We start from the raw sequence: 128,125 nt of genomic DNA on the forward strand, positions 1-128,125 counted from the left end.
CTCACAATATGATAGTTTTTTTGTTATACGCTAAATACAGTTTATCTCTGAGAACTAGGCAGACAATCAAAAGTATCATGCTGTTCCACGCATATGGCGATGAACAAAATAAATAGATATCTACTCCTGCTACACCCTGAGTGAGTTAATATGTAACCAAGATGTGTATTTATTCTGTATACTAAGTTTCTTGTGATTAGGTCTCACACTGGCCTGGACTGCCACAAGAACTGGCTAGTTTAATCACATGCATTAACCATCAGCTAATATGGCAACCTATATTTTCTAATAATGTGCGGGGAGGCTTATTTGAAGAACCAACTAACCCGAAACTGACATTTTAAAATCAAAATTGTGCTAAATGGGCTAGATTTGTTTCTCTTAACTGTCATTAAGATCTCTGACTTGTTTGTTGTAAAATAAGTAACATTCTAAACTGAAGGAATATAATCTAACACAAAAATTAAATGTAACTCTTGCATGCTTTCAAGACATAGAGTTCTAACAAATTATCGCACTAGAATCTTCTGATGATGAGCGATGATGATATCAACAACTTCCCAAGACTGATACTTTGTAACTTTGATTCATACTGGTAAAAGGGCATCGTGGCGAGAAAATAGGGACTACGTATGTACACGTCATATGTCCAATTAAGTCTACCATTAATTGATTCGGAAACATACTGCTTGCGCAAAATATCACAGAAGATATTAAACGATAATAGTTAGCGGCATATTGACAAGTTAGTAAAATAGATACGGTCCAAATCATTCTTTGGATCTGTAACACCCATGCTATTCATCCGCGACAACCAACGATTTGCTATGAAGTTCAACCTAACTACGACTGCGCGGAGTGATTTATTTAAGGACTACACCCAGGCGCTACCCGAATGCAGTGGGTCCTCTTCTCTGCCCAAACCCAGAAGAAAGCGGGTTCGTGACGGAACTGGGGAATTGTCGGAGGTCCCAGAATCACCGAAAATATAGATTACAGAAACCTCAGTGTTGTGCGAGAGTACCCGTCAAATATATATTTTTACGATTTTTCCATATTTGAACTAATACGCAAGTATGTCCTGGCAAAGCTACGTGGATAACCTGATGGCCGATGGCAGCTGCCAGGACTCCGCCATTGTTGGGTACACGGACGCTAAGTATGTCTGGGCATCGTTTCCCGGTGGTACATTTGTTAACATAACGGTAAGGACATAGGTCTGTAATTATTTGATTATCTACAAACAAAGGGAAATGCCGCCATTTTATGCTGTCAGTTCATTTAATATGGAAAAAAGGCCTTGCCTAATGGGGAAGCCCTAGATGGAATGGTAAGGTAATGTTAGGCTCGAGCCAGGCATTGCATGTTGGCTAAGCTAGCACACATGGTATCCGGTGTTTTCTTGTACAGAGACTGTTGCACGTTTTATTTGAAATATAAGTGCTTAGGCTCAGAACCACAACTACATTCAAAATGTCATGGTGTTATCAATATAGCTAAGGTCTAAAGCTTTCCTTTTGAGTTAAACATTGACTGTTCGACATGAAAGTGTAGGAGGCAATCCGCTAGCTAACATGTTTAGTTAGCCTGGCTAGTGTGTTAACTATGAACTAGAACTTGCAACTGAAACACAACCGTGCTTTCAGCAATTTGATACCCCATATGGGAAAGTTAAATGGAGACCGGTTTCCCGTCTTGTAGCGTTTACTGTTATGTCTAGCCGGCAATGCGGGCTTTGGGAGAAGGAGTGCCGGGAGCGAAACATGTCATAAATCAGGCCTGCCACCCAGATTCGAAAGTTATTAAGCAAAATTGTTGGCTCATTTCGCTGCATGCATATGTTACATGCACAATTTGCTTTGTACACTCAACGGTATTCAGATGCATTTGTGAATCAGGCCCTCGCTCTCGCCCCTTTTGATTTCCCAAGATGGCGCCTCTACTCTGCATTTATTATTTCCCTCCTGTCTACGCAATTTGATCGGATTGTAACCTAAATTGGATGCACCAGCTCGAGGCAAATTGGTTGTACAATAGTATACCATCCAATTGGCCTGCAGGTTTATTTTACATATTGCATCAGTCCGGTCATTCGTGGGCCCTCCATTTTGTTAGCTAGCAAGCATGCATGGAAATCAACTATTTGAAGTTGCTTGTGTTGTCAAAACCAGTTTAATATATCAATTCATATATCAATTCACAATTATTCGATAGTTTGCTACATGTTAGCGAGTTAATAAACATGCACATTTTAACTAGCTATCTTTCTAGTGTGGAACTGCGACAGGATATTACCCATAATCTAATGAAATTGCGATTCTTGTATCATAGATTGCCATGCGGATATTGGAGGGCATTTTTCAGTCTGATTCCTTTGGCTTTGCTAAGCTATGGTTAAATCATTCGATGTTTTGTACCCAGGTACCCAACATTCTCATAGCTGTGACATAAATAAGTTAGCAGTTACTCTGCTAGGTTTATGTTCAAATGTTACAGGTTGTAGACAAGCTGTCAAATCAGTTGTCCTGCTGTGTTGCCAGCTTCTAGCTTTGCCAAGGCGTTATGGCATAGCTGGCTAGCTACTTTGCTTGCTAGATGGCCGCATTGAATAAGCTGAATTCACATTTTTTTCTGAAAAGGCTGTTGTAGAATTGTGCAATTCTATATGAGGGTGAAGCCTTTATGTGCTGTCATTTTTATTTGGAACCTGAGAATAAACCAGTCTGCGTTCATTGAATAATTGTATGGGCAAACCATACTACAGTGCCTTGCGAAAGTATTCGGCCCCCTTGAACTTTGCGACCTTTTGCCACATTTCAGGCTTCAAACGTGAAGAATCAACAACACAATCATGAAGTGGAATGACATTTATTGGATATTTCAAACTTTTTTTTAAGAAATCAAAAACTGAAAAATTGGGCGTGCAAAATTATTCAGCCCCCTTAAGTTAATACTTTGTAGCGCCACCTTTTGCTGCGATTACAGCTGTAAGTCGCTTGGGGTATGTCTCAATCAGTTTTGCACATCGAGAGACTGACATTTTTTCCCATTCCTCCTTGCAAAACAGCTTGAGCTCAGTGAGGTTGGATGGAGAGCATTTGTGAACAGCAGTTTTCAGTTCTTTCCACAGATTCTCGATTGGATTCAGGTCTGGACTTTGACTTGGCCATTCTAACACCTGGATATGTTTATTTTTGAACCATTCCATTGTAGATTTTGCTTTATATTTTGGATCATTGTCTTGTTGGAAGACAAATCTCCGTCCCAGTCTCAGGTCTTTTGCAGAGTCCATCAGGTTTTCTTCCAGAATGGTCCTGTATTTGGCTCCATCCATCTTCCCATCAATTTTAACCATCTTCCCTGTCCCTGCTGAAGAAAAGCAGGCCCAAACCATGATGCTGCCACCACCATGTTTGACAGTGGGGATGGTGTGTTCAGCTGTGTTGCTTTTACGCCAAACATAACGTTTTGCATTGTTGCCAAAAAGTTCAATTTTGGTTTCATCTGACCAGAGCACCTTCTTCCACATGTTTGGTGTCTCCCAGGTGGCTTTGGCAAACTTTAAACGACACTTTTTATGGATATCTTTAAGAAATGGCTTTCTTCTTGCCACTCTTCCATAAAGGCCAGATTTGTGCAATATACGACTGATTGTTGTCCTATGGACAGAGTCTCCCACCTCAGCTGTAGATCTCTGCAGTTCATCCAGAGTGATCATGGGCCTCTTGGCTGCATCTCTGATCAGTCTTCTCCTTGTATGAGCTGAAAATTTAGAGGGACGGCCAGGTCTTGGTAGATTTGCAGTGGTCTGATACTCCTTCCATTTCAATATTATCGCCTGCACAGTGCTCCTTGGGATGTTTAAAGCTTGGGAAATCTTTTTGTATCCAAATCCGGCTTTAAACTTCTTCACAGCAGTTTCTCGGACCTGCCTGGTGTGTTCCTTGTTCTTCATGATGCTCACTGCGCTTTTAACGGACGTCTGAGACTATCACAGTGCAGGTGCATTTATACGGAGACTTGATTACACACAGGTGGATTGTATTTATCATCAGTCATTTAGGTCAAAATTGGATCATTCAGAGATCCTCACTGAACTTCTGGAGTGAGTTTGCTGCACTGAAAGTAAAGGGGCTGAATAATTTTGCACGCCCAATTTTTCAGTTTTTGATTTCTTAAAAAAAGTTTGAAATATCCAATAAATGTCGTTCCACTTCATGATTGTGTTGTTGATTCTTCACAAAAAATACAGTTTTATATCTTTATGTTTGAAGCCTGAAATGTGGCAAAAGGTCGCAAAGTTCAAGGGGGCCGACTACTTTCGCAAGGCACTGTAAATCTGACTAGCTAGGCATCAGTTGCTGACCATGATAGCCAAGCAATGCCTGATATGTATTGCAGAAAAATAAAACTTAACTGTATTGGATTGTTTAAATTGTTCACTGGACACATGATTTAAAGGGTACATTCAATGGTCTAGAGTCAAATATGGACACTGGCCTATGAGAGCTGAGATGGTTACAGTATTAATCTCTATCACACAGTACTCTAAACTATTTTTCAGCATGTTCCTTTCTGCCTGTTAGGACAAATGTGAACTGCAATACTTCTTAAATTGCCAAGTTCTCCCAACAGTGATTCCAAAAGTCACTTTTCCAAAATTCTGCCTGCTTTTGACTGCCCTTTTGAAATGTTTTAATTTAACAAAATAATGCTCCCTCTGAAGCTTTGCTAATTTTCACCCAACTTTGATTCTTGCATTTTTAGACATTGTAGAGTATTGGAGAGAATAAACAAGTTGTCACATGCTCTTGTCTTATTGTAGTGTAAAGACCAATGTTTTTATGCATATGAAATTGCATAACTTTCTAACTTTACATGGTTGACATGTGTCCATCAATGCTCATCCATAGGTTGACGAAATCGACGTCATAGTAGGAAAGGACCGAGAAGCTTTCTTCTGCGGCGGGCTGATCCTAGGCCAAAAGAAGTTCTCTGTCATCAGAGACAGCCTCCACTCCGATGGGGACTGGACAATGGACATCAGGACAAAGAGTCAAGGAGGAGAGCCCACATACAACGTTTCCATAGGCAAAGCCGGCAAAGGTAATGCCTGTCCCATTTCTTCACTGCTCAAACATTTAAGGCTCTATGTAGTTCATAGGTTTGGTTGTAATTATAGTTTGCTGTGCATGTACAATATTCTGGTATTCACCTCCTCAATATAATGTAGTTAAGGGACAGATGCAATTCAGTCTGTCACATTAAGTCAACAAATGCATTGCACTACCATGCTTTAGCTTACACTAAATTGTAGCATCAGGCCCTAGATGGGTTTTAAAATAGTAGAAAGGGATATAATACAATTGGAAAGTTTCCTTGTAACCTAATTGATATGTTTATGTTAAAGAAAATTACACTCAAACGCCTTTTGGTATTTGTTTCATTAGTCCACTGTTCATACGGTCCTGAATGTTTCGAATGTCAGCAATCAAGTATAAGATGTAGAACTTTGAAACTGCGTAATGATGCTTTCTATATTTTAAAAGTTTTGTAACTTAAACTTGATTGCTGACATCTCAAACGGTGGACTAATGAAACATGAACCAAAATATGGTTTGAGTGGAATTTCCCTTTTAAGCACAGAGCTATTATGTATGGGAAAAGGGAGTTTATGCAGTATAATGGACTTAAGTTCAATTTCAGGTATTTTTCAGATTAAGAAAGCCAATCAAATACCATTTGATTTAAAGAATAGGTTAGTTTTGCATCAGATCGGATTCGGGGACAATATTTGATCAACTGCTAGCTAGTCAAATGAGCCACAAGTCTTGATGGGCCACCCAATTGAAGGGGAGATGCCCTGCCATTCGAAAAACAAGATGCCTGTGAGTTTTGCCAATGTTCATTTTGCCTTTATGCTCCCTATTCTCCTATATCCCTAGCAGCTTTAAGTCCATGACACTCCTAGTTGCAATACACAACCTCCCTTCTGTGTATGTTTCTGTCACAGGGCAAGCTGGGCAACCTTTTCTGAGTTCATTCTTCTGGTCTTCTTCCTGATGGAATCAACCTTGAATTACATGCGTATTCCCTATCCCTCTGTAATTGATGCCCTTTTCCTCTCACATCAATGCTTAAGTGTCAAGTTCAGGTTACTGCCCATCACATGTTAACCCTAGTCCCTGTCAATTTAGGCATTTCCACTCTGATAGTGGCACTCAAGGATTTTGCTGCTGTCATATGTATTGAGGAGAGGTACTACAAGCATGCTGACTGCATGTGTACTGCATTAGTGTTGGTGGTAGTGAGTAGAAGCATTCACTTTCCTATTCCTCCCTGCTGCTGGCATGCCATGTAGATTCATAGCTAAGTAGTGGATAAGGTAAAGGATAGGGTTAGGCCAGAGTTTTGTTTCTGATTTACAGAACTTGTTATTGCCACCTTTTACACAAGTTTAGAATGGAGCAATTTGTGCTGTTATTGTCATAGCTTCTGACTGGGTATAAAAAAAGCCATTTATGGACTTTGTTAACATAAGCGGATGATTCAGACATTCCTTAAGTTCAGAAGAGTAGGCTAGATGTGTTTTATTATACTCTAGGCTAATGGGCTTGAATGGTCACCACTATTGCATAATTTTAGTGAGCGCTTTGCATGTTTTCTTCCAGTCCAAGGGCAGCAGCCATAATAAGAAAATGAATGCTTGTGTATTGGCCATGGATGGGGCCTCTGGTGAGCTTCCTATGTCTTCCTTCATACTAACCAGCCCTGTCCACCACCTTGTTTCGATTTGACAATTTATTTTATATTAAATGATCTAACTTCACATTTTCTCAATTTCCCTTCTCTCTTTTCTTTCAGTCTTGGTTCTTGTATTGGGCAAAGAAGGGGTCCATGGAGGCGGATTGAATAAGAAGGCATACTCAATGGCAAAATACTTAAGGGATTCAGGGTTCTAGTTTTGTCTTGACTTAGCCCAAGTGTAGTAGTTGAGGAAGAGGAGAGAAGTAAAGAAAAAACACAAAATATAAATGTTAAAGCAAAGATTGCTATTAACATTTTCCTTTCAAGCAGTCCTATTTAAAATGAGCCCTGGCAGTGTTAGTGGCAGTGCAGGGCCACATGTTTAAGACCCTGCAGTCAACAATGTAGCCCCACCTTTAGTGGGGAAAAGTGGTTTCTTATCCCCCCCACCACCATGTCTGTTCATTTCTGTTCTTTTTTTTTTCTTGTGTACTCCAGCATTGGTTTTAGTCATGGGAAAGGAAGGTGTCCATGGAGGGCAGCTCAACAAGAAAGCGTATACAATGGCTGACTACCTGAGGAAGTCTGGATACTAAAGCAGCCTCTGCCCAGCCTCCTAGCAGCTCACCCTTACCACCCTCTTGCGTTTCAGTACTTCCAGTTCTAGTTTGTAGTTGCTTATTTTTTTCTCTCCTCTGCCCCCTCCCATTTTTTTGCTCCCTTTTTTTATTTATCCCCTTTTTCTCTTGTCCTTTTCCAGTCATCTTTATGCATTCACACTGTGTACTCTATCCCATTCTAGAACTACTGTTGCACCATAGTTAAAGATGAGCATGTTGTTAACAGGACATTGTGACAAATCTGTACTTATAAAGACCTGCACCATTCTAGCCAATGCTCAGTGAAAACCCTAAAGTAAAGGAAACTTAAATTAAACTGAGATTTCATATGATGGTGCCCGGTAGGTCAGACCCTTGAGCAGCCGATGCCTTTGGAGCACTTGAGCAGTAATCAAGCTCATATTGTCTTCCTTTTCTAGAGCATGTCTGGGAGGGGAAACTGCATGCATATCTTTGAGCCTACTGAAATACTGTTCCGTCTGCCCCGCGTGCCCTGTAACTCCTGCCAATGTCTGTTCCTCCTTCCCTCCCTCTTTCCCATCCTGTTTGTTCATAGTAGGTGACACTCCATCAGTACTCAGGAGGCATATTCCTCCAACCACTACACCTTAAAGTCCTCCGTAGCCCCCTCTCCCATATGGGTTTTTAAAGGGGGGGGGGGGGGGGGCAAATCCATTTTGGTATTGATTGAATCAAATGGCAAAAGTGTTGACGCAGGTAGAATCTCCTCCCATGCCCTCTTCATGACCTTTCTGACTACATGAACCCCATGGACATTCCATCGTTGCAATGGCTCAGGCACTTAAAATATTGTTTGCCAGCTCCTGTAATATTTATTTTATTTTTAAGGCTGCCATTTTGGACAGTAGATATCCCAGCATAACGATCTGGAGTGTGTCCAGTTTGAATTTTTCATAGGACCAACTTTTGTTGCAGCTTGGGTATTTATACAGTTGCTCTAGCTCTATCATTGTGAAGGACGACTGCTAGCCTCTTTCTGCTGAAGGCAAAACAACACTAACATAAAACCACACTATCACATGACACCAGATAAAGCTGCGGGGAGGGGTAGTAATTGGAGGAAATCTATTTCCTCATTTGTCAACCTTTTTGCTTTTTTTTTTTTTTTTAAGAAATGAATTACTGCATTTGAAAACCCATGCTGTGTGAAGAAACAACTGTGGAATAAATTGCCTTGTTCTCTAGTCATCAACTAAGATGTGGTATCAAACTGTTGAGGCTCGGTACTTAATGTAATCTCCAATTGAAAATAACTTACACTAGACATGACACTCAATTTAATGGGAGATGGGATTGGTTGGAATAAGAACACTTTGGTTGTCTTGTGGAAACTTAAAGTCCAAAACATGGGTCTCCTGTGCCATAATGTAGAGATTTGTTGCTATTGTGTGGATTTTAACTGCTGCCCAGTAAGGGGTAATTTCATTGGCACCTTTTAGGGGTGTTTTAGCATCTGCTCCAATGTTCAGGCCTTGTGGCATGTGTACTAATTAAAATCTTATTTGCTGATTTTTGTTAATTTCTTCCCCCTACACCTGGGATAGTCTAACACATTGGATTTAATATGCATAAACCAATAAATGCCATAAATTGATTTATCACCTTGTTTACAGACCGATCAAATAAATTTATTCCAACCAGATTGATTGTATGTACTTTCTTGCTTCTCAAGTTGAAATGTTTTCTCTTTTGGAGGAAAGTGTTTGAGCCAGAGCAGCAGTTAAATTTTATTTTTATTAAACTGGAATTGGTCTGGAGGTTCCTATTACCCTGGCCTGGAGATGAATAGTTAAACTGAGATGCTCTTGGTTAGTCTTTAAAGGTATGTAGCAGGTAAACATGGTGGAGATGTTCCTTTTGTAGAAAGGTATGTGGATGTTGGCCGAGTCAGTGTGGCAGAATTAGGTCTGGGAACCCCCACAGGGCCTGATGGTAACATACCAAAATGTGCATTTCCTTGACCGTGGGTGTTTATTGGCTAGATCAGTGGTTTTCAAACCTCCTGTGGGACACCCAGATGTTTCAAAATGTTGCTGTAGCCTTTACCTAGCTCACCTGATGGCTAAATACAGGGCTTTGTAATTAGTTGAATACAGTGTGCTAGCTCTGAAATAGTTCAAATACATGGAATGGCTGGTGGTTCCCAAGGAGAGGTTTGAAAACCACTGGGCTAGATGTTCTGAAACATTGGCTTAGGCCTGACCTTTCGTATCAGAATTGGGGAAGCAACAATTATTAAACTGGTCTGGATTCAATTGTCGACAACGCAGCTTCTGAAGGCAATTTCCGATTCAGCCAACAGGCAGCGTTTACCGTGAATGAGATTTCCGTGAAGTGGGAACATTTTCTTAAAGCCATTTTCACAACCTGTTTTTGCATCCCGGACTAATTCGGGGTGTGCGTCTTCATCCCGTCGCCATATATAGAGGGTCCCAAAAAATGACTTTCTTTGTAGTAGACTATTGAAGACTTGTCATTTTGAAATATCAACCTGATGGTAAATCATTTAGCCATCATTTAGCCATCTTGTTAACGTCTTGGTTTCTGTAGCAGTAACCAAACTGGGGGAATTCACTGCAACAACTTGACAAGTGATTTTTATTGGCTTCACAGCGTTCCATTAACAGTTTACACTTTGGTGAATTGGCCTATATGCATAGGTTTAAATTTAAAATGTTTATTAGAGCCCGGCTGATTGAAAGCCCATATCAACTGGCTGACAATTCCACCCTGTACTCAGTAAATGGGATGGGGGGTGGAAGGGAATCTCATGTTTTATCTGAATGCTTGTTGACATCTTGTCACAATGTATGAAATCAACATTAAGCATGGTTTATTGGACAATTGCAATTTTGGATGGCAATTTATGAGAATTCATTGCGGAAAACTATTTCCTGACTAAAACAGTATATTGGCAGCTATCTAATTTTTTTTGGGGGGGGGTGGGGGCAAAAATGTAATCTGACAAACCCATCGATAGGGCTCTAGTTTTACAGAAATATGAAGAGCATATGCATAACCATGGTAGCAACTGAAAGGAAACAGTTTGGAGATAAATTATTAGACCGAAGGTGAGCGTACACAATTCGCCTGACACGAGACTGAATCCAAACATTACTGTTACATTTACTATACTTTTCACTGCATTTGTATATAATATTAGAAAATACTCTGGATATGTTCATTTACATAAGACTTCCTGGAAAATGTGGGGTAGGTGCAACATGAGATTAACAAAAGTACAAGGGTTTCAATGAAAACACTGACTGGTGTCTCCAAGTAGCCACAGGCCTCCCTAAGTGTGGACAGTTCCTACGCTATTTCAATGCACAGTTATGAAGTCTTAACTATAGCCATGTTTACATCCTATTGGTGACAGATTTTGTGAATATTCAAATCTATATAAAGAATTAATGCACATTTTCCCACCAGTAGAGTTAACCCCAAACTGACAAAAAAAATAGTGTGATGTAGTGGTGACAATGTACTTTTTCGCATATGTTTTCATGTACCGAATAAAAATCTGAAGTTCAGTGTTTCCATCGCATTTTTAACTGCCATTAGTTTTGTTACAAACTGTTGGGTTGAATAGCAAATATGCGTACTCTGGTCTTGGCATGTACACTAGCCAACAGCTCACAAATACTGTGCAGGTGGGCTGGTCTACATGAGATTATTGGATAAACGAGAATATTTGTCAAACGGCAGTCAAATCAGACCATCGATATTTATTGGAAAGGAGTGTTAAGATCATTGTGCACTTTCACCATCCTGTGATGTTCATAATTTATTTAATCTGTAGACTAATAAACTGCATGGTTTCCTGAGGCATAGTGGGAGTAGAGTAGCACACACCATATAATCGTGTGACTCCCAAGTTTACTTCGATATGGTGGTTTTTATATCAATATTTGCACATAGGTGTTTCCACTGCCATCTCTTGCATATTACGTTTTACAGGTGCATAAAAATCCCACGTCGAACAAAGAAATTAAGGTATTTGTAATTGTCATTATTACAAATATATGTATATAAAAATCGTCCGATTTAATCGGTATCGTTTTTTTTGGTCCTCCAATAATCCGTATCAGCGTTGAAAATTACATTTCGGGTGGCCTTCCACAAGCTTCCCACAATAAGTTGGGTGAATTTTGGCCCATTCCACCTGACGTTCCTCCTGGCCCATTCCAACTGACGTTCCTCCTGGCCCATTCCTCCGTCATTGAAAATAAGAATTTGTTCTTAACTGAATTGTTAAATAAAGGTGTAAAAAAAAAAAAAAAAAGAGCTGGTGTAGGCCTCCTTGCTCACACACACTTTTTTTTTGTTCTGCCCACAAATGTTCTATAGGATTGAGGTCAGGGCTTTATGATGGCCACTCCAATACCTTGACTTTGTTGGCCTTAAGCCATTTTGCGACTTTGGTAGTATGCTTGGGATCATTGTCCATTTGGAAGACCCATTTGTGACCAAGCTTTAACTTTAACTTGATGTCTTGATGTTGCTTCAATATATCCACATAATTTTACTTCCTCATAATGCCATCTATTTTGTGAAGTGCACCAGTACCTCCTGCAGCAAAGTAGCCCCACAACATGATGCTGCCACCCCTGTGCTTCACGGTTGGGATGGTGTTCTTCGGGCTTACAAGCTCCCCCCTTTTTCCTCCAAACTTAACGATGGTCATTATGGCCAAACAGTTCTATTTTTGTTTCTCCAAAAAGTACGATCTTTGTGCCCATGTGCAGTTGCAAACCGTAGTCTGGCTTTTTTAAATGGAGGTTTTGGAGCAGTGGCTTCTTCCTTGCTGAGCAGCCTTTCAGGTTATGTTGATACAGGACTCGTTTTACTGTGGATATAGATACTTTTTACCTGTTTCCTCCAGCATCTTCACAAGGTCCTTTGCTGTTGTTCTGGGATTGATTTGCACTTTTCTCCCCAAAGTACGTTCATCTCTAGGAGACAGAACGCGCCTCCTTCCTTAGCTGTATGACGGCTGCGTGGTCCCATGGTGTTTATACTTGCGTACTATTGTTTGTACAGATGAACGTGGTACCTTCAGGTGTTAGGATATTGCACCCAAGGCTGAACCGGACTTGTGGAGGTCTACCATTTTTTTTCCTGACGTCTTGGCTGATTTCTTTTGATTTTCCCATGATGTCAAGCAGAGGCACTGAGTTTGAAGGTAGGCCTTGAAATACTTCCACAGGTACACCTCTAATTGACTCAAATGTCAATTAGCCTATCAGAAGCTTCTAAAGCCATGACATCATTTTCTGGAATTTTCAAGCTGTTTCAAGGCACAGTCAACTTAGTGTATGTAAACTTCTGACCCACTGGAATTGTGATACAGTGAATTATAAGTGAAATAATCTGTAAACAATTGTTGGAAAAATTACTTGTCATGCACAAAGTAGATGTCCTAACCGACTTGCCAAAACTGTAGTTTGTTAACAAGAAATTTGTGGAGTGGTTGAAAACCAAGTTTTAATGAGTCCAACCTAAGTATGTAAACTTTCGACTTCAACTGTATATGCTTAATTTAATTTATGCAACTTAAATTGTAATATAAATGTTAGGCTATAAATTTAGATTTTTAATACATTCTAAGGCTGCATGATGTGCCTCGAATGACGATTTGAAAAAAGTCTCATGATAGGCATGAGCTCAGCTCTATTTCTTGCCAAGTCTGCACACACTTCCATCAGTCTCTCATTCCCAATTTGACAAGCACTTGATAATATTCTCCCCTATTAGACTATTCTTAATTGAATTTGTTATGTTACATATAGCCTACTAATATGTGTGGAACTATTTTCGAATAGCCCACAAACAAAAACTTGTAATCCGTAGCCTGCACTTGAATAGCAAATGGATGTTATGTGGGGCTATGTTTTTAATATGTAAGCATAGGTGGTGCGTCCATAAATCTAGGGGAAGCTAAACTTTCCCTAAAATCAATTTGAATTATACTGAGCAGAAATATGAACGCAACATGTGAAGTGTTGGTCCCATGTTTAATGCGCTGAAATAGAAGAACCAAGAAATGTTCCTTATGCACAAAAAACATATTTTTCTCAAATTGTTGGTACAAGTTTGCATTTTTCCATTGCCAAGATAATCCAGCCACCTGACAGGTGTGGCATATCAAGAAACTGATTAAACAGCATGATCATTACCAGTGGCTTAACTTTGGTTTTAGAAGTGGGGTGTCAACTGGCGACTGGTCTGGTGGTTCTCCCTCAGAAGTTTTTGGAGCATCTTAAGTTCATTTCCTGCATTTCTACTTGAGCTGACCCTGACAAAAAATTATCTTGGTCAACCAAGAGCAGTCTTCTTTTGACCAACCAAATTTTAAAACTTGTATTTATCCATATATAGAAACACCCTATGTGTTTTAATAAAATCAACTAGGCTATACAGTGCATTCGGAAAGTATTCAGACTCAACTTTTTCCACATTTTGTTACGTTACAGCCTTATTCTAAAATTGATCCATCTGATCCATCATAAAACTTATTGACGATGAAGAACACACTTCATTAAATCACTGTAGCTTTGTGCCTTGATCACAAACCTCTTGAAATGGATGGAAGGCCTCAGCATTCTGTTGACAAACAGTGTCTTTATTGAAGTGGAATTAAATTTAATACAGGCATGTGTGAGCATAAGATGTTTACAAGACATCAAATAAAAAGGCAACAGGACTCAACATAGAACAGTTCAAGTCTTATTAAAAAAACTATTTTTACTTGTAGAACGTCCTACGACGTGAAACCAAATACATGTTGCAAGACCTATCCACCAATGGCATCATGCATTTCAGAGAAGTGGTATGTGATGGCTCTAGATTAGCCAAATGAAGTATACAGCAGGCTGCTTGTAGCAGTGTAGATGCGGGTACTACCTGAACAAAACTGTTTCTCCCCACCCCCTCTGCTTGTATTACACGACTGCTAAGAGGTTACCCATAACATTGGTCAAACACACAGCAAACCTATCTTTGGCTGAATGCATAACCGGTTTGGCTTAATTTTGTCTGTGCAGGTCAACGTAACATATCAGTCGCATCAAAATCATACTCTGAGATGAGCGACTGGCTCCCGGATCTCAGGGTAGAGACCGATTGTCAAAACCCAGTTCCCATGGCCAATCGTTTTATATATTCACATGGAAAAGGTCAGTTCAATCGATTTTATAAAAGGCTGCTGTATAGTACTTTGATTTAGATATTTCTATACAGCAGAAATATATACAATATAACATTTTTTTGCTTCCCCAGACTACAGATATACAGGCTACAAAATAATCAATGTTTTAAGATGTTAATTATGGTGATCTATACATTATTTATATACTCAATGCATTCCTTCACAGTTGGTGTCAAGCATGCTCGTGCACACGAGAGCATCGAGCCCTTTCTCACAGTGAATAGAGTATAACCCTAGTCGGAGGATGTCTGCAGAAAACCACCCCATACTGACAAACCAGAGTAAAATACGGTCTACTGTACGGCAACATTCCTGTGAAATCGACGCCGTTTAGCCCAAAACACATGACGACACCATCTGCACATTGTCCCACCCTTCAGTAATCAGGTTAAAAATACAACAAATGGAGAATTAAGGTGATTTGCATTCTAAACTTGGAGGGAGATGTAAAAATGAAACAAATCCTCTTGACCACGCCACCAGCGTGAGTCTCTGCAACCCCATAGGGTGAGTGGGAGAGAGGGGCGGGGGACCGGCCACCTGTCTGTCAACTCAGGCCAACCAATCAGGCACGGACCGGGTCGTGGTCGTCAGGACGAGGCTCCTGCAGCTGCACCACTGTCTCCACGGTGACCTTGCTGTCGTCGCTGGTGTCCAGGTGGTCGTCTTCATACTCGGAGGACTCCTGATCGGGCTCGGAACGTGAGGCGCCCAACATGGTGCCAAAAGAGTGGCCGCTGGTGGAGGCCAGGGAGCGCAGCAGCGGGGTGCTCTCTGACACCTCGTTCTCATCGGGCCCGCTGTCGCCCTCCTCCGAATCGGAGTCTGAGTCGCCCGCAGAGGGGACCACCTTCTGCTTGCACACAGGACACGTCTTCCTGGTCTTGGTCAGCCAGGGGTCCACACACTTGTTGTGGTAAGCTGGAGGGAGGGAGAGGACAGGTCATGACACTCACAATCATAGGCAGCATGTAGGTTTTTTCTAGGGTTGTAAATCAAAGGTACAACACACAAGGTAATCCTAAGGGTGTGCTTGTTATCTACTGACTATATAAGGGTGGACAATTTTGATTAGGTTTGGCTACAACACCTGGACAGGGTAATGGGGAATTTCAAAGGCAAACCTAGCTTAATGTATTAGAATACTAGGATTTAAGCTTCAGGAAATAATGCTTTAAAACCAGCCATTTTCAACAAGAAAATGGCATTTAGTCTATTTAACTTCTACATTACCAGTACTGTATACAGTATTAGTATAGCTTGACAGAAGCTACAGTGGTTTTCTAAGAACACTAGCGGTCAGGCCAGCTGCATATTAGATGCAGCAAAGTGAGCTGGAGCCAAATAGATGATTTTCTGGGATGATACAGACAGGCATGGTTCAAGGAACAGCACAGGGTGCAGTAGAGCCCTTCAGACTGTCTCCCACTGAGACATCAACACATGACCTGGTGTTTTATACTACATTGCCAAAAGTATTTGGACACCTGCTCATTCCAAAATCATGGGCATTAATATGGAGTTAGTCCCCCCTTTGCTGCCTCCACTATTTCCACTAGATGTTGGAAAACATTGCTGCGGGGACTTGCTTCCATTTAGCCATGCACATTAGTGAGGTTGGACACTGATGTTGGGCGATTATGCCTGGCTCGAAGTTGGCGTTCCAATTAATCCCAAAGGTGTACGATGGGGTAGAGGTCAGGGCTCTGTGCAGGCCAGTCAAGTTCTTCCACACCTATCTCGACAAACCATTTCTGTATGGACCTTGCTTTGTGCACATGGGGATTGTCATGCTGAAACAGGATAGGGCCTTACCCAAACTGTTGCTACCAAGTTGTAAGCACAGTATGCTGTAGCGTTAAGATTTCTCTTCACTGGAACTAATGGGCCTAGCCCAAACCATGAAAAACAGCCCAATACCATTATTCCTCCTCCACAAAACTTTATAGTTGGCACTATGCATTAGGGCAGGTAGCGTTCTCCTGGCAGCCGCTAAACCCAGATTTGTCCGTTGGACTGCCAGATGGTGAAGCATGATTCCTCACTCCAGAAAACACTGCTCCTCACTCTAGAGAACGCGTTTCCACAGCTCCAGAGTCCAATTGCGGTGAACTTTACACCACTCCAGCCGACGCTTGGCATTGCGCATGGTGATCTTAGGCTTGTGTGTGGCTGCTCGGCCATGGAAACCCATTTAATGAAGCTCCCGATGAACAGTTCTTGTGTAGACGTTGCTTCTAGAGGCAGTTTGGAACTTGGTAGTGAGTGTTGCAACTTTAGGACAGACACATTTTATGCGCTTCAGCACTCAGCGGTCCTGTTCTGTGAGCTTGTGTGGCCTACCATTTGCGGCTGAGCCGTTGTTGCTCCTAGACATTTCCACTTCACAATAACAGCACTTACAGTTGACCGGGGCAGATCTAGCAAGGCAGAAATTTGAAGAACATACTTGTTAGAAAGGTGGCATTCTATGACGATGCCACATTGAAAGTCACTGAGCTCTTCAGTAAGGCCATTCTACTGCCAATGTTTGTCTATGGAGATTGCATGGCTGTGTGCTTGATTTTATACACCTGTTAGCAATGGGTGTGGATGAAATAGCTGAATCCACTCATTTGAATGGGTGTTCACATACTTTTGTGTATCTAGAGCAGTGTTTCCCAACTCTAGTCTTCCAACAGCACACATTTTTGTTGTAGCCCTGGACAAAAACACCCGATTCAACTCATTGAGGACTTAGTGATTAGTTGACGCATTTAAATTAGGTGTGCTTGTCTGGGGCTACAACAAAAATGTGTACTTTTGGGGGTACTTGAGGACTAGAGTTGGAAAACACTGATCTAGAGGACTGCAGTGGAGGAGCACAGGTGGCAAGTCGATGGGTTTAGGGTAGTAGGTTGTTGGTGTGTGTGTCAGGAGGGGGTAGAGGGCATGGCAGGCCAAGCCTCACCGTGAGAGCAGGGCAGGACCCGGAGCTTGTCTCCCTCCTCATACTCATCCAGGCATATGGCACACACATCGTAGGCGTCCCCTAGGTACAAAAGAAACACGGTTCAATGGTAGAACAAAATACAGAAAAGTCCTCTTAATAAAGACATTTTAATTTACTCAATTGTGTAGCCCGTATTTATTTAAATGACGAGCTGAGTCAAACTACTGTCAACTGACTCAGAGTGCCTTGCAAAAGTATTCACCCCCTTGGCATTTTTCATATTTTGTTGCATTACAACCTGTCATTTAATGTAATGGACATACACAAAATAGTCCAAATTGGTGAAGTGAAAAAAATGACTTGTTTCAAAAAATTCAAAACAAATTAAAAGTGGTGTATTCACCCCTTTTGCTATGAAGCCCCTAAATAAGATCTGGTGCAACCAATTACCTTCACAAGTCACATAATTATTTAAATAAAGTCCACCTGTGTTCCATCTAAGTGTCACATGAAAGGCCCCAGAATCTGCAACACCATTAAGCGAGGGGCACCACCAAGCAAGTGGCACCATGAAGACCAAGGAGCTCTCTAAACAGGTCAGGGACAAAGTTGTGGAGAAGTACAGATCAGGGTTGGGTTATAAAAAAATATCAGAACTTTGAACATCCCACGGAGCACCAATATATCGATCCTATTAAAAAATGGAAAGAATATGGCACCACAACAAACCTGCCAAGAGAGGGCCACCCTTAAAAAATAAAAGAGAGTCGCACACTCTAGGAGCTCAGATGCAAAAATATTTATGTCCAATGTTTCGACAGACAAGCTGTCTTCATCAGGGTATAATGATAAACACTGCTGGATGACTCATTTATATAGTGTCAAAAGACACACACAGGTGTCTGTAATCATGGCTGGGTGTGGCCTGATACCATTGGTTAATTCTCATACAAAAAACATAAATGGATAGCGTACGATCATAGATCAAATTTGGCTACATAAGCCTACAAACATTTACAATAGCAAAATCACAAGAATGGCTTCAGATCAAAGTCTACGTTTAGACCGAAGGGAGCAAGGGTCCTTAAATTAAAGATCCAGGCAGCCTCTCGTTTTAACAATAAATTGTCGAGGTCACCTAAGGGAGGCATGACATGTTCGATGCCAATATAACGTAGAGACTAAATCAAGTGGTTTTCTTCCAAAAAGTGGGCCGCAACTGGGTAAGTCGAGTTTTTGCACCTAATGGTATTACGATGCTCCGAGATACGTACTTTTAATTCTCTCTTTGTTTTACCCACATCATTTTTACCAGAAGGACAAGTTATAAGATAAATAACTGCCTTAGTGGAGCACGTGATAACACCTTTGATTGGGGTCTGTTTCCCTGTTTGGGGGTGTTTGAAGGATCTACATTTATAAGTGCCATTGCATTGACCACAGCCATTACATTTGTAGTTTCCATCCAGTAGGGGTGCAAATAGATGTTGTGCAGCGATATCTTGGGGTGGTAAATCAGAGTTTACCAATTGATCACTGAGGTTTCTGCCCCGCGAGAATACGACCAAGGGAAGGTCCGAAAACACATTACCGATACTATCATCGGATCTTAGAATGTGCCAATGTTTGTGAACGATTCCCTTAATTTGTTCCGAGCACTTTGAATAGTGGGTAGTTAGAACGCAAGAATGCTAGGTTGCCAGGTGCACGGTGTAGCCTCCGACACATTGGTGCGGCTGGCTTCCGGGTTGGATGCGCGCTGTGTTAAGAAGCAGTACGGCTGGTTGGGTTGTGTATCGGAGGACGCATGACATTCAGCCTTCGTCTCTCCCGAGCCCGTACGGGAGTTGTAGCAATGAGACAAGATAGTAGCTACTACAACAATTGGATACCACGAAATTGGGGAGAAAAAGGGGTAAAATTCAAAAAAAAAAAAGGAAAAGAACGCAAGAATGCTTATTTTTGCGAGACTGACCTTGAAAAAGGTCATGTTTTTGTTTTGAATTTTCTCAATGCCAGTATTAATCTGACCATTTTTATACCCCCTCTCCTTGAATTTTCTTTGCGTCTCAGCCATTTTTCTTTCGAAATCTTTTTTTTTTTTTTTACAAATTCTTTTGATTTGATATAATTGGCTGTAGGGCAAACTGTTTTTCAAGGGAAGTGGATGACAACTATCAGCCCTCAACTAAATGTTACGATTAGTAGGTTTCCTGTAAAGATCAGTGTATGGAACATTGTCTTCACACAAGATAAAAAGATCAAGAAAACTGATTTGACGTGTATCAGATTGAGAGAGGGCAGCCCACCAAAACTCACAGACCAGGCAAGGAGGGCATTAATCAGAGAGGCAACAAAGAGACCAAAGATAACCCTGAAGGAGCTGCAAAGCTCCACAGCGGAGATTGGAGTATCTGTCGATAGGACCACTTTAAGCCGTACACTCCACAGAGCTGGGCTTTAAGGAAGAGTGGCCAGAAAAAACCTATGGAAGGAGGTAATCTGGTTAGATGAGACTAAAATGTAGCTTTTTGGCAATCAAGGAAAACGCTATGTCTGGCGTAAACCCAACACCTCTCATCACTCTGAGAACACCATCCCCACAGTGAAGAGTAGTGGTGGCAGCATCATGCTGTGGGGATGTTTTTCATCAGCAGGGACTGGGAAACTGGTCAGAATTGAAGGAATGATGAATGCCGCTAAATACAGTGCCTTGCGAAAGTATTCGGCCCCCTTGAACTTTGCGACCTTTTGCCACATTTCAGGCTTCAAACATAAAGATATAAAACTGTATTTTTTTGTGAAGAATCAACAACAAGTGGGACACAATCATGAAGTGGAACGACATTTATTGGATATTTCAAACTTTTTTAACAAATCAAAAACTGAAAAATTGGGCGTGCAAAATTATTCAGCCCCTTTACTTTCAGTGCAGCAAACTCTCTCCAGAAGTTCAGTGAGGATCTCTGAATGATCCAATGTTGACCTAAATGACTAATGATGATAAATACAATCCACCTGTGTGTAATCAAGTCTCCGTATAAATGCACCTGCACTGTGATAGTCTCAGAGGTCCGTTAAAAGCGCAGAGAGCATCATGAAGAACAAGGAACACACCAGGCAGGTCCGAGATACTGTTGTGAAGAAGTTTAAAGCCGGATTTGGATACAAAAAGATTTCCCAAGCTTTAAACATCCCAAGGAGCACTGTGCAAGCGATAATATTGAAATGGAAGGAGTATCAGACCACTGCAAATCTACCAAGACCTGGCCGTCCCTCTAAACTTTCAGCTCATACAAAGAGAAGACTGATCAGAGATGCAGCCAAGAGGCCCATGATCACTCTGGATGAACTGCAGAGATACAACAATCTTGTTGTATACAATCTTTGTATATTGCACAAATCTGGCCTTTATGGAAGAGTGGCAAGAAGACAGACATTTCTTAAAGATATCCATAAAAAGTGTAGTTTAAAGTTTGCCACAAGCCACCTGGGAGACACACCAAACATGTGGAAGAAGGTGCTCTGGTCAGATGAAACCAAAATTGAACTTTTTGGCAACAATGCAAAACGTTATGTTTGGCGTAAAAGCAACACAGCTGAACACACCATCCCCACTGTCAAACATGGTGGTGGCAGCATCATGGTTTGGGCCTGTTTTTCTTCAGCAGGGACAGGGAAGATGGTTAAAATTGATGGGAAGATGGATGGAGCCAAATACAGGACCATTCTGGAAGAAAACCTGATGGAGTCTGCAAAAGACCTGAGACTGGGACGGAGATTTGTCTTCCAACAAGACAATGATCCAAAACATAAAGCAAAATCTACAATGGAATGGTTCAAAAATAAACATATCCAGGTGTTAGAATGGCCAAGTCAAAGTCCAGACCTGAATCCAATCTAGAATCTGTGGAAAGAACTGAAAACTGCTGTTCACAAATGCTCTCCATCCAACCTCACTGAGCTCGAGCTGTTTTGCAAGGAGGAATGGGAAAAAATGTCAGTCTCTCGATGTGCAAAACTGATAGAGACATACCCCAAGCGACTTACAGCTGTAATCGCAGCAAAAGGTGGCGCTACAAAGTATTAACTTAAGGGGGCTGAATAATTTTGCACGCCCAATTTTTCAGTTTTTGATTTGTTAAAAAAGTTTGAAATATCCAATAAATGTCGTTCCACTTCATGATTGTGTCCCACTTGTTGTTGATTCTTCACAAAAAAATACAGTTTTATATCTTTATGTTTGAAGCCTGAAATGTGTCAAAAGGTCGCAAAGTTCAAGGGGGCCGAATACTTTCGCAAGGCACTGTACAGGGAAATTCTTGAGGGAAACCTGTTTCAGTCTTCAAGAGATTTGAGACTGGGACGGAGGTTCACCTTCCAGCAGGCCAATGACCCTAAGCATACTGCTAAAGCAACACTTGAGTGGTTGAAGGGGAAACATTTAAATGGCCTAGTCAAAGCCCAGACCTCAATCCAATTGAGAATCTGTGGTATGACTTAAAGATTGCTGTACACCAGCGGAACCCATCCAACTTGAAGGAGCTGGAGCAGTTTTGCCTCGAAGAATGAGCAAAAATCAGTGGCTAGATGTGCCAAGCTTACCCTAAGAGACTTGCAGCTGTAATTGCTGCAAAAGGTGGCTCTACAAAGTATTGACTTTTTTTTTGGGGGGGGGGGTGAATAGTTATGCACGCTCAAGTTCTGTTTTTTTGTCTTGTTTGTTTCACATTAAAAAATATTTTGCATCTTCAAAGTGGTAGGCATGTTGTGTAAATCAAATGAGACAAGCCCCCCAAAAATCTAATTTAATTCCAGGTTGTCAGGCAACAAAATAGGAAAAGTGCCAAGGGGGTGAATACTTTTGCAAGCCACTGTACCTCCGCTTTCAAGTCATTTCCCTACATTTGTTTCGGACTAAGTTCTCACTCTTTCTAAAATTCCACTCCAAGCACATTCCCGCCATGTATGTGGCTACCAAACTGGGCCAAACCTTAACTGACTTGCCTAGTTAAATAAAGGTAAAAAAAACAAACAAATGCACTCCCTTTCAAATTCCACAGCATTCTTTCTTGCCCCTTCCCTTGTGGGGAGGACGAGGTGCTGTGCTGTGGAGGGTGCCGGATATGTAGGCCAGTGTTTATTTAAGCTTTAAATGAGCATGTTTTGCTGCTCCTCAGTACCCGTGCCAGGATTGCATGTAACCGTATAAGGATGGGGAGTCATGTCCACCCCCCCCTTCACTAAAGTCACAGACTCAATCTCTCCCTGTTTTTTACTTTTCTCTGCCCCTCTCTCTTTCCTCTGTCTCGTGCTCTCTTTTTCTCAGACTGTCTTTGTTGCCTGTCTCCAACTTTCTTTTTTCTCTCTGTCTGTCATTGTCACTTCTTGTCTTTATCCACTTCTCCCTCTCTCTCCTCCTCTCTCTGTCCGAACTTGAACCCAGTGCTGGACAGGAGGGGGGGGGGGGGGGGGGGAGCATTTATAAAGGCATGGCTCCAGCACAAACTCAGAAAATGCTGAACTGTGGCACTGGGCTGTTCTGAGTGAGGTTGAGCACTAAGCAGAAAAATACTTTGACACCACAAACTCGAAGGGTGTGTACACTGCTAAGTAAGACATACGGAATAGCACAAAGGCACAGTCACTAACAGTGACATCTAAGACCTGTTCCTCAGAAGTTCTCCAGTATAACTCAATTTAACAACCTGATATAGCCAAGTAAGCAAAAACACAAGTATCATACACTACATGACCAAAGGTATGTGGACACCTGCTCGTCGAACATCTCATTCCAAAATCATGGCATTAATATGGAGTTGGTCCATCCTTTGCTGCTATAACAGCCTCCGCTCTTCTGGGAAGGCTTTTCACTAGATGTCGGAAACATTGCTGCGGGGACTTGCTTCCATTCAGCCACAAGAGCATTAGTGAGGTCGGACACTGATTTTGAGCGATTAAGCCTGGCTCGCAGTCGGCTTTCCAATTCATCCCAAAGGTGTTTGATGGAGTTGAGGTCATGACTCTGCACAGGCCAGTCAAGTTCTTCTACAGCAATCTTGACAAACCATTTCTGTATGGAGCTTGCTTTGTGCACTGGGGCATTGTCATTCTGAAACAGGGAAGGGCCTTCCCCAAACTGTTGCCACAAAGTTAGAAGACCAGAATTGTCTAGAATGTCATTGTATGTTGTCGCATTAAGATTTCCCTTCACTGGAACTAGGGGGGCTGAGCCCGACCATGAAAAATAGCCCCAGACCATTATTCCTTCTCCACCAAACTTTACAGTTGGCACTATGCATTGGGGCAGGTATCTGATTTGTCGTTTCCACTGCTCCAGAGTCCAATGGCGGCGAGCTTTACACCACTCCAGCCGACGCTTGGCATCACGCATGGTGATCTTAGGCTTGTGTGCGGCTGCTCGGCCATGGAAACCCACTTTTTGAAGATCCTGACTAACAGTTCTTGTGCTGATGTTGCTTCCAGAGGCAGTTTAAAACTCGGTAGTGTGTGCTGCAACCGAGAACAGACGATTTTTATGTTCTACGTGCTTCAGCACTCGGGGGTCCCGCTGTGAGCTTGTGTGGCCTACCACATCACAGCTGAACCGTTGTTGCTCCTAGATGTTTCCACTTCACAATAACAGCACTTACAGTTGTCCAGGGCAGCACTAGTAGAGCAGAAATTTTACAAACTGACTTGTTGGAAAAGTGTCATCCTATGACGGTGCCATTTTGAAAGTCACAGAGCACTTGTTTGTCTATGGAGATTGCATGGCGGAGTGCTCAATTTTATACACCTGTCAGTAACGGGTGTGGCTGAAATAGCAGAATCCACTAATTTGAAGGGGGTGTCCACATGCATATATCATTTTTTAAACTTGTGTTCTTTACTATTCCATTGAGATTATTAATGAACCTTTTCTGTTCTTAATTTTCTGATTTCTAAATTACATTACTACGAGAGCCTTATTAGATTTTGTAATCTTCCAGTCAAATGCCCATATCAAGCAGTTCAAGTTTTTTTGTGTTTGTTGGTCAGAGAGAAGAAGCATGGCAGCAGAATTCTCTGGTTGAGCAGAATTCACGGTCTGGTCATCTCTTTTCATGAAAGCATGGAATTAAACTACTCAGGCTGATCAAAGGAGCTGGTGTGGGCACATTAATCACTAACTCCATTTCCTGGAACTTTCTACTGGGCAAAGTTAGTAATGACATTACTAATTACCTCACATACATCACGTCAACAAATGTCGGAACAGACCATGCATGACCATGTCATCCGAGAATAAAAAAACTGTTCTTACACAGCAGCATACAACTAATTATTGAAGAATTTTCATCCAACCTTCAACCATGTTTGTAAGATTCTATCTTTAGACAATAATGTTAATCAAACTCTATACGGTTTGATTGGCTGGTTATTATCCCATTATCGCTGATTGCGAGAGACTCTTTTCAACACTACCCTTATCTGACATCGTTGTTGAAGTGGCCCCTAAGGGCCTTTGGGGACCAGTAGTTTAAAAAGAGCCAGAATGTCAATGAATTGCTCCGGTCAGCCAGCCAGCATTCCTGGATCTCAGGAGGAATCACGCTCCCTTACTAAACTAATCAGAGCAAGGAGACAAGAGTGTTTGTGATGCGCACAGATCTGCACAGCTACCTACAGCTAGAGCCAACATGACTGTGGTAAGGCTACTTGCTGTGATCTGTGACGAGAAGGGACTGTATCACAATACTCCTGCCTCACTGTTCACACAGTGTCAGAGCCTCCGCAGCTGCTTTCGCTCTGTGTGAGTGTGTGTGTACTCAGCCCAGGGCTGGAACAGAGCAGAGGGAGGGGAGGAGCACACACAGTGACTCATCAGTCTGAGAGCCCTGGGGAGAGACGGGAGGGCAGGGGTCAGAGGGAGAGCCCGGTCCATCTCATAAACGGGGCGATGGGGTACCATCTTAGGTTCAGTGGTTTTAGAGGGTGAACTGGAGCAAGGGAAAATTAATCTCCCTGGCTTCCTCTGTTTCTCTCTTTCTCTGGAACTGCTGGTTTTGAGGTTTCTGTGTCTGCTCTCCGTCTGGTGGCGAAACCACACACACAGCTGGGCCCCTCAGTCTTAACCAGAGCCAGAAAGCCAGACAAAAAAGCGCACAGTCACATGGTAAGCTTACAGTTCATTCGGGAAGTATTCAGACCCCTTCCACTTTTCCACTTCTTTGTTACGTTACAGCCGTATTCTAAAATGGATTCAAGCGTTTTTCTTCCCTCATCAATCTACACACAATACCCCATATTGACTAAGCAAAAATAGTAACAAAATGTGGAAAAAGTCAAGGTGTCTGAATACTTTCCGAATGCACTGTATATGAGGCTAACTTCATATGGATTATGCAAGGGCTAGCAACAAGGCTGCAACAAAGTCAAAAACATAATTCCACTTTGACATTATGGGGTATTGTTTGTAACACAACAAAATGTGGAAAAAGTCAAAGGTTGTGAATACTTTCTGAAGGCACGGTAATAGTCCTCAGACTGGTATTGTGTGCTAATTACGCTGCTATTGTACATTGCATTGAGATAGGTACTCTAAGCCTATTCAGGCCCCCCCCCCCTTCCTGCCAAATTCCTCATTAGCGCTGCAGGCTAGAAGCACCACACCTCAACGCACAGACAATACGGTAGGCCGGCTCATCAGCTAGCATCTCCCCCATGTCATCCCCCTGCCCAGAGAAGCCTGCATCGCTCAATTAAGGGAATGAATACACGCTTTATTCACACCACCAGAGATATAATTGCATCAGCACACACTGCACTCCTCTGGGATTAGCCTAGAGTTGTGACGAGTCCATAAAACCAAGCCTAGAATGACAGGGAAAACAACTAAAAGGCCTAGTGCGCTAACACTACAATGTGATACCATTAGATTAGCATTAGCATCGCTAACACTGCTGATAATAACACAACTAACCTACAGCCAGAGGACATAGAGGCCAGTGTAGAGAGAAGTTGCTTCTAATTGTCTGTGACTTGTAGGCACTTCTGGGAGATGATGCGATTAAACCATTGTGGCGCATGGTTCCCATCTTCGTGTAACATTTTTCAGTGGGCACAGACTGGTTCCAATCCAAAGCCCTTAGTGACAAGCCTTCTCTTTCAATTGTCCACGCACATATGTAGACAAGCACACACAGTGCCAGTGAAGACCAGGCATCCACTTACTGTAGGTTTAGTTAAAAACCAGACTCAGCATCAGGTTTAGCTGAGGATGGTGACTAAGGGCACCATTCCCACACACACACACTGACCCCTGGTTACGGGCACCCTGCCCAAACACAGCCCGCCGGGAGAATAGACAAGTGGAAGAGAGTGAGGTCATGGAGAAAGGGAAGCAGCAGACAGAAGCACTCAGCTTTGCCTTGCTGCGGTCACACAGTGGTGTTAGAGACAGTTAAAAATACCCTGGGCTGGAGAATGTGAGCTCTGAGTTCTGCATAAAAGGTATAAAAAGAGGTCCGTTCGTGTTGGCACACTGTAAACAATTAGCGCAGAACAAGTCCAACGAGTGATCTAAAAGGTGGCTCCGTGATTCACGCTTGTCATCGCCCACCCCATGTAGAGAGATGTATGGGACGGCTGCAAGACTCGGCCTCGGACGAGTGTGTATCTGGGATGCCATTCCATCCCGGAACACAGCACTGTCAGCCTAGCTATCCAGCTACCTCACCTTCCATGTTGAAATGGCGCCAAGCTGGCAAACTCACTCCAGCCTATTAGGATCAACTAACAAGGTTTGGTATACTCCCCCTCAGGCCTAACAGGCCAATCAAAAAGCAAGGAAACGCTCAGATCATTGCTTTAAATGATAAATTGTCCAATCTCGGTCATTGACTACACTTCCTCCCCTTACCTACCAGTACTTATTCACTCTCCATAAGACGGCGAGGTACAGGCCTTCCGGACTCCCCACAGGCCTATTCCACGCAATGCAAGCAGAGATCCGGTGTGCAGGGCTTAAAGGGTGATTAGGTAGAGCTTTGGTGTCCCCGCTTGGTATCGCCAAACAGTCTGACAGAGCCATCATCCTGACCAACCTGCCCTCTAAATACACCTCTGCTGTCTTCAACCAGGATCTCAGCAATCACTGCCTCATTGCCTTGGGTCCGCTGCCAAACGACCACCCCTCATCACTGTCAAACGCTCCCTAAAACACGTCAGCGAGCAGGCCTTTCTAATCGACCTGGCCCGGGTATCCTGGATAGCTGATGTTCTGAAAGAGCTGCAAAATCTGGACCCCGACAAATTAGCTGGGCTAAACAATCTGGACCCTTTCTTTCTAAAAAATGATCCGCCATAATTGTTGCAACCCCTATTACTAGCCTGTTCAACCTCCCTTTCGTATCGTCTGAGATCCCTAAAGATTGGAAAGCTGCCGCAGTCATCCCCCTCTTCAAAGGGGGAGACACTCTAGACCTATATCTATCCTACCCTGCTTTTCTAAAACCTTCGAAAGCCAAGTTAAGAAACAGATCACTGACCATTTCGCATCCCACCGTACCTTCTCCGATATGCAATCTGGTTTCAGAGCTGGTCATGGGTGCACATCAGCCACGCTCAAGGTCCTAAATGATATCATAACCACCATCGATAAAATACAACACTGTGCAGCTGTCTTCATCAACCTGGCCAAGGCTTTTGACTCTGTTAATCACCACATTCTTATTGGCAGACTCAACAGCCTTGGTTTCTCAAATGACTGCCTCGCCTGGTTCACCAACTACTTCTCAGATAGAGTTCCGCGTGTCAAATCGGAGGGCCTGTTGTCCGGACCTCTGGCAGTCTCTATGGGGGTGCCACAGGGTTCAATTCTCGGGCCGACTATTTTCTCTGTATCCATCAATGATGTCTCTCTTGCTACTGGTGATTCTCTGATCCACCATTCTGTATACTTCTGGCCCCAGACGAGCTTAAATGCCATACAATACTACTTCTGTGGCCTCCAACTGTTCTTAAAAGCAAGTAAAACTAAATGCATGCTCTTCAACCGATCGCTGCCCGCACACGCCCGTCTAGCATCACTACTCTGGACGGTTCTGACTTGTGAATATGTGGACAACTACAAACACCTAGGTGTCTGGTTAGACTGTAAACTCTCCTTCCAGACTCACATTAAGCATCTCCAATCCAAAATTAAATCTAAAATCAGCTCCCTATTTCACCACAAAGCATCCTTCACCCATGCTGCCAAACATATCCTCGTAAAGCTGACTATCTTACCGATCCTTAACTTCGGCGATGTCATTTACAAAATAGCCTCCAACACTCTACTCAGCAAATTGGATGTAGTCTATCACAGTGCCATCCGCTTTGTCACCAAAGCCCCATATACTACCCACCACTGCGACCTGTATGCTCTCGTTGGCTGGCCCTCACTACATATTCATCGCCAAACCCACTGGCTCCAGGTCATCTATAAGTCTTTGCTTAGTAAAGCGCTGCCTTATCTCAGCTCACTGGTCACCATAGCAGCACCCACCCTAGCACGCGCTCCAGCAGGTATATTTCACTGGTCAATGCCACTGTCAGCCAGAGAAATATACTGAGAAGGATTATCACCACAGCAAGCAATGTACTTGGAGTCAAACAGAAAGGCCTGGATGAGATCTTTAAGGTCAGGGCCCTCAGCAAGGATCACAAAATCATTTTAGACCCAAGCCACCCCCTGTACCCGGACTTTGAACTACTCCCCCCTGGACGCAGCAGGAAAAACAGAACTAGACAATAATTTGTGCCAGGTGTGAAATCCCTTCTAAATAGCTCGGGCTCATGTTCAGCAGGCTAGTCTTTAAAAAAAAATATATATATTGGTATGTAACTGTTATGAAAGTAGTAGTGTCAATTTTTGTTTTGTATTTAAACGGCACTTTAAACGTGTACATGACACTGCAACAACATTTCCCCATGGGGACAATAAAGTAAGTAAGTAAGTAAGTAAGTAAGTAAGTAAGTAAGTAAGTAAGTAAGTAAGTATCTCCTCATTGGCCGCCTTTCCTTCCAGTTATCTGCTGCCAATGACTGGAACGAATTGCCAAAAAAATCACTGAAGCTGGAGTCTTAGATCTCCCTCACTAACTTCAAGCATCAGCTGTCAGAGCAGCTTACTGATCATTGCATCTGTAAATAGCACACCCAACTACCTTATCCCCATATTGTTATTTATTTTTATGCTCCTTTGCTTCCCAGTATCTCTACTTGCACATTCATCTTCTGCACATCTATCCCTCCACTGTTTAATTGCTAAATTGTAATTATTTTGCCAATATGGCCTATTTATTGCCTTACCTCCTTAATCTTACGACATCTGCACACACCGTATATAGATTTTTCTATTGTGTTATTGGCTGTACGTTTGTTTATCCCATGTGTAACTCTGTGCTGGTTAAATAAAGGTGAAATAAAAATAAATAAAAAGAGCAAGCAGGAACACAGAGGGATGGAGTTAAGTTGCAGCCGTATTCTACAATGGATTAAATATTTTTTCCCCTCATCAATCTACACACAATCCCCCTTACTGACAAAGCAAAAACAGGTTTATAGAATTTCTATGCAAATGTATAACAAATAAAAAACTTTATCACATTTACATAAGTAAATATAGTATACCTTTACTCAGTACTTTGTTTGGCAGCGATTACAGCCTTGAGTCTTCTTGGGTATGACGCTACAAGCTTGGCACACCTGTAGTTGGTGAGTTTCTCCCATTCTTCTCTGGAGATCCTCTCAAGCTCTGTCAGGTTGAATGGGGAGCGTCGCTGCACAGCAATTTTCAGGTCTCTCCAGAGATGTTCGATCGGGTTCAAGTCCGGGCTCTGGCTGGGCCACTCAAGGACATTCAGAGACTTGTCCCGAAGCCACTCGTGCATTGTCTTGGCTGTGTGCTTAGAGTTGTTGTCCTGATGGAAGGTAAAACCTTCGCCCCAGTCTGAGGTCCTGAGCGCTCTGGTAAGGGTTTTTATCAAGGATCTCTCTGTACTTTGTTACGTTCATCTTTCCCTCAATTCTGACTAGTCTCGCAGTCCCTGCCGCTGAAAAACATCCCCACAGCATGATGCTGCCACCACCATGCTTAACCGTAGGGATGGTGCCAGGTTTCCTCCAGATGTGACGCTTGGCTTGAAGAGTCTTGGAGGTTCCAAATGAATTCCATTTAAGAATGATGGAGGTCACTATGTTCTTTGGGATCTTCAATGCGGCAGACATTTTTTGGTACCCTTCCCTAGATCTGTGCCTCGACATAATCCTGTCTCGGAGCACTACGTACAATTCCTTCGACCTCATGGCTTGGTTTTTGCTCTGACATGCACTGTCAACTGTGAGACCTTATATAGACAGGCCTTTCCAAATCATGTCCAGTCAATTAAATTTACCACAGCTGGACTCTAATCAAGTTGTAGAAACATCTCAAGGATGATCAATGGAAACAGGATGCACTTGAGCTCAATTTCGAGTCTAATAGCAAAGGGTCTGAATACTTATGTAAATAAGGTATCTGTTTTAAGTTAATACATTTGAAAAATTGTCTAAAACCCTGTTTTCACTTCGTCATTATGGGGTATTGTGTGTAGATTGATGAGGGAAGAAAACGATGTAAAGAATTTTAGAATAAGGCTGTGGCAAAAGGGAAGGGGACTGAATTCTTTCCGAATGCACTGTATATCAAACATTTTTCAAATGTACTTAAAGATCCATTATTAGCATGTTTTAACCACTCCTATAAAATGGTACTATCAGTATCAGCAAGGTCTGATTTCACTATTACTGAAACCGGACCCATGTGCTAAGTATGAAGATCCAGTCCATTGTGATGCAAAATCCTAGCAAAATGCATAGCACATAGAATTAAAAAGGTGTTGTTGGAGATAATTCATCCTGATCAGACAGGTTTTTTACATGGATGATACATTGGAGATAATATAAGACAAATACTGGAAACAATAGAACACCATGAAAAATTGATAAACCAGAGCTGTGTTCGAATACCCATACTGACATTCCGACAGTTTCGCTCTCGGAGAGCACACTGGACGCTCGAGCCGAGGAGTAGGGTTGATTTACAGTAGGGCTGCCTTACAACGGCAGTCAAGCACCGAAGCTAATGTTGGCTAGCATGCTAGCTACTTCCAGACACAAATGAGACCACTCTGACCATTTTACTCGCCCTAGCAGAGCTGGTTAGGCAGTTTTCATGTCATCCAGAGCGTTGGTGACTGTAACTATGCTGTTGAATTGTGGGTTTTTTCTAACGTTTACTGGCACCAGCCATATTCAACAGGTTAAATTAAATGAATTATTCTGCGCTCTGGTACACTCAGAGAGAGTGCTTTGAAATCGGAGTATATAGCCAGAGCGAATTTACAAAAGCACCAGCATGTACATTGAGAACGCACAACGACTATACAATTTAGCTAAGCTCGGAATGACGGGAATAATCAAGTCAATCAACATTTGGTAGTTAGTTAGATGGCCTATAGTTAATATACTGGCAAATTGGATGTATAAGTAGCCAACTAACGTTAGGGAGCTAGCTAACATACCGATATCCTATGCGGTTCATAAGGACAGCGTAGCTAACAAATTGTCAGCCAACATAACATGTAAGGTAACGTATTTGAAAAGTCATTACTTTATTACATTGCTCAACATTTTCTAAACATTTGTCATAATTAGTTAAAGCAATGAATTTCTATCCGCTCTTGTTGGACTTCGGCTGCATATTTTCCGCCATTTTCTTCAAATCTGAAAAAGATGAAGCCATGCCCATTTCCTGAAGAATTGCATTATGGGCCCTAAGTACGGAAAGAGTGTCCTCTGCGTGTATACTTCATATTTTGTTAAATTTAGTATGACATCCGGAACTTTTGGCATACTAACTATATCATACTATGACCAAAAAACATGCTATATACTCAATTTACGCCACAAATAGTACGGTATGAGGATTCGAACACTACTCAGGTCTGGTATTCATAGTAGATTTTGAAAAGGCAAGAATTGATATATTCAGGGATGCAAACTAGTCACCTTTCGGCGAAAGTCATCGTTTTGAATCCAAAATAGGTGACCTACGTGATTCGTGTAGATCCGACGAGAAAAGTTTGAGCGGGGAGACTACTGGCTGTATGCGAACTAGTGATGTGCATTTGGAGCAATACTGGCTGTATCCAAGGCACAGCCAAATCGTTCACATAACAGGATGCAGCATGAGACTGAAGAGAGAAGAGAATGGCTAGTTACAGCATCAGCGCGTGCTCTGGAAAGACAGCGGGAGAGTTGAAAGGCAGTTTACCAGTTAACTTACAGCAGCGCGTCCCCTGAACGATATCGAAGAGTTAGGTGATAAGCCTGACCACGGAATCTGGGGTGAGCTAGCTAACGTTACAACATCAGATGAGCTAACGTTAGTAACCTAACCAATTCGTTATAATATTAACTGGTAACGTTATACGACTCCTTGCCATTCCTCAAGTTTTCACTTTACAGTGTATGGTTAACTTTCAGAATGAGAGAATTAGGTGAAAATGAGACGTTGCTTGTTAAACAAGTGTAGCTGGAGCAGGGCCTGGCTTAAGCTGGATGCCACTAGGTGAAAGGAACACCACACACTTTCCCTCTTTCTCACTTTTTCAATACAGTGGATACAAAAGGGTTATGTTAGGTGTACTCGCTGCCTGAAAGAGCAATTATGCCAACAAAGGGTATCATGCTCTGCTGGCACATTGTAGAACAGATGTCCACAGGCAGAAAGTGTACAATGCAGTGTAGCCCAAAGATATTGCTTTTGTTGTGTTGAACTTGACAGTAACAAGTGTGTGAGTGAGAGGGGATTATTACATTTTTTACTCAATAAAATGTCTACTTCTCAGAAAGTAATAAACTGTCAAGAGGAGTAAAACAAGGTTGTCCACTGTCGGCGTATCTATTTATTATGGCCATCGGAATGTTAGCTATTAAAATCAGATCCAACAATAATATAGAGGGGCTAGAAATCCAGGGCTTAAAAAAGGTGTCATAGTACGCTGATGACTGAAGTTTCCTCTTAAATCTGCAATATTGATCCGTGATCAGCCTTATAGATGCCAAATAGATTTCAACTCAGTTTTTCACAATTCCTGACATTTAATCCTAGTAAAAATTCCCTGTCTTAGGTCAGTTAGGATCACCACTTTATTTTAAGAATGTGAAATGTCAGAATAATAGTAGAGAGAATTATTTATTTCAGCTTTTATTTCTTTCATCACATTCCCAGAAGTTTACATACACTCAATTAGCATTTGGTAGCATTGCCTTTAAATTGTTTAACTTGGGTCAAACGTTTTGGGTAGCCTTCCACAAGCTTCCCACAATAAGTTGGGTGAATTTTGGCCCATTCCTCCTGACAGAGCTGGTGTAACTGAGTCAGGCTAGTAGGCCTCCTAGCTCGCACACGCTTTTTCAGTTCTGCCCACAAATGTTCTATACGGGGGGGTAATAGAAAAAACAAAAACACTCAGATATTGGTTAAGCTACGTATTCCAAACTGTGTCAGACATGCGTGTGTCCTGTTCTGTACTATTCAGCAAGAGTGTGGGGTGCCATTAGGTGTCTTAAAAACGAACATGTTCATAGCAGAGCAGTACATTACTTTTTAGGTGTACACAAGTTTGCACCTGTTCTTGCAATAACTGGGGACATGGGCTGGGAACCCTGTGAGGTGAGATGGAAGGCATGTATGGTGAGACTTTGGAATAGACTTGTGGGATATGACAACTACCAGAATAGCTAGTAAAGTTTTTCAATGGGATCTATCCATAGCCTGGGCAACTGAAATGTCTGACCTTTTTCAACAGTCTAACTGTGAACATCTGTACGAAAAACCAAATTAAGGGAGACATAGATATGATTAAAAAACAACTGTTGATGCAATATCACAAAAAAATGGGTGGAGGAGATTAATCGTAAACCCAAATTGAGAACCTTTTGTTTGATTAAGGGTGACTTTTTGTGTGAGAGATATATTATGTATTACCTATCTAAAAACCATAGATTGATATGTGCACAGGTAAGATCAGGGATATTGCCTCTGCGTATTGAAACAGGGCGGTACTGTGGTGAAGTAGAATTATGTAATTATTGTGACCTCGAAGAAATAGAGAATGAAACTCATTTTATCCTCTATTGCCCTTTCTATCATGATATCCGCTTGCTCTTGTTCCAGAAAGCCCACCAGATATACCCTGGCATTATGTGGCTGAGTGATGAGGAGAAATTGAAATTGTTTTTTTTGTCCATTGTGTATTTCCGTTCGCAGAATATTTAGATAAAGCCTGGGATAAAGGAAAAAGGGCTACCTATAATTAAATTGTAAAAATATTTAGCGTCGATGTGGTTAATGGTGTTTGTGTATATAGATTGTGTATAGGCTTGTCTACCATATGAATCTTCTCTTAGTGTCAGACTGGGTTCAAGTGACGTCCGTCCGTCCGTCCGTCCGTACGTACAGTGGGGCAAAAAAGTATTTAGTCAGCCACCAATTGTGCAAGTTCTCCCACTTTAAAAAGATGAGAGGCCTGTAATTTTTGGTGGAAAATAAGTATTTGGTCAATAACAAAAGTTTATCTCAATACTTTGCTATATACCCTTTGTTGGCAATGACAGAGGTCAAACGTTTTCTGTAAGTCTTCACAAGGTTTTCACACACTGTTGCTGGTATTTTGGCCCATTCCTCCATGCAGATCTCCTCTAGAGCAGTGATGTTTTGGGGCTGTTGCTGGGCAACACGGACTTTCAACTCCCTCCAAAGATTTTCTATGGGGTTGAGATCTGGAGACTGGCTAGGCCACTCCAGGACCTTGAAATGCTTCTTACGAAGCCACTCCTTCGTTGCCCGGGCGGTGTGTTTGGGATCATTGTCATGCTGAAAGACCCAGCCACGTTTCATCTTCAATGCCCTTGCTGATGGAAGGAGGTTTTCACTCAAAATCTCACGATACATGGCCCCATTTATTATTTCCTTTACACGGATCAGTCGTCCTGGTCCCTTTGCAGAAAAACAGCCCCAAAGCATGATGTTTCCACCCCCATGCTTCACAGTAGGTATGGTGTTCTTTGGATGCAACTCAGCATTCTTTGTCCTCCAAACACGACGAGTTTAGTTTTTACCAAAAAGTTATATTTTGGTTTCATCTGACCATATGACATTCTCCCAATCTTCTTCTGGATCATCCAAATGCTCTCTAGCAAACTTCAGACGGGCCTGGACATGTACTGGCTTAAGCAGGGGGACACGTCTGGCACTGCAGGATTTGAGTCCCTGGCTGCGTAGTGTGTTACTGATGGTAGGCTTTGTTACTTTGGTCCCAGCTCTTTGCAGGTCATTCACTAGGTCCCCCCGTGTGGATTTTTGCTCACCATTCTTGTGATCATTTTGACCCCACGGGGTGAGATCTTGCGTAAGCCCCAGATCGAGGGAGATTATTAGTGGTCTTATGTCTTCCATTGCCTAATAATTGCTCCCACAGTTGATTTCTTCAAACCTATTGCAGATTCAGTCTTCCCAGCCTGGTGCAGGTCTACAATTTTGTTTCTGGTGTCCTTTGACAGCTCTTTGGTCTTGGCCATAGTGGAGTTTGGAGTGTGACTGTTTGAGGTTGTGGACAGGTGTCTTTTATACTGATATCAAGTTCAAACAGGTGCAATTAATACAGGTAACGTGTGGAGGACAGAGGAGCCTCTTAAAGAAGAAGTTACAAGTCTGAGAGCCAGAAATCTTGCTTGTTTGTAGGTGACCAAATACTTATTTTCCACCATAATTTGCAAATAAATTCATTTAAAAATCCTACAATGTGATTTTCTGGATTTCTTTTCTCATTTTGTCTGTCATAGTTGAAGTGTACCTATGATGAAAATTACAGACCTCTCTCATCTTTTTAAGTGGGAGAACTTGCACAATTGGTGGCTGACTAAATAATTTTTTGCCCCAATGTATGTATGTATACTATTTTACTGCTCTAGGGATGTAATTATTGTTTGGATAACCTTATTTACTATTATGTATTGATTTATTTTTTCACTCTTTATGTGATGCGCAATGCAGAGAACGCCGGAAGAAGAATGATCATTTAATTACCATAGTTAATTATTGTAATGTTTGTTTATGTGTCAATTAATCCCATAAGGGATGGGTTGCCAATTGGCGATTTGACACAAAAATAAAATGTCATGAAATTCATTCATTAAACAGGTGTGCCTTTGTTCATTTGTGGAATTTCTTTCCTTCTTAATGCGTTTGAGCCAATCAGTTGTGTTGTGACAAGGTAGGGACCAAGTCCATATTGTGGCAAGAACAGCTCAAATAAGCAAAGAGAAACAGTAGTCCATCATTACTTGAAGACATGAAGGTCAGTCAATCGGGAAAATTTCAAGAACTTTGAAAGTTTATTCAAGTGCAGTCGCAAAAACCGCACTGGGATGACACTGGCTCTCATGAGGACCACCACGGGAAAGGAAGACCCAGAGTTACCTCTGCTGCAGAGGATAAGTTCAGAGGAGTAACCAGCTTCAGAAATTGCAGCCCAAATAAATGCTTCACAGAGTTCAAGTAACAGACACATCTCAACATCAACTGTTCAGAGGAGACTGCGTGAATCAGGCCTTCATGGTTGAATTGCTGCAAATAAATCCCTACTAAAGGACACCAATAAGAAAAAGAGACTTGCTTGGGTAAAGAAACACGGTGGACATCTGTCCTTTAGTCTGATGAGTCCAAATTTGAGATTTTTGGTTCCAACCGCTGTGTCTTTGTGAGACACAGAGTAGGTGAACGGATGATATGTGTGGTTCCCACCGTGAAGCATGGAGGAGGATATGTGATGGTGTGTGTGTGCTTTGCTGGTGACACTGTCTGTGATTTATTTTCAATTCAAGGCACACTTAACCAGCATAGCTACCACAGCATTCTGCTGTAATACGCCATCCCATCTGGTTTGCGCTTAGTGGGGCTATCATTTGTTTTTCAACAGGACAATGACCCAACACACCTCCAAGCTGTGTAAGGGCTATTTGACCAAGAAGGAGAGTGATGGAGTGCTGATCAGATGACCTGGCCTCCACAATCACCCGACCTCAAACAAATTGAGATGGTTTGGGATGAATTGGACCGCAGAGTGAAGTAAAAGCAGCCAACAAGTGCTCAGTATATGTGGGAAATCCTTCAAGACTGTTGGAAAAGCATTCCAGGTGAAGCTGGTTGAGAGAATTCCAAGAGAGTGCAAAGCTGTCATAAAGGCAAAGGGTGGCTTCTTTGAAGAATCTAAAACATACATCATATTTAGATGTTTTTTTTTTTATTTGTACTTTTTTGGTTAGTACATGATTCTGTATATGTTATGTCATAGTTTTGATGTCTTCACAATTATTCTTCAATGTAGAAAATAGTAAAAATAAAGAAAAACCCTTGAATAAGTAGGTGTGTCCAAACGTTTGACTGGTACAGTATGTGTTTGGATATAATCTATCCGAATGTGATGCATGTCAAGTAACTATACTCATACCATGTAACTACTGTGAAGTGAGAAGTGCCATGTATGTAAAATGTGTGTTTAGAATGTACATGTAACAAAAAAAGAAAAAGCTGTAAAAACAACGTTTATTTTTGTCCTCAGAAGAGGAGGCTGTAGTGGTTGGGCCAATAATAATACAAAATATTTTAACTGCAGCTGATGGAACCATTCCCTGAATTTATGAACTCCCTCTAATGCCTGTGGAAACTGTCAGTCAGACAAGGGTTGTCGCACAGCCACTCACACACACCGTCTCACACAACCACATAGGGAGCTACTTAATATGCATCACCTAGATTCTGTCAAGATCTCCTGCAACTTACTGCACTTACTGTCCCCTGCACAGCCGATTTTTGAACAAGGGGCTTCCTACCCCAAACCAAGCCTCTAAACTCCTTCCAAGTGTGAATACAGCCAACATTCTACTCAGGACTGACATGTGACCAGGTGCAGATGTCAGAAAAACAGTATTTGCAATGCAAAAGCAGGGCTATAAAACCTCCTGAGCTGACCGAGGGGAGAAACACAAAATGGAGAAACCCTCTTCAAGTCCATGACTTCCAATTAAGGAGTTTCAAATCTACCTCCCTCGAGGTAAACAGAATATGTATTTATATAGAGCCTTCTCATATCTGAGATAACGGCATTCTTAATCTGGGGAGTAGGCTCTGTGGAAAATCAAGCTGTATTCATCTCATTAGCTCATGGCACGAAGCGCTGGAGCAGATTGAGGTGTCATAACTCGTTCAAAATGTCACCCGCATTGTGGCCCAGTCGTATGACACAAGGCATAGCGTGGCTAGACCCGGTGGAGATATACGGTCAGTTTGGACTTCTCATCTAGGTCGAGGGTTAGGGTGAGCGTTTAGGGTCAACTGTTCATTGAGGACAAAGGTTGATAGATCTGTGAGTGAGTCATAATACCATTCTAAATTATCTCATACAAGGGTAAGTGTGCCTTCCGATCATAAAGCCAGGTTTCAATCTTTGTGTTGTTGACACATAGTCGGGCAAACAAACTGACACAAAACAATTTTTCGACTCTTTGTTCTCCAATGACAAATTCCAATATACACAGATACTCCCTCAACTTGAACCCGTGTTGAAGCAACCAGCTTTGACATATCCATACATTCACACTAAGTGAGGAAAACATACGGGGGATACCTTACATCCCCACAACAATACACCGATCTAAAAAAGATCAGTGTTGTCAATGCTTACAAACCAAACACAAAACTATTGGTCCATCTCACTTCTCAATGCTGATGTCAAGATAGCTTTGTTGATAGCTATATCCCTCCCTACCTTTATTGTACTTGTGAATGGGAAGTTTCTTCAGCTGGTCCTTGCGCAGACGGCTTCTCCGAGCCCTGTGTCTGCCCTGGACAAACTTGGTGATCTGAGCGAGAAGGGAAAAGTCAAGTAAGTTGGGAAGTTGTGAGTCACTTAACCTTACCCGAAAATCCTGATGAATACCCCAACAGTTTTTTTTGAACCGGGCAACGCTCTTGTACTTCAACCATGCACCCTCTTTCCAAAAGTCTGACGTCACCATTTCATTGATAGTTATTTCCGAAATAAGTATTCTCTGCAGTTAAAAAATACCTCAACCAGTACTCACAAATAGTTGTATGGGCATTTAAAATAATTACATTTATCACATTCTTGTGTCAATTCTTTGGGAAGTGGGATGATTTGGGTAACTGAGACTGCTTTTTAACTAATCAGACAAATCTAATGAGCAAGTTCTCTGTTATTTGTTGCCTAGTTAAATAAAAAATAAAGTAAAATGTTTTGTTGTTGTAGCAGGCTTGATGATATCATCTTCATTACACACGGGAAACTGTTGAGCGTGAAAAACCCAGCAGCGTTGCAGTTCTTGACACAAACAAGTGCACCTGGCACCTACTACCATACCCCGTTCAAAGGCATATACAGTGCATTCGGAAAGTATTCAGACCCCTTGACTTTTTACGATACAACTTTATTCTAAAGTTGATTAAATAAAACATTTTCCTCATCAATCTACACACAATACCCCATAATGACAAAGCAAAAACTTTACTCAGTACTTTGTTGAAGCACCTTTGGCAGCGATTACAGCCTCAAGTCTTCTTGGGTATGATGCTACAAAGCTTGGCACACCTGTATTTGGGGAGTTTCTCCAATTCTCTGCAGATACTCTCAAGCTCTGTCAGGTTAGATTGGGAGTCCCATAGAGTTACGCACAATTGGCCCTGTGTCGTCCGGGTTAGGATTTGGCCGGGGTTGTAAATAAGAATTTGTTCTTAACTGACTTGCCTAGTTAAATAAAGGTAGAATAAAATAAAAAAAACATCTTGACTGTGTGCTTAGGGTCGGTGTCCTGTTTGAACCGTCGCCCCAGTCTGAGTCCCTGAGGTTTTCATCAAGGATCTCTCTGTACTTTGCTCAGTTTATCCTTCCCTCGATCCTGACTAGTCTCCCAGTCTCTGCCGCTGAAAAACATCCCCACAGTATGATGCTGCCACCACCATGCTTCACCGTAAGGATGGTGCCAAGTTTACTCCAGACGTGACGCTTGGCATTCAGGCCAAAGAGTTCAATCTTGGTTTCATCAGAACAGAGAAGTCCAAGCGGGCTGTCATTTGCCTTTTACTGAGGAGTGGCTTCCGTCTGGCCACTCTACCATAAAGGCCTGATTGGTGGAATGTTGCAGAGATGGTTACTCAGTTTGGCCGGATGGCCAGCTCTCGGAAGAGTCTTGGTGGCTCCAAACTTCTTCCATTTAAGAATGATGGAGGCCACTGTGTTCTTGGGGACCTTCAATGCTGCAAACATTTTTTGGTACCCTTCCCCAGATCTGTACTTTGACACAATCCTGTCTTGGAGCGTTACGGACAATTCCTTCGACCTCATGGCTTGGTTTTTGCTCTGACATGCACTGTGAACTGCAGGAACTTATGTAGACAGGTGTGTGCCTTTCCAAATCATGTCCAATCAATTGAATTTACCACAGGTGGACTCCAATCAAGTTATAGAAACATCTCAAGGATGATCAATGGAAATAGGATGCACCTAAGATCAATGTCGAGTGTCATAGCAAGGGTCGAATACTTCTGTAAATAAGGTATGTCTTAATTTTTTATACATTTGTAAAAATTTCTAAAAAACTGTTTTTCACTTTGTCATTATGGGGTATTGATGAGATTTGTTTTTGTAGAATACGGCTGTAACGTAACAAAATGTGGAAAAAGTCAAGGGGTCCGAATACTTTCCGAATGCATTGTAAATCTTTTGTCTTGACCATTCATCCTCTGAATGGCACTCATGCACAATTCATGTCTCCATTGTCTCAGGGCTTGAAAATCATTCTTTAGTCTGTCTGTCTCCCCTTTATCTACACTGGTTGAAGTGGACTTAACAAGGGACAATAATAAGGGATCATAGCTTTCACATTGATTTACGTGGTCAGTCTATTTCATGGAAAGAGCCGATGGTCTTAATGTTTTGTATTCTCAGTGTACATGAATGAATTAATAAACTTTATTGACATTGTTGAGAAGATAGTGCATTTGTCTACCATGAAAACGATGATGAGGATGAGGCAGATTCCCACGATGATGAGGAAGGGGATCAGGTAGTATTCCAGAGGCAGGCTGAAGTCCGGCATGAGGACCACATGACCCCTGAAAAACAACAACAGCGCCATTATGGAGATTTAATTAAGTGTTTATGACTGACAATTAGATACACTCCAATAGTGACCTACAAGGAGTCCTTACGATTGGAGCGTGTCGACATGGCCCATCATCTATAGCATGTCACGAGGCGACTCGTTTTCATTTTACACCTCATGACGTCCTGTCACAGAAACGCCCTCCCATCTGACTAATGTAATTTCACACAGTGAAATAATGGATAAGACGTTTCTATAATAAAATTTTGTGAAGAACATTGCAATATTTCCAGGCAATTGACTGGAAATGTACTATTTTGGTATGTCTGCATGCCAGGACAAAAGAGGTACTAACCCGAATGTATGATTGATATCAGAGCAAAGAAAGAGGCATATTACTGACAGCATGGTAGGAAGAAAAAACAGTCATTCCCTGATTATCTACTGTTCTCTGCATAGCTCTGGGAATGTGATGACAGCATGAGGCAGATCTGCTTTACGATGCCAGCACGTCAATTGAGGCCATTATGACAGAGTAATGTAGCACAAAGAGAAAAATATCATTTTACGTCGTCTTTCCACTGCATTCATAGAATAAATAAATAAATAAATATATATATATATATATGTTTTAAAATAACGCTGACAGATTTATTTGGACAGGATTCTTAGACAGTATGGATAGAGCACGCCAGTTTGGATGTCTCCGTCTTGAATTAGCCTTGATGTTGATAGACATGGAAATTAGATCTTGGTCCGCGACTCACCCCTTGTCATATGCGTAGTCCTTTTTCAGGGAGTCGGCAGTCTCTTCGCTCACAAACACTGATGGAATGTCAATCTGTTTCAAAATATCCACTAAAAGGGAAAAGAGAAGGAAAATATATTTATACATGAGGTGGCCACATATTGATGCCCATCATAAAATAAAATCTAAACCATCATGAAATAACAACACGTTCGAAGGAAGAAATTAAGATTCGATTCACTTATCGGTGAAAGATACAAAAATAGAAAGAACGGTATGTTTGTCGAGGCACTACAGTAAAACATCTGGCATTTCTGAAATCCTTTATTTAGACAGACCATAACTATGGCGAACCACAGATCTTTAAAGCTGTTAGATAGGGTAATTTCCAGGGTCTATGCGACCCTCTGAGCATGAAACGGACTGGCATAGGGAATTTGGGGCAAATGCCTGGTGGGCTGATCCATCTTTAGGCCAATGGGTATTGTTTTTTTTATAATGAGTCTGTTAAGAAATCATTATCATAATTTTTTGGGGGCAGAATTACCATTTTGGCTAATGGGCTGCTGTCCCATTCAGACACCAGCCCAAAGTAGTTTAGTAGAACAGACTATTTGCCCCTGGTGCGCTGATTTATGATTCCATTCTGCCCCTGCGTTGAGGCTGATGCCCACTTGTGCCACCATCTTATATATGATTCTGCTCATGCACGACTGTGGGCATATTGTGGGTATATTACTAGTTGGTAGGGCTCACAGAACCCCGGTGACATAAATCTCTTGGATGGCTGATAAGTTAACAAATGGCTTGCTGACCAACGTTTGAAAAGAACCCATTCAAATGGATGATCCGTCCTAGGCAATTACCAGCATGAGGTGCTGTCTTGATTATTCATGATACATAGTCATACACCCCAGAGCAAGAGGCGGGAGACAAGCGACAAACTATGTGAAGAGTAACCTTTTGAGAAAAGAGAAACTGCACAGATATCCCTCCTCCCAAAAACGTAATTTGATGGTAAACAGGGCACTGTGAATTTCCAGGCCGATCGAGCCGTTTGGACAGGGTTGAACTGTTTGGCGACGTACTGAAAACCAGAGCACCACATTCCTCCACAACGACATTAAGAGTCGGAATTGGCGCTATTGCTGCAGTATCTCTAAGTCCCAGAGAGTCCGAAAGGTCCTCTAGGCTCAGGTTTTGGGAATCAAAGCTGTATTGACCCCGAATGAGGAGACACATGAACAGACAACTGTGTGCAGTGCTGCTGCACGTTTGTGTTTGTGTGTGCAGTGCAGAAGAGAAGGATTGGAAGAGGGGGGAAACTTACGATCATTGGATCCCATGCTGATTAAGTCATCAGAGTCCACGTTGTGAACAATCGCCGCCTTGTACCCGGCCTTCTGGGCGTTAACGACCTGCGGGAGACAAAACATTTGTGTTCATTGTGTGTGTGTGTGGTTTCTATGGATCAGTGTGTGTTCAGCCAGCCCATCCCACCCAAATATCTAAGTATCTTTATACTGTATCCATTCTGTGACAGCTATCTCCGTAACTATTTTGTAACTGACATCACTTCAGGACAGGGAGTGTGTGGTTCAGTTGAATATTTGTCAATGTCCATGCATTTGTATACTATGTGCGTATAATGATAATGACATGCTACATGGACACACCACCACATGAAGGAGAACAAGGCAAGAATTTGCATAGCATGTAATGTAGCTTAACACACTGCATTCTGAAAGAAATCAATGGCTAAAATAACTTATTTGACATAGTAGCTTGTATGTAATCAGTGGTGACCTATCATTCAGGGCAGGTGGGGCAGAGCAGAGGCCAACCTGTTTTGTTAAATTATAGTGTTATTCTTGCATTAATTCGTGTCAAATATCAGTTCAGCATACAGTTAATGAAAGCAGCATACAAACTTAGTCTATTTCTTGAGTAAGGCAGCTCCAAAATGCATTGATTTCAGCCTAGCTCAGTGCTTTCTGTGGTGGAGGAGCAGCCAGCAAAAGCACAGAGCATAGGCGTTGTTAATCTTATCTGGTTGTGCCGTGATTGGCTCAGGGTTCAGTCACTCATGGGGACACTACGTCACCACAGAATCTACTGGAGAGTTAGGCAGTTCAACCCCGCTTGTGTGCTGCCATGGATTTACAGTAAAAGTGCCCTTCCAAGAAGGCTTAAGGTCATTGGCCACATATAAAATTACATCAAATCACATTAGATCTCCCGTAGCTGTGATTGGACTGATCATGTCAACATCATACTTTCAAAATCTTAGGTAGCAAATTAGCTAGCTAGATAAGCAGTCATCATCATGAATCACTTGACGATCTACTGTCTTCACGATCTACAATCTTTGTCATATGACGAGAAATTAGAGATAAAATGTCTCTGTGCCATTGGACATAAACGTCACACAACAAGTCGGAAATCGCAAATTCAACAATGAGAGGTTTGGAAGGAAGCAGTGGCTGACTGAGTGTTGCTTCCCCTGCCTGCTTTTCGGTGGAGAGGGTGTGTGGTCCAAGTCTGGGTTTAAGGATTTAAAACATCTGAAAGTCTCTCAAAACATGAGAATTGTGCATCACATGTAGACAATGCTGTTAACCTGGGATTACTGGGAAAATCAAACATTGTGGCTCAGCTAGATATATAGACGCGCCATGTCCTTCACAACCAACAATCGGAGGAGAATAGGTACGTGCTTGCCAGAATTATAGCATGCATTAAATTGTGTGGTAATTGTGAGTCAGCACAAGGGCATTTTCAGGTGTATTTTTGAGAGCATGCGTGAAGGAGATTACTGGCTACAAAGCCATTATGACGACCAACCCCTTCTTAAGGGTACATTAAGCAAGATCCAAAACAAACCTTTGGATTGTATGTATGACTCCTTTTGCATCTGTACAATACAAAGTGTTATGTTTTGGGAAAATCCAATACAACACATTACTGAGTACCACAGTCCATATTTTCAGTCATAGTGGTGGCTGCATCATGTTATGGGTATGCTTTTAATAGTTAAGGACAAGACCACTGCTGTCTCCTGTAAATCACATATGGTAATAGTGCTGCGCTACATGTTATCAGACCACAGTGTGTGTGTGAGTTTTTTGGAGTTTGTAGAGGTGAAGGACAAACAAAACTGGTGTTTGCCTCTCCAACACCATCAAACAAGTCCTAGCGCCACTGAACATGAAGGAGAAGCTGGTTGCACAAACTTACGATGGCTCAGCGGTGATGAGTGGTAATGCACGTGGTGTCCAAACGCTACTTAAGGAGACTTACCCAAACGCGCAGTTTGTGCACTGTTACGCACACCAACAGAATCTAACACTTCACCAACTCTGTGCAGGGCGAGTAAGTGTACTTACAAAGTGTTTTTTTGCAGACCTATCCTACTTTTTCACCTTTTTCTCACTTACACCTAAAAGACTCTCCACTCTCGCGGAGTCAGCGAACAGATGGGTCCCCAGGCCACCGGATACACAATGGAACTTCAAAAGCAGAACCGTCAATGTTGTGTGGGAGGACCGTGAGGCACTGGTCCCCTGGCTGGAATGAGATCACCATCAATGACCTGGCCATGAAACTTAAGGATCACACATTTCTGCAACTGCTCAAGTTATTTTCTTTGGTCATGTCAGAGGTGGATGTTTAGTACAACTCAATGCAGAAACGAACCATTGATGCAGCAGGAAATGCCGGAGCAATCGGCAACTTCAAGGTGAACATTAAAAAAATTGGCGAGCAAACTGATGCACTGGCCAAGAGGACATGTTGATGCCACTGAACCAGGGCAGAGAAACCTTAACACTGCACCTGTGATGGAGGCATGCGACACAATCGCTGCTCATGTGCAAGAAAGGTTTTCTGAAAGTGACCACTTAATTGTGGCAAAGTTGGTAGACAACTAGCTTTTACCCCAATATGAACATTCCATTTATGACCACAGAGCTCCAGTGTTCTACCAAGCTATGGCCCGTGGGAAACGGAGCTCTCTAACGGTATGAAAACGGTGCTGTCCATCCCTACCAGAATCCTGAGCTGCACACTAGAAAGATGTCACTTTCTTTATTGAAATCACTCCAAGAGAACAACCTGCAAAAGGCTTTGTCTGAGACGGTCTCTTTTCACAAAATCATTATCACCACTAATCCGATGACAACCGCCGAGTCAGAGAGAAACTTTTACACCCTTAAAATGTTTTTTATTTTATTTATTTTTTTACTTCACACGCAACTCCATGGGCCAGAAAAAGTTGAATGTAATTGGCCATGCTGTCAATCCAGCATGACTTCATCCAGAGAATACCAGACTTTGATGACAAAGTAATTGAGAAGATTGCCCACAACCAGGACAGCCGGGCCACCTACCTGTTCACGTGAGCACGGCACAACAACGATGAGTCCAAACATATGTCATGTATGTTGCTGCATAAGTAATATACCGGGGAAATATGTATACTGTAGCTAAGAAATTAACACTAAGTGTATGTTGTTTAGTAAGCTGTTAGTAGCATCTCTCTCTCTCTCCCCCTCTCTCGCCAATCCTAAACTTGACATTCAATCAAGACCAAATCAAATATTTCATTTACAATTAGACTAAGTGAGGGATGTTAGTGTAGTGTAAAGTGAAAGGATGTTACACTTAGATGTTATAATCATATGCCTAAATCCAACTTCACGTAAAATCCTTTTAGGAAGTTCCCTCATAAATAATTTGGGTAAAGGCGTGTTATTCTTGGAGTAAAGTTACACCCTGCCGTGGCGGTGAAAGTGAGACGATGATGCAGAGGAAAGAGGGAAGAGCATACTATGTAAAGAATAGGGGTGAGGAATCAGTTTGCCTCTCTGACTCGCTATGAGCCCAGAGTGTCCCCATCCCTTAACTGCACCACAGTGGACTAGCATTAGCCTAGTGCTCGTCAACCTAAGGCTATAGATTAGGCTAGGCTAAGCTAGGGCTACACTCTATTCTGGTATCATTTTCTGTAGCTATGCTACGCTAACAAAATGTATTGTTCATTCAGACAAAGAGGATGAGAGAAGAGATGGTTGTTTGAGGGAATCGAGATGCTAGCAGACATTAGCGCAGGGCTGCCTTTTTGTTTGTCACTGGAATTTTCTGCACTCTGTGTGTGTGAGTGTACACATGTTTGTGTTGAGTGCAAAGCTGTATAAGGCCAAGTATTTGCCTGTGAGGGTGTATTGTGTGTGTGTGTGCATCAATGACTACAATGTGTCTGCAACCGCGAGTGTCAACGCAGGAATAAATCATTTTTGTGTGTTCTGAGAGCTACCGCAGGCCACAATGTGTACACGTCTGTGTGTGAGTTTGTGTGTGAACGTCTGTGCGCCGCATCTGTGTGTGTGTGCTTCCTGGTTTGTGTCTCCATATGTATGAGGCTGTCTTTGAGAAGAGACAGAGAACTAGCGAGCCAGCAGATGATTCCTGTCGCAGTCTCTCCCCCATCCCCTTCATTCCCACAGCATTAAAGTCTCCTATGAGAGAGAAAGTCATCCCCCACAGAGGAGACAAATGCAAAAACATTGAGGCCCTGCTAAGAAACTGGAATCTACATAATCCTATCTTTACTGTGACAACAGGAGATTCGTCACAAACATAAAAACTGAGAAAACAGATGATTTGTGTACTCAAAATTGTGACTGTAGGCGGTTAGTTACAAAAACGCTGTTTTGGTATGATATCTTGAGCTAAGAATGCTGCTAGTGTTTTGACAACTCTATGGTGGCGGAAGTAAGGAGCTTGACTTTGGGGTTATGTTTTTTCTATTCTTATACGTGTTTTTTTCATGTTCTTTAAGGTTTTTAAGTGTCCTTGTTTTTCAGTGTAATCGTGAGAAGCCCCTCAGGCTGCTTCACCTCTGAAGCCAGCATGTGGTCTGCCTGCAATCTAAGAGGAATTCAACCTCTACTGGCTCACATAATGTTTGCATGGGCAGAGATAAGGACATTCAGTGCATTCCTCTCAGACTGCAGGACGAGAGAGAGGGAGAGAAAGAAAGAAAGAAAGAGAAAGAAGATGAAAAGAGAGGGGGTGCAAAATCAGAGACTACCAAGACACAAACCTTCACATTGAGAAATCGATAGCATGCATACGCACGCATGCTTGGATGGAAACCACAACCACACACAGCAAATCGCTATTTTCTTGATCCCAGACTGAAGGCACGACATGTCTGCAAACTAACGACGGAGCAACAACAACATCCTCGATCACAATTTAACAGCACTTGTTGTGCTTGTTAATTACTGTAATCCCCGGAAGAAAAATCATATCAAATAAAAATATATATATTTGTCACATGCTACGAATATAAGGGGTGTAGACTTTACCGTAAAACGCTTGCTTATGATCCCTTCCCAACGATGCAGAGTTTTAAAAAAAGATTTGAAAAATGTAAATAGTAACACAATCAAAAGCACACCCCATTAATGATGCACTTCCATTACAGTTAGCTTGACAGTGTCTTTATTGAAGTCTATACCTCTCAACCGAGGTCCATAGGCAGAAACAAAATCTTTGAGTCTAAAGGATAACTGCAATGCTAAATGGACATAGTGTCTTTGTGAAGGGTTAATAAGCTGTGTATGATGCAATATAGAGTCTGGACCATCTGTGTAGCAGATATAGACTCTAGTGTCCTGATGTGGTGGTGACACAGTGGGGTGCAATGTGAGCTTTCAGGCAAGCATCTGCACATGCTTCCGTTAAGTGTCAGCATGTGTGTTTGTGAATGGATGTGTGAATTTATAAATCACAAGTAACTGGGTCAACCAAGGAATATTTATTGGTGGTCACTGGTTAGTCACCAAATAAATTTGTTAGCCATCTCCCATGCACAAACATTTAAGTGCACTGAGGACTGTTGACGATAAATGACAAATTCACAAAATAATAATTATTTTCTTCTCTGCTTTTTATTATTATTATTATTATTATTATTTATTTCCAGGTTGACTTTCAGTGCAGTGAAGTCAGCTAAAACTTTTGAATTTAGCAAAAATACTAATTTAAATGTTTTTTAAGCTCCCATGCCGTCTTTTTAATTACATTTTTAAATCATCACTCTATGACTAATAAACAACTGTGAGTGTTTATTTAATGAAAAATAATTTAACGAGTCCGACGAAGAATATACTGCTTTCTAAGGGAACAGGCCCAAATCCCTGTCATTTGCGTGAGGAAAAGATGACGAAAAAGGGGGCGGAGGTCAGGCCTTCGAATTCTGAGAATTCGTAGGCGAGTGAGTAAACCCCCACTGCCATCCGTTCTATTGGCCAACGTGCAATCATTGGAAAATAAAATCGATAACCTACGATCAAGGTTATCCTACAAAAGGGACATTAAAAACTGTAATATCTTATGTTTCACTGAGTCGTGGCTGAATGACGACACGGGTAATAGGACAGAGAAGCTACGTCTAGTAAGACGAGGGGTGGTGGTGTGTGTCTATTTGTCAATAACAGCTGGTTATGTCTAATATTAAAGAAGTATTGAAGTATTGCTCGCCTGACCGTACGTACATATCCCAACCAGAAGCCATGGATTACAGGCAACATCCGCATCGAGCTAAAGGCAAGAGCTGCCGCTTTCAAGGAGCGGGACACTAAAATCCCGCTATGCCCTCAGACGAACCATCAAACAAGCAAAACGTCAATACAGGATTAAGATTAAATCCTACTACTCCGGCTCTGATGCTCGTCGGATGTGGCAGGGCTTGCAAACTATTATGGACTACAAAGGGAGACCCAGGCGCGAGCTGCCCAGTGATGCGAGCCTACCAGATGAGCTAAATGCCTTTTATGCTCGCTTTGAGGCAAGCAACACTGAAGCATGCATGAGAGCACCAGCTGTTCTGGACGACTGGGTGATCACGCTCGTTAGCTGAAATAAATTATTTAAACAGGGCAACATTCAGAGAGCTAATGCTTTGTTCTTTTGCTCAAACATAAAATCAATACGGTTAAATTCATTGTTTTGGGAATTTTCAAAAAATATATAGGTCCAGTATCTTCTCTACATATTTAAAATCTTGTTTTAGTCAGTTAAGTTTACACTGAAAGCATCTTTCCAGCCCGCCCAAGGATTTCAATGGCAGAAAAATCCCTGGATCAGATTGTGATATTATGTCAAAAATCTATCCCACCTGAACAGGTTGAAATTCCAGGCAAAAAAAACTTATAGTGTGGAAATATATATATATTTTTAAACAAGGAAATCATGTTTTTGACTGCACTGCCCCTTTAAGTATTTTGTATGTGTATTGGATAGAGAGAGAGAGAGAGAGAGAGCTGAAATGTAGGAAAGAGAGAGTGCTGAAAGAGCAGTGGACCGGATTCGAACCCATGCTGACAGCGATACATCGTACATGTGCACCCTTTTACTAGATATCCTATTTAACAGAACTTTGCAATTAACACTAATTTCATTAATTGTGCCTGGCTTTTTCTGCCTCAGTGCTCCCTCATATGAGAAAACATATGAGGGAGAAATTAGAGCACTGAGCAGAAAAGGCAAGGCAATGGTATGGAATGGTATATATAAAAAGGTAACACTAGTAAATCATTTCCCAAATGTAGTCATTTACTGACACTTATTCCTTAAATACCATGTGGCTACAAAACAGTATCCTAGGTATTTATCTGGTTATGTTTTAGTCCAAAAACACTAACCAGAAAGTGTAACAAATGTAATGTTAAAGTTGAACTTAGGGGAGGGAAAACTGATCTCATATCAGTTTTGAAGGGCGGAGGTAACCGGAGCATTTGCAGTGGTGGTAGTGTGTGTGTGTGTGTGTGTGTGTGTGTGTGTGCATTCATGAGAGTCTACAACATGTTGTAGTTTTCAAGTGCAGGAGCAGCTAGGTAGGGCATGAGGAGTTAAGAGGAAGCTTATCAGACATCTCTCTCATTGGTCATGGATTGATGGAGCTGTATAAACTGTGCCACCTGGAGATTCATGACTCACTAGTGCAGTACAGTTAACCCTTGGAGTGCCACAGTGTATGGGTAGGGCAGAGAGTGCAGAAAGTTGTATAATAAAATCAAAGACTACTGCAGAAACTATGAGAATATAAAGGTTCAGAACTTTTGTGAACATCACATTTGTGAAAAATATATGGCAAATGGTAATCAAACCTGAATGGTGTTCAGAGATCGATGCGAGGGGTTGAGTGGAGCTGAAGGGAGGGACTAAAAATGTCCGTAAAATGTTCAGAACATTTGTGAAACAGCACAGTTGAAAAATAAACTAAGCAAAAAAAGAAACGGCCCTTTTTCAGGACGCTGTCTTTCAAAGATAATTTGTAAAAATCCAAGTAACTTCACAGACCTTCATTGTAAAGAGTTTAAACACTGTTTCCCTTGCTTGTTCAATGAACCATAAACAATTAATGAACATGCACCTGTGGAATGGTCGTTAAGACACTAACATCTTACAGACGATAGGTAATTAAGGTAACAGTTATGAAAACTTAGGACACTAAAGAGGCCTTTCTCCTGACTCTGACAAACACCAAAAGAAAGATGCCCAGGGTCCTTGCTCATCTGCGTGAACGTGCCTTAGGCATGCTGCAAGGAGGCATGAGGACTACAGATGTGGCTAGTGCAATAAATTGCAATGTCCGTACTGTGGGACGCCTAAGACAGCGCTACAGGGAGACAGGACGGACAGCTGATCGTCCTCGCAGTGGCAGAACACATGTAACAACACCTGCACAGGATCGGTACATCTGAACATCACACCTGCGGGACAGGTACAGGATGGCAACAACAACTACCTGACTTACACCAGGAATGCACAATCCCTCCATCAGTGCTCAGACTGTCCGCAATAGGCTGAGAGAGGCGGGACTGAGGGCTTGTAGGCCTGTTGAAGGCAGGTCCTCACCAGACATCACCGGCAACAACGTCACCTATGGGCACAAACCCACCGTTGCTGGACCAGACAGGACCAGACACCAGACTGGCAAAAAGTGCTCTTCACTGACGAGTCACGGTTTTGTCTCACCAGGGGCGATGGTTGGATTCGAGTTTATCGTCAAAGGGATGAGCGTTACACCGAGGCCTGTACTCTGGAGCGGAATCAATTTGGAGGTGGAGGGTCCGTCATGGTCTGGGATGGTGTGTCACAGCATCATCGGACTAAGCTTGTTTTCATTGTAGGCAATCTCAATGCTGTGCGCGTTACAGGGAAGACATCCTCCTCCCCCTTCCTGCAGGCTCATCCTGACATGACCCTCCAGCATGACAATGTCACCAGCCATACTGCTCATTCTGTGAGTGATTTCCTGCAAGACAGGAATGTCAGTGTTCTGTCATGGCCAGCGAAGAGCCCGGATCTCAATCCCATTGAGCACGTCTGGGACCTGTTGTATCGGAGGGTGAGGGCTAGGGCCATTTCCCCCAGAAATGTCAGGGAACTTGCAGGTGCCTTGGTGGAAGAGTGGGGTAACATCTCACAGCAAGAAATGGCACATCTGGTGCAGTCCATGAGGAGGAGATGCACTGCAGTACTTAATGCAGCTGGTGGCCACACCAGATACTGACTGTTACTATTGATTTTGACCCACCTTTGTTCAGGGACACATTATTCCATTTCTGTTAGTCACATGTCTGTGGAACTTGTTCAGTTTATGTCTCAGTTGTTGAATCTTAATATGTTCATACAAATATTTACACATGTTAAGTTTTCTGAAAATAAACGCAGTTGACAGTGAGAGGATGTTTCTTTTTTTGCTGAGTTTATATTGCAAATAGAAATCAAAACTAGATGGTCTTCAGAGACCGATGGGAGGGGTTTAGGGTAGCTAATGTTTGGGACTAAAAACAAATGATAACTAATTTAAAATATACTCTTGTCAGTAAAATGTATATAGTATGTATAAGCTGGAAGTAGAATCTTAAGTGTTGTTATCCATTAGTTTACTCCAATTGGGGGAGGTGTGGCAGGGTTAGGGGAAAATAAAACATAAAAGATTTTAATAAAGATTTTATATACAAACAGTCAAAGGTTTGGACACACCTACTCATTCAAGGGTTATTCTTTATTTGTACTATTTTCTACATTGTAGAATAACAGTGAAGACATCAAAACTATGAAATAACACATATGGAATCATGTAGTAACCAAAAAAGTGTTTAAAAAAAATCTAAATATATTTTAGATTCTTCAAAGTAGCCGCCTTGACAGCTGTACACACTCTTGGCATTCTCTCAACCAGCTTCATGAGGTAGTCACCTGGAATACATTTCAATTAACAGGTGTGCCTTGTTAAAAGTTATTTTGTTTAATTTATTTCCTTCTTAATGCGTTTGAGCCAATCAAGTTGTGTTGTGACAAGGTAGGGATGGTGTACAGAACATAGCCCTATTTTGTAAAAGACCAAGTCCATATTAATGGCAAGAACAGCTCAAATAAGCAAAGGGAAATGACAGTCAATTAATTTAAGATATGAAGATCAGTCAATCCGCACATTGCCAAGAACTTTGAAAGTTTATTCAAGTGCAGTCGCAAAAACCATCAAGCGCTATGATGAAACTGGGTCTCATGAGGACCCCCACAGGAAAGGAAGACCCAGAGTTACCTCTGCTGCAGAGAATAAGTTCATTAGCGTTAACCAGCCTCAGATTGCAGCCCAAATAAATTCTTCAGAGTTCAAGTAACAGACACATCTCAACATCAAATGTTAAGAGGAGACTGCGTGAATCAGGCCTTCATGGTCGAATTGCTGCAAAGAAACCCCTACTAAAGGACACCAATAATAAGAAGAGACTTGCTTGGGTCAAGAAACACGAGCAAATGAGTCCAATATTGAGATTTTTTGGCTCCAACTGCTGTGTCTTTGTGAGATGCAGAGTAGGTGAACGGATGATCTCCACGTGTAGTTCCCCCCGTGAAGCATGGGAGAGGTGTTGTGAAGGTGTATAGGTGCTTTGCTGGTGACACTGTCAGTGATTTATTTAGAATTCAAGGCACACTTAACCAGCATGGCTACCACAGCATTCTGCAGCGATACGCCATCCCATCTGGTTTGCGCTTAGTGGGACTATCATTGGTTTTCAACAGGAAAATTACCCAAAACACATCTCCAGGCTGTGTAAGGGCTATTTGACCAAGAAGGAGAGTGATGGAGTGCTGCATCAGATGACCTGGCCTCCACAATCACCCGACCTCAACCCAATGGAGATGGTTTGGGATGAGTTAAGACCGCAGAGTGAAGGAAAAGCTGCCAACAAGTGCTCCGCATATCTGGGAACTCCTTCAAGACGGTTGGAAAAGCATTCCTCATGAAGCTGGAATGCCAAGAGAGTGCAAAGTTGTCATCAAGACAAAAGGTGGCTACTTTGAAGAATCTAAAATATATTTTGATTTTGTTACTTTTTTGGTTACTACATGATTCCATATGTGTTATTTCATAGTTGTTATGCCTTCACTATTATTCTACAATGTAGAAAATAGACAAATAAAATACAACTCTAGGATGAGTAGGTGTGTCCAAACCTTTGACTGATACTGTATATATATAAAAAATAAAAAAATAAATTCTGGGGGATTGGAAATGATGCAGACAATTACATTGATGGACACCACACTATCTGCAATATTAAAGCTGATATACCCTTAAAAAAATATTATTAAAAGGTAAATGAAGAATATGGAATGTTTAAGTACTGCTCTAATGAGTCAAACACACACCCACACGACCTTACGCGAGACAGTGGGTACAACAGTGGGATCCATAGCCTTGGTGGTGAGACAGAGACAGCCGATAGCATCAGTAATTACTGCCGCATCAGGGTGTGTGTGTGTTACTGTGTATTGCTGCGTTGTAAGCCAGCACTGCTGAATCATGGCTCCTCCAACGGTGGTGCAAACAACAACCAAGTTGTCAGCCTCTCCTCTCCAACTGAGGCTTTCTCCGTCCCCATCACCCTCCCCCTACTGTTTATACAGCAGCTGCACATCAGTTCCTCTCTCCACTAGGCTGGATTCACACTCCTTGATCTCTCTCGCACTCTCTTTCTCTTGCACTTGCTCAGTCTGCCATCGCTCACTTTCTCTCTCTCTCTCTCTCCTTCTTTAGTTCTCCCCCCTTCCCCTGCATCAACGTCTTGTCCTCCATGCCAATTCCTCTACTTTTATCCACCCCTCCCTCTCTCTCTCTCACTCTGCATTAACACCTTTTGCCTTCCCTGCCAATTCCTCTCTAGACTTTTCTTCATCTCTCTCTCGCCCTCTCGCTCTCTTTCTCATTTGCTTATAGGAAGATTTTGGTGCAAAGTGGAGCTTGGTTTCAAGGTTCAGACTTCTGACTAGATAAGAGCTATTCAAACTGCAAGTAGTGGCTTTGCAACTGATAATACTACAGCACTGAAACAACCGTGCAAGTGTGTGTGTGTCCGCCACTCCGTGGAGATGACATCACAAGGCCACATGTCATTAAGGTCAGGAGAGCAGAGCAGCAGCGCAGACTGTGTTGATACCAAACAGCAGATACATAACAACAGGGACACAACAGGAGATAAGCCACATCCTGGCTCACGCTCCCCTGATCCAGACTAGTCCTACACATAGGCTGTGTGTACTTTTCTATGTTAATGGGAAACTGTCCCAAACTGTCATAAAACACAATAGATGTCAGGCTAGTAGAGTAGGCTACAGGGGAATCCCATTGTCATTCTCTCTATAGGTTTAATGAAATGAGAGAGGGAGACAAATGGACAACAGGGCTACTCTGCCATTGTGGATTAGGCAAACACGTGTGTGTGTGTGTGTGTGTGTGTGTCACGGTAACCAGAGAGAGCGTAATTATATAACACAACCATTGTGTGCCAGCGTGAATGTATATTGAGAGTGTATGAGTGTGTAATGTGTTGTGTGTGTGTGTCAAGAGAGTGGTAGGAAAAGGGTTGGTTCGCCGGCTGGAGGGAGGATGGAGGGACTCTTTTGACACAGGCGGACAGGGGTGAGGGGGGTCGGAGAAAGGGGGGCGGTGTGTGTGGGTGGGGGAGGGGTGTAGTGTCAGGTTTCCTTCCCAGTCTCCTTCCCCCACAGCTGGGGTCAGATGGGTCACCAGCGAGCCCCCCCCCCTCCCTCTCCTATTTCAGAGGCCCAGCAAGCAGGAAGTGTTAACCTTACCCCCTCCTCCTCCTCCTCACGCTTCTCCCCCACTTCCCCTTTAGCTGTGAGCCCTCTCCCTCGGGAGGCTGGAGTTCTAAAAAGAGCAGCAGTGCTGGAATCCCCTTCGCCTCCCACACGCACACACACATACAGTGCATTCATCAAATATTCAGACCCCCCTAGATTTTTTCCCTCATCAATCTACACACAATACCCCATAATGACAAAGCAAAAACAGGTTATTGGAAATGTTTGCGAATGTATAAAAAATGAAATATGACATTTACATAAGTATTCAAACCCTTTACTCAGTACTTTCTTAAAGCACCTTCGGCAGCGACTACAGCCTCGAGTCTTCTTGTGTACGACACTACAAGCTTGGCACCCTGTATTTGGGAGTTTCTCCCATTCTTCTCTGGAGATCCTCTCAGGCTCTGTCAGGTTGGATGGGGAGCGTCGCTGCACACCTATTTTCAGGTCTCTCCAGAGATGTTCGATCAGGTTCAGGGCTCTGGCTGGGCCACTCAAGGACATTGAGAAACTTGTCCCAAAGCCACTCCTGCGTTGTCTTGGCTGTGTGCTTAGTGTCGTTGACGTGGTGGAAGGTGAACCATAGCCCAGTCTGAGGTCCTGAGCGCTCCGGAGCAGGTTTTCATCAATGATCTCTCTATACTTTTCTCCATTCATCTTTGCCTTGATCCTGACTAGTCTCCCAATCCATGCCTCTGAAAAACATCCCCACAGCATGATACTTCCACCACCATGCTTCACCGTAGGGATGGTTCCAGGTTTCCTCCAGACGTGACACTTGGGCATTCAGACCAGATAATATTTTTTTTATCATGGTAAGAGTCCTTTAGGCGCCATTTGGCAAACTCCAAGTGTGCTGTTATGTGCCTTTTACTGAGCAGTGTCTTCGGTCTGGCCACTACCATAAAGGCTGATTGGTGGAATGCTGTAATGATGGTTGTCCTTCTGGAAGGTTGTCCCATCTCCACAAAGGAACTCTAGAGCTCTGTTCGAGTGACCATCGAGTTCTTGGTCACCTCCCTGACCAACGCCCTTCTCGCCTGATCGCTCTAGAAAGAGTTTTGGTGGTTACAAATTTCTTCAATTTAAGAATGATGGAGTCCACTGTGTTCTTGGGGACCTTCAATGCTGCAGACATTTTTTGGTACCCTTCCCCAGATTTGTGCCGACACAATACCGTCTCAGAGCTCTATGGACAATTCCTTCGACCTCATGGCTTGGCTTTTGCTCTGACATGCACTGTCAACTGTGAGACCTTTATATAGACAGGTGTGTGCATTTCCAAATCATGTCCAAACAATTGAATTTACCTACAAGTGGACAACAATCAAGTTGTAGAAACATCTCAAGGATGATCAATGGAAACAGGATACACCTGAGCTCAATTTCGAGTCACATAGCAAAGGGTCTGAAAACTTACAGTTGAAGTCGGAAGTTTACTTACACCTTAGCCAAATACATTTAAACTCAGTTTTTCACAATTCCTTACATTTAATCCAAGTAAAAATTCCCTGTCTTAGGTCAGTTAGGATCACCACTTTTTAAGAATGTGAAATGTCAGAATAATAGTAGAGAGAATGATCTATTTCAGCTTGTATTTCTTTCATCACATTCCCAGTGAGTCAGAAGGTTACATACACTCAATTAGTATTTGGTAGATTCAAACGTTTCGGGTAGCCTTCCACAAGCTTCCCACAATAAGTTGGGTGAATTTTGGCCCATTCCTCCTGACAGAGTTGGTGTAATGAGTCAGGCTTGTAGGCCTCCTTGCTCGCACACGCTTTTTCAGTTCTGCCAACAAAATTTCTATAGGATTGAGGTCAGGGCTGTGTGATGGCCACTCCAATACCTTGACTTTGTTGTCTTAAGCCATTTTTGCCACAACTTTGGAAGTATGCTTAGGGTCATTGTCCATTTGGAAGACCCATTTGCGACCAAGCTTTAACTTGCTGACTGATGTCTTGAGATGTTGCTTCAATATATCCACATAATTTTCCTTCCTTGTGATGCCATCTATTTTGTGAAGTGCACCAGTCCCTCCTGCAGCAAAGCACCCCCACAACATGATGCTGCCAACCCCGTCCTTCACGGTTGGGATGGTGTTCTTCGACTTGCAAGCCCCCCCCCTTTCCTCCAAACATAACGATGGTCATTATGGCCAAACAGTTCCAATTTTTGTTTCATCAAACCAGAGGACATTCTGTGTCCCCATGTGCAGTTGCAAACCGTAGTCTGGATTTTTTTGTTTGGCTTTTTTATGGCGGTTTTGGAGCAGTGGCTTCTTCCTTGCTGAGCGGCCTTTCAGGTTATGTCGATATAGGACTCGTTTTACTGTGGAAATAGATACTTTTGTATCCGTTTCCTCTAGCATCTTCACAAGATACTTTGCTGTTGTTCTGGGATTGATTTGCACTTTTCGCACCAAAGTACGTTCATCTCTAGGAGACAGAACGCGTCTCCTTCCTGAGAGGTTTGACGGCTGCGTGGTCACATGGTGTTTATACTTGCGTACTATTGTTTGTACTGATGAACGTGGTACCTTCAGGCATTTGGAAATTGCTCCCAAGGATGAACCAGACTTGTGGAGGTCCACAATTGTTTTCCTGAGGTCTTGGCTGATTTCTTTTGATTTTCCCATGATGTCAACCAAAGAGGCACTAAATTTGAAAGTAGGCCTTGAAATACATTCACATGTGCACTTCCAATTGACTCCAATGATGTCAATTAGCCTATCAGAAGCTTCTAAAGCCATGACATAATTTTCTGGAATTTTCCAAGCTGTTTAAAGGCACAGTCAACATAGTGTATGTAAACTTCTGACCCACTGGAATTGTGATACAGTGAAATAATCTGTCTGTAAACAATTGTTGGAAAAATTACTTGTGTCATGCACAAAGTATATGTCCTAACCGACTTGCCAAAACTATAGTTTGTTAACCAGAAATTTGTGGAGTGGTTGAAAAACGAGTTTTAATGACTCCAACCTAGGTGTATGTAAACTTCCGACTTCAACTGTACAGTGGGGCAAAAAATAATTTAGTCAGCCACCAATTGTGCAAGTTCTCCCACTTAGAAAGATGAGAGAGGCCTGTAATTCATCATATGTACACTTCAAAATGAGAAGAAAAAAAATCCAGAAAATCACATTGTAGGATTTTTTATGAATTTATTTGCAAATTATACTTATAAGGCTGTAAGATAACAACATTTGGATAAAGGGATGGGGACTGAATTACTTTCCAAATGCACTGTACACTCTCCAGTTCACCCATTAACGCTAGAAGTCCCCTCACTTGATCACCTGCTCTCTTGCTCCCCATCCCACACCACCACACACTCCCACAGAGTGGCATGTCTTCCCCGGCACATCAAACCCAACACTCACAAGCTCTCAGACAGCCCCGGACACTCAACAGAGCGTGCATTACTGTATCTCCCATTATGTCTGATGGTACTCAAAAACAATCCGTTTTCATTCACTTGATCACACGGTACTGTTTAGCGCAATGCAAAAAAACCCACAAATGCTGCGAAACATTTCCAGCCATTTTTTTTACCTCCCTCTGCTCCCCTATTTTGAGCCAAAATCGATTCCTGGATTCCTCCTTTGTTTCTCTGACATTTGAGCTTCTGTTAAAAGTCTGGGAGCTGTACAGCTTTGGGGGTGGACGGGGGTTGTACACTGCTCAAAAAAATAAAGGGAACACCTAAACAACACAATGTAACTCCAAGTCAATCACACTTCTGTGAAATCAAACTGTCCACTTAGGAAGCAACACTGATTGACAATAAATGTCACATGCTGTTGTAGGCAATTAGCAAGACACCCCCAATAAAGGAGTGGTTCTGCAGGTGGTGACCAGACCACTTCTCAGTTCCTATGCTTCCTGGCTGATGTTTTGGTCACTTTTGAATGCTGGCGGTGCTTTCACTCTAGTGGTAGCATGAGACGGAGTCTACAACCCACACAAGTGGCTCAGGTAGTGCAGCTCATCCAGGATGGCACATCAATGCGAGCTGTGGCAAGAAGGTTTGCTGTGTCTGTCAGCGTAGTGTCCAGAGCATGGAGGCGCTACCAGAAGACAGGCCAGTACATCAGGAGATGTGGAGGAGGCCGTAGGAGGGCAACAACCCAGCAGCAGGAACGCTACCTCCGCCTTTGTGCAAGGAGGAACAGAAGGAGCACTGCCAGAGCCCTACAAAATGACCTCCAGCAGGCCACAAATGTGCATGTGTCTGCTCAAACGGTCAGAAACAGACTCCGTGAGGGTGGTATGAGGGCCCGACGTCCACAGGTGGGGGTTGTGCTTACAGCCCAACACCGTGCAGGACGTTTGGCATTTGCCAGAGAACACCAAGATTGGCAAATTCGCCACTGGCGCCCTGTGCTCTTCACAGATGGAAGCAGGTTCACACTGAGCACATGTGACAGACGTGACAGTCTGGAGACGCCGTGGAGAACATTCTGCTACCTGCAACATCCTCCAGCATGACCGGTTTGGCGGTGGGTCAGTCATGGTGGGGGGTGGCATTTCTTTGGGGGGCCGCACAGCCCTCCATGTGCTCGCCAGAGGTAGCCTGACTGCCATTAGGTACCGAGTTGAGATCCTCAGACCCCTTGTGAGACCATATGCTGGTGCAGTTGGCCCTGGGTTCCTCCTAATGCAAGACAATGCTAGACCTCATGTGGCTGGAGTGTGTCAGCAGTTCCTGCAAGAGGAAGACATTGATGCTATGGACTGGCCCGCCCGTTCCCCAGACCTGAATCCAATTGAGCACATCTGGGACATCATGTCTCGCTTCATCCACCAACGCCACGTTGCACCACAGACTGTCCAGGAGTTGGCGGATGCTTTAGTCCAGGTCTGGGAGGAGATCCCTCAGGAGACCATCCGCCACCTCATCAGGAGCATGCCCAGGCGTTGTAGGGAGGTCATACAGGCACGTGGAGGCCACACACACTACTGAGCCTCATTTTGACTTGTTTTAAGGACATTACATCAAAGTTGGATCAGCCTGTAGTGTGGTTTTCCACTTTAATTTTGAGTGTGACTCCAAATCCAGACCTCCATGGGTTGATAAATTTGATTTCCATTGATACGTTTTGTGTGATTTTGTTGTCAGCACATTCAACTCTGTAAAGAAAAAAGTATTTAATAAGAATATTTCATTCATTCAGATCTAGGATGTGTTATTTTAGTGTTCCCTTTATTTTTTGAGCAGTGTATTTAAGGATCTCCTTTTTCTGTACCCTCCCACCTGCTTGATTGGAGATTTATTAATGGTCAATCAAAAGCCTGGAGGCCAACGTAAGACATTAAGCCATTCTCTCTCTCTCTCTCACACACACACACACACACGCCCCTCCTCAAACCTAAGGTCCGTCCCCCTACATTATATCCCTGCCCTTTCCTGAACGCAGTCTCTTGCGCATGCCAGTCCCTCCCCAGCTCTTCGGTAACTCAACTGCTGTAGAGAACACATCTGTCTGGCTGATCCTGAGTCAGGATCGGTAGCTCTGTGCTGTTTGACTATAGGTAGGAGTTGAAATTCAAGGACTGATTCTACATCAGATCTTAGAGCCAGACTCTCTGCTAATGCTTTGTAAACCTTTGACATCTGCTGTTCTGTGGTCCAGGGGAAGAGTGGGATAGTAACTGACTTTGATTTGGGACTGAACTGTCCCTTTAAGTGATCCAATGTCTGGCCGAGTGTGGTATCGGCTGTTCTTAGATCAGTTTGTCTGTAATGCTGACTGATAAGGGGTTCAGTTTGTATCATGGAACAGGCTGATCTGAGGTCAGGCCTAGTGTGTGTGCTAGCGTGTTTGTCTCTGGCTGACGCATGGCGAGCTGGAGAGAGCAGGGGGGCATCCGGTTTCAGTCCTGCCTCGGGAACACCTCGCTGAGTGGTGTGTGTGTGATGCAGAAAGGCCTTATAAGGCATGGAGCAGGAGAGGGACAAGGGAGAGAAAGCCCCACACACTACAGCCATACTGCCTGTTCTAGAGATCAAATCAATTAATCTCGCTCTAGCTTTCATTCTCTCCCACTCACTCTCTTCCATCTCTCTTGACATCTATCATAGAATCCATTACTCCTTACATCTCATACCCCCTCCCCCACTTCCACCTCTTCCCTCCATCAATCCATATATACTTCTATCATTAGCCTAGACTCTTCACTCATTTATAGTGCATTCGGAAAGTATTCATACCCCTCGACTTTTTCCACACGTTGTTACGTTACAGTCTTATTCTAAGATGGATTAAATAGTTTTTTTCTCTCATGAATCTACATACAATACCCCTTAATGACAAAGCAAACACAGGTTTTAGAAAATTTTGCAAATCTATTGCAGGATAAATCAATGTTAAAGTTTACATAGCTGGCCATATATGGATGTTAAATTTGACTTTATGGGCTGGATATGTAGGCTTCCTCTAACCCATCGCTTTCTACTACATATAATAATACGATTAAATTATATCTTTACATTAAAAAACCAAAGCCTATCAGAATTCCAGTCATTCCAATAAATGTTATACCCCACTTGGAAATATGGAAGTATAGATTAGCCAAATTGTTTTACCCGAGCATGACCCCAAAGCTAAGGACTTTATTATCCAGCCCTACTCTGTTGTTTATGATTTTGTTCTCATGGAGGAGGACTGATTGGACTCATTGATTGGAGTTGAAAAATAAATTAGGAGCTCAAGCAATGGCATTCTTTGAGCACTACTGAAAAGTGTGATTTACATGTGAAAAATGAATGCCATATGCTGCATTTGCTAAAGGCCTATTGTTGCCTTTTTGTTGGTGACACTTTGATGTCTTGATAATATGCAGCTGTTTAAAGGGTAAATCCACAGATGAAACAATAACAAAATGGTCGCCAGGCCTCTGTTTTGGTAAAAAGCTGAGGGATGGGCCTGGAGAAATGAACCACTCTCAGATAAATAGACAGAGCTATGGATGCAAGGACAGACCATCCATTATATAAAAATAATTGTTTGTTATTTCTGTAAAACAAGCTTATATTTTGGGTTCTCATGGAGTGTGACAGTTAAACTATTCTTCAAGAATCCATGGAGATATGTATATATAAATAAAGTGTATAAATCCCAAAATTGATGTAGCAACTACAGATTGCCCCTTCATGTCTATCAAAAGTATACAAGTTTAAGCGTGTCCATTAAACCTATGGATTTATTAATTTTTATCAGAATTAATTAGATTGAGCAATAAAAGCCCCCCTTTAATTCCATAGGCTTGGATTAAAAGTAATCCTCGAAGTAATCATCTAGTTTTTCAAAAGTATCTGTAATCTGTTTACAGATAGTTACCGTTTTTTTGTAATCCGTTACTCCCCAACTCTGATTATGGGGTATTGTGTGTAGATTGATGAGGGGAAAAAAACAATTTAATCCATTTTAGAAAAAGGCTGTGACGTAAAAAAATGTGGAAAAGTCCAGGGGTCTGAATACTTTCCGAATGCACTGTCCCTCTCCTTGTATCCTTCCACTTCCCCCTCTTTCTCCATTCCTAACTTCCTCTCTCTACTCCTGTTTGCTGCACACGGCCTCACTTCAAGGTTGGATGGATCGAGTGGTGCTCTCCACAGCTCCTGGGATTTATTAGGAAAACAACTCCTCCTCTCGACTTTGAGCACGCCACACACATACACTTTCCGCAGACAGACACATTAGAGTCGAGACGTTTCGGAGTGCCGCACCGTAAAAACAAAATGGCTCCTTTGTTGCTGAGAAGAAGAACATAGGCCTAATATCCCGCTACACTCAAGTCTTCGTGGATTTGCCATGCATAAAATGTTGTAACTCGGTAATAACAAATTATGCTTTCCCCCTTCTTAATAAAGGGAAAGAACCATGCCCTCCTCTCTCTTTGGTTGTGATGTTGGCGCAAGGTAAAGGTGTATTTTCCATACCATGTTAAAACGACAACAATGCTTTTGCATTTCTGCAGCGAGCTGCTGAGGGCACCCAGTTAATGCACCACATCAGTAGACGAACCAGAGAAGCAGGGGATTTTTTATTTATTTTACCTTTATTTAACTAGGCAAGTCAGTTAAGAACAAATTCTTATTTTCAATGACGGCCTAGGAACAGTGGGTTAACTGCCTGTTCAGGGGCAGAACGACAGATTTGTACCTTGTCAGCTCGGGGGTTTGAACTTGCAACCTTCCGGTTACTAGTCCAACTCTCTAACCACTAGGCTACCCGGATGAGCGAAGGGAGGGAAGGGGGGATTGGAAAGAGGGAGATATGGTTTAGTGCCAGCACAGGAAGTCCTGACTGGGCAACAGCTATTTCCTGTGTACTGGTGCTGCATGTAAGAAGGGCTCGAGGTAGAAGTTGTGCCTAAGTATAGATCTAGGATCAGCTTTCCCAATCCCATCCCTAACCATTTCCATCAGGAGGTAAAAAAGGAAACTGACTTTGGATCAGTACTCAGGGCTCCCGAGTGGCGCAGCGGTCTAAAGCACTGCATCTCAGTGCAAGAGAGTCCCTGGTTCGATTCCAGGATGCATCACATCCGGCTGTGATAGGGTGTCCCATAGGGCAGCGCACAATCGTCCTGGTTTGGCCGGGGTAGGCCGTCATTGTAAATAAGAATTTGTTCTTAACTTACTTGCTTAGTAAATAAAGGTTCAATAAAATATATATATATTTTTTAATTACAGGCAACTTCATTATAGACCATAAGGGAGCCTTTAGGTAGGAACTACCTTTAACCACAGATCTAGGATCAGATTACCCTAACCATTTGACGGATGCCAAAATGTCTTATCTTGTGTACGTAGTTAGCAACTTCGGGGCAACAAATTATATACCACATGGGGAGGTTTGTGTGATTGCGATGCACCCTACCTTGATGTCAAAGTTGCAGTCGAAGCGCTTGATGAGCACGATGAAGGCACCAGTGAGGTTGTCCCGAATAGGGGGCGGGTCAATGGGTTCGCAGGCATTTTGGGGCCGTGCACCAATCAGAAAGCCCTGTGGGTGTGACATCACAGCACAGTTAGAGCATCAGTTATGTGACTATCACTCAATTGAACAACACCCACAAAACAGGTCAAGTTTAGAATCATCACCACAAACAGAGGAGGTGTGGTGGTGTGCATATTCATAGTTGGCTCTCCTCAGCAGAAACTGGAACCTAAATAAAAATCCACTGGAAGGTCAAATATCTAAAAATTAAATCCATTGGAATCTAGAGAGAAATGGTGAATATGCAGGCTAGTGAGACACTGAACAAAGAGCACAGAAATAAGAATTTAGAAATAGGCTAAACAATTCAAAATGGCTACTTTCTACAGCAATAACAGCACGGAGCCAGAATTATGTTTAAATTAAGAAACATAATGCTTTATTCAAACCCTCCCTTGCCACGAGAGTAGTAAGGTAATGTTCCAAATGGCACCCAATTCCTTATTTAGTGCATTACTTTTGACCAGGGCCCACAGGTTCAAAAGTAGTGCACGAGATATCTAAGTTCCAAATGGTTCCCTAAGACTGATCAAATACACGGTAAAATCCACAGATGAAACAAACCCAAACAAGAGATCATATCTTGGCATTGAATTCTTCTGGTTGCCTAAGATGTCCTGTGCTGCAGGACAGGAGAGACAGAGAGGAGAGAGAGCGAGAGAGAGCAAAAGAGAAAGACAGAGAGTGTAGGATCAGCCCAAAAGCCAGAGACCGCTCAGAGTTTGGCTGGTACTGTTTGAGATAGCTAACCATATTGGCACCTAAAGTACTTGTGTCAGAATGCTATTTTCAACAGAATAACGGTGCCAACATGGACTGTGGAGTCCACACAGAGCACTGCATCAATGAAACCTAGCAGGTCCTACAGCTCTGGGAGTCTGGGACCCGCCTCGGGCATGACTCGGCCTGTCAGAACATAGCCAAAGGGGAAGGCCCAAGGCCGAAGCCAATCACCCGCAGGCCAGCTGAGAATGACAGAGACACTTTCCAATCACAAGCATACTTCCTGAATTTGAGGGCCTGCTGTTGTCCAATGACTGATGTTCTGTTCAAGTGTTTCCATGTAGGGAGAGGTGTCCCGAGTGAGTGAAACGTTCATAACATTGCAGACAGAAATGTCATAAATAGAGCTGACATAATTCATTAGCTCCAGATTAAATGATAACCGTGTTATGTGGGGATATGTTGATTTTATCATATTTGTCCCATTTCCTTGCACTATTAAATCCAGTGTAATGCGTCTTCATATCCTATCAGGTGCAGATGGTAGTCAGATTGTAGTCAGGGGTGGTAGGCTAGTCAGAGATAAAGATGAAGCCTATGTCCCAAATGGCACCATATTCCCTTTATAGTTCACAACAAAAAAATAATTTTGCCCTATGGGGCCTGGTTAAAAGTAGTGCACTATGTAGGCAATTGGGTGCCATTCAGGACACAAACAAGGTGTAAATTGCTGCGGGATTTGGTCGGGGTGGGCCCATGACTCGGCAGCTACAGTCAGCTGTGAAAGTGATGAGTTCATTTTAGTGGAGGAGCTAGAGTTCGCTCTCTGGAGCAGTGCCAGTACAGAGCGCTTCAAAAAGGACCTAGCCTTTCCGGATCGTCAGCCCTTTTTGTTTTTGTGTGAACACAGTACACGTTGACACGCACACAATGCTGAGACTGGTAGGTGTCCCTCAAGAGGAGGAACATTAGAAAGACCTGTGTCTGTGTCTGTGTGTGTGTGTGTGTGTGTGTGTGTGTGTGTGTGTGTGTGTGTGTGTGTGTGTGTGTGCACGTCTAAATGGTACCTACACACCTATTGCAAGCTGCCATTCTCTCCAAATGACAGGAATGGAAAATGAAACAGTAAAATGTATAAAACATACCATCGCTTTTCAATAGGATGGATAGAAACTCCAAAAGCTTTTGTTGTTACATTCTTGATTTCATACAAAGAGATGGTGAAGAACTGGCACTGGAAGCTGTTATCTACTTTATCTGGACTCCTGTTTTCAAAAGGAATCCCTGGATACCTTCCACAAAGACAATGCCACTGTCTCACATTTTCACATGGTTCAAAACAAGCTACAATAGCTCCCCCTGTTGGCAATGGACCCACAAAGAAACTCAGAGGGAAATCCCTAACCACAACCGTACAGAGCATTGTATAATTGAGGAGGAATTCAATAAAACACCTTCAAGTTCAACAACCAACTGTTAGTTCCAGATTTTGAATCCGGGGCCAATGTTGGTGAATCATTCCCTAAACATTTAGACCTAGAAGAGGAACCATTTCAATTCCGGAGGTGGGTTTTCGCTTTAGCATAGTGATTCAGTGTTCAGTGACTTTCCACTCTAGAGGAGAGCATGACTAGATCATGCCACCGATTAAGCCTTTACCCCTCTCCTAAACCACCACCTCCTCCTGCTCCTCCTCCAGGGGTGCTGTAGTATGGCTGCCCTCTGCTACTGTACACCCTCACCAAACTGTGTGTCTTTCGAAGGGTTTGGGATACAGCAAAATACTAATATCTCTTGGCCATTCATGAACATTGGACAATAAAGTCATCTTCCTCCTGCACTGCGGCATTGCACGGTGGTCGTGATACCTAATCAGACTTCGGTTCAAATACTATTTGAAATCTTTCAAATACTTTGAGTGTTTGCTCTAGCCTACCTGGAATGCAAGATTGGGACTATTCTATTGTTCTATTAAACCAGGCAAGTTTAATCGAGCACAGATTAAGATTTCAAATTATTTCAAATATCCTTCTTTCTTCACATATCTCTACCTAATCCAAGTGGGAAATGTCACAAATGCAGAGCATAACACAGATTTTCCCTGGTATCGACAGAAGAAAACACAGGAATAATTCATTTGCCTCCAGCATGTGCTGTGTTAAGATTAAAACAAATGAATCGAGAGTCAGAGTGAGGCAGGCTCCTCGTGGCAGGCAGGCTCCTCGTGGCGTGCAATGAGAGGCAGGTGGTTAGAGCGTTGGACTAGTTAACTGTAAGGTTGCAAGATTGAATCCCCGAGCTGACAATATGTCGTTCTGCCCCTGAACAAGGCAGTTTATCCACCGTTCCTAGGACATTGAAAATAAGAATGTGTTCTTAACTGACTTGCCTAGTTAAATAAAAAGGTATAAAAAAAGAAGAAGAAGAATTTAAAAAAATTAAAATCGGCAAAATCGGTGCCCAAAAATACAGATTTCCGATTGTTATGAAAACTTGTTAATCTGCCATTCCGATTAATCGGTCGACCTCTACTCCAGAGTCAAATGGCGGTGAGCTTTACACCACTCCAGCCGACGCTTGGCATTGAGCATGGTGATCTTTGGCTTGCTCGGGCCATGAAGCTCCCGACGAACAGTTCTTGTGCTGACGTTGCTTCCAGAGGTAGTTTGGAACACGGAAGTAAGTGTTGCAACCGGGGACAGATAATTTTTACGCACTACGCGCTTCACCACTCGGCGGTCCCGTTCTGTGAGCTTGTGTGGCATTCCACTTTGCGGCTGAGCCGTTGTTGCTCCTAGACGTTTCCACTTCACAATAACAGCACTTACAGTTGACCCGTGCAGCTCTAGCAGGGCAGAAATTTGATGAAGTGACTTGTTAATAATAATGGGGCAGGAGGGGAAGCCTACTGTGCTATTTTCTGTGCTATTTTCACATTTTTGTAACTTTTTATTTTATACATAAAGTTGCTGCTACTGGCTCTTATGACCAAAAAGAGCTTCTGGACATCATAACAGCGATTACTCACCTTGAACTTAACTACATTTTTACTTTAACGAGTCCGACACGAAGGATGTACTGCTTCCGGAGAACAGGCCCACTCCCTATCATTACCGTGAAGAAAAGGTAGAGATACCAAAGGAGTAGGTCGGGGTGCCTTGTTAGGATTCGTAAGCGAGTAAGTAAATCGCCTTTACTATGGGTTCTATTGGCCAAAGTGCAATCACTGGAAAACAAACTCGATGATCTATGGTCGAGACTATCCTAAGTCGTGGCTGAACTACGACACGGATAATATACAGTTAGCTGGGTTTTCTGTGAATCGGCAGGACAGAACAGCTATGTCTGGTAAGATGAGGGGTGCTGCTGTCTTGTCTATTTGTCAATAACAGCTGGTGTGTGATGTCTAATATTAAGGAGGTCTCGAGGTATTGCTCGCCTGAGGTAGTGTACGTCATGATAAGCTGTATACCACACTATTTACCAAGAGAGTTCTAAACTATATTATTCGTTGCTGTCTATTTACCACCACAAACTGCTGCTGGCACTAAGACCGCATACAACAAGCTATAAAGTCATAAGCAATCAAGAAAATGCTCATCCAGAAGCGGCGCTCCTAGTGGCCAGAGACTTTAATGCAGGTAAACTTAAATCAGTTTTACCTAATTTCCATCAGCATGTCACATGTGCAACCAGAGGAGAAATAAAACCTAGACCACCTTTAATCCACACACAGAGACGCATACGAAGCTCTCCCTCGCCCTCCATTTGGCAAATCTGACTATAATTCTATCCTCTTGATTCCTGCTTACAAGCAAAAACTAAAGCAGCAAGCACCAGTGACTCGCTCAATACGGTAGTGGTCAGTTGATGCGGATGCTACGCTACAGGACTGATTTGCTAACACCTACTGGAATATGTTCCGTGATTCATCCAATGGCATTGAGGAGTATAACACCTCAGTCACCTGCTTCATCAACACGTGCATTGACGACGTCGTCCCCACAGTGACATATCCCAACCAGAAGCCATGGATTACAATCAACATCCGCACCGCGCTAAAGGCTAGAGCTGCCGTTTTCAAGGAGCGGGACGCTTATAAGAAATCCTGCTATGCCCTCAAACAAACCATAAAAACAGGCAAAGCGTCAATACAGGACTAAGATTGAATCCTACTACACCGGCTCTGATGCTCTTTGGATGCGACAGGGCTTGAAAACTATTACAGACTACAAAGGGAAACCCAGCCGCAAGCTTCCCAGTGACACAAGCCACAAGACGAGCTAAATTCATTCTATGCCTGTTTCGGCAAGCAAGCAACATTGAAGTATGGATGAGAGCACCAGTTGTTCCGGACGACTGTGTGATCACTCTCTCCGTAGCCGATGTGAGCAAGACCTTTAAAGAGGCCAACATTCACAAGGCTGCGGGGCCAGCCGGATTACCAGGGCGTGTACTCAGAGCATGTGCGGACCAACTGGCAACTGTCTTCCCTGACATTTTCAACCTCTCCCTGACAGAGTCTGTAATACCCACGTTTCAAGCAGACCACCATAGTCCCTGTGCCCAATAATGTGAAGGTAATCTGCCTAAATGACTACCGCCCAGTAGCACTCACGTTGGTAACCATGAAGTGCTTTGACAGGCTGGCCATGGCTCACATCAACACCATCATGCCAGAAACTCTAGACCCACTCCAATTCGCATACCCCAACAGATCCACAGATGATGCAATCTCAATTGCACTCCACACTGCCCTTTCCCACCTGGATAAAAGGAACACCTATGTGAGAATGCTGTTCACTGACTACAGCTCAGCATTCAACACCATAGTGCCCACAAAGCTCATCACTAAGCTAAGGACCCTGGGACTAAACACCTCCCTCTGCAGCTGGATCTTGGACTTCCTTACGGGCCACCCCCAAGTGGTAAGGTTTGGCAACAACACATCTGCCACGCTGATCCTCAACAATGTGGCCCCTCAGGAGTGCGTGCTTAATCCCCTCCTGTACTCCCGGTTCACCCACAACTGCGTGGCCAAGCACGACTCCAACACCATCATTAGGTTTGTTGACGATACAACAGTGGTAGGTCTGATCACCGACAACGACGAGACAGCCTATAGGGAGGAGGTCAGAGACCTGGCAGTGTGGTGCCAGGTAAACAACCTCTCCCTCAATGTGAGCAAGACAAAGGAGTTGATCGTGGACTACAGGAAAAGGATGGCCGTACAGGCCCCCATTAACATTGACGAAGCTGTAGTGGAATGGGTCGAGAGTTTCATATTCCTTGGTGTCCACATCACCAACAAACTATCATGGTCCAAACTAGAGGTCGACCGATTAATCGGGATGGCTGATTAATTTGGGGTCGATTTCCATTTTTCATAACAATCAGAAATTGGTATTTTTGGACACCGATTTGGCAATTTTTTTAGTTTTTATTTCATCTTTATTTAACTAGGCAAGTCAGTTAACTTGGGTTAACTGCCTTGTTCAGGGGCAGAATGACAGATTTTTACATTGTCAGCTCGGGGATTCAATCTTGCAACCTTACAGTTAACTAGTCCAACGCTCTAACCACCTGCCTCTCATTGCACTCCACGAGGAGCCTGCCGCGAATACAGTAAGCCAAGGTAAGTTGCTAGCTAGCATTAAACTTATCTTATAAAAACAATCAATCAATCAATCATAATCACTAGTTAACTACACATGGTTGATGATATTACTAGTTTATCTAGCGTGTCCTGCGTTGCATTAATCGATTCGCGAAAAAGGACTGTCCTTGCTCCAATGTGTATCTAACCATAAACATCAATGCATTTCTTGAAATCAATACACAGAAGTATATATTTTTAAACCTGCATATTTAGCTAAAAGAAATCCAGGTTAGCAGGCAATTTTAACCAGGTGAAATTGTGTCACTTCTCTTGCGTTCATTGCACGCAGAGTCAGGGTATATGCAACAGTTTGGGCCGCCTATTTTACGTAGTTATGACATAACATTGAAGGTTGTGCAATGTAACAGGAATATTTAGACTTATGGATGCCACCCGTTAGGGAACGGTTCTGTATTTCACTGAAAGAATAAACGTCTTGTTTTCGAGATGATAGTTTCCGGATTCGACCATATTAATGATCTAAGGCTCGTATTTTTGTGTGTTACTATGTTATAATTAAGTCTATGATTTGATTGAGCAGTCTGACTGAGCGATGGTAGACACCAGCAGGCTCGTAAGCATTCATTCAAACAGCACTTTCGTGCGTTTTGCCAGCAGCTCTTTTGTTGTGCTTCAAGCATTGCGCTGGTTATGACTTCAAGCCTATCAACTCCCGAGATTAGGCTGGTGTAACCGATGTGAAATGGCTAGCTAGTTAGCGGGGTGCACGCTAATAGCGTTTCAAACGTCACTCGCTCTGAGACTTGGAGTAGTTATTCCCTTTGCTCTGCATGGGTAACGATGCTTCGAGGATGGCTGTTGTCGATGTGTTCCTGGTTCAAGCCCAGGTAGGTGCGAGGAGAGGGATGGAAGCTATACTGTTACACTGGCAATACTAAAGTGCCTATAAGAACATCCAATAGTCAAAGGTATATGAAATACAAATGGTATAGAGAGAAATAGTCCTATAATTCCTATAATAACTACAACCTAAAACTTCTTACCTGGGAATATTGAAGACTCATTTTAAAAAGGAACCATGTTCTGAGCAAGGAACTTAAACGTTAGCTTTCTTACATGGCACATATTGCACTTTTACCTTCTTCTCCAACACTTTGTTTTTGCATTATTTATTTGAGGCTAAATTGATTTTATTGATGTATTATATTAAGTTAAAATAAGTGTTCATTCAATGTTGTTGTAATTGTCATTATTACAAATAAATAAAACATTTAGAAAATCGACCGATTAATCGGTATCGGCTTTTTTTGGGCCTCCAATAATCGGTATCGGTATTGCCGTTGAAAAATCATAATCGGTCGACCTCTAGTCCAAACACACCAAGACAGTTGTGAAGAGGGCACGATAACACCTTTGCCCCCCAAGGAGACTGAAAAGATTTGGCATGGATCCCCAGATCCTGCACCATTGAGAGCATCACCGCTGCTCACAGTGTCTCCTGACCCCTCCTGTCTCAGCCTCCAGTATTTATGCTGCAGTAGTTTATGTGTCGGGGGGCTAGGGTCAGTTTGTTATATCTGGAGTACTTCTCCTGTCCTATTCGGTGTCCTGTGTGAATCTAAGTGTGCGTTCTCTAATTCTCTCCTTCTCTCTTTCTCTCTCTCGGAGGACCTGAGCCCTAGGACCATGCCCCAGGACTACCTGACATGATGACTCCTTGCTGTCCCCAGTCCACCTGGCTGTGCTGCTGCTCCAGTTTCAACTGTTCTGCCTTATTATTATTCGACCATGCTGATCATTTATGAACATTTGAACATCTTGGCCATGTTCTGTTATAATCTCCACCCGGCACAGCCAGAAGAGGACTGGCCATCCCACATATGCTCTCTCTAATTCTCTCTTTCTTTCTCTCTCTCGGAGGACCTGAGCCCTAGGACCATGCCCCAGGAATACCTGACATGATGACTCCTTGCTGTCCCCAGTCCACCTGACTGTGCTGCTGCTCCAGTTTCAACTATTCTGCCTTATTATTATTCGACCATGCTGGTCATTTATGAACATTTGAACATCTTGACCATGTTTTGTTATAATCTCCACCCGGCACAGCCAGAAGAGGACTGGCCACCCCACATAGCCTGGTTCCTCTCTAGGTTTCTTCCTAGGTTTTGGCCTTTCTAGGGAGTTTTTCCTAGCCACCGTGCTTCTTCACCTGCATTTCTTGCTGTTTGGGGTTTTAGGCTGGGTTTCTGTACAGCACTTTGAGATATCAGCTGATGTACGAAGGGCTATATAAAATAAATTTGATTGATTGATTGATCACCGCCTGGTATGGCAACTGCTCGGCATCCGACCGTAATGTGCTGCAGAGGGTAGTGTGTACGGCCCAATACATCACTGGGGCCAAGGTTCCTGCCAGCCAGGACCTATATAGTAGGCTGTGTCAGAGGAAGGCCCCAAAAAATTGTAAAAGACTCCAGTCACACAAGTCATAGAGAGAACAGTCTGCTACCGCACGGCAAGCGGTACTGGAGCGCCAAGTCTAGGTCCAAAAGGCTCCTTAACAGCTTCTACCCCCAAACTATATGACTGCTGAACAATTAATCAAATGGCCACCCGGACTGTTAACAGTGAACACCCCCCACCTTTGTTTTTACACTGCTGCCACTCGCTGTTTATTATCTATGCATAGTCACTTTACCCCTACCTACATCTACAAATTACCTCAACTAACCTGTACGCCTGCACATTGACTCGGTACCGGCACCCCCCTGAATATAGTGTCACGCCCTGACCTTAGTTATTTAGTTACTTTGTTACTTTGTTTTCTTTATTATTTTGGTTAGGTCAGGGTGTGACATGGGGTGGTTTGTTGTGTTTTTGTCCTGTCTAGGGTTTTTGTATGTTTATGGGGTTGTTCACTAGTCTAGGTGTTTTGTATGTCTATGGTTGCCTGGATTGGTTCTCAATTAGAGGCAGCTGTTTATCGTTGTCTCTGATTGGGAACCATATTTAGGCAGCCATATTCCTTGGGTAATTCGTGGGTGATTGTCTATGTATTAGTTGCCTGTGTCTGCACTTATTCTATATAGCTGTCACGTTTGTTTTGTTGTTTTGTAAATTTGTTGAAGTGTTCTTTGTTTCATTAAAATAGAAGATGTATTCACATCACGCTGCGCCTTGGTCTCATCCATACAACGAACGTGACATATAGCCTCATTATTGTTATAAAAATTTTATTGTAATTTTTATTTAATTTTTTACTTTAGTTTATTTAGTAAATATTTTCTTAACTCTATTTCTTGAACTGCATTGTTGCTTAGGGGCATGTAAGTAAGCATTTCACGGTAAGGTCTACTACACCTGCTGTATTTGGCGCATGTGACTGTGTGCTCGATTTTAGACAACTTTCAGCAACGGGTGTGGCAGAAATGGCCAAATCCTCTAATACTTCTGGATATATAGTGTATCTGGATTCAGGCCTCTCTCTGCTCTCACTGTCACTGAGCTCTTCAGTAAGGCCATTCTACTGCCAATCTTTGTCCATGAAATTGCATAGCTGTGTGCTCGATTTTAGACAACTGTCAGCAACGGGTGTGGCAGAAATGGCCAAATCCTCTAATACTTCTGGATATATAGTGTATCTGGATTCAGGCCTCTCTCTGCTCTGCTGTGAGGAAATGGCTGTTTCTCCTATGTAGTGCACTACTTTAGACCAGAGCCTTATGGGCACTGGTCAAAAGCGTGCACTATATAGGGAATAGGGTGTCATTTGGGACATATCCTGGGAGTGCCAGCACCAATGCTCTAACACAGTGGCATAGATAGCAGCTACTGGGCTGTGCTGAAATGTAAGTCATGCTCCAGACCAGAATCTGAGTGCATGGGGTTCAGTCTCTAAGTAGGCTACCAAAAAATGTCCTTTTGTAAATGCAAGCACTGGCTCGGAAAACAACAAGGGATGAAAATACCCACACACTGACTAAAGCACAGGTAATGTTACAGGAATGTGTAACTTGTCCCCATGGATTGGTTGTATAGATTTTGGCAGTAGATCTGTGGACAGGAAATCGGTCAGCATGATTTTGCTCAAACCAGCACAGAATTATTCAAAACGACTTTGTTTATAAGTTATTTGACGAGTTTTTAGAAAAGCAGAGACCACCTAAAATAGTCAGGAGCAATGGGCATTAGTTCACCATTAAAGAGATCTGTCATTATGTACAGTGCCTTGCGAAAGTATTCGGCCCCCTTGAACTTTGCGACCTTTTGCCACATTTCAGGCTTCAAACATAAAGATATAAAACTGTATTTTTTTGTGAAGAATCAACAACAAGTGGGACACAATCATGAAGTGGAACGACATTTATTGGATATTTCAAACTTTTTTAACAAATCAAAAACTGAAAAATTGGGCGTGCAAAATTATTCTGCCCCTTTACTTTCAGTGCAGCAAACTCTCTCCAGAAGTTCAGTGAGGATCTCTGAATGATCCAATGTTGACCTAAATGACTAATGATGATAAATACAATCCACCTGTGTGTAATCAAGTCTCCGTATAAATGCACCTGCACTGTGATAGTCTCAGAGGTCCGTTAAAAGCGCAGAGAGCATCATGAAGAACAAGGAACACACCAGGCAGGTCCGAGATACTGTTGTGAAGAAGTTTAAAGCCGGATTTGGATACAAAAATATTTCCCAAGCTTTAAACATCCCAAGGAGCACTGTGCAAGCGATAATATTGAAATGGAAGGAGTATCAGACCACTGCAAATCTACCAAGACCTGGCTGTCCCTCTAAACTTTCAGCTCATACAAAGAGAAGACTGATCATAGATGCAGCCAAGAGGCCCATGATCACACTGGATGAACTGCAGAGATCTACAGCTGAGGTGGGAGACTCTGTCCATAGGACAACAATCAGTCGTATATTGCACAAATCTGGCCTTTATGGAAGAGTGGCAAGAAGAAAGCCATTTCTTAAAGATATCCATAAAAAGTGTTGTTTAAAGTTTGCCACAAGCCACCTGGGAGACACACCAAACATGTGGAAGAAGGTGCTCTGGTCAGATGAAACCAAAATTGACCTTTTTGGCAACAATGCAAAACGTTATGCTTGGCGTAAAAGCAACACAGCTGAACACACCATCCCCACTGTCAAACATGGTGGTGGCAGCAACATGGTTTGGGCCTGCTTTTCTTCAGCAGGGACAGGGAAGATGGTTAAAATTGATGGGAAGATGGATGGAGCCAAATACAGGACCATTCTGGAAGAAAACCTGATGGAGTCTGCAAAAGACCTGAGACTGGGACGGAGATTTGTCTTCCAACAAGACAATGATCCAAAACATAAAGCAAAATCTACAATGGAATGGTTCAAAAATAAACATATCCAGGTGTTAGAATGGCCAAGTCAAATCCAATCGAGAATCTGTGGAAAGAACTGAAAACTGCTGTTCACAAATGCGCTCCATCCAACCTCACTGAGCTCGAGCTGTTTTGCAAGGAGGAATGGGAAAAAATGTCAGTCTCTCGATGTGCAAAACGGATAGAGACATACCCCAAGTGACTTACAGCTGTAATCGCAGCAAAAGGTGGCGCTACAAATTATTAACTTAAGGGGGCTGAATAATTTTGCACGCCCAATTTTTCAGTTTTTGATTTGTTAAAAAAGTTTGAAATATCCAATAAATGTCGTTCCACTTCACGATTGTGTCCCACTTGTTGTTGATTCTTCACAAAAAAATACAGTTTTATATCTTTATGTTTGAAGCCTGAAATGTGGCAAAAGGTCGCAAAGTTCAAGGGGGCCGAATACTTTCGCAAGGAGTATTCGGCTGGATGACTATGAGAACACAGAGATAGTCAGTCAGTCCGTTTAGGTCCAGCTTAGCTCCCAGTCTTTGTCAAAACCTCACCCTCAGCTCCCTCCATGTTTCGCACGGGAAAGACGTGTACATAGCCACAGCCCCACTCCAAAGACACAGGCCGAATTCAGCTACCACCCTCCACTTTCCCAGGCCACTCCCCTTCCTGCATCCAGAGCATGGACTAGTCACAGATCTGACATGACTGGATAGGAGAAATCAGGGGTTCCAACGCATAACCTACAGCAATCTATTCTTTTAGATCAGTGATTAGGCTACCCCAAAGTAAACAGGGCCTAGTCTAATACCAGTTTTGCTTCTTCAATTTGGCTTGGTTTTGGTTGGCTTGACCAGTTTTGCTTGGTTTGTATGGGCATGTGTCGCATCATAAACTTTCCACAGGAAACGCTGGTTTCGATGTTCAGTCTATATTTAAGAAGAGTGGAAGTCAGAGGATGCCACTCGATTAGAATGAGGAACATAACATGAAAAACATACGGTTGCCATTCTGTTTACCAAAAAAATATAAAAGGGGTGTTTAACACTTTTTTGGTTACTACATGATTCCATGTGTGTTATTTCATAGTTTGATGTTTTCACTATTATTCTACAATGTAGAAAATAGTAAAATAAAGAAAAACCCTTGAATGAGTAGGTGTGTCCAAACTTTTGACTGGTACTGTATATTAGTTGACTGGTCGATTGTTTGGTCATTAAGCAGTTGGTCGACCGAGATTGTTTTATATATATATATTTATTTGTTATTGCTCTACTAAAACATATATATTTGTTATTGTTCGACTAAAACAATCTCAGTCGACCAACAGCCTAATGACCAAACAATCGACCAGTCGACTAATTGAGGTCAGCCCTAAACTCAATATTAGGAAGGAGTTCCTAATGTTTTGTACACTCAGTGTATATGCATTAGTGATCATTTTTGATAATCAATTCACTCTGTTACACATTTTTAGTTTTACATTAGAATGCCCATCTCAGAAAAACTATCTCAAGAAAAAATGGCAACGAAAATTGGATTCCATGCTTATCGTTCATATTCTGATGATGGTTATACTTTAACTTGTGTCAATGGCAGTGAAATGACTGGGTATGTAAACAGTCAACATATGGACCATTGTTGTACCCACCTTGAGTCCATCGCTGGGCAACCGGTACCCAAACCGTGCAGGCAGGTCATCAAAGTTTCCCGTTTTGTTGTCAAATGTGTACTGAAAGAGAAATAAGAATACAAATCGTATCATGAACTACTTGGTGGTGTTAATAACTAGAAGTTCCAAGCACAGAGACAAAATATGTTTTCTGTAAACCAGTGAGTCAGTCAGTCAGTCTGTCTGAATGTCTGTAGACCACGTCTGTCTGTCTGTGTATCTGTCCGTCTATCTGCCTTCCTGCATGCATGCCTGCCCGCCCACCCACCCACGCGCCCGTCCGTCTCTCAGTCTGCGGGACTCACGGCAGAGATGTCGGCCTCGACGGGCAGCAGGTTGAGGAAGGCAAAGAGCTGCACGGTAAAGATGGTGTAGATCTGTGTGGCGGACAGCATCAGCATCCCCAGGGAGAACAGCATCTTTGCATTCCGAGCTGTGCCAGTCGACTGACACACACCTGCACAGACTGACACACGGATGGACTGTCCCAGTGCTGGCGGCTCTCACACCTGCAGAGTGTACACACACGCAGAAACACAGGTTTGTCACTGTCTGTAGGCCTACATCTGCTCTCCCAGCCTCCCACAGAACAGAAAACATAAACACACCCCACCTGGGTTCAAATACCTAGGTCATTTCTGGCAATCTGTTAACTTTGGTAATTTATACTTTAATAACTTTTTTTTCCAGATATATAGTATTCATTTTTATATCTGTGTCCATATCGTCTATTCGTTTCTAGTGGATAGACCATGTGATTTAAGAAAAAAAATGCCTAATTAATGATTTTTTTCCCCTAATAAACAATGGAATAATTTTCCATGAACTCCAACTATTTACTTTCAACTTTCATACTATTTACTTTTTTCACAACTACCACCAGTTTGGCGCCAAAACATTTACAAAAAAGACAAATTTACATAAATAAAAGTGTGTTGAAAAAAAAGGATATCTCATGTTGAAACCCTCATATGAAACACCAATGGTATTCACCTAGTTGATAGTTTATATTTAGGATGTTTTAAAACTCTGGAATGCCATATATATTTTTTGTTCTTTTAAAAACAATCTTATTTGAATATTTTACACACTAAGGGCCAGGGACAATTAGACACCTGTGATAATCTTAAATCAAAAGGCCAATAGATTTATAAATTCCACCCATAACTTGAAAGAAACCAAAAATCTGGTAGTTTACTGGCAAACTTTGAACGTTTTCAGTAATATACCTTCCCTTAACAACCCTCCGCATGGGTGGAGAAGCACAGTGCAGTAATCTTTCCAAATAATTTAACTTAATATGATCAGGCTATACTTTAGGCCTACTACATTTTCTGGAAATAAATATAAAGATGTGGTCATTTATTGTCTCTGCCTGCAAATCGTCCCACTCCTGACTGAAGAGAAAGTGCAAGTATCCGCTCTCTCATCACTCTTGCTGCTTCAGATTCAGTATCCTATAGACTACCTCTCCTCTCCTAGGTTTTGTCTACACTTGGCACTTACATTCATTATTAAACATGCAATGAACTACACGGAGGGAAAAGTACACTGTGCATTCAGCACCACGGACAGAACTCTTGTTAACGGGTATGCACAAAAACACAAGAAAGAGAGCTCAACATTACATTTAAACTACTCAATCAGTGTGAGGAGTGAAGTCTCTGATGGGCATTGACTAGAGCAGTGAAGTCCGGTATAGTTTCTGATGTCGCTATGCGCAGGATTGCTGAGAGGTAAGTAAGAGATGATCTGTGCCTTGACTTGTTATATTTCATCACTGAAAATGTCTGTTCACATACATAGGTTGACCCAAACAGTACAAACATCTTCTGAGCATTACTCCTAATCTTTGGAAAGTTTTGTTCATCGAGAAATGCATAGAACCTCGTCAGTGACATTGTTTTGAATAGTTCTCCAATCACTGCATCAGACTGAAGATCGATAAGCTCAAGTTGCAGGTCAGTGGGAGCGTTATCCACATTGAAGGTGAAAGGAGAGGAAACCAACAGCATGTCATTTTCCAACACTTTGAAATCCTAAAAACGATGAGAAAACTCACCATTCAAAGCACGTATCAGCGATGTATACTTCTCCCGTTGGTCATCTGATAGGGAACAGACTAGTAGTGTCAGAAGGTGGGTGAGTTCGTTGGCCCCTCCTTGGCGGGTCAGGAGGAGCAATTTTCCCTTGAAGGCTTTGACAAGGCTGTACATCGAATGTGCAAAAAGGCCCTTCCCTTGTAGTTGGGAATTCAGTTCATTCATGAGGGCCATGATCTCCACAGTGAAGGCAAAAATCAGCCAACCATTCTTTATCTTGCAGTTGAGGGAAATCCACATATTTTCCTTTAATTTGCAATAACTCAGCAATCTCTGACTTCAGGTCCCACATCCTTTTATGCACCTTCCTCAAACTCAGCCATTTCACCTTTGTGTGGTAGGGGAGATCTGCATGATCTCTTCCAACAGCAAGACAAACTGCCTGCGGTTTAAAGATTTTGCTCTTGTGAAGTTTACCACTTTAGTGACTGTATCTACAACATGGCTCATTTTCAGAACACATTTACCGAGCACTCCTGACGAATAATGCAATGCAGGAAAATTATTTTCTGATCTGGGATCAGCTCAGCTACATGATCTTGTATCCTTTTCAAAAGGCCAAATTTTTTCCTGTCAAGTTTGGGCACCCATCAGTGGTCACACTGGATACGTTTTCAAAACTCAGTCCCAGCTTTGCCACACCTCCTCCAATAAATGTTTCCCTGCGATTGTGCTCTTCATGGACTGCATTGAAGCAAGCTCCTCTGTAATTTCAAAGTCTGGGGTTATGCCTCGTAAGAATATCAACAACTGCGTCTTGTCACGTGCATCACTTCTCTCATCCAGGGCCAAGGAGAAATATGTGAAATCCTTTACCCTGTCTTCCAACTGTTGTTCCATATTCTCTAAGATGTCCTCAACAAACCGTGTCACTGTTCGTCTTGACAGGGAAACATTTTCAAACAGCTCTTTCTTGTCGGAGCAAAGTCTTGCTGCAGTCAATTAAACATTATTTAATCAATTCGCCCTTAGCGAATGGCTTGCTATGTTTAGCAATTTTGTGGGACAGTACATAGCTAGCTATTGCAATTCTGTTGTTTGCTGAATGCAGTTTTGTGAAAAGTAATTTATTCTTTTGCAACTGAGAAAGCAACTCTTTGGATGCACTTGCCCTCTGCTCAGAAGACATATTCTTATATTTTTCTGCATGCTTCGTCTGAAAGTGTCAGGACAAGTTGTATTCTTTCAAGACAGCGATGCTCTCTTTGCACATTAAGCACACAGCTTTCTCTGATACCTCAATATATATCAATAATAAAATGTCCACTCTTACTGGAACATCCTATATTCATTGTCTACTTTCCTTTGAATTTTTTTGAAAAACTCACTTTTGCGCAATTTCTAGCTAGCTACTAACTGTGACGTGTGTGTCAGCCTGTCAGTCACTGTCTGTCCTTGTGCAGTTGTTATTTATACGTGCCTTCAAAATAAATGTCCCACAAGCGGTGGGGGTTAAATCATTACACAAAGGAGAGTATTCATTGGGCTTTTAATTTGATTAACAAATACTTTTTCAAAACTTTACTATCGCAAATTCTTTATGTGATCTGAGCATGATTCTGTGGGCCGCATAAGGCCCCTGGGCTGGCCATTTCCCAGGCCTGGTCTAGATGCACAAAAGTCGCTTTGTGGTCTGATTGTGTTCCGATCTGGCTGACCACATCAGAAGTTGGTCAGGGATGCATTGTGTGCGGATTTCTCCTCAGTCTGGACACAATCAGGTTACCGAAAACGCATACAGTGGGCGATGTCATCAGCACTCCACTCACAAGTCTCCAGAAAACATGTTTTGGGACAGAGGGGGGAGCCTTTTCATTATAACGTTGGAGGAAATACTTTTGTAGCGTGTAACAGTTCTATTTTTGTTTCATTAGACCAGAGGACATTTCTCCAAAAAGTACAATCTTTGTCCCCATGTGCAGTTGCAAACCGTTGTCTAGCTTTTTTATGGCGGTTTTGGAGCAGTGGCTTCTTCCTTGCTGAGCGACCTTTCAGGTTATGTCAATATAGGACTCGTTTTACTGTGGATATACAGTGCAATGAAAAGGTATTTGCCCTCTTCTTGATTTCTTATATTTTTTGCACATTTGTCACACTTAAATGTTTCAGATCATCAAACAAATTTAAATATTACACAAAGATAACCCAAGTAAACACAAAATGCAAAGTGATAAGTGATAATTTTATTTATTAAGGGAAAAAGCTATCCGAACCTTCATGGCCCTATGTGAAAAAGTAATTGCCTCCCCTTGTTAAATCATGAATTTACTGTGGTTAATCACATTTTTTGGAAAGCTGAGTTCAATTTCACTAGCCACACCCAGGCGTGATTACTGCCAGACCTGTTGAATCAAGAAATCACTTAAATAGAACCTGTCTGACAAAGTGAAGTAGGCCAAAAGATCTCAAAAAGCAAGACATCATGCCGTGATCCAAAGAAATTCAGGAACAGATGAGAAACAAAGTAATTGACATCTATCAGTCTGGAAAGGGTTACAAAGCCATTTCTAAAGCTTTGGGACTCCAGCGAACCACGGTGAGAGCCATTATCCACAAATGGAGAAAATTTGGAACAGTGGTGAACCTTCCCAGGAGTGGCCGGCCTACCAAAATTACCCCAAGAGCGCAGCGACGACTCATCCAAGAGGTCACAGAAGAACCCACAACAACATCTAAAGAACTGCAGGCCTCACTTGCCTCAGTTAAGGTCAGTGTTCATGAGTCAACCATAAGAAAGACTGTGCAAAAATGGCATCCATGGCAGAGTTCCAAGGCAAAAACCACTGCTGACCAAAAAGAACAAAGGCTCATCTCACTTTTGGCAAAAAAAACATCTTGATGATCCCCAAGACTTTTGGGAAAATATTCTGTGGACTGACAAGACAAAAGTTTAACTTTTTAGAAGGTGTGCGTCCCGTTACATCTGGCGTAAAAGTAACACAGCATTTCAGAAAAAGAACATCCTACCAAAAGTCAAATATGGTGGTGGTAGTGTGATGGTCTGGGGCTGCTTTGCTGCTTCGGGACCTGGACGACTTGCTGTGATTGATGGAACCATGAATTCTGTTCTCTACCAAAAAATCCTGAAGGAGAATGTCCGGCCATCAGTTCGTGACCTCAAGCTGAAGCGCACTTGGGTTCTGCAGCAGGACAATGATCCAAAACACACCAGCAAGTCCACATCTGAATGGCTTAAAAAAAACAAACTGAAGGTTTTGGAGTGCCTAGTCAAAGTCCGGACTTGAATCCTATTGAGATTCTGTGGCGTGACCTTAAAAAGGCGGTTCCATGCTCGAAAACCCTCCAATGTGGCTGAATTAAAACAATTCTGCAAAGAAGAGTGGGCCAAAATTCCTCCACAGCGATGTGAAAGACTCATTGCCAGTTATCGCAAACGCTTGATTGCAGTTGTTGCTGCTGAGTGTGGCACAACCGGTTATTAGGTCTAGGGGGCAATTACTTTTTCATACAGGGCCATGAAGGTTCGGATAGCTTTTTTCCCTTAATCAAATAATCACTTAACTGCATTTGTGTTTACTTGGGTTATCTTTGTGTAATATTACAATTTGTTTGATGATCTGAAACATTTAAGTATGACAAATGTGCAAAAAAATAAGAAATCAGGAAGGGGGCAAATACTTTTTCACAGCACTGTAGATACTTGTGAAGATGCTGGAGGAAACAGGTACAAAAGGTCCTTTGCTTTTCGCACCAAAGTACGTTCATCTCTAGGAGACAGAACGTGTCTTCTTCCTGAGCGGTATGACGGCTGCATGGTCCCATGGTGTTTATACTTGCGTACTATTGTTTGTGCAGATGAACATGCCTTCAGGCATTTGGAAATTGCTCCCAAGGATGAACCAGACTTGTGGAGGTCTTATCTGATTTCTTTGGATTTTCCCATGATGTCAAGCAAAGATGCACCGAGTTTGAAGGTAGGCCTTAAAATACACCCACAGGTACATCTCAAATTGACTCAAATGATGTCAATTAGCCTATCAGAAGCTTCTAAAGCCATGACATCATTTTCTGGAATTTCCCAAGCTGTTTAAAGGCACAGTCAACTTAGTGTATGTGAACTTCTGACCCACTGGAATTGTGATACAGTGAATTATAAGTGAAATAATCTGTCTGTAAACAATTGTTGGAAAAATGACTTGTGTCATGCACAAAGTAGATGTCCTAACCGATTTGCCAAAAATATAGTTTGTAACAAGAAATTTGGGGAGTGGTTGAAAAACGAGTTAATGACTCCAACCTAAGTGTATGTAAACTTCCGACTTCAACTGTACAAATTTTTTGGCATATTAGCATTGACATAAAATTTGTCTTTGGCGGTATATTTGTACAGCTGCCACGATCTTGATTTCCTTACGTTTTTTCTCCTCTCCATTCTCCACAGCCTTCTCCTCTTCCCTCTTCTCTGAGCAGAGCAGGCAGGTCCGTTGCACTAGCAACTGTATCCTACACATGCTGCTCCAGAGCCAGTACTGCTCTTCCTTCAGACAAGCATGTCAAAACTTTTTTCATTTGTATGTCTCTCGTTCAGTCGCTTGTAAATGTCCAAACTCTAGGGAGTTTTTCCTAGCCACCGTGCTTCTACACCTGCATTGCTTGCTGTCTTAGGCTGGGTTTCTGTACAGCACTTTGAGATATCAGCTGATGTACGAAGGGCTATATAAATACATTTGATTTGATTTGATGACCAAAAATGACATGACATTCAGTAGCTTCTATATATGTATAACTTTATGAGCTGTATTGCCTGTCTTTGCAATTAGTTTATTTTCATCTCATTAGCATATGTAGCTAGCAGCCTCTTGAGATGCGCTATTACTTGTGCTAATTTTGTTAGCATTGGTAAAAAATGCCCAATGGGGTTTTTGCCTTTTTGGCGCCCCCTTGTGTACTCCGGTCACATTGATGCGAGTGCATCATTTGAGACGTTGTCAGCCAATCCATCTATTTCAAAGAGCGCTCCATAAACCACGTCCAGTGGGACGGATCAAGGCATGTTGCACTGGGACACATTTTAATACGGAAATAGGCCTCATTTTATGGTGGTTCTGTGTAGTTATGCTAATATATTTGAGACAAGTGTATTGCAGTTAATTTTGTCTTCGACTTGATAAGTAAAATATTGTAGAGTAGCAAACAGGTAAACGTGTCGCAGACAGTTCGCATGAGAAAATATTCTGCCTGAGGGGGGCATTGTTAACTACCTAAATTCTTTGGATTATCTGGTTACTTCCAGTGTTTCGAATAATTTATTCGAAACACTGGAAGTAACCAGATAATCCAAAGAGGAAAATTTGAAATTGTGTTTTTTACATTGGATAAAAGCTGAGACACAAAGCTACAAACTGGAATCTCATCCACTGCATTTGAGAAACAATGAGAAAGTAATTCTGCTTTGAAGTTTGATAAACTTGTAACCTCACTTTTGAGAAAATGGCCTTTTAAAGTTTTGGTACCTACTGGAGAGCTCTCCTTTATCTACATCCATTCAGCATTGTTCACACCCATCTCTTTAAGGATTCACATGTGAGGTCATGTGCTAAACAGAGAGTAGTGTAGTAAAGATTAAGACTAAAAGTGGTGAAGGTAGTAGCCTACAATAAGGAAAAATTCCAGGTAAACAAAGTGTCCAGATCAAATATTTTATAAGTATAGATCACGCTTACCCAGACACACTTGTCTAAATTGATGGGTAATGTGAAATAAATGCTATAACCCCCAGCCACATCTTGCTAAGTGGATGGGTCTCTACAGAAGGTTTAAATGGTACAGCCAAATGCTTACTTGCATAGTAGCAACATCAGAAACAGTGTCAATATAAAGAAAATAATATACAGTATGTACAAGAACAATATCAGTGATAGGAGGTAGTTATAAGCATACCATCAGGGGTAAAGTCCCTGAGCAGCAGGATAAAAATATATATAATAGTAGCAGCAATGTGTGTTAGGAGAATCCTCTCATGGAAATTCAGTATTGAGAGAGACAGTAATTTCTTGAAAAACAATCATTTTTATTTAATATCAATTAATTATTGCAATAATGAAACCGTCGACCCCACACGTGTTGCCGAGTGCTTAACTGATAATGGAAAAAAAACGGATGTTATATAGGACCTAAAAATGCTTAGTCAGGCTGGTTCCAACTCCCATAAGCCACCTTGTTCATCACCTGGTTATCTACAGAGGATATTGTTATTCTTCTTTGATCCGGCTTAGTTTCCCAGATGCCAGGATGGTCAGACAATGAGGCATTGTTCTAAACTCTTCCAGGCTATCTCGGGTCACACACATACCACATCTTGTCTATAGAATGCCAACTTTAGGTAATTATCACCAAGTCATTGTCAGCACAAGCTATCTCTAGCAAAATGCATTTACTTGACCATACGCCCAGACTAACTGCAGGAAACCATCTCTTTACAGAAACACAGAATTAAACAGAACAGAAATGTCCTTAAGTATTAATTGCTAACTATTAACATCAAACAAATCTAATGTTATTTGTCACATGTCACCGGTTAGTTGAGGTAATATGTACATGTAGGAAGAGTTAAAGTAACTATGCAGAGAGTAGCAGCGTAAAAGAGGAGTCTGGGTAGCCTTTTGATTAGCTGTTCAGGAGTCTTATGGCTTGGGGGTAGAAGCTGTTAAGAAGCTTTTTGGACCTCGACTTGGCGCTCCGGTAGCAGAGAGAACAGTCTATGACTAGGGTGGCTGGAGTCTGACAATTTTTAGGGCCTTCCTCTGACACTGCCTGGTATAGAGGTCCTGGATGGCAGGAAGCTTGGCCCCAGTGATGTACTGGGCTGTACACACTACTCTCTGTAGTGCTTGCGGTCGGAGGCCGAGCAGTTGCCAAACCAGCCAGTGATGCAACCAGCACTTGATGGTGCAGCTATAGAACCTTTTGAGAATCTGAGGAACCATGCCAAATCTTTTCAGTATCCTGAGGGGGAATAGGTTTTGTCGTGCCCTCTTCATGACTGTCTAGGTGTGCTTTGACCATGTTAGTTTGTTGGTGATGTGGACACCAAGGAACTTGAAGCTTTTGACCTGCTCCACTACAGCCCCATCGATGCCGAATGGGGCGTGCTCGGTCCTCCTCCTGTAGTCCACAATCATCTCCTTTTTCTTCATCACGTTGAGGGAGAGGTTGTTGTCTGGCACCACACGGCCAGGTCCCTGACCTCCTCCCCTATAGGCCGTCTCGTCGTTGATCAGGCCTACCACGGTTGTGTCATAGGCAAACTTAATGATGGTGCTTGAGTCGTCCCTGGCCGTGCAGTCATGAGTGAACAGGGAGTAAAAGAGGGGACAAAGCACACACACGAGGGGCCCACGTGTTGAGGATCAGCGTGGCAGATGTGTTGTTACTAACCCTTACCACCTGGGGTGGCCCATCAGGAAGTCCAGTTGCAGAGGGAGGTGTTAAGTCTCAGGTGTAGTAGTCAATGAATAGCATTCCCACATAGGTGTTCCTTTTGTCAGGTGGGAAAGGGAAATGTGGAGTGCAAGAGATCGCATCATCTGTGGACCTGTTAGGGTGGTATGCAAATTGGAGTGGGTCTAGGGTTTCTGGGATAATAGTGTGCACTTCATGGCTACAGACGTGAGTGCTACGGGTTGGTAGTCATTTAGGCAGGTTACCTTAGTGTTCTTGGGCACAGGGACTATGGTGGTCTGCTTGAAACATGTAGGTATTACAGACTTAGACAGAGAGAGATTGAAAATGTCAGTGAAGACACTTGCCAGTTGGTCTGCGCATGCTCGGAGTACACGCCCTGGTAATCCGTCTGGCCCTGCGGCCTTGTGAATGTTGACCTGTTCTTACTCACATCAGCTGCGAGGAGCGTGATCACACAGTCGTCTGGAACAGCTGATGCTCTCATGCATGTTTCAGCGTTACTTGCCTTGAAGCGAGCATAGAAGTAATTTAGCTCGTCTGGTAAGCTCGTGTCACTGGGCCGCCCTCGGCTGTGCTTCCCTTTGTAGTCTGTAATAGTTTGCAATCCCTGCCACATCTGACGAGCGTCGGAGCCGGTGTAGTAGGATTCGATCTCAGTCCTGTATTGACGCTTTGCCTGTTTGATGGTTCGTCGGAGGGCATAGCTGGATTTCTTATAAGCTTCCGTGTCCCACTCCTTGAAAGGGGCAGCTCTACCCTTTAGCTCAGTGCGGATGTTGCCTGTAATCCATGACTCTTGGGTGGGATATGTACGTATAGTCACTGTGGGGACGACATCATCGATGCACTTATTGATGAAGCCAGTGACTGATGTGGTGTACTCCTCAATGCCATTGGAAGAAACCCAGAACATATTCCAGTCTGTGCTAGCAAACCAGTCCTGTAGCTTAGCATCTGCTTCATCTGACCACTTTCCACTTTATTGACTGAGTCACTGCTGCTTCCTGCTTTAATTTTTGCTTGTAACCAGGAATCAGGATAGAATTATGGTCAGATTTGCCAAATGTCGGGCGAGGGAGAGCTTTGTACTCGTCTCTGTATGTGGAGTATAGGTGGTCTAGAGTTGTTTTCCTCTGGTTGCACATTTAACATGCTGGTGGAAATTTGGTGAAACGGATTTAAGTTTCCCTGCATTAAAGTCCCCGGCCACTAGGAGCGCTGCCTCTGGATGAGCGTTTTCCTGTTTGCTTATGGCGGTATACAGCTCATTGAGTGTGGTCTTAGTGCCAGCATCGGTCTGTGGTGGTATGTAGACAGCTATGAAAAATACAGATAAACTCTCCTGGTAGATAGTGTGGTCTACAGCTTCTCATGAGATATTGTGAAACAGCTGTTGTTTACAAATATACATAGAACCCCACCCCTTGTCTTACCAGAGGCCGCTGTTTTATCCTGCCGAAACAGTGTAAAACCCACCAGCTGCATGTTGTTCATGCCGTCGTTCAGCCACGACTCGGTGAAACATAAGATATTACAGTTTTTAATGTCCTGTTGGTAGTTTAATCTTGCTCGTAGGTCATAAAAATGTTTACTCCAATGATTGCACGTTGGCCAATATAACAGATGGTAGTGGGGGTTTACTCGCTCGCCTACGAATTCTCAGAAGGCAGCCCGACCTCCGCCCCCCTTTTTTCCTTCTCTTCATGCAAATGACGGGGATTTGGGCCCGTTCCCGGGAAAGAAGTATTTCATTCTCGTGGGACTCGTTAAAGGATAAAGCTTCTACCAGTTTGTGGTGAGTAATCGCTGTTTTGATGTCCAGAAGTTATTTTCGGTCATAAGAAATGGTAGCAGAAACATTATGTACAAAATAAGTTTCAAAAATAAGTTACAAACAATGCAAAAAGACGAACAAGATAACACAGTTGGTTAGGAGCACGTAAAACATCAACCATCCTCTCCGGCGCCTTTCTTCTTATCACAGTCATTTGAATAGAGGCACTGCAGATAGTGCTGATGACTGGGAAAACGTCCGAACCACGCATGAACAAGGGAATCTATATTCGGAGAGCCCGATTCTGTCCTGCCCTTGACTTTGGTGCAGGGCGTGTGATGACAATAGCCTCTTAGTCACAAAACTCCCTGATCTTCTCAAAAAGATAAGTTTGTCTAGCTGTGTCCAGTCCAGGTGGTGCTTGTACAGGCAGACCATCTATGGGAGGAAGGATGTCAGCGTTGCTCAGCAGCTGAAACCTGTTCCCGACGGAGTACGAACGCTCCTTGGTGACAACACCAGGCTCCAGAGCACCGACGCTGTAAAACAGGAAACAACAAAAAAGATTGTGAGATCAATAAAAGTAGTGGCAATCATGTTGGAGATAAATTAAATAATCAAAACGTGTTGTTTATGCTTTACATACCAAGTGTTGTCATCGATTCCGTGTAGAGACGCCACGTCACTGCTTTTGTCACATGGGATGTCAGCAGCTTTCCAACGTTTGCGTCCTGGGTGGCATCCTGGTAATACTATTGCATTGTCCTCTGCGTAGTTGTTGATGAAGTTCACAACTTGCTGCAAGTCCTCATGCTTCAGCTGTAACCTGTGCTTGCTTGGACCAGCTCTCTTTTTGATGGGAGGCATTAGACCATTCTCCTTGTATGACTGTTGGAGGAGAGTCAGGCGTGTTCTACTGATGCTGAAAGACAAATTCCAGATACAAATATTTTGGCATTATACAATAGATAGCCGTAATCACCGTCAGTCACACCTGGCTAACTTGATGGGTCATGTAATCATCTGGCGAAGTGGAGTCTTTTGTTTAGACATGCAAGCTAAACAATTAACCATAATCCTAATCCATAGAGTACTAGCAATACAAACCGATTGTCATAGCTAGCTAAAAGGTTAACCAAACAGGTTCAATGTTAGCTAGTTAGGCTATAACTAGTAATGCGAAATGGCATTCTGAGATAACATTACTACACACAGACCATAAACGGAATGTTAGCTAGCTAGCTAACAGTAAGCTTTAACTTGCAATGAAAACAACTTTGACAAAATTAGAAACGTATAATATCTGAAACTGTAGCTAGACTCTTACCTGTATACATGGATGAACACTTCACGGCAGACTGCAAGCCCTTTCGCTAAATAAGACGTCCTGTGTTGTTTCCGTTTTGTTGGTACAGCTTGCTTGGCCCGTTGTTGTGTCAAGTCACTCTGGTTCACACTGACCGTGTGCAATCCCATGAGAATCATTTTAAGCTTTAGCCCCCACCCAAACTCTGACCATTTTACTCACTCTATCAGAACTAGTTAGGCTGTTTTTATGTTATCCAGAGTGTTGGTGACTAACTGTGCTCCTCGCAACAATTTAATTATGCTTTTTTTGCCGACGTTTACTGACACCAGCCGTATTCAACGGGTGTTGAGCATTGGCAAATTAATCAGGTATTCTGCGCTCTGTCCCACTCAGACGAGTGCTCTGAAACAGTTTTTGCAGTGACATTCTATTGAAATGGACACTTACATAGAAGTCTTTTGTTAAGTTTTACTACACAATAAAAATAAAAAAACATTTTAAAGTCGCATTAGACAGGATTACCTACACATACTGACCAGCTCAAATAGACAGAAGCGTGCTATATGGCAGACAAATCTTGGCATCCCACTCATTTCAGCCAATCATGGCTAGTGGGAAGGTTGCTCCCTTTTTCTGTGGCTAAACTAACTAGGCTCATAATTTAACAATTTTATTCGTATTTATAGAAGGCATTTCTGCCCAAAAAACAATTTTGATAAATAAAAATAAGTTTACGTTCAAATGGCTCTCCTGTGAAGTAGTGACCCGTAACATACGCCTAGTTTCCTGAAAAGGGTCAAAGTTGTGCCCGTTGACAAAACAGACCTGGGATGCCTTTTCATACAGATTTATTTTACAAAGATCCACAGTGGGTCTGTCTGTGTATGTAGCGTTATACTGGAGACAGGTTTATAATTGCAGTGAATGTCATATTTTTTCTGTGGCTAAACTAACTAGGCTCATAATTTAACAATTTTATTCATATTTACAGAAGGCATTTCTGCCCAAAAAACAATTTTGATAAATAAAAATAAGTTTACGTTCAAATGGCTCTCCTGTGAAGTAGTGACCCGTAACATACGCCTAGTTTCCTGAAAAGGGTCAAAGTTGTGCCCGTTGACAAAACAGACCTGGGATGCCTTTTCATACAGATTTATTTTACAAAGATCCACAGTGGGTCTGTCTGTGTATGTAGCGTTATACTGGAGACAGGTTTATAATTGCAGTGAATGTCATATATTAATTTACTGTTAGGCTATAGCATTTCTGAGTAGCAGCCATACTGTAGGTAGCAGTCAGGGAAACAACAACTTGTTCTCTCTTGAGGATAAAGCATTGATATTTTTCTGCACGACTCAGGCACTCTTTCAATTGCCTTGTCAACCAAGCAACACTACTTATTTTGCTCAACTAAAGCGTGAAATAAAATGTATTTATATTAAAAGATTGGCCTGGCTGACATGAAAATTACATTAAGGGGAAAGGATCCACAGAAAGAGGTTGATTATGGTTCTACGAATGTCTTTATTTGCAATGCTGGCTGCCATGGTTAACACAAACGCAGGACATTGAATGTTACCTGAACTGAGTAACATAAGTGCAGTATCACAGCTATGTTAAATATGTGTGTGTGTTAGCCAGATTATCCAGTGTCTACAGCAACACTATTTATTATTCCCACACACCCAGAAACTTCAATTCCATTACTTACCATGCCGCCTTTAGGAAAAGACATCTGACCATAGGGTCTTGAAGTGTTCGTACTTTTTATAGTCATTATGGATATTGTCTGAGCTTACTGGTCATTAATACTGCACACTGCCAGAGTATGTCTCAGATTAATGTAGTTGGTTTTTAGCTTTTCTATCAATTAATGACCATTTGAATAAACATTCTTGATTCTGTTGGTGTGTGTACTTTTATGCGTTTGTGTGATGGAGCAAATCATTTAACGACACCTTAATTCAGCCTATTGGATCGTTATATTCTGCAGATTCTGAACAGTCATGTAACAATTGGAAGGATTAGACATTTCTAACATATACTGCCATATTTTTATAGGAAAGGTGAAGCTAAAATGGAAAATGTATCTCATGTGAAGTTGTACGACTTTACTTTTTGTAACTGACAATTAACCTGTCAGTCTATGTTGTTGTTTTTTGTTTGAATTGTTTACGTGTTCACTATGCGGGGGGAATGGTAAGACAAGCGGAACTACGTGGCTATGAACTGTTGTAACGGGGATTATTATCGTAGCAACACACTTTTGGAATGACGGCAATCCCACACTGTATTAGCTAGGTTTTTTGAGTCTTCGAGTGTAGTTCGTAAAGGTTGAAGCGTCTATGTTAGGATGGTAACATTATAATAATTAAGGATGAAGCGTGAATTCATGCCAGGAATAAGAAGTGTGTTGTTTTTGATTTCCTCTCTTCTGTAATAAGCAGCCAATGAGGTATTTTCTTTATTCATGTGTTTAATCTGATATTGTTATACCTCTGGCTAAACTGTTTTTATGTATGTAAGCATTTCAGAGTTACATCAAGCTAATAAGTTACTCATGAGACAAGAAAGTTGTAAGAGTGTGCTTAACTGTATTGTCATGTACTTTATAGTTCTCACGGAAGGTGACATTTCTGACTAAAACTACAGAATAAAACTGCCAGTTAAAATCATGGAACAGTTGTGCTTGTGGTTACTGGAGGGAGCTACACTTTTTATTATAAAATATTTGAAAAGTCTGGATTGGATTTAATGGGTACCGAATGTAAAATAAATAGGCCATAGTGGCGAAATAATTACAATATAGTAATTAAACACTGGAGTGATAGATGTGCAGAAGATGAGTGTGCAAGTAGAGATACTGGGGTGCAAAGGAAAATAAATCAAATAAATAATAGTATGGGGAATGAGGTAGTTGGATCGGCTATTTACAGATGGGCTATGTACAGGTGCAGTAATCTGTGAGCTGCTCTGACAGCTGGTGCTTAAATTTAGTGAGTGAGATATGAGTCTCCAGCTTCAGTGATTTTTGCAGTTCGTACCAGTCATTGGCAGCAGAGAACTGGAAGGTAAGCCGGCCAAAGGAGGAATTGGCTTTGGGGGTGACTAGTGAGACATACCTGCTGGAGCGCGTGTACCGGGTGGGTGCTGCTATGGTGACCAGTGAGCTGAGATAAGGCGGGGCTTTACCAAGCAAAGATTTATAGATGACCTGGAGCCAGTGGGTTTGGCGACGAATATGAAGCGAGGGCCAGCCAACGAGAGCATACAGGTCGCAGTGGTGGGTAGTATATGGGGCTTTGGTTACAAAACAGATGGCACTGTGATAGACTACATCCAATTTGCTGAGTAGAGTGTTGGAGGCTATTTTGTAAATGACATCGCCGAAGTCAAGGATCGGTAGGATAGTCAGTTTTACGTGGGTATGTTTGGCAGCATGAGCGACTCCTAAAATTATGTTCTCAAAGGATCAGGAATTGGCAGCCAAGTGAAACAAAAAAGATTGTACTGTCCAGATGCATTTTTTAAACAAAAGCTAGCTAGCCAAGCCTAAGTGTTAACCTGTCAGTTAAAATACACTCAAAAACGCCAGCTAAATGCAATAAAACCTCAATGTTATCAAAAACAAAATAGCTGATTAAAAAACAATTAAAAACATTTAAAATATCTACACATTTACAGGAGCTCTGTGCTTAGGCTGCAACTAGGGCGCCATGGCAACTATATAACTATTATAGTCGTAGCCTTGTATAACCACCATCGAGCTGTAGGCCTAAGTGTGTGTCCTGTTTAGTCTTAATACCGTAACTTACTTAAGTCTAGATTTCAATATATAGACTACTGTATCAATCAATCAATCAATCAGTCAATCATTCGTTCATGTCATCACACAGCATACAAGTCATTCATGCTTTGAAATGCAATCCAGCATTTTAGTTTTAAAATGAAATAACAAAGGGAGCTTTGGAAAATTAGCCTAAACAATAAATAAAACGTCAATTCACAAATGCATGGAACTTTTTTAAAGTCTTTGCTGTAATGGATTTATATATGTTTTTTTTTTTTTCAATAGAACAGACTCTGGTACACTTATAATTTATTCAGTGTCGTTTGCACTGTTCCAAATGGTCCCCAAAAAATGATTGTGTAAACTAACAGCACCTGTTCGGCACACAATAAGCATGCAGCACTTGCTCCTATACCCTCCTTTTTCTTGATCCCCAGTAGTTTCCATAACAACATCAAATGTCTTCCACACATCTGACTTCCCCTTTCCCTCCTGAGCAACTGGTATCATCTTATTAACCATTTATTTAGCCAATCATCAGTCATCTGAGTCAGTGCAATACAAGTTGAGAGCCCTTCCCTATATGCATGAAAGTCAGCAGTTAACTTCTTCGAAAAATAGCACTGCATTTTTTTTTTTTTTAAACAACTTTCTCCATCAATTTACTAAGAACAGGCAGAAAACTGGTTGGTTGGCTGTTAGAGACAGAAAAGGATGCTTTACTATTTTTAGATTGTGAAATTATTTCAGCTTCCTTCCATGCCTGTGAACACACACACTCCTTTAGATGTTAGTTAAATGCATGGAAAATAGGGGTGGTAATAGCCTGCTACCATTCTCAATAGTTTCCCATCTAGGTTGTCTATACCTGGTAGCTTACTGTATATTACTGATGGATAACAATAGTTTTTCCACCTGTTCCACACAAACTTGGACAAATTCAACACAATCCCTCTCTTTCATTATTAGATCTTCAATACGCAAATATGATGGTTCACAGTTCAATGTCATTTCACTTCTCAGTTTGTCTACTTTACCTGTGAAATAATAATTGAGATTTTAGCTATATCAAAAGGTTTTGTTATAAATGACCCATTAACTTTAATGAACGATGGAGATGAATTGGGTTTTCTGCCCATAATATCATTTAAGATGCTCCAAAGTCTTTTCACAACATTTCTCAATTGACAGTATTTCAACCAATCAGCTGAGCAGCCTGACCTGTTTGCCACATTTTTAGCATAATTTCTTTGAACCATACAATTTTTCAATTCATCATCGATCCAGGGGGCTCTCTAACAGTTCTCACAGTTATGCACCTGCTAAGAGACTGTTTGTCAACAATTGGCAAGAATAATTTTACAAATACTCCATGCATCTGGATTCTGCTCCTTATACACATCAGACCAAGATACATGTTTAAAATCTTCATCAAAAGAGTATTGAGAAAAGACTTAGTATGAAGTCTTATAAATAACTTCAGGCCCTGCCTTTCGTACTTTGTCTTTCCTTTTATCCCATGGGTGTTACAAATAAGCCGACCTCTTAAATAATCTATTTCAATTCATTTCCAAAATGTTCAAATGTATAAACTGTAATTTCTTATGTAAAATTAGATTTATATTAATCTCCCCTAAAGTTATTTTAAAAAACTGATCATTGCTATTCATCAGGTTTATTTTTTTGGCTAGACGCATAATATAACTGTAGTTCTTGTGTTTTAATCAACTTAAATCTGAACAAAAAAACAAACATATTTACGCTCAGGTTCATTGAATATTAGAAATATCAACACACTATCCCCATGTGTTTCAATGCAAACCAGGCTTAATTAGAACAACAGTGATTTATGGTGGAAAAAAGTCAGAATAACAAAGACTACTCATAAAATATTTGGAAACCAATGGTTTGAGGTTTAAATACACACTATAGACTAAAATATAATGCAAAGTTAGTATTGATCCTATTGAACAATGCTTCTATTGACATTTACATTCTGTATAGAGGTAGTGTTTTTGGTGCTACTGTACCCTTTAAGCCCACCTGAGATAAATGTAAAATTTACAAAACTGGCATCTATGTATAACAATGACAGGATACTTTAACAGTAAAATAAGGCAAAATGCAGAAGAAAATGTACGCTCTGAATGCCTGAAATCTATTATCTTGTTGTAGTTTACCAAATCATGTTGCTACTGTACTGTGTGACTGACATGCACGACTGCTAGCAGGAAAATAGCAGTCGTGCAATAAATAGTAATTAATGCCCATGAAATATGCTATCATGTGCACTCAAAAAGCGTTATATATTTAAGCAATAAGGCCCGAGGAGGGCCAATTTACCACGGCTAAGGGCTGTTCTTATGAACGATGCAACGAGGAGTGCCTGGACACAGCCATGAGCTGTGGTATGTTGGCAATATATCACAAAACCCTTATTGCCTTATTGCTATTATCAACTGGTTACCAATGTAAACCGAACAGTAAAAATAAATGTTTTGTCATACCTGTGGTATACGGTCTGATATACCACAGCTGTCAGCCAATCAGCATTCTGTCCTCGAACCACCCAGTTTATAATACCTTTGCATATTACTCCCTGGGAAAAGTAATTTGATACACTACTCGTTATATAACTTTTGCGTTACACTCCAAAACATTGCATATCCTCACTCAATGTAAACAATGTCAAAATTATGTAGGCCTATACACCAGCACAAGTAGCTTAAAATAACATGGATAAGGGCAGCATTTCCTCTACTACATACCCAGTTACAAGCTTGTTCAGCTCTCCAAGGGTTACAGCCTGTCCTACTGAAAGATTAAAATCAAGCCATAACTGTTTGGATGAGGTAGGCCTACAATCATCTTCAGCAACAGTGGTCAGGTCTCAGGGGTCTTTCGCTATAAATTATGTGTTGGCGTGTTGCCTTTACAGGTGCTTCAAGAGATTGGAAGTTGTGTTTCAAGTAGTTTCTCACCTGGGCACAGTTTACAGTAATATTCTTGTCACTTTGTCCTACCAAATCGAAGTAATGGAAGTACTTCCATGCTGATAAAGTCAATGTTTTCGATGCTTCTGCCATTTTTTCATCTCCCTCACTAGCAGTGCGTGCCTGAGTAATCAGGAACTTGGTGAGGAGGAAAACAATTAGAATCTGGGGCAAGGGGATTTTAAAATATTGCTCCAACAGAGAGGGAATATTAATCACAAATATCACAATAACTTTAATAGGAAGGGAATGATAAAAGTATAATTTTTTAAAATCCGTGTTAATACTCAAACTGGAACAATAACTAAGTTATATTATTACTGTAACGCTTTAACCCCAACACTGCACATGGCCTTCTTGGATGACAACCTATTTAGTTAGCCAAACTATAATTTGTCTTTGGTGATCTTCATTTGGCAAGTGAGAATTTACGAGCTAATGTTATGCTAGTCACAAATCCTCTATCTTGCTAACATAAACACAGTGGCAAAGTGGAAAATCTGGTCCAACACTGTTTCGCAAACTATTGCAAGCCTTCTAAACATACCCAATGAAGCAAACTGCCATTATTAGCACGCTAAAATACAATTAGGCAACTGTTACAGTTGAAGCCAGAATATATTCTGACCCTACACTTGCTTAAAATTGCACTGGGTTTGGACATACTTCCTTAGTTTAAAACACTGCAGAGATGGCGTGAGATGTGACTCACAAAACGTACCTCAATCCAGGGATGAGAAATCGCGTTGTACACAGAATTGTCCCACTATCCCAATTGCAAATTGTAATCCAGGGATGAGAAGGCTATTTCTCAAATGACGTTTTCCGAGTCATATCTCGCGCCAGACGCCGTGGTGTCTTAATCTAAACAGGAAATCTACCCGACCCCAATGCAGCTATAAACAAGCGTACGGGTTGGAAATCTTTACTGGCTAACGTTACATTATGACATGCCTCGAGTCTAGCCACAAGCATTGTTTGCGTTGCTAACGTTAGCTAGCAATCAACGCTAGCTACAAATGCTATAACAGTTAGCTAGATAGTGGATCCTTACCTTTAAATCAGACCGAAGTTTCATCTGTTTTTTTAAAAAAAAGATATGGATATTACAATTATTTACTATCTATCAATAGAATCGCAATAATTTCCAATAATTTAATTCCGTTAGTTAGACATGTCAGTACGACAGAATGTCAACAATAATCCCTAGCTAGCTTCCTCTTCTTGTTCTTCTTCTATGATATAATGGTGGTCCGCAAACAAAAGTTAAAGGTGCATATCGTCACCAGCTGTGCTGGAGTGTGTGGTAAATCACAGTTTAACTTTGCTGCAGGAGGGGCTGGTGCACTTCACGAAATAGATGGCATCATGAGGCAGTAAAATGATGTGGATATATTGAAGCAACATCTCAAGACATCAGTCAGGAAGTTCAAGCTTGGTCGCAAATGGGTCTTCCAAATGAACAATGACCCCAAGCGTACTTCCAAAGTTATGGCAAAATGGTTTAAGGACAACAAAGTCAAGGTATTGGAGTGACCATCACAAAGCCCTGACCTCAATCCTATAGAACATTTGTGGGCAGAACTGAAAAAGCGTGTGCAAGCAAGGAGGCCTACCAACCTGACTCAGTTACACCAGCTTTGTCAGGAGGAACAGGCCAAAATTCACCCACTTTATTGTGGGAAGCTTGTGGAAGGCTACCTGAAACGTTTGACCCAAGTTAAACAATTTAAGGGCAATGCTATCAAATACTAATTGAGTGTATGTAAACTTCTGTCCCACTGTAAATGTGATGAAAGAAATAAAAGCTGAAATAAATAATTCTCTCTACTATTATTCTGACATTTTACATTCTTAAAATACAGTGGTAACTGACCTAAGACAGCGCATTTTTGCTATGTTTAAATGTCAGGAATTGTGAAAACTGAGTTTAAATGTAGTTGGCTAAGGTGTATGTAAACCTCCGACTTCAACTGTAGGTCCTGGATGGCAGGAAGTTTGGCCGCAATGATGTACTGGGCCGTACGCACTACCCTCTGTAGCGCCTTATGGTCAGATGCCTAGCAGTTGCCATACCAGGCAGTAATGCAACTGGTCAAGATGCTCTCGGTGGTGCAGCTGTAGAATTTTTGTTGTTGTTGTTGTACTTTTTACCCCTGTTTCTTCCCAATGTCGTGATATCCAATTGGTAGTTACAGTCTTGTCCCATCGCTGCAACTTCCGTATGGACTCTGGAGAGACAAAGGTCGAAACACGGCCCTGCCAAGCCGCACTGCTTTAAACACTGCTCCCTTAACCCGGAAGCCAGACGCACCAATGTGTCAGAGCAAACACCGTATAACTGGCGACCAAAGTCACTGTGAATGCGCCCAGCCCGCCACAGGAGTCGCTAGAGTGGGATGGGACAAGGACATCCCTCCTTTTCCTATTGTCCACGATCAGCCTTTTTCTCTTGCTCACATTGAAGGAGAGGTTGTTGTCCTGGAACCACACTGCCAGGTCTCTGACCTCCTCCCCATAGTCTGTCTCATCGTTGTCGGTCATGAGTCATGCTTGGCCATGCAGTCGTGGGTGAACAGGGAGTACAGGATGGGACTAAGCACACACCCCTGAGGGCCCCCAGTGTTGAGGATCAGCTTGGCAGATGTGTTGTTGCATACCCTTACCACCTGGAGGCTGCCCGTCAGGAAGTCTAGGGTCCAGTTGCAGAGGGAGGTGTTTAGTCCCAGGGTCCTTAGCTTAGTGATGAGTTTTGTGGGCAACATGGTGTTGAACGCTGAACTGTAGTCAATGAACAGTTTTCTCACATAGGTATTCCTTTTGTCCAGGTGGGAAAAGGGCAGTGTGGAGTGCGATTAAGATTGCGTCATCTGTGGATCTGTCAGGGCGGTATGCAAATTGGAGTGGTTCTAGAGTTTCCGGCATGATGGTGTTGATGTGAGCCATGACCAGCCTTTCAGGCTTCAGGGAGTTGTAGCGATGAGACAAGATAGTAGCTACTACAACAATTGGACACCACGAAATTGTGGAGAAAAAGGGAAAAAAAAATAAATAAATGTCAGTTAAGACACTTGCCAGTTGGTCCGTGCATGATTTGAGTACACGTCCTGGTAATCCGTCTGGCCCCGCAGCTTTGTGAATGTTGCTTTGTTTAAAGGTCTTGCTCACATCGGCTTCAGAGAGTGTGACCACACAGTTGTCCGGAACAGCTGGTGCTCTCATGCATGCTTCAGTGTTGCTTGCCTCGACACGAGCACATAAGGCATTTAGCTCGTCTGGTAGGCTCACATCACTGGGCAGCTTGTGGCTGGGTTTCCCTTTGTAGTCCATAAAAGTTTGCAAGCCCTGCCACATCTGACAAGCATCAGAGCCGGTGTAGTAGGATTCAATCTTAGTCCTGTATTGACGCTTTGCCTGTTTGATGGTTCGTCTGAGGGCATAGCGGGATTTCTTATAAGTATCCGGATTAGTGTCCCGCTCGTTGAAAGTAGCAGCTTTTAGCTCGTTGCGGATGTTGACTTAATCCATGGCTTCTGGTTGGGATATGTACGTATGGTCACTGTGGGGACGACATTTGATGATGAAGCCGGTGACTGAGGTGGTTTACTCCACAATACCATTGGATGAATCCCGGAACATATGCTATGTCTGTGCTAGCAAAACAGTCCTGTAGCATAGCATCTGTGTCATCTGACCACTTCCGTATTGAGCAAGTCACTGGTACTTCCTGCTTTAGTGTTTGCTTGTAAGAAGGAATCAGGAGTATATAATTATGGTCAGATTTACCAAATGGGGGGTAGAGTCTCTGTGTGTGGCGTAAAGGAGGTGTAGAGGTTTTTTTTCAGTTGCAGTTTCTTTTCGTCTGGTTGCACATATCAAAATGGCTCTAACTTTACATTTGGCCTCACCTTTACCCAGTGGAACATTAATATCAATATTATTTAGTTTCAAAGAAAGCTCTTTTGGCTAACTGGTCTACAATTTCATTCCCTTCAACACCCAAATGTGCTGGGACCCAGCAGAATCTCACTACTTCTCCGTCTCAATTCTCCATAATAACATTAATACCTCCAATAGTAGATCATTCCTATTAGATTTACCTGATGATAAACTTTTCAATACAGACAGAGAATCTGAGCACACCATAATTCTAATAGGTTGTACATCCTCCACCCACTGGAGGGCAACTACTATCGCCAACAGTTCAATTGAGTATGTTGACAGTTCATCTGTTAGTCTTCTACATATTTGTACACCAAATTCAGAATTGTAAACACCCGCTCCTGTGCGTTCACTATCTGGGTCCTTGAATCCATCTGTAAAAAGCATTAAAAAATCATAAAAACATCTACCAATGTAATTGTCAACCAGTTTCCCTATATCACTGACTTCTGAACAATCTTTGCTATGTCAAATGTAGGCGACAGTCCGCAATGATTAAAACAGTAACACGTTGATAGTCATGGTCATATGTAAAACATTTATGCAGCGTTTGGCACCGTGCATCTCCGACATCAATTAAAGATTAATACCTCAACTGAATAATGAGGAAATGATCAAATGATGGTGTAATGCGTTATTGTTTCAAGTTAAAGACATGGCAGCTTATTGAAATGGAGTGAATGTATTGTAACTGTAATGATTGTCGTCGGGAGAAGGAGAAGAGGACCAAAGTGCAGCGTGGTACATATTCATAATAATTTAATAAAGAATGAATACTGAACAAAACAACAAACCGACAAACAAACAGTTTTGCAAGGTGCAACAAAAACGCTAAACAGAAAATAACTACCCACACCCATAGTGGGAAAACAGGCTGCCTAAGTATGGTTCTCAATCATAGACAACGATTGCCAGCTGCCTCTGATTGGGAACCATACCAGGCCAAACACATAGAAATAGAAAACATAGAACACAAAACGTAGAATGCCCACCCCAACTCACACCCTGACCAAACTAAAATCAAATCAAATCAAATTCGTACATCAGCTGATATCTCAAAGCCCCCAGTCCACCTGGCCGTGCTGCTGCTCCAGTTTCAACTGTTCTGCCTTATTATTATTCGACCATGCTGGTCATTTATGAACATTTGAACATCTTGGCCATCTTCTGTTATAATCTCCACCCGGCTCAGCCAGAAGAGGACTGGCCACCCCACATGTGCTCTCTCTAATTCTCTCTTTCTCTCTTTCTTTCTCTCTCTCGGAGGACCTGAGCCCTAGGACCATGCCCCAGGACTACCTGACATGATGACTCCTTGCTCTCCCCAGTCCACCTGGCCATGCTGCTGCTCCAGTTTCAACTGTTCTGCCTTATTATTATTCGACCATGCTGGTCATTTATGAACATTTGAACATCTTGGCCATGTTCTGTTATAATCTCCACCCGACACAGCCAGAAGAGGACTGGCCACCCCACATAGCCTGGTTCCTCTCTAGGTTTCTTCCTAGGTTTTGGCCTTTCTAGAGAGTTTTTCCTAGCCACCGTGCTACTACACCTGCATTGCTTGCTGTTTGGGGTTTTAGGCTGGGTTTCTGTACAGCACTTTGAGATATCAGCTGATGTACGATAAATACATTTGATTTGATTTGATTTGATTTAGACCAATTTGGGTTTCCAATCTTTCCAAAAGAATATGGTGATCGATGGTATCAAAAGCAGCACTAACGTCTAGGAGCACGAGGACAGATGCAGAGCCTCGGTCTGATGCCATTAAAAGGTAATTTACCACCTTCACAAGTGCAGTCTCAGTGCTATGATGGGGTCTAAAACCAGACTGAAGCATTTCGTATACATTGTTTGTCTTCAGGAAGGCAGTGAGTTGCTGCGCAACAGCCTTTTCTAAAACTTTTGAGAGGAATGGAAGATTCGATATAGGCCGATAGTTTTTTATATTTTCTGGGTCAAGGATTGGCTTTTTCAAGAGAGGCTTTATAACTGCCACTTTTAGTGAGTTTGGTACACATCCGGTGGATAGAGAGCCGTTTATTATGTTCAACATAGGAGGGTCAAGCACAGGAAGCAGCTCTTTCAGTAGTTTAGTTGGAGTAGGGTCCAGTATGCAGCTTGAAGATTTAGAGGCCATGATTATTTTCATCATTGTGTCAAGAGATATAGTACTAAAACACTTGAGCGTCTCTTGATCCTAGGTCCTGGCAGAGTTGTGCAGACTCAGGACAACTGAGCTTTGAAGGAATACGCAGATTTAAAGAGGAGTCCGTAATTTGCTTTCTAATAATCATGATCTTTTCCTCAAAGAAGTTCATGAATTTATCACTGCTGAAGTGAAAGCCATCCTCTCTTGGGGAATGCTGCTTTTTAGTTAGCATAGCGACAGTATCAAAATGGAATTTTGGATTGTTCTTATTTTCCTCAATTAAATTGGAAAAATAGGATGATCAAGCAGCAGTAAGGGCTCTTCGGTACTGCACGGTACTGTCTTTCCAAGCTAGTCGGAAGACTTCCAGTTTGGTGTGGCGCCATTTCCGTTCCAATTTTCTGGAAGCTTGCTTCAGAGCTCGGCTATTTTCTGTGTACCAGGGAGCTAGTTTCTTATGAGAAATGTTTTTAGTTTTTAGGGGTGCAACTGCATCTAGGGTATTGCGCAAGGTTAAATTGAGTTCCTCAGTTAGGTGGTTAACTGATTTTTGTCCTCTGGCGTCCTTGGGTATACAGAGGGAATCTGGAAGGACATCAAGGAATCTTTGTGTTGTCTGTGAATTTATAGCACAACTTTTGATGTTCCTTGGTTGGGGTCTGAGCAGATTATTTGTTGCAATTGCAAACGTAATAAAATGGTGGTCCGATAGTCCAGGATTATGAGGAAAAACATTAAGATCCACAACATTTATTCCATGGGACAAAACTAGGTCCAGAGTATGACTGTGACAGTGAGTGGGTCCAGAGACATGTTGGACAAAACCCACTGAGTCGATGATGGCTCCGAAAGCCTTTTGGAGTGGGTCTGTGGACTTCTCCATGTGAACATTAAAGTCACCAAAGATCCAAATATTATCTGCTATGACTGCAAGGTCCGATGGGAATTCAGGGAACTCAATGAGGAACGCTGTATATGGCCCAGGAGGTCTGTAAACAGTAGCTATAAAAAGTGATTGAGTAGGCTGCATAGATTTCATGACTTTGTAAATTGAAATTTGCTATCGTAAATGTTAGCAACACCTCCGCCTTTGCGGGATGCACTAGTGTAGCCAGGAGGTGAGGCCTCATTTAACACAGTAAATGCATCAGGCTTAAGCCATGTTTCAGTCAGGCCAATCACATCAAGATTGTGATCAGTGATTAGTTCATTGACTATAATTGCCTTTGAAGTAAGGGATCTAACATTAAGTAGCCCTATTTTGAGATGTGAGGTATCATGATCTCTTTCAATAAGAGTCGGGAAGCAAGTTCAGGGAGTGAGTACAAAACAAGAAACACTAACAGCACACAGACAAGAAACAGAAACAATGATGCCTGGGGAAGGAACCAAAGGGAGTGACATATATAGGGAAGGTAATCAGGGAAGTGATGTAGTCCAGGTGAGTCTGACGACACGCAGGTGCGTGTAAAGATGGTGACAGGTTTGAGCCATAACAAGCAGCCTAGTTTACTGTAGAATACTTTACTACACAACACACTGTAGTATCCCCCTCAACGGTGTAGTTCTTACTAAATAATTTTGTAGTATACTGTAGAGTACTATACTACATACTACTATCCCTCGATCATGTAGTGCTTACTATAGAATCTTGTAGTATACTGTAGAATACTATACTCAACACTGTAGTATCCCTTGAGCATGTGTAGTGCTTACTTTAGCATTTTGTAGTACTCGGTGATAATGCAGAGAAGCCGGTGTTTGGAGGATATATTGGCAAGTGTGTTGTTAGAAAATTGCCTCTGTGAATTCAAAGTGCCAATAATTATATCCTCCTAACACCGGCTTCGAGGGCATTATCACTTTTATACAACTGGTTACCAACATAACAAGAATAAGGATGGACATGTTTTCATTAAAAAACGTTATTTTTATGAATTTATTCATACTATTTCATCCTTCCACAAGATATGGTCCGGACACAAATATAGGGTTGCTATCCAAGCCGGCGTTCTATCGGTTTGGGTTGGCTGAGAGAACGACCCAGTTGTTCAGTCTTTTTGTTCTATATCTATGGACGCCACCCAGTTGTTCGTTGTAAATGTTCCATTGCCATACTGGCTGGAATCATTCTTATCCCTTGCTTGCTAGCCAACTACGGCTAACTTACAGTCACGTCAAACAGTGTAGCCAGAATAACAGCAGTAGCGCATTTCCATTTGTTTAAACAGTTTTCTAGGGACATTTATTTGGACATATCCACAACAAAGAGCTTATGAGGCGCGATTTTGCCTGGCATAGTAAATGTGCTCTCTCGTCAGGACACTTTTGTTCGGAGGAGCTAGCCAACAACACAGCTAACACAATCACTTCAAAGTGAAGCTGGAAAGACTGCAAACTAGCAGCATTTCGTTTCGTTTGACCTTTTTTTGTATATATCATAAAAATTATGCCAGCTGATTCATGATTTCGACTGGCTGAAAAACGCTGCCTGCCTGTCTGTCTCATCCCGACTCGCGACACGTTTATTACTATGCAACAGCTGGAAATCTAATTTGAATATTGAAACAATGCTGCAAATGTCGGAGAGACAGACAGGTCGGTTTATGCAAATCTCCGCTGTAGTCTAAATCAAATGTGAGATAATTTCTAGTTGCTTTTTATAGTGGACGTTTATATAAATTGCCTGGTTGGGCTGATGAGATAGTGGATTGCGCAGTCAGATGGAACAGAGTAAATAGGCATTTTTAACATAGATTTAGCCAGTGGTAACTTCATAGATTTAGCCAGTGGTAACTTGTGGAATAGACACTGGCTGGAATGCGGTTTTAACCAATCAGCATTCAGAATAAACCCACCGTATAATGGACAATACTATACTACACACTATAGTATCCTTCAATCATGTGTAGTACTTACTATATAATTTGCTGTAAACTGTAAATTCTACAGTATTATCCGTTAAAAAAACACTGTCGTAAAAAACAAAGGTGTCCGCAAAAACAGTACAGCTGTCACGTATTAACAAGGTGGGTGGAATCAGGCGCAGAGAGCAGGTGCAGTGAGTCGATAGTTTATTCTCCGGAACCAAACACGGTCAACCCAAAATACAGGGTGAAATAATCCAACACAGGATTAAATATATCGGAGCAAATAACCAAATACGTATTCACGAAAACACATGAAACCAAAACAATCCCGCACGAAACAAGGGCGGGACAACCTACTACATATAAGGACGTCAATAAACTAAAATACACACAGGTGAAACTAATAAGACAAAACCAACAGACAAACGAAAAAGGGATCGATGGTGGCTAGTAGGACGGTGACGACGACCGCCGAGCACCGCCCGAACAGGCAGGAGAGCCAACTTCGGCGGAAGTCGTGACAGTACCCCCCCCCCCCCCCTGACGCGCGGCCCACGCAGCGCGCCGCCACCGTCCTCGAGGACGACCCGGAGGACGAGGTGCTGGGCGATCCAGGTGGAGGCGGTGGAAATCTCTCAGGAGAGAAGGGTCCAAAATGTCCCTCACCGGAACCCAGCATCTCTCCTCCGGACCATACCCCTCCCAGTCCACGAGGTACTGTAGGCCCCCCACCCGGCGTCTCGAATCCAGAATGCCCCGAACTGTGTACGCCGGGGACCCCTCGATGTCCAGGGGGGGCGGAGGGACCTCAGGCACCTCACCTTCTTGCAGGGGACCAGCCACCACCGGCCTGAGGAGAGACACATGAAACGAGGGGTTAATACGGTAATACCTAGGAAGTTGTAACCTGTAACACACCTCGTTTATTCTCCTCAGGACTTTGAACGGCCCCACACACTGCGGCCCCAGCTTCCGACAGGGCAGGCGGAGGGGCAGGTTCTGGGTTGAGAGCCAGACCCTGTCCCCCGGTGCAAATACGGGGGCCTCACTGCGGTGCTGGTCAGCGCTCCTCTTCTGCCGTTCGCCCGCTAACCGTAGTGAGTCCTGAACGGCTTTCCATGTGTCCTTGGAGCGCTGTACCCATTCCTCCACCGCAGGAGCCTCGGTCTGGCTCTGATGCCATGGGGCCAGGACCGGCTGGTAACCTAACACACACTCAAAAGGAGACAAGTTAGTTGAGGAGTGGCGTAGGGAGTTCTGAGCTAGTTCAGCCCAGGGAACATACCTTGCCCACTCACCAGGCCGGTCCCGGCAATAGGACCGCAGAAACCTGCCCACCTCTTGGTTTACGCGCTCCACCTGCCCATTACTCTCGGGGTGAAAACCTGAGGTTAAGCTGACCGAGATCCCCAGTCTCTCCATAAACGCCCTCCATACTCTGGACGTGAATTGGGGACCCCGATCAGAAACGATGTCCTCAGGCACCCCATAGTGTCGGAAGACATGGGTAAACAAGGCCTCCGCAGTCTGCAGGGCCGTAGGGAGACCGGGCAACGGGATGAGACGACAGGACTTAGAAAACCGATCCACAACGACCAGGATCGTAGTACTTCCCTGGGACGGGGGAAGGTCGGTAAGAAAGTCCACCGATAAGTGTGTCCACGGCCGTTGTGGAACGGGGAGGGGTTGTAATTTCCCTCTAGGCAGGTGCCGAGGAACCTTGCTCTGAGCACACACGGAGCAGGAGGAGACATAAAATCTCACGTCTTTAGCTAGCGTGGGCCACCAGTATCTCACTCTCACACTCCGCACTGTCCTCTCGATGCCAGGATGACCCGGGGAGGGGAGAGTATGAGCCCACCGAATCAGCTTGTCCCGGACCCCCCTCGGTACGTACTGGGTTCCTACTGGACAGTTGGGGGGGGCCTGCTCTGACCGTGAGGCCTCCTCTATCTCCGCGTCCACCTCCCATACCACCGGTGCCACGAGACATGACGGTGAAATGATGGGCGTTGGCTCAACGGGCCGCTCCTCGGTATCATAGAGGCGGGACAGCGCGTCGGCCTTGGTGTTTTGGGAGCCGGGCCGGTATGAGAGGGTAAACCGGAACCTGGTAAAAAACATGGCCCATCTAGCCTGACGTGGATTTAGTCTCTTCGCTGCCCGGATATACTCGAGATTACGATGGTCAGTCCAGATGAGAAAGGGGTGTTTAGCCCCCTCAAGCCAATGTCTCCACACCTTCAGAGCCTTGACTACAGCTAACAACTCCCGGTCCCCCACATCATAGTTTCGCTCCGCTGGGCTGAGCTTGCTCGAAAAGAAAGCACAAGGGCGAAGTTTGGGTGGCACGCCCGAGCGTTGGGACAGCACGGCTCCGACCCCAGCCTCGGACGCATCCACCTCCACTATGAACGCTAAAGAGGGGTCCGGATGCGCCAACACGGGCGCATTGGTGAACAGCTCCTTCAAACGAGTGAATGCTCTGCCCGCCTCTGCTGACCAGCGCAAGCGCACCGGTCCTCCCTTCAGCAGCGAGGTGATGGGAGCAGCCACCTGACCAAAACCCCGGATAAACCTCCGGTAGTAATTGGCAAACCCTAAAAACCTCTGCACCTCTTTCACCGTGGTCGGAGTCGGCCAATTACGCACGGCTGTAACGCGGTCATCCTCCATCACCACCCCAGAGGTGGAAATACGATATCCCAGGAAGGAAACGGACTGTTTGAAAAACTCACATTTCTCCGCCTTGCAATACAGGTCATGCTCCAGCAGTCGCCCAAGTACCTTACGCACCAGAGACACATGCGCCGCGCGTGTGGCAGAATAGATCAAGATGTCATCGATGTACACTACCACCCCCTGCCCGAGCAGGTCTCGGAGAATCTCGTCTACGAAGGATTGGAAGACGGCTGGAGCATTCTTCAACCCGTATGGCATGACGCGGTACTCATAATGACCAGATGTAGTACTAAATGCAGTTTTCCACTCATCTCCTCCCCGGATACGCACCAGATTTTACGCGCTCCTCAGGTCCAGTTTTGTGAAGAAGCGCGCCCCGTGAAATGATTCCACCGCCGTAGCGATGAGAGGTAGTGGGTAACTAAACCCCACTGTGATGGAATTTAGACCTCTATAATCAATGCACGGACGCAGACCTCCATCCTTCTTCACAAAAAAGAAGCTTGAGGAGACGGGTGATGCGGAGGGCCGAATGTACCCCTGTCTCAGCGATTCAGCAACGTATGTTTCCATCGCTACCGTCTCCTCCTGGGACAATGGATACACGTGACTCCTAGGAAGTGCAGCGTTCTCCAGAAGGTTTATCACGCAGTCCTCTCGACGATGAGGTGGTAATTGGGTCGCCTTCTTTTTACTGAAGGCGATAGCCAAATCGGCATATTCAGAGGGAATGCGCACGGTGGAAACTTGGTCTGGACTCTCCACCGTAGTCGCACCAACGGCAACTCCTCTACACCTACCTGAACACTCCTCTGACCACCCCTTAAGAGCCCCCTGTCGCCAGGAAATCACCGGGTTGTGTTGAGCTAACCAGGGAACCCCCAACACCACCGGAAACACAGGTGAATCTATAAGGAACAGACTAATCTGCTCCTTATGATCCCCCTGCGTTACCATGTCCAGTGGCACCGTAGCCTCCCTAATCACTCCTGACCCTAATGGTCGGCTATCTAAGGAGTGCACGGGGAAAGGTTGGTCTACCGACACCAGGGGAATCCCTAGCCTTAACGCAAGCCCACAATCCATGAAATTCCCAGCTGCGCCTGAATCGACTAGCGCCTTATGCTGTAGAGAGGGAAAAAACCCAGGGAAAGAAATCAAAACATACACATGACCGACAGGAGGCTCTGGGTGAGTCTGGTGCTTACTCACCTGGGGTGATCGAGCAGTGCTCCGCCTGCCCTCCCGACTCCCAGACGAGTTCCTCCAGCACCGGTCTGACGTGTGCCCTCGTCGACCACAACTGGTGCAGGAGGACACTCCTCCTCCGGTCTCCCTCGAAGCTGCCCCTCCTAATTCCATAGGGATAGGGGCAGGAGGGCTGGGAAGTGGAAACGACAGGGCCTGATCCGAACGCCCGCGGGCAGCCAGCAGATTGTCGAGATGGATAGCCAAGTCAATGAGCTCATCCAGTGTGCAGGTGGTGTCCCGACATGCCAGCTCCCTGCGGACGTCCTCCCTGAGACTGCATCTGAAATGGTCGACCAAGGCCCTGTCGTTCCATCCTGCTCCTGCGGCCAAGGTCCTGAACTCCAGAGCAAAGTCCTGTGCGCTCCTCGTCTCCTGCCGCAGGTGGAACAGCCGTTCACCCGCCGCCCGACCCTCTGGTGGATGGTCAAAAACAGCTCGGAATCGGCGGGTGAACTCTGGGTAATTATCCCTCGCCGAGTCCGGACCATTCCATACTGCGTTGGCCCACTTGAGGGCTCGCCCAGTCAAGCAGGAGACGAGGGCGCTCACGCTCTCCTCTCCAGAGGGAGCAGGACGCACGGTAGCCAGGTATAGTTCCAGTTGAAGGAGGAAACCCTGGCAGCCAGCCGCCGTTCCGTCATACTCCCGTGGGAGTGTCAACCGCAGAGCCCCGGAGCCAGATGTGGTCGCAGGAACAGGAGGTGCTGGAGAAGGGGGTGCTAGCGATGATGTGGGAAGACCACTCCTCTCCCATCGATCCATCCTCTCCATCATTTGGTCCATGGCAGAACCAATCCGATGGAGCACGCTGGTGTGGTGGAGGACTCTCTCCTCCATCGATGGGAGAGGAGACGCGGCTGCTCCTGCTGATTCCATCGTGGTGGTGCGGGATTCTGTCACGTATTAACAAGGTGGGTGGAATCAGGCGCAGAGAGCAGGTGCAGTGAGTCGATAGTTTATTCTCCGGAACCAAACACGGTCAACCCAAAATACAGGGTGAAATAATCCAACACAGGATTAAATATATCGGAGCAAATAACCAAATACGTATTCACGAAAACACATGAAACCAAAACAATCCCGCACGAAACAAGGGCGGGACAACCTACTACATATAAGGACGTCAATAAACTAAAATACACACAGGTGAAACTAATAAGACAAAACCAACAGACAAACGAAAAAGGGATCGATGGTGGCTAGTAGGACGGTGACGACGACCGCCGAGCACCGCCCGAACAGGCAGGAGAGCCAACTTCGGCGGAAGTCGTGACAACAGCTTTTTTTACTATAGTAATATTACAGTATTTAATTTGCACATACCCCACCTATTCCCATCCCCCTTATCCCTATTTGTATCTATTATATTGTGTTCCATAAAGGTTATTGAAAAGTGCAGAAGCGCTGAAATATCCGTTCAGACTCCAGTCCTACCTACCTACCTACAGGTTATGGAAAATTTGCTCTTTTAGTATTTGACCAGTAGGTTTCCTTAAGGAGAAAGCCCCCACTTCTATGTCAAAGATAATAAAACAAAAACACTATAGTAACTAAATGCTACAGTAATGTCTTCAAAAACACTACAGTAATTACTACAATATACTGCAATCATGTCCACATACAGAAAAAATTTGAAAATCAGTCAATATCTGGTGTGACCACCATTTTCCTCATCCAGCGTGGCGCATCTCCTTCGCATAGAGTTGATCAGGCTGTTGATTGTGGCCTGTGAAATGTTGTCCCACTCCTCTTCAATGGCTGTGAGAATTTGTTAGATATTGGCGGGAACTGGAACACACTGTTGAAAATCTCAATCCAGAGCATCCCAAACATACTCAATTGGTGACATGTCTGGTGAGTATGCATGCCATGGAAGGACAGGGACATTTTCAGCTTCCAGGAATTGTGTACAGATCCTTGCGTCATGGGGCCGTGCATTACCATGCTGAAACATGAGATGACGGCGACGGATGAATGATATGACAAGGGGCCTCAGGACCTCGTCACGGTACCTCTGTGCATTCAAATTGCCATCAAATTGTTCAAATTCCATAGCTTATGCCTGCCCATATCATAACCCCACTGCCACCATGGGGCACTCTGTTCACAACGTTGACAAACCACTTTCCCACATGTTGCCCACATGTCGCCATCTGCCTGGTAGAGTTAAATCCCGGGATTCTTCCGTGAAGAGCCCACTTTTCCAGCGTACCAGTGGCCATCCAAGGTGAGCATGTGCACACCGATCTGTAAGTGAGGACAACGAGCAGGCAGATGAGCATCACTCAGGCCGTTTCTGACAGAAATGATTTGGTTGTGCAAACCCACAGTTTAATCAGCTTTCTGGGTGACTGGTCTCAGACAATCCCGCAGGTAAAGAAGCCAGATGTGGAGGTCCTGAGCTGGAGTGGTTACACGTAGTCTGCGGTTGTGAGGCCGGTTGGACGTACTGCCAAATTCTCTAAAACAACATTTCAGGCGTCTTATGGTAGAGAAATGAACACAACATTTTTTGGTCAACAGCTCTGGTGGGCATTCCTGCAGTCAGCATTCCAATTGCACACTCCCGCAGAACTTGAGATGTGTGGTGTTGTGTGACAAAACTGCACATTTTAGAGTGGCCTTTTATTGTCCCCAGCACAAGGTGCACCTGTGTAATGATCATGCTGTTTTATCAGCTTCTTGATATGCCATATATTTGTGGCATAACAGTGCATGGATAATGGGGGTATTTCCATGAATTGTACATATTGTCACGAACCGGCTCAAAGCCCGTAACAAAGGGAGACAACGTGGAGATAAGGAGTAACAAAAGATATTTATTAACTAAAGCAACTAAGGAAAATATACAATGATGTGTGTAATCAGTAATCAGTAGCGTAAGTGAGTGTTTTGCATGCATGAATGTGATAATGCAGGGTGTTGAAAGGTGCCAAAGCAAACAAACAAAAAGCCAACAAGAACCACAACACAATCTACAAATGTCTGCATGGAGAGAGTCTCCTCCATGAATGGGGAAGGGGTGTATTTATCCTGGGAAACACCTGGGCCCAGGTGTTTCCCATGTAGCTGACGACCCTCTCAACTCCGCCCACCGGCATCCTAATAAGGAAACAAGAACAAACACAAAATACGGCAGACAGAGTGGGAGGGTCGTCACATTCCCCCCCATAAAACCGGGGACCAACAAGGACCCCGGAACAACATACCAGCCCCTGCAGTCCCAAATTGGTGAGGGGTTGTGTGTTCACACTTACAATTTGCCCCAGCCAACCTCCTCCCCAAACCTCAGCAACCTTCGCACAGGAAGCAACATTTAAGAGGAACGAAGAAAACAAGACCAGGAGGGAGCAGACAGGACAGAGAGAACATGACAATAGGAAGCAATGGTCAGTCCCGTAAACATTTAGGAGCAGGGTGCACGAGAGAGAGCGCATCAGCAATCACGTTTTCAGATCCCCTGATGTTTATTTTTTTTTTTTTATTTTACCTTTATTTAACCAGGTAGGCAAGTTGAGAACAAGTTCTCATTTACAATTGCGACCTGGCCAAGATAAAGCAAAGCAGTTAGACAGATACAACAACACAGAGTTACACATGGAGTAAAACAAACATACAGTCAATAATAAAGTATAAACAAGTCTATATACAATGTGAGCAAATGAGGTGAGAAGGGAGGTAAAGGCAAAAAAGGCCTTGGTGGCAAGGTAAATACAATATAGCAAGTAAAACACTGGAATGGTAGTTTTGCAATGGAAGAATGTGCAAAGTAGAAATAAAAATAATGGGGTGCAAAGGAGCAAAATAAATAAATAAATTAAATACAGTTGGGAAAGAGGTAGTTGATAGGGCTAAATTATAGGTGGGCTATGTACAGGTGCAGTAATCTGTGAGCTGCTCTGACAGTTGGTGCTTAAAGCTAGTGAGGGAGATAAGTGTTTCCAGTTTCAGAGATTTTTGTAGTTCGTTCCAGTCATTGGCAGCAGAGAACTGGAAAGAGAGGCGGCCAAAGAAAGAATTGGTTTTGGGGGTGACTAGAGAGATATACCTGCTGGAGCGTGTGCTACAGGTGGGAGATGCTATGGTGACCAGCGAGCTGAGATAAGGGGGGACTTTACCTAGCAGGGTCTTGTAGATGACATGGAGCCAGTGGGTTTGGCGACGAGTATGAAGCGAGGGCCAGCCAACGAGAGCGTACAGGTCGCAATGGTGGGTAGTATATGGGGCTTTGGTGACAAAACGGATTGCACTGTGATAGACTGCATCCAATTTGTTGAGTAGGGTATTGGAGGCTATTTTGTAAATTACATCGCCAAAGTCGAGGATTGGTAGGATGGTCAGTTTTACAAGGGTATGTTTGGCAGCATGAGTGAAGGATGCTTTGTTGCGAAATAGGAAGCCAATTCTAGATTTAACTTTGGATTGGAGATGTTTGATATGGGTCTGGAAGGAGAGTTTACAGTCTAACCAGACACCTAAGTATTTGTAGTTGTCCACGTATTCTAAGTCAGAGCCGTCCAGAGTAGTGATGTTGGACAGGCGGGTAGGTGCAGGTAGCGATCGGTTGAAGAGCATGCATTTAGTTTTACTTGTATTTAAGAGCAATTGGAGGCCACGGAAGGAGAGTTGTATGGCATTGAAGCTTGCCTGGAGGGTTGTTAACACAGTGTCCAAAGAAGGGCCGGAAGTATACAGAATGGTGTCGTCTGCGTAGAGGTGGATCAGAGACTCACCAGCAGCAAGAGCGACCTCATTGATGTATACAGAGAAGAGAGTCGGTCCAAGAATTGAACCCTGTGGCACCCCCATAGAGACTGCCAGAGGTCCGGACAACAGACCCTCCGATTTGACACACTGAACTCTATCAGAGAAGTAGTTGGTGAACCAGGCGAGGCAATCATTTGAGAAACCAAGGCTGTTGAGTCTGCCGATGAGGATGTGGTGATTGACAGAGTCGAAAGCCTTGGCCAGATCAATGAATACGGCTGCACAGTAATGTTTCTTATCGATGGCGGTTAAGATATCGTTTAGGACCTTGAGCGTGGCTGAGGTGCACCCATGACCAGCTCTGAAACCAGATTGCATAGCAGAGAAGGTATGGTGAGATTCAAAATGGTCGGTAATCTGTTTGTTGACTTGGCTTTCGAAGACCTTAGAAAGGCATGGTAGGATAGATATAGGTCTGTAGCAGTTTGGGTCAAGAGTGTCCCCCCCTTTGAAGAGGGGGATGACCGCAGCTGCTTTCCAATCTTTGGGAATCTCAGACGACACGAAAGAGAGGTTGAACAGGCTAGTAATAGGGGTGGCAACAATTTCGGCAGATAATTTTAGAAAGAAAGGGTCCAGATTGTCTAGCCCGGCTGATTTGTAGGGGTCCAGATTTTGCAGCTCTTTCAGAACATCAGCTGAATGGATTTGGGAGAAGGAGAAATGGGGAAGGCTTGGGCGAGTTGCTGTTGGGGGTGCAGTGCTGTTGACAGGGGTAGGAGTAGCCAGGTGGAAAGCATGGCCAGCAGTAGAAAAATGCTTATTGAAATTTTCAATTATGGTGGATTTATCAGTGATGTGCCGCACATCGAGATGGAATGATTTTAAAAATAAACACCATCGCATTATCCTCTGGTTTGGACACATCATGGACCTCAAAAAAGTGAGGGGGTTATGGTCGGTGTAGACCACAATAGGTACTACCCCCGACCCGACATACACTTCGAAGTGTTGTAGCGCCCAAATGAGTGCTAGTGCTTCCTTTTCAATAACCGAATAGTTCAACTGATAATCGTTAAACTTTTTGGAAAAGAAACTAACAGGCCTCTCAACCCCAGACACATCTGCTTGCAGCAAAACTGCACCTGCCCCCACATGACTAGCATCCACCTGCAAGGTAAATGACGAATCCATGCGAGGAGCAGCCAGCACCGGAGTTGAGGTAAGCAACCTCTTTGCATCTTCAAAAGCGTGTTGACAACGAGTAGACCAAACGTAAACAGCCTTAGCTTTCAGCATATCGGTCAAGGGAGCGACCACAGTAGAGAAGTTACTACAAAAACTACGGTAATAACCAATCATGCCCAAGAAACGCATCAGTTCCTTTTTAGTAGTTGGTGATGGAAAAGCATCAATAGCCACCACTTTCGCCCGAACAGGACGCACTTCACCCTGCCCAACCACTTTTCCAAGGTATGTAACGGTTGCCTGAGCAAACTCACATTTAGCCAGATTGATTGTGAGGCGAGCCGCAGCCAGACGCTCGAACAAGGCTTGAATACGGGACAGATGTTCTTCCCAAGTATCTGCATATATCACTACATCGTCCAAATAAACAGCGCACCCGGTCAGACCGGCGACAACCCTGTTCATAAGTCGCTGAAAAGTCGCAGGTGCATTACGCAGACCGAAACTCATAACCGAATATGAGTACAGACCAAAGGGTGTAATAAAGGCAGAGATTTCACGTGCCCTAGTCGTCAGTGGCACCTGCCAATAGCCTTTTAACAGGTCAAATTTGCTCACAAACTTAGCTGCACCGACTTGATCAACACAGTCCTCCATCCTAGGAAGAGGAAATGAATCTGGCTTTGTGACACTGTTTACCTTACGGTAGTCCGTACAAAATCGGTTTGTTCCATCCGGTTTACTGACCAAGATACAGGGAGAAGCCCAACTGGAGAAAGAAGGCTCTGCTATCTTACTCTCCAGCATGTACTTGACCTCAGCATCCAGACAACGTAGTTTCTCTGAAGAAACTCTATAGAACCGCTGACGAATGGGGTCAGCATCTCCAATGTCAATATCATGTTCCATTAAGTTTGTACGTGTAGGTGTATCAGAAAACAAACCTGGAAATCTCTGAATCAGACCAACCATCTCTTTCCGCCCATCAACAGGTAGGTGAGTGAGAAGACTGTCTAAGATATCCAGTGTTTCTGAATTTTTCAATCTACCCTGCAATATACAATCGTCAGGACCAGGAACATCTTCCTCCTCATGCACAGATCTAGCACGACAAGAACCCAAGGAAACAACGGTATCAGCCAAAAGAACAGGTTTAGCGTCCTCTGCAGAATCCCACTGTTCAGTCTCAGAGGAACGTGCATAATAGGGTTTTAACAGATTTACATGGCACAGCTGGTGTGCTTTCCTTCGTTCTGGAGTGGCCACTAGATAATTTTGCTCAGTGTACTGGCGCAACACTGTATATGGACCTTGAAACTTGGCTTGAAAAGGAGAACCAACAATTGGCAGCAGAGCAAGAACCTGGTCACCCGGACTAAATTGACGAGGCTCAGCTCGGCGATCAAATATGCCCTTCATCCTCTCCTGTGAAGATGATAACTTCTCTTTAGCCATTTCACCAGCGGCATACAGCCGTCTCCGGAAATCACACACATACGATAACAGGGACTGAGGAGGCTCGGGAGACTTCCAGTCATCCTGGAGAACAGATAAAAGTCCACGCACCCTATGTCCAAACACAAGGTCATTTGGACTGAAACCCGTGCTCTCCTGTGAAACCTCCCTAGCGGCTAACAGTAACCAAGGCAACCCCTCCTCCCAATCCTTATCCATCTCAGTACAATAAGCTCTCAATAAAGACTTTAGAGTTTGATGGAAACGTTCCAGTGCTCCTTGACTTTGCGCGTGATAGGCGCTAGACAAATTGTGTTTAATATGGAGCTGTTGAAGAACCTGACTAAACAGATTAGAGGTGAAATTCGATCCTTGATCACTCTGAATGACCTTAGGGATTCCAAACAATGAGAGAAACTGAGTCAAAGCTTTTAACACAGATTTAGTTGTGATAGATCGGAGAGGATAGGCAGCAGGAAACCTAGTGGTCTGACACATCACAGTGAACAGGTAACTGCTACCCTTTTTAGAACGAGGCAGGGGACCCACACAGTCAATAATCAGATACTCAAAAGGTTGGCTGAGTACAGGAATAGGAAACAATGGTACCGGTTTAATAGCTTGATTAGGCTTACCAGTTAATTGACAGGTGTGACAAGTTTTTATAAAATCAGAAACATCCCTCTTTAATCTAGGCCAAAAGAAATGTCTCAAAATGCGATTGTAGGTTTTCCTCACCCCCATATGTCCAGCAACGTCGCTGTGGGAAGTTTCCAACACCAAGTCACGAAGCTTAACTCGTACAACAACCTGACTAATTGCCTCGCCCAGAAAACAACTATCATGAGACACCCACTTTCTCATCAGGACATCCTCTTGGAGAAAATAGCCATGGGCGACATCTCCCAACTATTCTACAGGCACAATTTGGTCACGCAATTCTTCTAACGTGGGGTCATCCCGTTGCGCATTAATTAAATCTGAGCGGGTTACAGATAACGGAATAACAGGGAAAACAGTGGCATACTTCTTTGTATTATTATCATTAGTCGGCGCAGTGACCAATTCGCCACGGCTCATAGAACGTGTCACTGCACACGCAGAGAACACCTCTGGGAAACTCTGTACACTCTCATCAGGAATCCCAACAAATGACGGCTTAGTGGAAACCACTAGAGATGGAAACACGGCAGGCCATACACGCTCACCAGCCAAGTTATTCCCAAGGATAACGTCGATACCCTCAATAGGCAACGAAGGCCGCACTCCCACAACAACTTCACCTTTCACCAGTCCACAATCCAGCATCAGTTTATGCAATGGAACTGACAGAGTGTTCAAACCTATTCCCCTAATTAGAACACTATTCCCCGAATCAGTCTTAGCAGAAAAGGGTAACACAGATTCCAACACAAACGATTCAGAGGCACCTGTGTCTCTCAGGATCTTCACTGGCACTAGGTCTTTACTTCCTAACATAGACACAAAACCTTCCGTAATAAAAGGTAAATAGTCTGGATCAATATGGACTTTCACATTCTCCTGGGCCTGAGGAAATGAGTCATGAGTGAACTGATGTGGAACAGGTGCAGCTAACGCGGTAGGCTTGGATTTAGCGTAAGCACCCTTTGACCTGAGAAGTGGACATTCGTTTTTCCAATGACCTGAACCTTGACAGTAGTGACACTCCTGCCCAAAGTCAGCTTTACCATGGGAGTCAGGCTCAACCTTAGTTGAATAGAACTCTGCCCGTGAACCAAAGTATCTCGGTGAGCGAAGCCCAAATCTATCCGAACGCCCCCACTCTTTCCGAATACGAGGCTCTGCAAAGACACTTTTGTGAGTCAACACATACTCGTCCGCCAAAACCGCAGCTTCAGCGACATTCTTTACTTTCTGTTCGTTAATATACGTGGCAATACGATCAGGAATTGTGTCCTTAAATTGTTCTAACATAATCAGATCACACAGCCCTTGGAAAGTCACAACTGCAGAGGCGGAACACCAGCGGTTAAACTGTAAAGATAATTGTCGCGCAAATTCAACATGAGATTGCTTATCATCCCTTTTTAATGTTCTAAATCGTTGGCGGTAAGCCTCAGGGACCAATTCATAAATCTGTAACACAGCTCCTAGCTCCTAGCGTCAGCAACACACTCAAACAACGAAAATAATGTCTCGGGATCCCTTTCATTAAACTGAGGCAATAACCGTAAGTTCCCAACAATATCAAATGTCTCTGGGGCACAACCAAAAGAGGAAATACCCCTAGGTAAATCTGGATCACCTTCCCAAAACAAACTCTCCCCTGAGATCTTTCCTTCCCTAACCAACTCCAACTCTATACGTTCTTGTTGCAACTTGATTTTAGCACGCTCCATATCTTGTTTAAATGCCAATTCCTTTTCATACTTCACACGATCATGCTCTAGCTTCTCACGATCATGCTCTAGCTTCTCACGATTACTTTGCCGATCATGCTCTAGCTGTAACAAAAGCAGTTCTTTCTGCTGTTCAAAAAGAAGACTACTTGGACTAACCGATGGAATGGCCATTGTAACGTTATGGGGAGACGACAAACTCTCAGCAGAGGCTGGCTCAGTGGTAACTTCAAGAATACCACTCTCCATCAGATTGGCCTTCAATATCAACCTAATAGAATTCTTTAGACGTTTATCACTAATCTCAACGTTGTAGTGTTCAGCGACCTTCAACAGCTGTTCTTTAGTACCTAAATCTAACAATTTCTCCGATGGAAAGCGAATGAATTCATCTATATAAGATGCCATAGTTACAACAACAAAACAAAAAAAAAAATCTCGCTCTTCCCCTCTGCTGAGCACACCAGACCATAACCCGAGAATTGACAATCACCCTGAGCACCACAGAAGAGAGATGAGTTACGGAGCTTCCCCAAAACCTACAATAACTCAACCCTAGTCTTCGTGCAGATTTGCAGTGGGAATTTACGCACTGTAGCCCGCTGGCAAGGAAAAACTCCCCAGCATGCTGGTAAATTCCACCAAGCCACGGATGTGCCCCCGAGACAACTGCTCAGTCCACAGACACCACACAAAAATAACAAACATTAACCATGCCCAACATATTCCAAAAATGAAACATGTCGCTAAGCCTATCAGGGGAAAAAAGCTATAGCTCCAGGTAGCAAGTTCCACTACCCTACCCAAATCTCCCACTGAGGTACACAGCCGATTACGCACCTCAGGCTGATGTCCCAAAAGAAAGTAGAACAAACGTTTCCAGGCTAGGCAGGGCCTGGAAACTAACCATTATACTTATACTCTCTCCAACGCAGCACACAACCCAAACAAAGGCAACCAATACTGGGCCTATTAAACTCAAACACAATATACAAACAAACACGTACTTCCACGGTCTCCCAAACCAACAGTTCAAATATCCCGGATGAGCCCCCACTTGTCACGAACCGGCTCAAAGCCCGTAACAAAGGGAGACAATGTGGAGATAAGGAGTAACAAAAGATATTTATTAACTAAAGCAACTAAGGAAAATATACAATGATGTGTGTAATCAGTAATCAGTAGCGTAAGTGAGTGTTTTGCATGCATGAATGTGATAATGCAGGGTGTTGAAAGGTGCCAAAGCAAACAAACAAAAAGCCAACAAGAACCACAACACAATCTACAAATGTCTGCATGGAGAGAGTCTCCTCCATGAATGGGGAAGGGGTGTATTTATCCTGGGAAACACCTGGGCCCAGGTGTTTCCCATGTAGCTGACGACCCTCTCAACTGCGCCCACCGGCATCCTAATAAGGAAACAAGAACAAAGACAAAATACGGCAGACAGAGTGGGAGGGTCGTCACAATATAAATGACAATTGTTTTAGATATATTGTACCTTATAATTGCTGGAGACAAATGTGAAACCAGTCATATATGGCAGCAAACTTTCCCACAGTAAAGTTTATGAAATGCTGTGCCATTAGGCAGAATTTAAATTGTAAGGATGGGCACTCTCAAATGTCTTAATTATAGGCTTTCTCCGTTTACTATTTATATCATGTTAAATAGCACTATCAGTACCGAAGTCAATAGGCCTAATAACAACATATTCAACTGCCAATTTACTGTTAGTTCACTTAATTTGGTAGAACCTACTGTACATTATCATTACATTTCATTAAATGTTTTTGTTTACCTTCAATTGCTTCCTTTGTTAACGCCATCACAGCCATGTGGTTGTTGCTGAGGATCATTAGTAACAGTTAATAATATAAAACATTTTAAAAGGCTAATTAAAATGTTATGGAGCAGAACGCAGACCAAGCCTTAACAGTTTGAACCTGACACATGGCGCAATACTTGGCTGTGTCATCACACAGTTCCATGGTTAGTGCGGGCAATGGATGAGTGTATAGCCTACTATTGTACAATATTCTCCCTATCATAATTCTATATAAACTCATTTCCAAAAATACAATGGGTTAACAAACTGAATGCGGCAATTTTCAGAATCACTCAAATCACTGTATTTTTTATTCATCAAAATATTTTGTGCGTAAAGGCTCTCCAACCCTGTTTAATACTTTGCTAACCCTATAATTTGCCTACATAATCTACAAGATCAGAGTATTTTTAAATCTACCAGTTGGTGTTGAAACTGAGAAGAATATGCATATATTTAGATGTCTTTTTTTCATTGATCTCTATTTTCTGAACCCGTTCTTTCGATGTCTTCTAGTCTGTCAACAAAATTCTAATTAGAGGTACACCGTATTTAGAGGGATGGCTTAAGATTTTTTTTATTTTTTATTTCACCTTTATTTAACCAGGTAGGCTAGTTGAGAACAAGTTCTCATTTGCAACTGCGACCTGGCCAAGATAAGGCATAGCAGTGTGAACAGACAACACAGAGTTACACATGGAGTAAACAATTAACAAGTCAATAACACAGTAGAAAAAAGGGGAGTCTATATATACATTGTGTGCAAAAGGCATGAGAAGGTAGGCAAATAATTACAATTATGCAGATTAACACTGGAGTGATAAATGATCAGATGGTTATGTAAAGGTAGAGATATTGGTGTGCAAAAGAGCAGAAAAATAAATAAATAAAAACAGTATGGGGATGAGGTAGGTGAAAATGGGTGGGCTATTTACCAATAGACTATGTACAGCTGCAGCGATCGGTTAGCTGCTCAGATAGCAGATGTTTGAAGTTGGTGAGGGAGATAAAAGTCTCCAACTTCAGCGATTTTTGCAATTCGTTCCAATCACAGGCAGCAGAGAACTGGAACGAAAGGCGGCCAAATGAGGTGTTGGCTTTAGGGATGATCAGTGAGATACACCTGCTGGAGCGCGTGCTACGGATGGGTGTTGCCATCGTAACCAGTGAACTGAGATAAGGCGGAGCTTTACCTAGCATGGACTTGTAGATGACCTGGAGCCAGTGGGTCTGGCGACGAATATGTAGCGAGGGCCAGCCGACTAGAGCATACAAGTCGCAGTGGTGGGTGGTATAAGGTGCTTTAGTGACAAAACGGATGGCACTGTGATAAACTGCATCCAGTTTGCTGAGTAGAGTGTTGGAAGCAATTTTGTAGATGACATCGCCGAAGTCGAGGATCGGTAGGATAGTCAGTTTTACTAGGGTAAGTTTGGCGGCGTGAGTGAAGGAGGCTTTGTTGCGGAATAGAAAGCCGACTCTTGATTTGATTTTCGATTGGAGATGTTTGATATGGGTCTGGAAGGAGAGTTTAGAGTCTAGCCAGACACCTAGGTACTTATAGATGTCCACATATTCAAGGTCGGAACCATCCAGGGTGGTGATGCTGGTCAGGCGTGTGGGTGCAGGCAGCGAACGGTTGAAAAGCATGCATTTGGTTTTACTAGCGTTTAAGAGCAGTTGGAGGCCACGGAAGGAGTGCTGTATGGCATTGAAGCTCGTTTGGAGGTTAGATAGCACAGTGTCCAAGGACGGGCCGGAAGTATATAGAATGGTGTCGTCTGCGTAGAGGTGGATCAGGGAATCGCCCGCAGCATGAGAAACATCATTGATATATACAGAGAAAAGAATCGGCCCGAGAATTGAACCCTGTGGCACCCCCATAGAGACTGCCAGAGGACCGGACAGCATGCCCTCCGATTTGACACACTGAACTCTGTCTGCAAAGTAATTGGTGAACCAGGCAAGGCAGTCATCCGAAAAACCGAGGCTACTGAGTCTGCCAATAAGAATACGGTGATTGACAGAGTCGAAAGCCTTGGCAAGGTCTATGAAGACGGCTGCACAGTACTGTCTTTTATCGATGGCGGTTATGATATCGTTTAGTACCTTGAGCGTGGCTGAGGTACACCCGTGACCGGCTCGGAAACCAGATTGCACAGCGGAGAAGGTACGGTGGGATTCAAGATGGTCAGTGATCTGTTTGTTGACTTGGCTTTCGAAGACCTTAGATAGGCAGGGCAGGATGGATATTGGTCTGTAACAGTTTGGGTCCAGGGTGTCGCCCCCTTTGAAGAGGGGGATGACTGCGGCAGCTTTCCAATCCTTGGGGATCTCAGACGATATGAAAGAGAGGTTGAACAGGCTGGTAATAGGGGTTGCGACAATGGCGGCGGATAGTTTCAGGAATAGAGGGTCCAGATTGTCAAGCCCAGCTGATTTGTACGGGTCCAGGTTTTGCAGCTCTTTCAGAACATCTGCTATCTGGATTTGGGTAAAGGAGAACCTGGAGAGGCTTGGGCGAGTAGCTGCGGGGGGGGGGGAGCTGTTGGACGAGGTTGGAGTAGCCAGGCGGAAGGCATGGCCAGCCGTTGAGAAATGCTTGTTGAAGTTTTCGATAATCATGGATTTATCGGTGGTGACCGTGTTACCTAGCCTCAGTGCAGTGGGCAGCTGGGAGGAGGTGCTCTTGTTCTCCATGGACTTCACAGTGTCCCAGAACTTTTTGGAGTTGGAGCTACAGGATGCAAACTTCTGCCTGAAGAAGTTGGCTTTAGCTTTCCTGACTGACTGTGTGTATTGGTTCCTGACTTCCCTGAACAGTTGCATATCGCGGGGACTGTTCGATGTTAGTGCAGTCCGCCACAGGATGTTTTTGTGCTGGTCGAGGGCAGTCAGGTCTGGAGTGAACCAGGGGCTATATCTGTTCTTAGTTCTGCATTTTTTGAACGGAGCATGCTTATCTAAAATGGTGAGGAAGTTACTTTTAAAGAAAGACCAGGCATCCTCAACTGACGGGATGAGGTCAATGTCCTTCCAGGATACCCGGGCCAGGTCGATTAGAAAGGCCTGCTCACAGAAGTGTTTTAGGGAGCGTTTGACAGTGATGAGGGGTGGTCGTTTGACTGCGGCTCCGTAGCGGATACAGGCAATGAGGCAGTGATCGCTGAGATCCTGGTTGAAGACAGCGGAGGTGTATTTGGAGGGCCAGTTGGTCAGGATGACGTCAATGAGGGTGCCCTTGTTTACAGAGTTAGGGTTGTACCTGGTGGGTTCCTTGATGATTTGAGTGAGATTGAGGGCATCTAGCTTAGATTGTAGGACTGCCGGGGTGTTAAGCATATCCCAGTTTAGGTCACCTAACAGAACAAACTCTGAAGCTAGATGGGGGGCGATCAATTCACAAATGGTGTCCAGGGCACAGCTGGGAGCTGAGGGGGGTCGGTAGCAGGCGGCAACAGTGAGAGACTTATTTCTGGAGAGAGTAATTTTCAAAATTAGTAGTTCGAACTGTTTGGGTATGGACCTGGAAAGTATGACATTACTTTGCAGGCTATCTCTGCAGTAGACTGCAACTCCTCCTCCTTTGGCAGTTCTATCTTGACGGAAGATGTTATAGTTGGGTATGGAAATCTCAGAATTTTTGGTGGCCTTCCTGAGCCAGGATTCAGACACGGCAAGGACATCAGGGTTAGCAGAGTGTGCTAGAGCAGTGAGTAAGACAAACTTAGGGAGGAGGCTTCTGATGTTGACATGCATGAAACCAAGGCTTTTTCGATCACAGAAGTCGACAAATGAGGGTGCCTGGGGACATGCAGGGCCTGGGTTTACCTCCACATCACCCGCGGAACAGAGAAGGAGTAGTATGAGGGTGCGGCTGAAGGCTATCAAAACTGGTCGCCTAGGTCGTTGGGGACAGAGAATAAGAGGAGCAGGTTTCTGGGCATGGTAGAATATATTCAGGGCATAATGCGCAAACAGGGGTATGGTGGGGTGCGGGTACAGCGGAGGTAAGCCCAGGCACTGGGTGATGATGAGAGAGGTTGTATCTCTGGACATGCTGGTTGTAATGGGTGAGGTCACCGCATGTGTGGGGGGTGGGACAAAGGAGGTAACAGGGGTATAAAGAGTGGAACTAGGGGCTCCATTGTAAACTAAAACAATGATAACTAACCTGCACAACAGTATACAAGGCATATTGACATTTGAGAGAGACATACAGCGAGGCATACAGTAATCACAGGTGTTGAATTGGGAGAGCTAGCTAAAACAGTAGGTGAGACAACAGCTAATCAGCTAGCACAACAACAGCAGGTAGAATGGCGATTGACTAGGCAGAGGGGGGCTCGGATTAACTACACACAGAGCCTAAGTGCGGCTGGGGCCGACAGATAAAACATAAACAAGCAGAATGGATTACCGTGATTAATGGACAGTCCAGCATGCATCAGCTATGTAGCCAAGTGATCAGTGTCCAAGGGGCAGCGGTGGATGGGGCAGGGAAGCTGGACTGGCGAGTGTTATCCAGGTTAGAAAACTAACAATGACCAAATAGCTTGTAGCCAGTTAGCTGGTTAGCTTCTGGAGGTTCTTGAGTGTGTTCTAAAAATGTAAAGATAATAGCGGTTCCGTATCACATTGGGTGAGGCAGGTTACCGGAAGGTATAAACAAATTAAAAATCGAAAAGGGATAGAAAGTAAATATGGGTTCAGTGAGTGTTTGGGACGCGGCGATTCAGACGGTTAGCAGGCCTGTGCTAACAAGCTAACAGTTAGTAGACGGTGCTAAACACGGTAGCAGTTAGCGGACCGGGCTAAACAAGCTAGCAGTTAGCAGGCCGAATTTGCAAGCAAGGAGATAGCAAGGGCTAGAGAGTTAGCCTTTGGGGACGTCGCGATGGGGGTATCTGTTTATTCCTCTTCATGCAGTGACATCGATGGACCGGTCATGGGTCTGGATATTGAAGCCCAGGAGCTCAAAATGTTCCGTTTGCGATGGGAATCCGGGGATGAAAAATAAAATAAAATAATAAATAGGTCCGTTATGCTCTGGTTAGAGTCGCGTTGTTCGAACTGGCGAGAGCTTTCCGAGCTAAAGGTTAGCTGATGACCGGTTAGCTGAAGACCGCTAGCAGTGTTTTGCTGAAGCTGGTAGTTAGTTGGCTAGC

The 128,125-nt window shown here is 43.1% G+C and overlaps 2 protein-coding genes and 1 non-coding gene across 6 annotated transcripts; 2 read left to right on the forward strand and 1 right to left on the reverse strand.

Moving 5' to 3' along the window:
* The first annotated feature begins 811 nt into the window (after positions 1–811).
* LOC110524004 (profilin-2) lies at positions 812–9,030 on the forward strand. 2 transcript variants are annotated; one of them, XM_021603267.2, is made up of 3 exons: positions 812–1,205; positions 4,914–5,106; positions 7,246–9,030. In XM_021603267.2, the coding sequence occupies exons 1-3, from the start codon at positions 1,077–1,079 to the stop codon at positions 7,341–7,343; spliced, it is 420 nt and encodes a 139-aa protein (XP_021458942.1). In that variant the 5' UTR covers positions 812–1,076; the 3' UTR covers positions 7,344–9,030. The 2 variants fall into 2 exon arrangements, with proteins under 2 accessions (XP_021458942.1, XP_021458943.1); XM_021603268.2 differs by lacking the exon at positions 7,246–9,030 and adding an exon at positions 6,865–7,131.
* Positions 9,031–13,992: 4,962 nt separating this feature from the next.
* Positions 13,993–100,027, reverse strand: LOC110524005 (E3 ubiquitin-protein ligase RNF13). 3 transcript variants are annotated; one of them, XM_021603269.2, is made up of 10 exons: positions 99,553–100,027; positions 79,411–79,614; positions 79,085–79,165; positions 65,611–65,736; positions 43,861–43,948; positions 42,550–42,640; positions 41,687–41,792; positions 39,430–39,523; positions 17,549–17,629; positions 13,993–15,519 (listed from the first exon to the last, which is right to left on the reverse strand). In XM_021603269.2, the coding sequence occupies exons 2-10, from the start codon at positions 79,522–79,524 to the stop codon at positions 15,164–15,166; spliced, it is 1,137 nt and encodes a 378-aa protein (XP_021458944.2). In that variant the 5' UTR covers positions 79,525–79,614; positions 99,553–100,027; the 3' UTR covers positions 13,993–15,163. The 3 variants fall into 3 exon arrangements, with proteins under 3 accessions (XP_021458944.2, XP_021458945.2, XP_021458946.2); XM_021603270.2 differs by lacking the exon at positions 99,553–100,027 and adding an exon at positions 99,220–99,424; XM_021603271.2 differs by lacking the exon at positions 79,411–79,614 and having other exon boundaries at positions 99,553–99,796.
* A 12,825-nt stretch (positions 100,028–112,852) lies between these two features.
* LOC118964752 lies at positions 112,853–112,907 on the forward strand. The gene has a single exon (XR_005051945.1). It is a non-coding gene; the product is annotated as a U7 small nuclear RNA (small nuclear RNA).
* The last annotated feature ends 15,218 nt before the right edge of the window (positions 112,908–128,125 follow it).

The sequence above is a fragment of the Oncorhynchus mykiss genome, chromosome 5, assembly GCF_013265735.2.
Source record: "Oncorhynchus mykiss isolate Arlee chromosome 5, USDA_OmykA_1.1, whole genome shotgun sequence".
Lineage (NCBI taxonomy): Eukaryota > Metazoa > Chordata > Actinopteri > Salmoniformes > Salmonidae > Oncorhynchus > Oncorhynchus mykiss.

Excerpts from the sequence above, each read along its gene's own strand:
- LOC110524004 (XM_021603267.2), top strand. The coding sequence starts at position 1,077 with ATGTCCTGGCAAAGCTACGTGGATAACCTGATGGCCGATGGCAGCTGC. Across the intron at positions 1,206-4,913 it reads GTACATTTGTTAACATAACG|GTTGACGAAATCGACGTCAT; the intron begins GTAAGGACATAG and ends GCTCATCCATAG. Across the intron at positions 5,107-7,245 it reads CATAGGCAAAGCCGGCAAAG|CATTGGTTTTAGTCATGGGA; the intron begins GTAATGCCTGTC and ends TGTGTACTCCAG.
- LOC110524005 (XM_021603269.2), bottom strand. The coding sequence starts at position 79,524 with ATGCTGTTCTCCCTGGGGATGCTGATGCTGTCCGCCACACAGATCTAC. Across the intron at positions 43,949-65,610 it reads ACTGCAACTTTGACATCAAG|GTCGTTAACGCCCAGAAGGC; the intron begins GTAGGGTGCATC and ends TGTCTCCCGCAG. Across the intron at positions 42,641-43,860 it reads CAGCATGGGATCCAATGATC|TGGATATTTTGAAACAGATT; the intron begins GTAAGTTTCCCC and ends TTTCCCTTTTAG.